This window comes from Panthera pardus, unplaced genomic scaffold, assembly GCF_024362965.1.
Source record: "Panthera pardus isolate Hobbes unplaced genomic scaffold, ASM2436296v1 HiC_scaffold_13, whole genome shotgun sequence".
Classification (NCBI taxonomy): Eukaryota; Metazoa; Chordata; class Mammalia; order Carnivora; family Felidae; genus Panthera; species Panthera pardus.
The window spans coordinates 54319172-54463350 of NW_026526688.1; the positions used below are offsets into that span (position 1 = coordinate 54319172).

The following is a 144179-nucleotide window of genomic DNA, read 5'->3' on the forward strand; positions in this document are numbered from 1 at the left end:
GGTCGTGATCTCAGAGTTCGTGAGTTCAAGCCCCATGTCGGGCTCTGTGCTGACAGCTCAGAGCCTGGAGCCTGTTTCGGATTCTGTGTCTCCCTCTCTCTCTGACCCTCCCCTGCTCATGCTCTGTCTCTCTCTGTCTCAAAAATAAATAACACATTTAAAAAAAAAAAAAGAAGAAGAAGAGAAAGAAAAAGGAACATTGGCAACGTCCAGAAGGTTCAGGAGAGGGGGTGGGGAGGAGTGAAACGGGTGAAGGGGCGTAAAGGTACACTGACAGCGAAGAGCGCTGAGTCATGTAGACAACTGTTGGGTCATTGTCTTGGAGACCTGCAACTATTATAGCACTGTATGTCAATAAAACTGGAATTTTAGAAACTTAATTTACTAATTAAAAAAAGAGAAGGGTCAGAAGAATGTACTACTTAAACTCTGTGTTGAGACATAGGTAGAATTTGGATAGTTAAACTGATAGTAGCAAGCAAGACGTATCATGTGAAGGGAAAGCCTGTCAGGGACACTCTCATTAAACCAGCTTGAAACACGTGGAATGATCATCCCCTTAGGGACAGATAGACATAAAGTTAGCGGGAGGCTAGACCAGCCAGACAGAACCACAGGGTCCTGGACAAAGGTCAGGGGCCTAAAAGTTTATTTATCCTTTTGAAAATGAGAAATCATTGGTGGCTTTTAATAGGAAAATGACAGAATGAAAAGCACTGCTTGGGAAAATCAACCTAATACAGGAATGCAGTCTGCATTAGGGAGAGGCCAAGTGGAGGCCGGAGGAGTAGTTAGGAAGCAGGAGGACCAGTCAGGAGGCTGTAGCAACAAGTCTCCCAGGTAGCAGTCAAGGCCTGACCTTCAGCAGTGGGCGTAGGAAGGCACGATGCTGACCGGGACAACCCTGAGAACTTACTACGTGCCAGCTACTGTCCAGAGTCATTGAATCCCCATAACAGCGCTGTGAGCCGGGCACTAAACAAACGGCCCCAGGTCAATGCACTAAGCATTTGACAGGTATATTACATCGAATACATCCACTGTACAATTACCTCCACAAGGGAAGCTTGGAGAAAGACCAAGGTGGAAAGAAAGAAGTCTTCGTTTACCACCAGGGTATTTCGCATGGCCTTTGAGCGAATTCCAGACAGAGCTCAAAATTCCTGGAAAACTATGCCCACATTCCCTCTGTTGAGGCTGGTCCCTTCTCTGAATTACCCAAAGAAACGCTTCTTAGAAATTAAAAAAAAAAAAAAAAAAAAAAAAAAAAAAAAAATATATATATATATATATATATATATATATATATATATATATTGTAAATGTTTTGTTGTAAATATATTGAAAGAAGAATTCACACTGAAATTTCTAGAGGGCCTCAGTACTCAGACCTTGGCTCTCGTTCTTCATTTTTGATGTACACAGGCCTCTGTCATTTGCCTCTTTTACTAATAAAGAAGTGAAGCCTCAAGAAGGCAAGCAGCTGATCCAAGGTCAGATTGCTATGTTATAGAGATCTGAACAAAATTACTGTCTTGTCAATTAAATCCCCGATTAAACCTAAGAGATACAACACTATCTCATGATATCTAAAGATGCCTTTATTTTTACTTAGTGAAAAATAAGAAAGATTATTGCTGTTAATTATGAACTGTCTCTACTGTTTTATACTTATTCTGCTATAAGTTCTTCTGAATACTAAAATGTCTTCTAAGATTCTATCATCAAACATTTATCTTTATCTGAAAGAATGGCTTTGATCTTCTTTCTCTGTATATCAACAGGATCGTTTTTCTGACTTTCATCATCACAAAGAGGCCTAGGCCTCTTTTAAAATCAATGCTGTCCATTTCATTGTCCATAAAGATGTTGCACCATTCTGGATTCTTCAAGACGTAAGGGGTAGAAACAACATAAGTACATTTCTTTCCCCATTTAAGCTTAAACCACACATCTTATGTATCTCTCTTTAGACAGTTTTTTTTTTTTTTTAAGCTTCTTTATTTTGAGAGAGACAACACAAGTATGGGAGGAGCAGAGATAGAGGAGCAGAGAGAAAATCCCAAGCAGGCTCCATGCTGCCAGCACAGAGCCAGACGTGGGGCTTGAACTCATAAATCTGTGAGATCATGACATGAGCTGAAACCAAGAATCAGATGCTTAACCGCTCAACTGACCGATCCACTCAGGCATCCCTAAACATTCAATTGTGTAGGCAATTTGAGCTCTACTTGTGCTAAAGGACAAAAAGAGTTCAATAGCAATGGATCATTCTTACCATGGTGAGAAGATAGAAAAGAAGTAGAAAAGAGCTAGTAAATTCATGTTATACAACATGAACCATAGAACCACGGTTCACAGAACTGTGAATTTCTAACCGAAGAAAATTAGTGTATTTATCATACAGCAGAAACTGTTACAATTAATAAATGGAATTCATTGAAAAGCTAGGTTAAGTTTACACAAAATTGGAATGAGCCAATAGATTATGGACAAATGTGCCTGTAATAAAAGGAAAGAAAATCTGTCTCCAGTCATCACTTCACATTTGTTTGTGGTTTGTGAGATGCCTAAACCATGAGAGGACACAATCTCCTTAAAGGTTTACTTATGAAATAAATTCTCTGGTCTTAAAAACAAAATGATATTTTAAATAATTCTTTCAGATTTGAAAATGTTAAAGCTCAATCACTATGATTGCTTTGGAATAAAGTCTGCTCTATTTAAGAACACCATTGTAGTGCCTGGTGCATGGAAGGATGCTGAAGTAAACTGCTTTTGTTTTGACGGACGCATTGTAAAGGGACAAATTAATGATATCGAGAAACTCTTGGAGGTTTAGATGATTTGTTTTTAATATCTTGGGAGTTGTGTGTACAATGTAAAGCGGACTTTTTATTTTTAAATAAAGAACAAATATACTCCAAGTAATACTCTTACATCTTATTGAACCTTATTGCCAAGTTGATTGACCGTTTATGTTGGGATACCGTAGAAATTCTTGATGAACATGAGCACAAAACCATTTTCCCCATCTATATCTCTATCTGTGAAACAGTTTCACAGAATGGAAAGACCTGAACTTCTCCTTCATGCCACATCTAAAGTTTTACCGATCTGATACAAGACACAACAATTAACCTAAAACCTCAGACAGAATTGGTGTTGATGAGAAACCTATTGTATAATTGTACTAGCATATAAGGATCCATTGTAGAGCCCGCCATCTTACGGTATTTAACATCAGCCCCTCAAATGCTTTACTCAAATATTTTGCTCTGTAATGACTCCTCCCTGCCCCAAACCCACCTAATATGAACATGAATCAGTCAGGATACGTTGTCTGTCTCCTCTAAAGCATCTTCTGAGTGTGTTATGGAGCCTTCAGATGACACTGAAGCTGTACAACATTTTCCTGCAATGTCATCACATGACCACCCATAGGTAAAGGTTGCTTACGTTAGCAAGGCTTACACTGTTGCAGCTGGCTCGGACTGGATTTGCTCTGAATGTGACCTTCTCCCTCACCTCCAATTTTAGTTACTGACAGTATCGGAGAAGGAATCAGGAACAGGAGCATAATTTCGTTGGAAGATCTCTGAGAAGAAGGGAGGAAGTGGCCAAAATGAAAGACACAATGTCACCGGGTGCAGGAAGAAACTTTTTCTCTGAATAAAATGTTTAGAAATGACACTTGACTTTGTAGTCAAAGTTGCAAAGAACACGACCCTGAAAACTTAAAACTACCTGCATGAGAAGAATGATTCAAAAATAGTTTTATGGGGGGCCTGGGTGGCTCAGTTGGTTAAGTGTCCGACTTTGACTCAGGTCATGATCTCACAGTTCCTGGGTTCAAGCCCTGCGTCGGGCTCTGTGCTGACAGCTCAGAGCCTGGAGCCTGCTTCAGATTCTGTGTCTCCCTCTCTCCCTGCCCCTTGCCCTCTCATGCTTTCTCTCTCTCTCTCTCAAAAGTAAATACATGTTAAAAAATTAAAAATAAATAAAAATAAATAGTTTTATAAAGCACCTCCATTTATTTATTTTTTTTTCAATATATGAAGTTTATTGTCAAATTGGTTTCCATACAACACCCAGTGCTCATCCCAAAAGGTGCCCTCCTCAATACCCATCACCCACCCTCCTCTCCCTCCCACCCCCCATCAACCCTCAGTTTGTTCTCAGTTTTTAAGAGTCTCTTATGCTTTGGCTCTCTCCCACTCTAACCTCTTTTTTTTTTTTTTTTCCTTCCCCTCCCCCATGGGTTTCTGTTAAGTTTCTCAGGATCCACATAAGAGTGAAACCATATGGTATCTGTCTTTCTCCGTATGGCTTATTTCACTTAGCATCACATTCTCCAGTTCCATCCACGTTGCTACAAAGGGCCATATTTCATTCTTTCTCATTGCCACGTAGTATTCCATTGTGTATATAAACCACAATTTCTTTATCCATTCATCAGTTGATGGACATTTAGGCTCTTTCCTAATTTGGCTATTGTTGAGAGTGCTGCTATAAACATTGGGGTACAAGTGCCCCTATGCATCAGTACTCCTGTATCCCTTGGGTAAATTCCTAGCAGTGCTATTGCTGGGTCATAGGGTAGGTCTATTTTTAATTTTCTGAGGAACCTCCACACTGCTTTCCAGAGCGGCTGCACCAATTTGCATTCCCACCAACAGTGCCAGAGGGTTCCCGTTTCTCCACATCCTCTCCAGCATCTATAGTCTCCTGATTTCTTCATTTTGGCCACTCTGACTGGCGTGAGGTGATATCTGAGTGTGGTTTTGATTTGTATTTCCCTGATAAGGAGCGACGTTGAACATCTTTTCATGTGCCTGTTGGCCATCCGGATGTCTTCTTTAGAGAAGTGTCTATTCATGTTTTCTGCCCATTTCTTCACTGGGTTATTTGTTTTTCGGGTGTGGAGTTTGATGAGCTCTTTATAGATTTTGGATACTAGCCCTTTGTCCGATGTGTCATTTGCAAATATCTTTTCCCATTCCGTTGGTTGCCTTTTAGTTTTGTTGGTTGTTTCCTTTGCTGTGCAGAAGCTTTTTATCTTCATAAGGTCCCAGTAATTCACTTTTGCTTTTAATTCCCTTGCCTTTGGGGATGTGCCGAGTAAGAGATTGCTACGGCTGAGGTCAGAGAGGTCTTTTCCTGCTTTCTCCTCTAAGGTTTTGATGGTTTCCTGTCTCACATTCAGGTCCTTTATCCACACATGCTGACGAGGTGCTACCACCTATCAACCTGGATGTGACACAGCTCCATTATTGTGTTCCTCAAAAACTGAACCAAAGCTTTTGTAAGCATACGTGATTTGACGGATGACTGGAGAGGTGGGGGACAAAAACACATCACTTATTATGCTGTCTTGTTCCCCAGGTTCATTGTTAGCCCTTACCACCTTAAGCTTCTCTCCTGGCTCTTTTTCTCTGCTTTTCTGTTTTGCTGAGTTGTCTCTTCTCTCATCCTCACCCCTTTGACTCAGTGCTTCCCCCCACCCCCATCCCCACCTCCCGTCCCTCTCAGTAGCAAAACAACACATTCCTTCCCTTACTCCATGCTTAGCATCTTACTCCTTCTTCTGAAGGGACTAGCTGATAACCCTCTCAGCATTTATGAACATGTTTTCTGAACAGAAAGAGTTTGCAGAGAAGAATTCTGTACCGAACGTTAAGACAATATTCTCTAATTGTATAACATTATGTCTGTGTTTGAATTAGACACTACTTGATGTGATCATGTTGCGAATCACTGGGATGGAACCAATGACTTCTCCACAAGTTTACCTCATTTAATCCTCAGCACGTGCATAGGAGGAAAAACTTTTCCTCTGCCCTCTTAGGCTCAATGACTGGAAACCTGTGTGTTACCCTAACAATGGACAGATTAACAAGAAAAAGAGCATATGATTTGTATTGATGCTAATATTTTTACATGCATGGGGGCTTCACAGAAAAGAAGTGAGAAGCCCAAAGAAGCAGTTCGACTCAGGGACTTATGTATCATATTAACAAAGGCTAATGAACTCTGGAGAAGTGACTAGATAAAGGAAAGAAGGTTTGGGGTTCTAAGGCTGATAAACCGTGTGGAAGTGACTAGAAGATATATGGGGGGAGCTAATGGCACATAAAGGATATTTTAGTAAGGATTAGATGTGTAGTCTGATCTTCCTGCAGTTCTCCATCTCTGGCGATAAGTGTTGCTCTCCTCATCGTGGTACAAAAGAGGGAAAAATTTATGCCCTGATTTTAGGTAGAAAGGGTAGGACAGAGGAAAGGACTCTTCTTACATTCACTGTTTCTCAATTACCTTCCGGTTAAAATAATTATGATAGGAAAAGATAGGATAAAATAGGCAGAGAAGGAAAGTTTAGGACTTGAGGTAGCTGGGTGGGGAAAAACACGGATTTGTAACAATGCTGGGAGTATCTGACAACAGCAACCGCCCCCCCCCCCGCCCCAGGTGCAAGGTTGCTCTTAAGAACATAACAGACACCCCTTACCCCCCTCAGGTTCCTCTAAGGAATTTGACAAAAGACCTGACTAAAAATATGTAGATAAAATGTATGATCCACAAGGAACAGTATGGTCATAGACAACCCCTCAAACAATGGAATTGAGCCAGTCAGGAATGGACAGCCCAGCACCTAGAGTTATCCATCCAATAAGGGTAGAACCTGAGAAGGAACAAGAGGGAAGAGAAGGGAGGGGGGCCACCAAAACAAGGACTCTTGCCTACAGTCTGGTGGGCATTCACTTTCAAATTTCCCCTCTCTGTAAAGAGAGCTTTCCTACTATTCTTACGTTCTAATCTTATACTTTGAATAAACATTTGACTGCTGCTCGTTTTGTGTCCATTGCGTCACTCTTCAAAGTGGAGAGACAAGGAACCCCGGGTACTGAGGTAAAAAACCCTGCAACATAATCACTATGCCAAAGTGGCATATTTTTGGGTAGCACACCCTGATCTCCTTCACAAATAAGTGAGGCATCTTTCTCTCCACTTTACAGATGAGGGCTCTAAGGCAATGTTAGGAAACTTCCTCAACATGACTCTGTAGTAAGGGGGAAGCCTGTAAAAATAATCAGTTCTAGTGGTTCCTACTCACATATCTCACAATACTTTTTTAAAAAATTTTTTAACGTTTATTTATTTTTGAGAGAGAGATAGAGTGCAAATGGAGATCAGGCAGAGAGAGACACACACACAGAATCTGAAGCAGGCTCCAGGTTGTGAGCTGTCAGCACAGAGCCCGACGCGGGGCTCGAACTCACAAGCTGTGAGATCATGACCTGAATGGAAGTCAGAGGTTTAACCAACTGAGCCATGCAGGCACCCCTCATGATCCTTTTTTATATGACAACCAACAGTCACCACAATTCTCTGAACACCTATAATCCACACATTTTTGAGACTTGACTACATACTATTTTGCATTATTTCTTGTGAGCCTTTTCTCCCTGACAAGACAATTAGTTCTTCCAAGACCAGCACTAATTAGTGAACGTCTCCTCTCCTATCTCCAAGGTGAAAAACAATATTTAATAAACACGTTTAAATTTCTTTATGCTGACGTTACACTTCTGTGGATAACAGGATAAAGCCATCTTATACAGATCTTAGAATAAAGGTGGTTTTATTGATATCTTCAAACTACCAGGAACAGGATTAAAACAAGATGAAAAAACATTTGAGCAAATTATTTGGAAGTATCATCACTCAGGATTAACCTTTAGCAAAATGTTATGAAATACAGTTTACGTACATAAGTCAGAAAATCCCATTTTCCTCTTAACTGTTTTTTGGGACATTCTGAGGAGTTCCTTTTTCCAAGGCTATCTTCTCTGATCCTTCTATCTGGAGCCTAGATGGATCTTGTAGCCTCTCACTCCAGCTATCCTTCTAACATGTTAGTCAACTCCAGACATTTCATTGAACAGGATTAGAAAGAAAAAGAAAGAAAGAAAGAAAGAAAGAAAGAAAGAAAGAAAGAAAGAAAGAAAGAAAGAAAGACGGAGGGAGGGAGGGAGGGAGGGAGGGAGGGAGGAAGGAAAGAAGGAAGGAAGGAAATGTATTTAAGATAACAGCTGTAAATCTCTAATCATTCATGGTGGTATCTGATGTTGTTTCTTTTATTTATCTCTCCCTCTTGGGCTTTGAAAAGGAAAAGGAAAAAGAGGGAGTGTTTACTAAGAGAATGTTAGAGCTATTATATCAGTTAACTGAAACATTCTTTGGCTTTTATTATGTCTTTTATGTCCCCTCCCTCCAGTTAGGCTTAAAACCTTCTATTTCAGAATTTATCCTTTTTAGTGCACTTACAGGTTTAGACATCTTTCTCTACTCAGCTGTAATCTTTAGCACAATCGTTTTTTCAAAAAATATCTGTGGAATAACCTCAGCCACAGCAATTTCTTGCTCAACATGTTTCTGAAGTCAAGGGAAATTAAAGCAAAAATGAACTATTGGGACCTCATCAAGATAAAAATCTTCTGCACTGCAAAGGAAACAATCCACATTACTAAAAGGCAACCGATGGAATGGGAGAAAATATTTGCAAATGACATATCGGATAAAGGGCTAGCATCCAAAATCTATAAAGAACTTACCAAACTCAACACCCAAAAAACAAATAATCCAATGAAGAAATGAGCAGAAAACATGAATAGACACTTTTCCAAAGAAGACATCCAGATGGCCAACAGACACATGAAAAGATGCTCAATGTCACTCATTATCAGGGAAATACAAACCAAAACCACATTGAAATACCACCTCACACCAGTCAGAGTGGCTGAAATTAACAACTCAGGAAATAACAGCTGTTGGAGAGGATGTGGAGAAATGGGAACACTCTTGCACTGTTGGGAATACAAACTGGTGCAGCCGCTCTGGAAAACAGTGTGGAGGTTCCTCAAAAAATTAAAAACAGACCTACCTACAACCCAGCAATAGCACTACTAGGAATTTATCCAAAGGATACAGGAGTGCTGATTCATAGGGGCACATATACCCCAATGTTTACAGCGGCACTTTCAACAATGGCCAAAGTATGGAAAGAGGCCAAAAGTCCATCAACTGATGAATGGGCAAAGAAGATGTGGTTTATATATACAACGGAATACTACTTGGCAATGACAAAGAATGAAATCCTGCCATTTGCAACACTATGGATGGAACTGGAAGGTATGATGCTAAGTGAAATAAGCCAGTCAGAGAAAGACAGCTATCTTATGTTTTCACTCATATGTGGAACTTGAGAAACTTAACAGAAGACCATGGGGGAAGGGAAGGGGAAAAAATAGTTTCAGAGAGGGAGGCAAACCATAGAGACTCTTAAATATAGAGAACAAACTGAGGGTTGATGGGGGAGGGGGAGAATGGGTGATGGGCATTGAGGAGGGCACTCGTTGGGATGAGCACCGGGTGTTGTATGTAAGTGATGAATCACGGGAATCTATCCCCAAAAGGAAGAGCACACTGTATACACTGTATGTGAGCCAACTTGACAATAAATTATATTAAAAAAAATATATCCGTGAAATAATGAATAACTATTAGTCCTATATTAATGAAATTATTGAAGGAAGTTCCTCAGTTTCCCTCTATAATTTATCCTGATATTCAGTCAAGGTAGTTGGTCCCATGAGGGAGACCATTATTAAGTTCCTTCAGAGAAGGCAATGTACTTTTTTCATCATTCTACAGGGCACCTGACAATGCCTTGGCCATTCGGATGCTCTGAGACTTTCCCTACAACCAAGATCACAAGCAGCTCTCTTATCCACCTAGTTTTCTGAGCTAAATTGCAAGAGTCGCAGAGAGATGATGAAAACTGAAAGGCTGTTGGTTAGAACATTCACACACAGCTTCTGACAGCTCACGAGGCAGACCACACCCTCCAAACATCACTGCGCTCTCCAGAGGCTCAGCCAGCACTTTCCCCGGGTGTTTAGGGAATCCCCCTGAGAGGACACTTGGGAAGAAACAAATTGGAACAAGATGCTGATGTTGGATTTGTTTATCATTGAGTTTGAGTACCTCTTTCCAATGCTGGAAAAGATAGCACGCTATAAGGCTAAGTACTCCTTCCTAGGACTTCTCTGGTAGATGACAAATTTCTTCCACACAGACAATTTTACAATCAGCCTAATCCTTACTTCTATGTTTTAAAGTACAGAAAGGTGGATTAATCTCCTGCCCTGGGATAATCATAATAGGTACACCAACATAATAGGCGAAATCTGGGACAAGTATTTGGATATGCTCCAAGAGGGCAAATTTATGGTAACTGGTTAACAACTTGTGGCCATTGGGAGAAGCTAAGGAGTTCAAGAAGAGACATATTGTAGGATGGAGTTCTTTCTGCCTTTAACATGGGGAGGAAGAGGATGCTTCAGAGCCTGCAGGAAAAAAAACACATATTATTATATGGCCTCAAGTGCACCATAACAGCAGATGGAGACATATGGGCAGCACATCGGCACCTCCAACAACTGGTCTCCAAATGTATCCTTTTCGTAGACACTGTGGCTCAAAAAGCTTTAGTTTTATGTATTTCTTTAAGAATAGATCCATTGTTATTATCTTGAAATGGAACATCAGAAACACATCAAGTTTATGTCTTTCACTTACCTGGAGTTCAAAGTGTTGTAGCAGCTCTGTTTCTTTTCTGTTAGAAACCGCTCCAGGTTGACCCCGAGTTTTCCGCATATGAAGTAAATTGAACAGTTAGGGGTTTACGAGATTTAGCGCATGAGCTGAATGTCTACATTAAGCACTGTGTCGAGTTGGAATTACTTGCTGTTGGAGAATGAACTGCTATAATAGTTCAGAGCAAACACTGAGTTTTGTCAAAAATCTGTCACTTTCAATGACAATGAAAATCACATTTAAGAAGTCACCCTGCTTCTGGCTTTGCAGATGCGGTTTTCTACGTTTCATATAAAACGAATCTGTAGAAGTAATCAAGGAATATCAAATACCCAGTGATGAAATAAAAAGGTTATTTAAGAGTTATTAGTTGATTTTGTTTTGCTAGATATTAGTCAAAAACTGTTCCAACTTGTTTTATTGGTAATTAAAATACTCTATTGACTTTTTAATTTCACTTCTCTGCAACAAGGCACGTGATTCTTTCTGTGAAAGTACGATTACCAGTTGAAACCGCATTAGGTTTTTAAGCTATTGAATTGAATTTGGTGCTTTGATGCGGTTAATTTACTAAACAGTTTAACGTCAAGCTCAGGGAACGTGAACACATTTGTCCGTAGCAGTAACAGAGCAAATAGCAGCTCCCGTTTTTTTGTGAACTACAATACATTTTCATACCTGGAGTGGCATAGCCTTTAAAAAAAAACACAAATGTTCATCTTCATGAAGTAAATATGGAAAAAGGAGAGAGGGCTATCTTGTAGTGAAAGAGGCCACGAAACTGACTCCAGACCCCGAGGCAGTAGCAAGGAGGTCTCCTTTGCTCAATTCCTTCTCTTCACCCCCACCGTGCTCTTTTATGCGAGAAGGGCAGTCAGATTTTACAAACAAACAGGAGAGCAAATTGCAATCGCAGTACCTAAAGCAATAGGATTTTGGACAGTGGAGAGAAGTCACCTGGGAAATATTATATCCTTGTTGTCAGAATCTTGGGGTCACATAGGAAGTTGTATAAAGAGGCCTACTGGGACACGTGGATAAAGCAGGAATAGAAATAACATACGGTGAGAGCGTGAGAGGAATCAGTCTACCTCGCAAATAATTACTGTCATCTTATGAACGCAGGTGGACAAAAAAAGCAATAGGAAACTGGTTACTCTGATACATGATAAAGACCTTTACACAGTTGCAATAGCTGCCAAGCTTCTCAATTACCGTTCTGGTGCTGAGCACAAATATTCCATTTCAAAAATCTTTTTCCAACTGTCTTAAATCCTCTGTGTAAAGAGGAAGCAAAAAAGAAGAGAAAAACAGAAAACGGCAAGTTAAGCCACTAGGGGTACAAAGAGGAACACAACTTTGTCTGCATGTAGGAAGAATGCAGTCTTTGGAGGAAAATATTCTAGATAGGTAGACAGATGGGTGAATTAAAACGGAACGTGGAAAATACTATTACAGAGATGGGAATAAAATGCTCATGGAGGACGGGGCAGTCCTGTTTTTTGAGGGAAGTCAGGATTCTCACAGTATTTGAGACGGATATTAAAGACATAACAGCAATTTTCCAAGAAAAAAGGAAAAGGGGGCGCCTGACTGGCTCAGTTAAGCGTCAGACTCTTGGTTTCAGCTTGGGCCATGATCTCACAGTTCGTGAGTTCGGGCCCTCATTGGGCTCTGTGCTGGCAGTGCAGAGGCTGCTTGGGATTCTCTCTCTCTCTCTCTCTCTCTCGCTCTCTCTCCCTCTCTCTCCTATATCTCTCAAAATAAATAAACTTTAAAAAAAAAACTATTGAAGAGAAAAGGAAAATGTAAGTTTGGAATTCCGGCACAAAGAAGAGTCCTGAAGTCTGGCATTTGCAGGATGAGAGAGAAGGTCCATGAGAAACGAGCATGAAGTGCGTGAGAGATACAAATTCAGGAGAGACTCAAAGCCTGGTAGCCAGCAGGACAAAAAGGTTCTTCTCCCAGCCAGCGGAGGTAGTGGTTCAGAATCAGAAGTATCTGGAGGCGGGCTTGTCAAATCACAGATCACTGGACTAAAGAGTTTTGCTTTCAGTAGGTCTGGGGTAGGGACCAAGACTTTGTTTTACCAACAAGTTCCCCACGGAGTGTTAATTCTGCTGATCCAGGGACCACCCTTTGAGATATAAGGAGACAAGGTGCTCTGATTTCATCCTGATGGCTATAGAGAGACAGTAAAGAGAGACAATGGAGAACTTTATTGGAAAGACATGGAAATCATTGCATTTGGTTTAAGGTGCAAGCTGTCACTAGGGTGTAGCGGTCTGGTAACAGGAAAATAAACTAAGTACTATTAAGTATTCTAATTGAGAGATAAATGAGAGCTCTCTGGCTGGTAGAAGCTGGAAGGAAGAGGAATGGCTAAGAAATATTTCTTAGGTAGAAGCAACAGGATTTGGCATCTTGGATTTGGGAGTTGAGAAAAAAGGAAATGAGGAATGTCTAAGTCAGTCCCGGATCAGGAGAATAGGGCCATAATAGGGACATCAACTGAAGCATCCAGTGGAAAACCCAGGAGCAGGTCTCAAGGAGGGGCAGTGTGACTTTTATTTCTGGAAATATTGCTTTATACATACTTTTAAAAACATCCCCTTACAGTGCTAGACTAAAACACAAATCCTTTTTAGTGCAGTGAAAACACGATATTATAAAAGATGGTTATATGTCACTTAGTTTTTGTCCAACCCATAGAATGTGCAACATCAAAAGTGAATTCTAAGTGTGCTATTCGAGTGAGTGACGTTGATCATGGGGAAGGCTGTGTATGGGTGGGGGCAGGGTGTGTGTGGGCAAACCCTGTACTTCCCTCTCAGTTTTGTCTTAAACTTAAAACTGCCTTTTAAAAAAATCTTAGATGCACCTGAGTGGCTCAGTCAGTAAGCATCAAACTCTTGATTTTGGCTCAGGTCAAGATCTCACGGTTCATGGGATCGAGCCCCACATCAGGCTCTGCACTGACAGCCTGCTTGAAATTCTCTCTTTCTCCCTGCTCCTCCCCCCACTCTCAACATAAATGTATAAGGATTATTTTTAAGTCTTAAAAAAATCAAAAAGTTTTTACATATGGGAGTGACGTACCGTGACAAATGCTACTCAGAGGTTAAATAGGACACAGAACAAAAAGACTTCGGATTTGGCCTGCCAGAGGCCATTGTCTTCCCATAAAAAGTAGTTTTCCTCAATGAAGAGAAAATAAGCCAACTGTCATCCCTTGGGGAGTGTATAGGAGCGGGCACATCAAGTGTGACTGCACTCCTGCCCTCTTAAGAAATATGACAACAAACAAACGGGAGGATAGAGAAACTTGATGGAATGATCGGATCAGGAGAAATTGTGGGTGGTTGTTTGAGGGTAAGAAAGGGATTTTAGCATATTTGGAGGCAGATGCCAGTGGAAAGAAAAGATCCAAAATTCTTGAAATTAGATATAACTGATCAAGCAAGGCCCCTAAGTAGGCAGGAAGTATTAAGAGATGTCAGCCAAAGAATGTTCTTTTTTCTACTTTCTTCCATATTAGTAACAGCTAAATAATTATCCTTAATGACACATTCTGAGTAAGTGTTGGATGTGAATCTTGGTCTACAAGTTAAGTTGCACCTGATCTCTTCATTGTTTATAAATCAATTTAATTTCAGTTTCCCGGCCCTATTCCATTGGGCTGCTGTGAAACTTAGTCCCTCTGAGAATTTGTCCCTGCCCAACCCAGAGTTATGCTCTGGTTCTGGGGTCACGTGAAATGACATCAGGGCTTCTGGTCATCTGCAACCATCCTTGCTCTTATCAGAGTTATCCCTTGACCTTGGCTGTGTGGCTCCTTCAGCTTTGCTAGATCTTAGCCATTCTTACACCTCCTTAAAAACTTACAGTAAGCCTGCTTCAGCTCCCGCCACGCCCCACCACCTGCCAGAAGGCTCTACAGTGCCCACCCCTTTGGGGAGTCTTGCCAGCTTTCCAGGTGCTGGCACGAGGAAGGCTATAGACCCTTCTGCTCTCAGGACCCACAAACCCCCTCCTATTCTCCCTCAGCTTTGGGGACCCTCTGTGTATTCTGGAGGAACATTCACTCCTGCATATTTTTTCAAGGCACTCTATCTCTGTCTTCAAATGACATCCCACCCTTCTCCTGCAAAACCCAATTCCTCTGAAAGTTTGAGGCTTTGAAGACATAAATGACAGAATGATTTGCAAATCAGTTTTGCTTTCTGTCCTGCCCCTAAACTGCATGAAAGGTTGGGATGAGGGGTGGGAGACAGAAAGAAAGCAGAAAGTATGGAGAGGGGGAATACTCACACACACACACACACACACACACACACACACACACACACATCATGGGCCAACATGTATAACACATTTACATTTATTGGCTCATTTAATCCTTATACAACCACACAAGAAAGACAATATTATCTCCATTTTGGAAGTGAGAAAATTGAGGCTTAGGGAGATTATTTGTCCAGCTTTTAAAAAGTAGTGCATGGTAGAGATAAGAATCCAGCTAAATAAAATGTCATCCCCAGATCCATCCAACGAATCACTCCGCTAAACTTCTGTCTTTATTTTCTAAAGATAAAATAACGTGGACTTTTATACACATCTACTGAAACAGCAAGGGCCTCAGAAAGGTTTGCCTTTTATTTATAGTTATGTAGATTTTAAAGGCATGGATTAATGGGGGCACCCAGGTGGCTCAGTCGGGTTGAGCATCCAGCTTCGGCTCAGGTCATGATCTCATGGTTGGTGAGTTTGAGCCCTGTGTTGGGTTCTGTGTTGACAGCTCAGAGCCTGCAGCCTGCTTTGGATTCTGTGTCTCCCTCTCTCTCTGCCCTTCCCCACTCTCTCTCTGTCTTTCTCTCTCTCTCTCTCTCTCAAAAATAAATAACCATTTAAAAAAATTAAAGGTACGGATTAACTGCATTTCCCAGCGAAATACACAAAAATGAACTTTACCATGAATATAATATCAAGTATTTGTTTGAAATTTATGATTTGGAGGCATCTGGGTGGCTCAGTTGGTTGAGTATGACTTTTAGGCTCAGGTCATGATCTCACGATTTGTGAGTTCGAGCCCCACGTGGGACTCAACTGCTATAAGCGGAAAGCCGGCTTCAGATCCTCTATTCCTCTCTCTCTCTGCCCCTCCCCCAGGTTGCACACTCCCAAGAATTAAAAAAAAAAAAAAAAAAAATTACTGTCATTAGGCTTTTTGAGGATAGGCTTAATACTTATATCTCCCCCCAAATGCCTAACACATTTCCTGCAAAGAGTAAATAATATGTAGTAATTTATATTCCCACCTATAACTGTTTCTTGGCCGTTACTCACTAAGGCTCATACAGAGCTCAGGGAGCTACAGGTTGACATGGAGATGACAGACAAAATGTCCTGGGAAAGCAGCGTTCTTAATTACTTACTGCAAGGAAATGATGTGTTTGTCTTGAGACACTGTACTTTTTTATTTTAGGGGCACTCCCAAGAGTGTTACTGATTCATAGTGTGGTAGGGTAGGCAATCTGGTACCTATCCCCGCAAAAGGCAGGGATAAAGTGGGAAAACAGAAAAATCGTGATGACCCCTTCAAAAAGGAATTTGTATCCCTGTATGTATATATGTATATGTATATGTATATGTATATGTATATGTATATACATATACATATATATTTTTATTTCATACCCTTTTACTCAGTAATTCTACTTTTGAAAATTTAACCCTGATGATCTTTTGATGTATCAGCTTGGCAAAGCTCCAGTTCTCAGTTAGCATCTCTTCTAATCTAGGTGTTGCTGTGAAGGGATTTTTTTTAGATGTGATTATAGTCCCTAATCAATTGAATGTAAGTAAAGAAGATTATCCTAGATAATTTGATTGGGCCTTATTCGGTTAAAAGGTCTGAAAGCAGCTGAGGCTTCCCAGATGAAGAAATTTTGCTTGCGGACTGGCAGTTTCAGTCCATTCCAGAGAGTTCCAGTCTGCCTTTCCTGATAGCCGGCCAGCTACAGATTCCACACTTGCCTGGAGCCTTCCACAATCACGTGAGCCAGTTTCTTACAGAAAGTCTTTTAATGTGATATCTCCTCCTGGTACTGTCTCTCTGGTTGGACCCTGACTGATACTCTAAAAAGAAATAATCTGAAATTTGCAAAAGTTTCATGTAGTAAGATGTTCACTAGGCCATTTTTATAATAGCAAATTTAAATGTGCAATATGATGAGATTATCTACAGTAATTATGGTACAGTCAAATGGATGGGTTTTAAGTTATATACATGAAATTTTGGTAACATTGTGGTAGGGTACCCTCCCTAAGGAGAGAAAAAAAAAAAAAAGAGAGAAAACTTCAAGTACCCAACCTAGTTGACAAGATCCCTCATACCTTGTAAACTGAGACTAAATCAGACTACATGTTTGTGCGTGTTACCATATATGGGAGACAAATACAAAATGTATAAAAAACTATGCCACGTGGCATTCAGTGCCGTTTTTTGGGTACGAACCCAACTGAGCGGTGCCGGCATGAATAAAGTTGTTTCCTGTTTCCTGGAAATTAAAAAGCCTCAGTGTCACGACCCTCTGTGCAAGAATACTGTTACAACATTGTAGGAAAAACATTAAAGTTTGAATGCATGATATAAAGTGAACATAGAGGATGGTCACACTTATCTAAAAATGCATCCAAAAAGAGCCAAATAGAAGGCTTATATTAGAAGTTGTCTCTGGGAGGTGGAATTATTTATTATATTTTAAACTGGAAAGAAAAGTAAATGTTAATTGTTAAAAAAAAAAAAAAAGCTAGCAGTTTGTATTAATGCTGCATCTTCCTTCAGAATTAAGGACATTTCCAAATATTCATAATTTTAAAACTATTGCTTTTAAATTCCTGGTGGTCTTTCTAAGAAATCTTGCGCCTTAATCAATCAATTAAAACAATGAATCAGGCTGTGCATGGCTGGCTCATTCCACGGAGCATGCAACTCCTGATGTTGGGGTTGTGAGTTTGAGCCCTGTGTCAGGTGTGGAGATTATTTAAAAATAAAATCTTTAGGGGCACCTGGGTGGCTCAGCTGGTTGAGCATCTGAGAGCTCAGGTAATGATCCCAGGGTTGTGGGATCAAGCCCTGCATTGGGCTCCATGCTGAGCATGGAGCCCACTTAAGATTCTCTCTCTCCCTCTGCCCCTCTCCCCGACTCGTGCTCTCTAAAAATAAAAATAAAAATAATTAATTTAATTTAAAAATCTTAAAAAAAAAAAGAATAATCAGAAAAGTAAGTACACAAAAAGCACAGGTAAGATAGTTATGATTCTGCTTAGTAAAAAGTTGTCTGGAATTAGATTTTGAGCTGGACATATTTCTATTGAAACGAACCATAATTTTAGCAGTTGTTATAAGGGGCATATGTTTTCACACTCACACTTGTTTCTATTCAGTAATAATATTACTGATGTGTCTCACAACCCCATCTGTGTGTGCTCCAACAGCTCTCTGCATATATATCTGGATCTATCTTCCTCTCTTAAGCCATCTTTGAAAATCAACAGTTTTTGTCAGAAAAGGAGTCAGGAAAAGGGAAAAAGATATAGGTGGGATCAGAGCTATAGACCCATGAGATTATTAAAGTAGTTAAACCCACCTGATATGTGTGTGTAGAACAAGGTATAAAATGAATTTTCTGTGTTCTAGGATTTGTCCAATGAGGATAACAACTCAGTGACATACCTTAGTCCTAGCTGCCACACTTAGTTGTTTACCATCTAACTCATTATCACTTCTTAAACATGTTTCATACATACATTTAAACAGACATTAAATGTAAAGGAGAGACCTATAAAACAAAAACCATTATTTTGTTATTTTATGTGTGTTTCATGTTGTATAAGTACCCATCTTTTCTTATATATCAGAAATACGTTTATTGCAAATATATTTATTTGCAAGTATGTGTTTATAATAAGAAGAATATCTGTATTTCAATAGGTCGAATTTAAATGTAAATTTTTACATTGGGGTGACTTGGTGGCTCAGTCAGTTAAGCAGCTGACGTTGGCTCAGGTCATGATCTCATGAGTTCTCTGGGGTTTGTGAGTTTGAACCTCGGATTAGGCTCTGCACTGACAGTGCGGAGCCTGCTTGGGATTCTCTCTCTTTCTCTCTCCCTCTCTTCCCCAACCCCACTTGTGCTCTCTCTCTCAAAATATATAAACTTTAAGCAGTCAAATACACATATACATTAAAGGCATGAGAATGTGGATTCCAAAAACAGGATCAGGGGTATCTTTTTTGGCTTGCCTGGTGTCTCTAGACCATGGAGTCCCTCCAGATTTCCAGATCTGATGGGAGTCAACCTTTGGAAGCTTCTGAGATCATACGGCAGGGTTTAGGCTAGTGAGGTCCTCAAATGCATCTGCGTGCCTCCCTCCCCCAGCACCGCTGGAGGCACCAGCTCCTTTGAAAAAATATCCTGGGGAGATGTGCTCTTTAGCCAGCAACCCTGAACTCTATGAGATCATAATCATAATTTCATACAGAAATTTTGGAAGAAGTCAATAAACTTTGGCAATGTGCTGTGGGCATATGAGCTTGTTGGAGAAAACATGTAGTGATCGTGAAGAGGTGATGACAATTTGGGGTCCTCTTCTGAGGCATCTGTTTTCATTTATATTCAGTTGTTCATCTGCTAGTCATTCAGGAAGGTTTATTAGTAGCTTAGGCATATTTAAGCAGTTGAGTAGTTGAATCTACATAGAAAACTAATAGTTTTTGGTCAGAGATGATTAAGACAGAATACATTATATATATAATATATATACACACCATATACGTACACACTACAGTAATAGTTCTTTTTTAATTGTAGACTTAGCATTTTGATTTGCACTAGAACACATTATGAATGATGTTGTGGTTCTAAGGCAAGTAGCCATTCAGTTGTTTGATTCACAGCCTAGAGTCCATTTGTTCTAAAGTTGTGTAGTCCTGTGCCACAGAAAAAAAATGTAGGCCTTTATCCTGGAACATCAGGTAAACTCATTCACATGTAAGGCATTCTTTTTATGTTAAGTCCAGTAAGCTTATTTTCTTAAATAGAATTCCAAATTTGTTTGGAAAAAAACACTTGGACTGTGGCACACTATACCTTTCGACCTCTATGACTACACTTTGACTGTTTTAATGGCTTCTCATTCATTCATCCACTCTTTTTTTTTTTTTTTATGTTTTTTACTTTTGAGAGAGACAGACGGAGTGTGAGCAGGGGAGGGGCAGAGAGAGAGGGAGACACAGAATCGAAGTAGGGTCCAGGCTCTGAACTGTCGGCACAGAGCCCGACGCGGGGCTTGAACCCACAGACTGTGAGATCATGACCTGAGCCAAAGTCGGACACTTAACCGACTGAGCCACCCAGACGCCCCTCATTCATCCATTCTTAAGCAGAACCCCAAATGCCCAAGACATAAAAGAAAATCATTGGTAAATTAGACTTCATTAAAATGGAAAACATTTGCTCTTTAAAAAATGCTATTAAGAAAATGGAAAGGCAAGCCAAAAACTTGGAGAAAATATTCACAACACAGATGTCAGATGAAAAACATGTATCTAGAATATATACAGGCAAGTAACTTAAAAAAAAAAAAAATGTCAGACTGTTTGCCAAGGTGGTTATATAACACCTGCCAGCAGTGTATGAGTCTAGTTACTTATTAACTGTGTGATCTTTGGCAAGTAATGACAACTCTGACTCAGAAACAATGGTAGAATACAAAAATAATCACAACGAATCTCTTTCCAAGAAGTTGAGTCAGTCTCCCTTTGAACACTGCCCCCTGCCCACACCGCTACCATATTTGAAACCTGGTAGGACTTGTGCTTGCGTTGACCAACAGAACACACTAGAAATGAGGCTGTGCTAGTTCCAAGCCTGGGCCTCAAGAGATCTTACAGCTTCTGCTCCGGAGCTTTGGGAACCCTGAGACTACCCCATGAACAAGCCCCAGCTTGCAGGCTGGGGAATGAGAAGCACTATAGAGAGGCTCTGTCTGCTGTCTCAGCTAAGGCCCTTATAGACCAGCTCTGACTCACCAATTGATCTCAAGGACCAGCTAGCAAAGCCCCGCCCAAATTGCTATCCACAGAACCAGGAGTTAAACTCTGGACTGTTTTATTTATTTATGTTTTCATTTGCTCATTTTTGAGAGTGAGCCAGACAGAGCGTGAGCGGGGGAGGGGCAGAGAGAGAGGGAGACACAGAACCTGAAGCAGCCTCCATGCTCTGAGCTGACAGCACAGAGCCTGTCACAGGGCTTGAGCTCACCCACTGGGAAATCATGACCTGAGCTGAAATTGGACGATTAACCGACTGAGCCACCCAGGCTCCCCCTGGGTTGATGTTTTAAACCATTAACTTTGGAGGTAGATTCTTAATCACAATGGATAACTGATGCGGACAACACAAATATCTCCCTGTTTGGATTATCGAGATTTAAATGAGATTCAGTCTATCAGAGTAAGTACTGGAGTATGTTAGCAATGATTAGTTTATTGTAATTTTAGATAAAGATGGTTTTGTGGGGAGGAGGCTTTTTCAAAAGGCTGCCACTGCACAGCAGCCTACTGTATTATCTGATAGCCTATAAAAGCTCCCATTTTGAAAAAATACATTATGAGCTAACTGGCTGAGAATGACTCTTCCTGACAAGAAGGGTGGAGATGCTTCTCTTCCAGATTATGGCTCTTACGTGTAAATACATGGTTGGCGCAGAGAGGAAGACACTTTATGGTTCTTCTTCCTACTGACCTACCAGCTCATAATCTTCTATCAAATCAAGCTTTTTGTCTTGTGTGGCATCAAGTTGAATCAAAGAGATGTCAGGGAATGATGTGGGAAAGGACAACTTGGAATTGATATGGTTAAAAGACAAGAGTTTCCAAGAGGAATACACGGAATGAGCTTGAGCAGAATATCTTGATTGTTGTTTCTATGTTAACTGGGACTTTTAGCTGCATTCCATCAAGTTGCTGCAAACAATGATGCTCATCAGAATATAATATTTAGAATTTTATTCCAATGCATCTTTTCATGTCCCCGAGCCCAAAACTATAAAAGATATTTCTTAAATACATATTCTTAAAACTCTAAATGCTGATCAAATGTTTAGTCTTAGCATTTTTAATTTTCCTTTTTTTTTTTTTTGCATAATTTTTAAATTTTTACAAAGTTTTTCTCAGCAGTGAGTGCATTAACTGTTATACTAACAAGTGTTAATGTAGTTCCTGTCTTTTCCCGAAAGGACTATAAAACTGCAAGGCTTTTAGGATTTAAGGCATAGATATAAATATTCAACCCAGGTGTTTTTAAATCACCTTCCACAATCTCAAACGATGCTATACTTGAATAGCTCTGGCAGAATGTCTTAGAGTGTCTTCTGTTTGTATCTAGTTATGTTATATCCAGAAGAAATGCATACAATAAAGCAAAGCCTGCTGACATATTTATTTTTAGGATAGTTCTGTCATATGAACTTTATAAGCATATTTGAAAATCCAGCTGTGGAAAGGTATGCATACTAGATAAATGGCAGTTGGGCGTTTGCCAGACCACAAAGTTAAACTGTACGAAGCAAAGAAAATTCTAAACCAGTGTTAGAGCAATTCATTCTTTTAAGTTAAAATCTTCAATTAACCACCTAATTTCTGTCAATATCAATATAGCAATCTTTTTTATGCCAATTGAAAGTAAGAAAATATATTACAATGTTTTTCTGAAACACTCTTAACAGTGATGTCTTTTTTGGCTTTTAAAAGTCTTGTCTTATCTAAAGTGTTTCTATAAATATAAATGGCTTTTGTGCCCAGTGTAATCAATTTTCCATTTTCAGTAAATTCCAAAGAACTCAACCCTCCACAAGAAGTGTTGGCTCAACATCCTAGTGGATTGTTTCTATTAGCAAATGCATTATTTAGAGAGGAATGTCTCCATGTGTTCTAGACTTCAATTCTGGGAAGGCAAGAGGTTCAATCCTAAGCATTGTTTCCCTCCAATTAGAAAGAAAATTGCATTTATTCCCCCCAAATTAGATTCCTTGAGGCAGAATTTATGGATATGTTTAACTTGAATAACTTTCTCTTTAGAATCAGGCACACTATGATTCTAGTCCTGTGTGTGGAACAAACATCTGAACCCAAACACTAAGTAGTGGTGATCAATGCATACGCTGCCTGGGATCTTTGGTTATTCAAATATGAGGCACATAAAATCTCTGTCACTTTGACACCCAAACCATTTGGGGAGATGTTTTCTGTCTTAAATACGGTCCTAAAATAAAAGCGAATTTTTTTTTGATGGGAATGATGTGGAAAAAAATGTATGTTGGCAATTTGAGGAGTCAATAAATGCAATGAGTGGAGCTAAGGCCTGCAAGATCCGGCCTGTGGAATTGTGTTTGTAAGATGCAGTGATGCAGTTACTGCAGTGAATCGAAAGTGTTGCCCATGTTGCAGGTTCAAAGATTAGCAAATGCCGTCACCATCATTTTCCTTTCTTTCCATTGCCACAGGTTTTCCTGCTCCACTGAAATGAATGGCATGTTTTCGTGTAGAATGTATAATCAACACAAGAGTAGCGATGTGTCCTCGATATGAAGGCCTTATTTTCTCTTTTCCTCCGCTTATGTGGAACATTCTGACCTTAGTGGGGCAACCAAACCTGCGAAGAACTGACTTTCCCTGCCCAGCTCTTTTGTCTGCTGCTTCCATTGCTAAGCTATGTTTTTAATTCCTACCTTGCTTACCCAATATTTTTGCCCCTTTTGCTATTCTGGAGATATAGGTATATATATGAAACACTTATGTGTAGATCTAATAAACAGTTAATAACACAGTGAGAGGAAACTAAGGATGGGTACTTTGGTACTTCTGTAATGTTCGAATTTTTCTCTAGTATCTTGTACTGACTTTGTAGATTTTTTTCCCCTTAACGTTGATACAAATATTGAAGTTAATGAAGCCCGTCTTCCTATTTTAAGAAATGCATTTTTCTAGCCTCCATAGTTCCCATTTACGATGATAATAAAGAAACATTAAAGCTATTGACCCATATTAAGAGAATGGATGAAGGGTTATCAGCAGAGGTTTCAACAAATGGCTGGCAAATGGAAATCAGGTGAGAGTGCTGCCTGGGCAGGAGGAAGGAAAAAGCCCTAGGCTGGGGTGTACCCACTCAGAAAACTGGAGCTGAGAAGGGAGCCAGCTTTTCAGGCATAATTCTGGAGAACCTCTCGACTTAGTAAATGAGCTCCAAAAAACTTCAGAGTATGGCAAGGAAAGAAAGACACGGGATCTGAGAGATAAGGATTAAATGCCGGAGGAAGGCCAAGGAAAACTCTAATGAATGGAATGGAGTAAGTCTAGAGAGCAGCCAGCACAGGTTGGAATGAGAGGGGAGAGTACTCCATGTGGGGAGATTCTAGGAAGAAAATGCAAAATGATACATTAATATAGGATATCAACATATGAGTAGGGTAGGTAGATAGTAATTAGCGTGCTCTTGTCCCTCTTCCATAATAAGTAGGCATAAGATAATGCCTAAAGTAGACCAAACGAACAAAAAACGTAACTATATTTAGAAATACATAGGCACCAGCAGAAATAGTTAAAATGTTCAGAGATTTTTCCTCTGGGAAAAAGGTGAGGAGCCATGGGGATAAGAAACCTCCATAAATTATCTTATTTTAATAAAAGAATTAGTAATAAATGTAATGATAATATGATTTATGTACTAATTAGTAGATTTATAAATGAAAATATTTAATTGTGAGTTTACACTTGAACAAAAATTCCTATAGACAAGTATAACTTGTATAGACATAAAGTTGGAAATAGATACCAACCACCCTAATCACCGTTACCCTCAAAATACTTCCTAAAGAAAGAATAATACATATAATCAAAGATTTCCATGTAGAGGTGTTTATCACGGCATTAATTTTTTTAGGAACTTTATAAATCAGCAAAACACACAATAGAGACAATTATTTAAAGGATTGTGGTGTTGTGCCTGGCATGTTGAAGAAGTTCAAGTGTTTGTTGAACTTTTAAAAGACAGTATTTTGTAGCTATTAAAATCCAGACGGTGCATTTGGAAACATATCCTATGATGTGGGAAAAGCCAGGGAGTTTCATGAAAAAATAAAAATTATGTCTAAATTATATAACATTTTTTAATAACGCATACAATCCACATAAATACACACATAGAAAAAAGTAAAAAGAAAAAGGTACACAAAAACCTTAACAAAGGTTATTTCTTTGTTATGAATTTAGTACAAATTTGCTCTTTGTACTTTTAAAATCTGTCCAAATGAAAATGTTATTTTTAACATCTTGAAAAATGAACATGTGATCCATATTCAGAATAAAAACAAAAGATTGTATATTCTTATATAGTCATTTTATAGGAAGTATGAAAGTTAAGCTATAATAAGTATTATCTAAAAAATTCAAGTTTACATATTCTTTCTGACCTAAGGGTAGAGGAAGTTATTTGTAACTCATCCAAACTCATCTTTAAAAATTTAACAGGATAGCCCAGTAGTCTATTTTTACCATAAATCTATCTTAGGCAAGAATGTTGATAACCTGAAGGTTAACATATATTCATTAGTATTTTTTTACAAAGTCAGAACAACATAATCCAAACAGTCTTATCCTTTTTTCAAACCTAAAAAAAAAAAAGAAAGAAAGAAAAAAAAACACATGAAATACCTTTTGAACTTTTTCCCTTCAGTTTCTCATAGCATAACATTTTTAGTTCTCATGAGTAAAGTACATTCTTTAAGCTATAAAGTGTGAGAAGGTTATCCTGGAAGCAAAATGTTATTGTTAAACCACCGGATATATTTTAGCATTGACCATTTCATAACTTTGAAGATATACCAAAACAATTAAAAAACATGTGTCCTTCAACTTTAGCTTTCACAACTTAAAAATCAACTAAGACTATACTATGAGGCTAAGAACTTCTGAAAATTCTTATGATTTTCTTATGATTCTTATGATTAACTCTTGTAATTTTTGTGTGTTTTAGCAAAGTGCTTTCCTGTGTATGTTCCCATTCATCCTAATTCACCTTCCTAATGAAATGGGAAAGTACATAATTGCCATTACTTTTTACATTCCAATTTTAGATGGTAATGGTTTGTCATAAATTTTTCTATGTGACTTCAGATTTTAAAAAACCACTTTAATTTATATCGTTAAAGGATATTTTGGTCCAGGAAAACCCAGAGCAATTGATACTGTCTATGTAAAATTCAAGTAGCTTGAGTTGTATAATATACAGTATAAAATCTTTTACGTGTGTCAAGTGTTATGGTTAAAAATCATAGTTATTGAATAGTTCTTCTTTGCCATGAGAAAAGAATTAAAGAAATAAGTTTGATTTTTCCTAAAAATTACACACAATTTTCTGGATATAACATTGTACTCACACGCCCTCTAATAATCGCGGCAGTATATTGGTTCACGCAAATTTAAAGTCCACAGATCTGGCTTTCGAAGAAGCTTCCTTCAGCAATTCACATACTGTTTTTAGCATTGTGCCCTTTAAGATACTGTCTTCTTTGGGTTCACATGGCAGCTTATCCTCAGGCGTAAATAAGTATCAGCTCCAGACTCGAATCCTCACACTATGTTGTACAGAGTAAGAGAGAGAGCCTCTGCTGGTAGCTAATATAGAAAATGAAAGGGGCGCCTGGGTGGCTCAGTCGGTGAAGCGGCTGACTTCAGCTCAGGTCATGATCTCACGGTTCGTGGGTTCGAGCCCGGCGTCGGGGCTCTGTGCTGACAGCTCAGAGCCTGGAGGCTGCTTCGATTCTGTGACTCCGCCTCTCTCTGCCCCTCCTCCACTCACACTCTGTCTCTCTCTGTCTCTCAAAAATAAATAATAAAAATGTAAAAAAAAAAAAAAATTAAAAAAAAAAAAAGAAAAAGAAAGAGGTTTCTCTTTCTCAAAAAGAACAAACTCTTTGCCCACAGTTGGGTTACCTGTTCACCTGTCAGTTAGTGTCTGAGAATAAGTAGAATGGGTTAAAATGTTAAGTGGGCCCACACCTGGATTCATGTCACTTAAAATTACATGCCTCAGAAAGGGAAGGCATTGTTGCCCATTAGGAAATTTGGGTGAAGTCTCCAAAGGAAGAGAAGTGTGAGAGTGCACGGCAAGTAAGTGTCTACTCTACCCATCACAACTTTATAGATTATTTTGTATTAATAATTGTTATACTTCCTCACTTTTCAGACAAAACAACCAAAATAAAAACCAATTCTATCGTTCTTAACTCTATGACCAAAGTGAACAATGTAACATGTTTTTGACTTGAAAATAGGTCCTGGATTGACGAATTCACAAAGCCTGCTTTTTCGTATCATTGGAAGAACAGAGAAGACAGGGAGTCCCATGACAGATCAGAAACCGCTTTAGGTAGTACTAAGAAAAAGAATTGTATTTGAGTCCCTTAGGATAACTTTACGAAACTTCTGCCAGAAAATTATGATTTATGCAGAAACTGAATCATTGTTTGCAGTAGACATTGCACTAAATTCATATCAATCGCATATAAACAAGCCCAAACAAATCAACATATGTAATTTTCTAGAATTAGAGGTGGGAGATTATTTATCCTATTGGACCCATTTAAAGACATGGCTCTTCAGTGATTTTTCACAAGAGTACTGTCAACATTCTTTGTCATCCATCTGAGACAGAAACATCGTTTTCCTTATCCAGCCACTCATCAATTCTTTGATTCTATTTCTTCAGTATTTCTCTTTCCCGTCTCCCCTTTGTCTCCAATACTAATTCTTAACCATAAGCCCCTCTCTCTCCTGGACAGTGTGACAGGTCCCTAACAAGTCCTTGTGCTTCTACCTTTGTCATCTTCTAATTCCCTTTCTAAAACTCACTCCCCGCCCCCCACCTTGGGGAATCTTGGTAAAATGAAATTCTAGGCCCCATGACTTGCCATTGTTTCACAAGGTCAAAGCTCCTTAGGATGATACAGTAAATTCTACCTCTCCAGTTTCATTTCTCACTAATGGCTGCTACCATTTTTTTTGACAATTTCATGTAATACTACTATGAATACTATGGATATTCTTATATAGCCTTTAAGTACCTGTGAGAATTTATTTAAGGTGTATGCCACAGTGTGGTATTGCTAATTCTCAAGATAACGCACATCTTTACCTCTATGAAACTTCATCTTTGCTTTATCATCTCACATTTTCATTTGATGGACGAAATATTTTTAAGAGATTCTCGAATTTTTAGTGATGAAATCGCACAGGAATAAATCACACAAAAAATTAAAAATGGAGAATAAAGTATCAGCTGAGATTATGGGGGATAAGTGGTTAGAGGCCCTGGGGTTCCTCTGGGAACTTTCCTGTTTTCTACCAAATCCCTGAAGTAACTTCTGGAATCTCCAAAAAGTACATGGGCCCAGTTTGAGAACGAGGGCCCTGAAGCAAATTTCTCTGTACAGAGAAAAAAACCAAGGCTCAGAGAGCGTGAACTAAGTGCCCCAGGAACCCTAATAGTGGCCTTTCAACCAATGCCATCAGGAAGGAAAAGGTGGGGAAAGGAAGGAAATAGGCTGGAGCGGCAAGGGCATTCAGGTGGTGACCTTGATCTTAGAGGCTTTGCCCTCCACAGGTGTGCAAACTGAGGGCTTCAGGCAGTATTCCCTCATCCCTGACCTTGTACCCTTGGCGTCCGGACTGCCAGCTCACTTCTCAATCTCACTGGCTTCACTGTGGATATAATATCAACGAAGGAATTTGAGCCCTGGAACCATTTTCTAAATGACTCTGTTGGGGAAAACCATGGCTGGCAGAGCAGAAAGGATAGATAAGGACGGTGTAGAAAACATGGGTGTGGAATGATCCAGCCATTCTCCATGACTGGCAGTTTGAAACCTTTTGCCAGGTGAGGCTGAAAGGCTTTCCAGGTTCCATGTGAAAAAGGACACCATTTCCAGTTCATATAAAGCAACTGAACAGCTTTCGGGAGTTGGAGGTCAGGCTTGACAGCACATGCTCCTTGTTGACCGTGTTTTGTCCCTATGAACATCTAAATTACCTGAGAGACACAAGGAGTGTCGGTTTTAGAGCTGTTAAACCTCTGTAACATTGACATTTTCTCAGGTTCAGGGAGTCGTCCCTCAGTCTACGCACCGCGTCTTTGTGGCCAGGTGTCCAGTGGGTTGGCAGGGTGGATTGTCACTGGCAATCCTGCATTGGCAGGGTGGCTCATTGTCATGAGCCACACCATGGGGGCACACAGTGGCCTTCGCACCGGTGCCTGGTTCTCAAGAGCGTTCAGGATTGGAATTCCCACATGGCTACAATTTAGCTGTTTTCCTCTCCTTGGTGAGATTTCTGGGCCTCCGCACATCTAAGGTTTCCTTTACTCATCAAATCAATTACCTTTCATGCTTAAGCCAGTGTATGTCAAACTACCCGTGCAATAGATACGGGATGCTGAAAATAGCTTCAAGTACCTTCCATTCTGACATATTTGCAGGGCTAACTGCCATGTGAGCAACCAATCCTCCAGGAAGACACCGTCTTTCCTAATTCAAGTATTTAGCATTAATGTCAAATTTGTTTTTTGTCTTTTACAGTTTGTGCATTTCTGTTTTAATCACTATTTCCCTACCCCAATGTCATAAAGCTGTTGTATATCGGCGCTTCTCCCTAGGCATATTTTTTTAAATGTAGATTTAGCTCAAAGGTGATGTTGATACTGTTGTTTACAGACCTTTCTCTTCTATTTTCATATTTGTCTTTGATCTACTTGAAGATGTTTGTGAACGGTGTAAAAACAGGCTGTAAATGCATTTTCCCTTATATCGGTAGCCGTGTATCCCTACAACTATTTACTCTATAATCCATCCTTTCCCCACCGATGAGTAACACAATATTCGTCATATATCTTATTCTATATAGACAGTCTGTCTGGGGGCTCTCTGCTCTAATAGCCAACTGCCCTACAATTGTTTAAGAATTCTAATTACTGTTATAATTACTACAGTTTTATAATATTTTCAAATATCTTACAGGATAAATTGATACCCCATTTTTCCTCAAAATTGTCTTAGTTATCTTTGAGGGCTTTTCTGTCTTAATTTTTACGATCTTAAATTCTGGAGGGAAAAACTGAAGGTTTTGGTTGGAATTGTGATGAAATTGTAAACTGGGGGAGAATGGACAATCTTTATGGAATATTCCTAGCATGATGATGGTAGGTCTCTCCATTCATTTAGGTTTTCTTTGTTTTTATTTTACATCAGCTTTGTAATTTTCTACATGAAGTTCATACACATCTTTATTACACTTGTTACTATGTACTATATTATCTACTCCTTTTCTATGTATATGTATATATATGTATGTATCTATATTTAACAAAAATCTCCATGAAAAAAAATAAATAAAAAAGAAAATCTCCATGGCTCTACAGAGATAAAATTAAGTTTTGCATATAGATGTAATACCCCCAATCCACCAAATGCTATTATTTATAAAAATTTGTCTAATTTTGTTTTTTTCTACATAGCCCTTCTCATTGCTGAAAATTAGTGGTAAAGAGAAATCTTAAGTAAAAAGTAGAGTAAAAAGGCAGATTCTGTAAAGAACCAAAGATAAAAATGACAGACTTCTCATCAGAAATAATGCAAACCAAACAGTAGAGAGGCATCTTCAAATTGCTGAAAAAACAAACCTGTTTACCTAAAACTACATACCTGGAAAAAAAACATCTTTTGAAAATGAAAGTGAAAGAAAGTCTTTTTCAGAATCGATCAGTAGCAAACTAGTGAGAAAAGTTAAAGAAACTCCTTCAGACAGAAGGAAAACGATAAGAGGAGAAAATGTGGCTCTACATAAAAAGCAACCAGAAATGGTAAAAATGTGGACATCTATGACTTTTAAAAATTATTTAAACCTCTTTAAAAAAGAAGGAATTGTCAGAGCCTGGGTGGCTCTGTCCCGTTAAGCGTCCGACTTTGGCTCAGGTCATGATCTTACAACTCATGAGTGTGAGCCCCGCATCGGGCTCTGTGCTGACTGCTCAGAGCCTGGAGCCTGCTTCAGATGCTGTGTGTCTCTCTCTCTCTCTCTGCCCCTTCCCCGCTCACGCTCTGTCTCTCTCCTTCAAAAACAAACATTAAAAATAAGTAAATAAAAAAAAAAGGAATGGTCAAAGCAAACTTATTGGCAATGTTTTGTGGAGTTTATGCCACATTTAGAAGTAAAATATAACAAAACCTTGAGAAGGAATGGAAGGATGTTATAATCTTGTTATGACCTACTTGAACTAGAGCATACTTATTAGAAGGTAGCCTGCAACAAGTCAGAGATGTATACTGCAAACCTAAGAGCAACCACACACACACACACACACACACACACACACACAACACACAACACACACACACAAAGTATATTTATAAGCCAATGAAAGAGACAAAATAGAAACATAAAAGATTCAATTAGTGCAAAATAATGCTGGAAAAGAAGCCAGAACAACAAAAAAGGAACTAAGAACAAATGGGAAACAGAAAACAAATAAGAAAGTGGTAGATTTTAAGCCCACCCATATCCATCATCCAATTAAATGTAACTGACCCAAACACTCCAGGGATTTTCAGATTGGACAAAAAAAACGACCAAATTGTATATTACCTTCAGGGAGCCCACTTTAAATACACCCATAGATACACTAAAAGATGGGAAATAATTACTGTACGACACTTTGTAAAAAAAAAAAAGCTGGAGTGGCTATATTAATATCAAAGTAGATTTCAGGAGGATATTCCTAGATAAACAGGGCCAATTTATAATGATAAAGGAGTGAATTTGTCATGAGGAAACAGTCAATGTTTATACATCTAACAACTGACTCCAAATACATGATAGAACTAAAAAAAAATTTTTTTTGTAGCCTCCAACAATTTATAGTTGCAGATCTCAGCCACCCTTCTCTCAATAACTAAAATACATCAATTGGATGTTATTAATGTTCAAAACTTCCGCATTGTGAGGGTAACATCCCTGACGTTATGGGGATGGCCCAACAGATGACCCCTGATACGGGGCAGGTGAGATCAACAGCAGTTTTAAGTTACATGTACTCACAGCCTATGGGAGGGGAACACTGCGTGCCATGCAGGGCCACATGGCAGTAACATTTGGAATCAGTGAACAATTAGGGGCTGTGGGAAGTAAGCTTTGTAGCATTATGAGGGGGGGGTGTGCCTCCCGGTTGCTGCATAAGGATGCGATTAATTCTGTGTCTTCTGTGAATAATTCTGTGTCTGGCACGAAACTGAAACCTGCTGCTCAGGGATAAGCAAGAATTGTGCCTGGTCTCCCGGGGAAGGAGGGCTGTTTGGCTAGGGAACCTATGCGTGGCCGCAGGATGGGTTGGGTGTGGTTAGGCCATGTGAGGCCCTCCCCATTTTGCCAGATGCCACGACAGCACCTACTTTCGGCCTTTCAGCCTTTCATGGCACACACCCACTAAAAGGTTGACGGAACCAAGTGTTGGTGAGGATGCTGAGAAATGGAACTCCTAAATCGCTGGTGCGAAAAGTAGCAGGGTACAGCCGTTTTGGAAAGCAGTGAAGCAGTTGCTCATCAAGTTAAACATAACTTTATCGTGTGACTCAGCTATCGCGCCTAGGTATTTACCCAAGAGAAATGAAAATGTGTCTTCCAGCAAAGACTTGTATTGAAATGTCTCAGCAACTTTGTTCATAATGCCCCCAAACTGGAAATAACCATCAACAGATGACACAATACAGAAATCGTGGTATTTCCACATAATAAAATAATCCACTCAGCAATATGAAGGGAATGGACTACTAATACACACAATATGGATGGATCTCAAAAGCCAAATAGTATAGGATTACATTTACATGAAATTCTAGAAATGGCAGAATTAAAATAACAAAATGCAGATTAGTGGTTGCTAGGGACGAAGGATAGAGGGAGAGGATTAACTAACTACAAAGAGTCATGTTCTGTATCTTGATTAGAGTGATGGCTACAAGAATATATACATTTGTCAAAGCTTAAAATTGGTGAATTTTGTTGTATTTAAATTATTCCATAATAAGACTGATGAAAAAAACATGAGGGAAAAAACCCTCCAGGCCTTAGGTTTCTACTATCAGCAAATTACCTCAGGGCAGCTGCTATTTTTGGCAAGTTCAAGACTACATTTCTGCTTCCTCTTGTCCCACTGGAATTTCTTCTAATTTCTTGTGATATTTCTTGTTATTTTCTGTTGACTCTGATTTATTGATTTTTTTAAATATCTTGTCTGCCATATTGCTACAAGCAGAAATCTCATTTTCTTTCAAAATCCACTGGTTTTTATGAGATCTATGTACTTTTTTTGTGCAAAATTTCCTCACTTTTTTAACAGGAGAAACTCCTATCAAGGCTAAAAAATATCAATGCTTAACGTGGAGAATGATTTTAAAAGTTCGCAGCTTGGAAATTAATGCTACGTGCTATTTCCCACTTTTAAATGCATTATCTATCAGATACAAAAATGTAATATATGTAAATAACGAGCCGATTTAAAATTGAAATGAAGATGTTGAATTGAGCAATCAGTAAAAGTTGACTACAAAATTTGTATTATCACGTAATACGGGGGCTAGGGGAGATCTGTGTGTTGATCTATCAAACCACAAAATAAACTGAGAATGTCCTATGTGCCAGGCATTCAGCTAAGTGTGGGAGGGTACGTCAGTAAACAAGACTCAGGATGTCTTCTCACATGTAGCTTCCGGTATGGCAGGGAGGACAGACTTTATGCAACAACCGTCAACAACGGTTTTTATAATGTACAAGTTGAAATGAAAAAATCCAGGTGCTTTAATATGTAATGGCAAGCCTAAGCTATGTTAGGCAGCAAGGGAAAGTTAACTGGAGGAAGTCAGGTTTGATCTGAAACCATGGGGTAAGTAGAAGTTGGCTAGATGCGGTACGGAGGGTAAGAAACAATGACTGGGGAATAAGCAGCATTTCAGGTGAATGGAACAGTATAAGGTCATCGTAAGTCCAACACGTTCAAAAACTGAAAAAGCAGTTTTTGAAGAGGGAAAATGGAACATAACACAGTAATTCAAAACATGTTGCAGAATTGAGAAAAAGATAAATGGACTACTGCGATGCTTTTATTAAAGTCTTCAACTGTGGCGGGTATTTTAGTTTTCTAGTTTGAATGTCAACAGACTAACCATCAGCACTCGAAAACACAAATCAGATTCTAGACTAGTAAATTCAGGCTTACTGAAATGATGAGGCTGAGGGCGAACATTCCGATTGGGTCAAGTTTATGAATGCCTAATGGTTTCTGCCTTCCTCTCCTTTTGGTCTACTCAGACCTAATCCATCTATTGATACCGTTTCCTAAACATATTTTTTGAAATATAAGATGCATTTTTCCTCCCTCATTTTAAAACTTCTCAAATTGGGTTGTATGTAACAATTTGTTTTTTTAAGTTTGTAAGACCATTTATCCCTGAATTATAATTTAAATGTAAAATATGGATTCCCAAAATCATTTTCCAGGTTTTCCAAAAGGTGACTTTAGGACATAATACTGAAAAGTTAATATGTATGCAGAAGAGGATTGCTTTTTACACTTGGGGCAATATAATTAAGACAAAAAACCGGGAAATTTCTCAGCATACACACAGATATTTCAAGGATAGAAGATATTGTTATGAACTGTGCATGCTTAGTGAAGAATCATTTCTGATGAGACACCAAACATTAATTTGTACAGTTTACACCTAATTTTGGAAAAAGAATGTTTTAACTCCTAGTTATACATAATTTAACTGAATAAAGTAAAAAAAAAAAACTAAATGCATTAAAAACCCTAAACTATCCATTCAAAAGGGAAAAGAGTCCAAGATACTGAACATGGGTTGTAAAAAGTTATATTTAAAGCAATTCAAAAGAATCTGTATTTAAAAGTTTAGACTCAAATGTTTAATAATAAACAATTATTGGAGTCTAAGCTCTAAGCAAGAGGTATGTAAAGGTAAACTAGTGCTTCTCAAATTTAAGGCACCTACAAATTACTTTGGGTTCTTGTGCCATATAAATCTGATTCAGCAGATCAGGTAAGTGGCTTCAGATTTTGTATTTTTAGTAAGATTCCAGTCCAGGACCAGCTAGGTAATGTATCAAACCAAACATTAATGTATTAATGTATCTCCCACCACGCAGATACTAAATTGGAGATTATCTTTAAGTTAAGATCAATTTATTTTTTTTTAATTTTATTTATTTATTTATTTTTAGAGAGAGAGAGAGAGAGAGGAACAGAGGATCCTAAGTGGGCTCTCTGCTGTCAGCACAGAGCCCGACGTGGGGCTCGAACCCACAAACTGCGAGATCATGACCCGAGCCGAAGTCGGACGCTTAACCAAATGAGCGCCCAGGCGCCCCAAGTAAGATCAATTTAAATCAAATTTAAGATTGTCTTAAATTAGAAGAAATACATTTTCTTTCAATCCCATTATTTCCCTCCATCTCCAGTCATCATAAACCGAGTCACCCTTATTATGTCTTTCGTAGATTACTGTCACGGCCTCCTAAATGGTTTCTCTGCCTCTAGCCTTGGCACCTTACTCATTCTCCATAATACAGCACTAAAATGCTCGGAGTCCCATCCGGTTAGATATTCTGCTACTTACCTTTTCACTAAATACAAACTGCCCCTGGGGCCTGTATGAAGAGACCTCTAACCACCATTCCCTCCTCCCACACCTCATGACACACACTCATTAAGCTAGTTTTGGTGAATTTCCTTCAAATGACCTTCCTCTCAAGACCTTTGTTTATGCCAGCCCTTTTGCTTAAATCATCCCTGGCTATCCCTCATTCATCCCTTAGGACTTAGGTCGACAGCATTTTAGAAGCTTTCTCTCCACCCCACATTTGTCAGATGCATCATGCTTCTCTTTAGGTACTTACTCTTAGGTACTTACTAGATACTGTCATTACTTATTTTAACTGTCTTTTCCTGCTCAGGCTTTTAGTGTATTGAGAACAGGAACCATGTTCATCTTGTTCTCTGCTTATGGTCAGCGCCTGGCACACTGACCTACACCCAGTAAACAACTGAATCAGCTTTCATTCTAAATACCTCATTAACATAGAAACAAACTATGATGACCCTTTTCTAGAACACATGCTGATTAGATCCTCCATCAATACGTGTCTTCCACTGTGTGGATATAGCAGGACTGACCAGACTGCAACTTTCAACTTGATAAAATCTTACTTATCTGGAAACCTTGATTATAACTTATAACTTCATTATAATTTGATATCACTCAGCCAACAAATAATTACTACGTACCACTTAGCTCGTAATAAATAAGCAAACAAACGATCAAATGCTAGGTACTAGGGGGAAATAAACATTGGAAGAAAGATGGAAAACCAAAAGACAGAACGGACACTAAAGTCATATAAGCAACTAATAACTACAAAATCGGTGTACAAATCAAAATTATAAACACGGCACTAAAGCAACAAAGAGGAGCATGTGCTTTGGCTTCTGCAGTTGATAAAAGGCTTTTTAAGGAAGGTACAGTGTCTTAGAAGAGAAGCAGAAATTTGCCAAATGGAAGGAAAGCCATTTTCAGCCAAAGAAACTGTTCAAAAGCACGAGTGAAGAGAGTACTGTGTATATAGACTACAGAATTGGAGGAGAGGACTCCGGAAATGTAGATGAGACCTCAAAGAAAAAGATCTTCGCTGTCCAGGGTAAGAAGGGCTTTGCTCAGTAGGAGGAAGAGAAACTTCAGCATAGCATAATCAAAGGAACAATTCAGAAAAGCAGTGTGGCTACACTGAGGGAGGAAGGCTGTAAGCGGGGGGTCCATGAAGAGCGCCAGCACTAACCAGAAGAGGGAATGAAGTGGCAATGGGAAAAGAGGTACAAGGATTAAGAGGATACAGGACTCCGAGTGGGAGGTTAGGAGTAGTAATCTCTGGCTGAGTGAGATTCTGTTTTGTTTCTTGAGAGCAGCTGTCACTAAAACACACCAAAAACAAGCCACCCGTATTAAAATTTAGAGATGGTAATGTGTGTTTCTTCACCAGAGTGGGGGATGAGGAAAATGGAAAGTGAGCCAGTAGTAATGGTCTAAAAAATGATCAAATCCTGGCACCACTCTAATTCAAATGAATTGTTTTCCATTTATAACAATCAGTAACCAGCCCATAGTTGATTTTATCCATTTTTCATAAACATCCTAACAGGCATACATTCTTAGAGAAACTCAGAAGTTTCAGAAAGGCAAAATAGAAAAAGAAGTAGAAATACCATCAAGTAAGGATCCAGAAAGCAAGCACCTCGTTGGGGTAAATTTTACCGATACAGCACGTGAGAAGCTGTACGAGTAGGTGAGGCATGTGCGGTCCAATCCATAGGGACAGTCAAAAGAGGTTTCAAAAAAACAGGTATAAAATAACTCTAGTGCATATGTACAAGTGTCTTTCAGGATTTCAACACCAAAGTAACTGAAGAGCTCAACCCAATTTATACGTTTGGGGATACTTATTAAGTTCTCTGTTCTTAACTTTAAAATGTTGAACACTTTGCATTTAAAATCTTCTTTAAAAACTCAAATTAAACTTTTCTATTAGTGATTTAGGGCTTGAGAGAGAAAAGTAAGACGTGCTATATACATAGTCCCTATTCCTACAAGTATTAGGTATAAATAACAATCATTATCAAACTAACATGAATTGTAGCCACCACCTCCCCAAATAAATTTGTCTCCATGTTGCTCCTGCTGTCAGTTCTGGTTTTCCTGCTTCCTTCACTCGGAACAGTATAAGAAACCTGCCATTTTCACTAGAAACATTAAAAGTCAAGGGACACAACAATTAAACTTTTAATTTTGTAGTTTAACTTTAAAGTTTCACACTACTCCACCTCTTCACCTTCTAAACAACCTGCAGCTGAAAGAAAGGACAGAAGAATCTGGGGACCGTTAAAAAGTAAAAATTAAATCTATCATGTTGTTATTTGAGCTCTGAAAGTGTTGCAGTTTGTAAAATTGACAAGGTTCTTTAATTTTTAATGCTTCCCCAAGTGCCTGTCAATTATATAAAGCCATGAGTACTGAATGGCGTAAAACACAGTTCCAAGTTTTATTTTTTAGTGAATATATTTATTCCATGTTAAAACATCACATTAAAAATGCTACAATAAAACGAACAAAAAATATGGAACTTTTTCCAACTTATTAATCCTTATCTTTGCCTAGGATTTTCACACAGCTGATGTTACTTTTCTTTAATCTATTCTGACTAGTACCTTCCCTCACTCATTCTTTACAGTGTTCCTATATAATCTTCATCCAGACCAGCACAAGCTGCAGATGCCTCTGTTGGTAGTAAAATAAATACTTCTCATCCGGGTTATGGGAGAATTAAGGGGATGGAGTTAGTGAAAATTCCAATTAAGGGTTTAATAACATAGCTCCAAATAATCTCTCCAGGATTCTCCTTTCTCACTTTCTCAAGACCCTCAAATTAATCAAAAGGGGTTTAAGGTTACAAGCTACTAACCAAATTGTTTGAGAGAAAACTGTAATAAGAGTAAAATAACAATTTGGCTATCACTTCAATAACTTCAAAGTCAAATTAGCTTTGTTTTCCACAAAAACTATGTCGTCAGGGTAGTATAAGTGTAAATGTATAGTGTTATTACGAGTTGACTTTTTTAGTTTTTGTTTCACGTTGTTAGACAAAAATATTTTTAAGATTGGATTCCAAATTTCTACTTGATAATATAAAACAACTTTTACTACATTTTCAATAGTTCCTTATACTTATAGTATATTTGCATATACTATATGCAAATTAGGATTAAAGAAGTTTCAAATCATCTAATTGTTATGCACAGTTGACTCTTGAACAACAAGGGTGTTGGGGAAGTCTACCCTCTACGCAATCAAAAATCTGCATATAACTTTGGATTCCTCAAAAACTTATCTACTAATAGCCTGCTGTAGACCAGAATTCTTCCCAATAACTTAATGCTATGCAACACATTTTTTTTTTAGGTTATAGGTATCACACACTGTATTGCAATAAGAAAAGAAAATGTCATTAAGAAAATCATAAGGAAAAGAATATACATTTACAGTACTGTGCTGTAAAAAATCCATGTTAAAATGGATCTGGGCAGTTCCAGGCAGTTCACACCTATGGTGTATAAGGGTCTACTGTATATGTATGCTATATAAAACAAAAGGACAGGGAGGGAAGAAAGAGACAAAGAGAAAAGGGGACATTTTTTTCTTCTGTTTTAAACAAGAAAACTTGAAAAAGGTTTTTTTTTTTTAATTGGAATTGAGTTTCTCAAAAGAGGAAATATAAAGTATGTTTTATGGGAAATCACTTGTTTTAATAAAAGGTAAAATACTGATATATGAACCACAAGGTGGTGCTATAATTCCATGTTGGTACTGATATTTTAGAATATAAAAGCAGTATTTTTTCTTTTATGACTGTAATATCTTGAGTTTTATAAATCTTTTATAATTGAAAAAATATAGCTAATTGGATTCATCAATTCTAGAGATATCTACTTAATGCAATTTTTTAAAGTTGTAGGCTAACTTTAAAAATTCTTAAAGTCTAATAACTATGTACTAGAATACTAAAAATACTGAAAAGTTATTTCCACAGAGAATTTTAACGAAACGTTAATATTTCACGTGACAACTATCGAATTGAACATATAGACTATAAACAGATGAACAAATAAAATCTAATTAGATAATCTAAATAATAATAAAAAAGAAAAAATACTCCTTTTTTCCTTCAAAATAATGTAGTCAATTTTCTTATAGATTACCCAGGGCTATTATTACACTTTCTAATTTATAGAGATAAAAAAAGATAATTTCTCTAGTAATTTCAAGTGAATTTCATTTTTTCTCTTGGTTTAACTTCATCTAAGACCTTTTCTCTCTCTAGAAAAATATATAACTTCCCATCACCTAAAAAACCCAAAAAGACCTTACTGTGTACCTTGTAATACTGGATGGCCACCATCTGTGTCTGCGCTGCTGGTCTTAAAATGTGTTATGGAATAGAGCACTAAAATACTCAACACATTTCTCATGGTGAACTTTCTGACCTATTTCCAAACACGAAAGGAGAATCATACCCTGACTTTCTCAGTGTTAACTGAAAATGTACTGCTGCTTTTTGATTAACATTAAAATTATATTTTTATTTAATTTGCAATGAGCATTTTTGATTTTTCATTACAACATATTAGTCAGTACAGATGGCAAGATGGTATGCACGAGAGCCTCCTGGGTACAATATGCAAGTCCCAGCTGGAGTGTTTCCAACAGGATGTAAACCATGGTCCACAAGCCTCTACTTTAAAAAACATATTACTTAGCACACTGCCAACAAATGTCAACACAAAAATACAGTGCTATAATGACTTCACTCTGTAAAAGACACGTACTGGCACATAAGTTTTCCTTGAAAAAGTAAAATACAGTAAAGCAGTGTAATCGTAGCATAAAAATATTTAAGTATTTACTCAATATCGAAAAAAACTCATATACCAAATGGAATTCAAAAATTCTTCATAAAAATATTGCAGTATGTTAAATTTATAGAAAATCCTTAAAATATACAACATGTACAGTAGCCAAAGTCCTAGAGAAGTTCACGCAGAAAATTCTATAATTAGTGATTTGGACATTTCAGTAACTCTGCAGTTTCTTCAAACCTGAAATATAACAAATAAATAATATGTTAAGTAAAAAAAAAGTCATAATGAGGCACAGGATTTAAGTGGCTGAAAATTATGCTTTTGAGCCCAAAATAAATTTCAGTACTTTTCTTATTTACAGGTATAAAAGATAAATTAAGTATATACCATGGCCAGAGGGGAGAAATACCACTAAAGTCAATTTTGAGTCTTCAATTCTTAGAGCATGAGTTATTTTAGTACTTATGAAATTTCAAAGCAATATAGTCCCCTGAAGTAGGATGCTGCATAATCATCTTACACATCTTACACATCTTACATTTCATATTTCCTTTCAACTGCCTTTACTATTTCATATTCATACAAGACACAAGTATCATTTTTAGTATTATTTTACCAATAACTGAAAGACTAGCAATACTTTAACAATACTTAAAATGTCTCCAAACCATCCACCTACATATATTTAATATTTTGATAAATCAGTTATCAAAGGTAGATAATACTTTTGATTAACTTCAACCAGAAATATCTCTGCACTGTTTAATCCTACAATTAATTCCATTAACAATGTTTTACATCACTTGTTGGAAACCAAAATAGTGACTCATCTCACAAACACATAACTGTAGGGGGATTTATTATCCACTGGAGTCCTGAAGGAAATTCCACACCTGATTGAGAGACCTTTAAGGTTTGAAACACATATGCACTTTCTATATATACTGTAATCCAATACAACTCCCTACAGAGAAATGAATTTCTGTTCCCCCTTTCTGTTACTTACATTTTTTTCATCCTTTCCATTTTCTGGATTGTTGTTTCCTTTAATTTAAAAAGCAACAAATTTAGGCGATTTCTCAAAGTAAACCATCATCAAAGATGGACCGTGAACATATAAAACAGTCTAAAACATTGCATTAAGTACTGTTTACTTATCATAAAGAATTTTTACGAGAGATTAAGATTTACAGTTTCACTATTTTTCTTGCCAATGCATCTACAACCAAATCTAGTGCTTGCTTATTCTCCTGCCCTTAGAAAGGAAATCATCTAAGCAGTTGCCAGTTTTTCTTACCTCTGAATTCTCTTTCAGACCACAGTAACAAACCATTGAGGTTCTGGGAATTGAATCTGATGACACTGTGCTATAACCAGAGGATAGAGGAACACTCGTTTGCCTCTCCTCTTTGCCTTTTCTATCTGTGGAGAAATTAATATTTAGGTTATCTTCACAGTGCAGTCACATCTAAAAATTTTATTTGTAAATGGAAGAAAAACAGACATTTTAATATAAAATGGCTACTGGTATTGACCCAGACAAATTGTTATTATTCTTTTAAGATTATACCTAGAGATCTAGATGTTAAAAACTGGCCAGTAAATATTATAAAAGGTACTACTATCTTTATCCTGATAGTCCTGATAGCAAGTAGGCAAGCTCATAATTTATTTTTAAGTATCAGCTACTGACTCATGAATATTCTTTTCTGAAGATGGTTGCAACTATTACTAATGCTGAGTATACTTTTGAAAAATCAATAAAGATTCCATCCTAAGTTAACCTGTATGGAAAAAACAATGCCTAAAATTCAGGGTTTAAAGATTTTTTTTTTTTTCTAAAGAAGTGAACAACTTTCCACCTCGTACACTGATACCATTCATGCGACAAAATGATGGCAAATCTTTCCTATGACTAAATCAAATATAGAACATCACTTATAAGACATGCTACTATTAAATCAATCCCATTAGCCCTATGTTTTAGTCAAGATACATATGACCGCAAAATCAAGGCCAGAAAAAAAAAAAATAAGCACCCATTTAAACTGGTTTATATGAAGACAGTTTTATTGTAAGCCTACATAGACAACCTCAATTAGGGAAAAGGTATTACCACCTGAAGACTGAAACAACTGGAAAGACTTCTACTTTCATTTCACACAGAGCCAGTCTCTTCTGTCTACTTTTCTTACCTATTTACTCCATACATCTGCTTACTTATCAGCATGAACTTGGAAGAAAAAGGCCAGCCTAGCCCAGGCTCAACATCTTGACTGACTCGGTATCCTAATTCCAAATTCCCAAGGGAGAAAAAATGCTCTGGCTCAACACCTTTTGAATTGGCATTCCCTGGATTAGGTGTTTACTCTTGATTCAGTTGGTCAAGCTCAGGGATCAAGATCACATAGTACAATTTTGAAGATTATCTATACCCAGCTCTTTTAACAGGGGCTTTTGGCAATAGGTAATTTCAAGGAATAACCTGAAACTAGGCAGGAACTATATCTACCATTCCCTAATCTTGTATCATTTTCCATGGATAGAGATGAGTGTCCTTGGAAAGAGCTGAACATTTTTTAAGCTGTTCAAAAATAATGAGGTTTTAAGTCCTAGGACAGGAAATAAGAAGTGGGAAGACAGAATGGAAACTGAATGGAAGGTGAAGGAACAGCTTTCTGCTCTGCTCTCTGGGGCCTAGACTTGGAAGTATCTATCTAGCCTTCAAGGGTATATACCTCACAATGGGAAAAAGCTGGTATTAGGCAGGCTATGGAGGCTATTGGGAAAGCCACATAGGGCATTCCAGAGATTACAGAATGGGACATATACAGAACACAAGCCATATTTTAATAGCCAGATCAATGAAGTGTGTATTACTTTCTGTGATGATTTTTCCTATTGCTTTCCTAAGTCTTTAGTATACAGTCTTCGTTGTTTAAACATAATGGCTTTTAACTGTGCTATGGGAAGTTGAGAAAAGATTTGGCAACTAAGTTCAGGTTGGAAAAGATGGGGTGCCTGGGTGGCTCAGTTGGTTGAGCGTCCAACTTCAGCTCAGGTCATGATCTCACAGTTCGTGAGTTCAAGCCCCATGTTGCGCTCTGTGCAGACAGCTCACAGTGGAGCCTACTTCAGATTCTGTGTCTCCCTCTCTCTCTGCTCCTCCCCCACTTGTGCTCTGTCTCTGTCTCTCTCAAAAATAAATAAACTTAAAAAAAAAATTAAGCTCAGGATGGAAAAGAAAGGGAAGAGTAGTAGTCCGTAGGGCAATTATTGTTTACAATTTCAGAGTCATTGCCAATAGATCTCTATGAAGAAAGGGGATCTGTAAGATCTAGATTTTCTAGCCAACTTCCCATGACCCTTAATCTTTAACTGACAACTTTGGAGAATTACCTTACTGCATTAAGAGAACTAGTTAGGTCCTTTGCCATTTAACTATACAGGTATCTCCCGCTTATCAAAAGTTCACATTATGCCACTTTGCTTTTAAAGAAGACCCACATTAGTGCCTGTTTTTGCCAACCAAAAGAAATCAAGGAGGATTTTCACTTTTTTTGAATAACGGCAAAAAAATGAAAATAGCATTCAGCACTTGTTTCACAGCAAGTTATTTTAGAGGCATCACACACCTGGAGCAGCGAGAGTGGCCCGCAAAGCTCCTTCCCTGGGAGTTACACTCAGCATCTCAGCATCAAGCCGCCATAGCTTTGAACTGTTTCTGTGAGCAACTGCTTTATCGGGACTTATTTTGTGCATCCATTGGCAAGATGTGTCCTAAGGCATCAAAAAAGCCTACAAAAAGTTATTTTTGAGGTGTGGGAATGGTCAAAATATTTTCCCTATAAATTCATGGTACTACTTTGCTTTATGCATTTAGGCTTATGAAAGGTTTCATGTTAATGCTCCTCTTTCCAATAGCAGGGAAAACTAATTTGTAAACCAGTCCTTCCCAATCAAGGGAAAATATGTCCGATTGATTTTTGGATATTTTGTCTTAAGTATCTCATACATAATTTCATATTTTCAAAAGTGAATCCATTTTTCCCCAACTTTCTCCTTAATTCTCTACTAAAGAGTACAGACTATGTACCCAATCACACAAGTCAAATACAAGTGGTCCGTTTTGACTTTTTCTCTCTCTTTCACCACAACTTCTATCAGCAATCAAGAGCTATCAATTCTAACAACTAAGTAATTTTTTTCTTAATCCTTACTATCATAGCCTTAGCAGACACCCTCATTATTCTGAAATAAAGGATCTGAAAGATGCTTCAAATTACCGCCCTTTCCTGTGTTACTTTCCTATAATGAATCACTTTTCTGTTTTAAGATGATTTCTCTGAAATATAAATCTGATTGTATTTACTTTGCTAAAAACCTATGACCCCATATAAACTCCATGATTTTATCTTTCTACTCTTCTGTTTCAACTTCCTTCATATGCCCACATGTACCCTTCCTTCTAGTCATACTGGATCCATACACTTGTGACACTATGACTTTATTAATTTTTTTCTTATGAGGAAAAAGGCACAAAAAAAGCAAAGCAAAAAACAAAGAGCGTTCATGGTCATGGCCTATCCAATAATTAACAACCAGGTCACTGTATCCCCAACTGAACATAATTATTTATGTTCATAGAAAACCATCATATGAGGTCACTTCATTACCTTGATGAAACAAAACAAGACCAACTCTGTCATGTCTGAATACAGACAAGGACACCATGTAAGCAGCAAACACACAAAGGACCAGCTATAGTGCTCTCCCGACTAATATCAAGTACTTCTTTTCCACTGAAAATTTCAGCATTCATTCTTATCATCACTCATCAAAGTGTTCCCACTTCCTAACAGAACACAAACTAGAAGAACGCTCATTTTAAACAGTCTCCAAAATCTCCCAGTGTAAGCGCAATCCTTATAATAAAAGCCTCTCCTCACTGATTTTTTACCAAACACAGAGACGCCTTACAGCCCCCCATGGAAACACTATTTCTAATAAAGGGAAAACAAATCTGAAACTTCTCAAAAACCATTCCCAACTTAACATAATCCTAAAATGAGATTGGTGAGTTATTGCTCTCAACTTCCAAGTGAAATCAAACTCTCTGGTTCCATGTAGCATGCATATTTAAAGGACAAAGTGTAAGAATTTATAAACTTAACTCTTTTAACTGATCACTGTTAGATTACAAACTTCTTGAGACCAGATATTTATCTTGTTCATAATCTACAACCCATTTCAGATGATGGCCTATCTGCCTATCACTCTAAGTCTTAGTACATTGGCTTATGTTTGGTTATGTGTTAACTCAATGGGTTAAAGGTAGGTCTGTAAAAATGTTAATAAAATTATAATTGTGAACATGCAAAACCAAACTTGGAAAAGGCAAGCGTTTGCAAATAGCAGGCATTCAATACTCTTACACTACATACAAAACTGAACTCCATTATATACAGATATTGGAGCTAGAAGTACAGACCTAATTTCTGTCTGCTATGCAGATCATAAGGTAAAGATCCTGACCTCAAAGATCTCAGAGTTGAGCTTTAACATTTGCTGAATAAATGAATGAATGCTAAATTTGAAGAGGAAACATTTACCAAACCTGAAATCTGTAGTCTAATAAATTTATTGCCTGAAATAACACTTCAAATCATTATATAGTAACCTAATCATTGAAACTGTCCTGCCATAAAACTGACATGTATACTAAATATGTAGTAGTTAAGAGAAAACTTCAGAGCCAAGTTCCCCAGATTAAAATATGCTCCATTATTCAATTGCTGTGTGGTCTTTGGCGTATTTATTTAATCTCTCTGTACCTCAGTTTCCTCTTCTGTAAAATATGGATAATTACAGTACTTGAATGTTTGAGAATTAAATTTGTTAATACAGCAGTTAAGGACAGTGTCAGGTACATAGTACTATAATGTTGGTGTTGTTATACACAGTAGCTGAAAGATTTAATGATATTAAGCATCCACAGATTTTAAAATGTTTTTTTGTTATGAATTCTCAGTTGGACAAAATATCTCTTCTGCAAATATGATTTAATTATTAGCATAAGACAAAATCTAGAACTTTGTCTATTCAAAAAGTATAATAAAAAAATAAAAGCTATCACCGAAAAAAAGCCCAGAAATATTAGCTTTGCTGCTCAGTCACAATGAAAATGTCAGTAATCCAGTGGAAGTAAGTGATATGGAGAAGACATTATCATCATTTAACTGATTAAATTCAAGAGGCTTGTAATACATTACAGGTTACTGACAAATGTTTTTTTTACTTATGTTATTTACAGAGGTGGAAGCTATCATAAGTTTAAATTAAAAACTCTGGAGTTCCATGTTTATTCTAGAGCATTTAGCAATTAAAAGAGTAAAATAAAATGCCTCTATAAAAGTTTGCAATTTTGTACACGGGACTTTATTCAACCACTACCTCGCGTAAGATATGTAAACCGGCTTTATTAAGCAATCCTTGGCTTCAGTAGTCCATAATTTCAATACTGTCTTTTTTCCTAGGAAATTTGCAGCTTCTAAAAAATAAGGCTTGGGACTATTAAAATTATCAAATACCTATAAAAATCATCTTCCTGAAAACTCTTTACCTTACCACCAATACCACTGCCATAATATTACAACTTACCAGAATTCAGAATATCCAAGTCATTACTGGATTCATAGTCTTCATTCACTTGACCAAAGTTTATATATTCATCATTCTGGAATAATATAATTTAGTATTTAGAATAAAATGAAAAGTGTTCTCATTTTATATTCTTACTATTCTATACTATATTCTTACTATTACTATTCTTACTATTAAGCATAAAAGATAACAAGATAAATGTTTAAATTTTAATTGTTTGTAAAGCAATACATAAATACCACTATGAATATGAAATAACCTTTCAAATGTGGAAGCAGAGGTAACATTCTTGAATCAACTAACTTTACTGTTAGGAAGGAAAGATAGACTAGAACCAGAAATTGAAATCCTAAGCAAATCAAAACAAATTTCTCAGACTTCATAAGGCAATGGCAAAGTTGGTGACTGTTTCCAGGAAATTTATAACTTGTAAATAAGAAAAGGAAGTCATAATTTTAATTGTTCCTGTTCTGTCCACTTTTTTCTTTTCACTATAAAAATAGGACCTTTGTACAATTAAAGAATATAATTTCAAGCTCTTCATAAAAATCAAACATTATCATACCTTTTTTAAAATGCTTACAGTATCAACAGCTCTAAAAGCTGAACCTACAGAGGCTTGCCAGATTATCTCAGTTGCTAAAGAGAAAAACAATAACCACAATAGCAGCAACAAAATGGGCTACATCTAAATAGGGCCTCATTTCAACTAAACACTTTCCCATTACCTAAATATTCTTTCAGTTTTTCTAAAAGAATACACACTTAACAATGTATCTGAGATATCCCATAAATGTTAAAGATAGGAAATACCTTTTTAGACAAAAGCATTTCTGTTTCAAGAAGAGTGACACGACTTAGAAGATTAGCCCAGGTTTTTTCATTTACCATCACTTTTCCTTTCATTTTTTCTTCCAAAGAGTCTAATCTACTCTCTACCAAAGTCAGTTTCTTAAGTTTTTCTTGGCATTCAGCAAGCATAGTCTGTAGTGCAGTAATCTCATGATTAATTTTAATATCCTAAAATGATTAGAAAGGTTAAAAATTGTATTAGACAGACTGAAATTGTTTTTAAAATCAATGTATTTCCATTTCCACGGCGTTATTTCAATAGTTATAACAGGCATGAGAGTTAAAAGACTATGATCTATACAGGCAGAATGCTCAGACACTGAAACTACCTCTTCTGAGATGTGTGACCTTGGTGTTTCAATTTATATACAAACATGTGTGTGTGTTTGTGTGTGTGTGTGTTTGTATGTGTGTGTATATATACACACATATGTGTATATATACATATATATATCTCCAAGAGTTTGTACTTCATATAGTTCATCTGAAGATTAATTCTGCATGAAGCTATTAGAAAAGCACCTGGTAGTATAATAAAACTACCACTAACTAGCTATTTGTAACAGCACCCAGCACAAAGCTAAGAGGGAATGACCAAAATATGATAGTGCTTTGAAACTGTTCAGTTTGCTATTAACAGGAAATCAGCCTAATGACCATGTGGTAGTTTTTATAAATGCCAATTATAAACTGCGGTGTATAGAAGTTACAAGAAATAAAAGATAGAAAAGGAAGTCAGCAGAGCAGTATAGATAAGACACTATAAGAAGGTCTGTGGCAATAAAGTAATAGAAAAGGTATTCTAAAAGTAAGAGAAGAAGATAGCAAGGTCCCAAAAAAGGAAATAAAATGGCAGAAGGGAGTGTGTACCAGTTTTTTCCATTCTTTAATGAGAGGGATAGATGATACAGAACCTTCACTGTAGAAAGCAGTGTATTTCTGTCTCTAACCAGACTTTAAATTCCTTGAAGCAAAGTACTGTCTCTTATTCATCTTTGCATTACCCATAACACCTGGCCCTGTACCCTAAACATAAGCAGCAAATAGTATCTGTTGAATTATAAACAGTAGACTTACTTATTCTTAAATAAAGTGTTGTGTCATAAGTAATAATGCAAAAAGCTAGAGATATTCCAAAGTTTAGGTGCTGAAGTAATCATGTACATCAAAGTAAGAAATACAGGCATCTGTTAAGGAAGTCCAAAATTCTTACTTGTTGTTCAGACTTGATTTCAGGGAACTTTACTTCAGGAACCTTTATTTCAGTAGTCTTTAAGTCACACACATCAAATGCTCCACTAACATCTGTTACTGTACTTCTCGTATCTTCAGGAATGTCAACACCATCTTCATTATACAGGTGACGGATCACCACAGCTTTTGTCTGCATAGAGAAAAATATGTCAGCGCTGCTTCAATGTTCTCCTCATACAATTATTTTCAACATATACATAATTTTGCAGAAGAAATACCTTATCTTCCGTTTAAAATTTATGAAAGTTTAAATTATAACAGTAAGGTATATATTAAACATTGATTAAACTGTTAATATTACCAATATTTTATGATGATGAAATTGCAGTTATTATTTTTGGAGCATTCTTACATAATAGAAAAATTGAAGTAACTATTTAATAATGTCTGGGATTTGATTCATACTGTTTCAGAATTGGGGGGAAGATGTTGGAAAAGTGGTTATAATAAAGATGAAACAAGACTAACAAGGGGTCGATAATTTGCTGATAGTGGGAAGTGGTACTTTTATAAATGTTTGAAACATTCCATAATAGGTTGCCACATAATTCACATAAATAATCAAGAATTGGCTCCGTGAGTAGGACCCATTACAATTTTTTTCTATTAAACAAACCAGAAAATATCAGCTCTTCAGCTAACAATTCAAAATTAATAATGACAAAAGTCCTGAGAATAAGGCATTAGGTCAAACTATGCATTCAGACAAGACTCTCCTGCCTACTTCCTTTACCTTAGACTGCATATGCACTATAAAAATATATAATGTAACACAGAATTCACAAATCATACTCTACAGAAGGAACTGGGAAAAGAGATAATTTGTTTTAGTACTGACTTAATCTCTAACTGTAAACAAAGGAATGTACTTACTGATTCCAACTTTTAATATTAAAATTTCTGATAAAGATCCGATGCAACTGATTAAAATTTGACTAATAACAAACAATACTTTAAGAAAAACAAGTCTAAAATGCCATGAAATTTTGCACCTTTCCTTGTTAGGACAATATATATTACTACTCAGCCCCAAAACTGAAATAGAAAATTGAAAAATACATTTAGTTATATCAGCTTATATTTAGTAAGTGCTTATAGTGCCTGTACTAAGAACAGGAAGGTTAAAAAAAAAAAAAAAAAAAAAAAAAAAAAAAGCAGCATAGGGACACCAGGGTGGCTCAGTTAAGTGTCCAACTCTTGGTTTCGGCGCAGGTGATGACCCCACAATTAGTGAGACTGAGCACTGGGTCAGGGTTTGTGCTGAACATGGAGCCTGCTTGGGATTCTCTTGGTGCCAGCTTGGGATTCTGCCCTCTCCCTCTGCCCCTCCACCACTTGCATGCACTCTTTCAAAATAAATTAAAAAAACATTTTTAAAAAAGGTGTAAGAAATTTCTTGTTTATATTAATTCTTATATATTAGGGAAAGATACTAGATATAAACCACTTAAAAATTAGAAAATCATATAAAACTAACAAGAGTTAGGTAAAAAAGTTATTGATAGGAGGCGCCTGGGTGTCTCAGTCGGTTAAGCATCCGACTTCAGCTCAGGTCATGATCTCACAGTCCGTGAGTTCAAGCCCCGCGTCGGGCTCTGTGCTGACAGCTCAGAGCCTGGAGCCTGCTTCAGATTCTGTGTCTCCCTCTCTCTCTCTGCCCCTTCCCTGCTCATGCTCTGTCTGTCTCAAAAATAAATAAAAACGTTAAAAAAAAAAGAAAAGTTATTGATATAAGAATGCTTTTCCTACAGTAAAATGTCATTATCTGTTATAGAGGCATAAAAGTAGCTTTTTAATAGATTGTTATAACTCATGTACATTGTACTAGGAAGAAATAATTCTCTGGATTTTACTTCCACCAGAAACTATTCACATCCTTTATCTAATTGCATGTTGATTATTTATCTGATATTCTATGCTTTAATCTCAGAAATGGTTTGCCCCAAAAGGAAGATTGGTAAAAGTATACTGATCATTATAAAGTAATACCTTGAACTCAATTTCTCTTGGAGATAGAAAAGCTATCCCTAAATGCATGGGACTCATTAAGCCACAAATGCTCAGAGGAGACAAGGGTAGGTAAATATTTACTAACAAAGAGAAAATATTAAAAAAAACTTACCCAAAACCAGATTATAGATTTAGAGACTATCAATCACTGGATAATATACACTCATGGTACAGAGATAGGAATTCATGCAAATGAATTATCATAATGTATCACTATAACTAATGGTATGTTCCTCATACATTTCCATGTTTTAGGAAGACTAGATACATAAATAAGAGTACATGTCATGACCACATTATACAACCTTCCCAAATCATCGCTATTCTATCTGGGAAATGAGGCAGATTTAGGAAATAGAAATGTAAAAACAAACCTTGTTCATTTTACATTTCTATTTTATATGAGGACTGTTCTCCAGGTAATATTACAGTATACATTGTCAAAACTCCTTAACCAAATCTGACTAAAAATGTTTTACCAGCTACTAGTCAGAAAAGTGAATCTTGTACATTTGATTAATTAGGTAGATAAATCTTTAACACCTACGTATTTTCTTAGTATCTTCCTACCTTTCCTGAAGTCATAAATCTGCCAGTGATATCAATGCCAACGGATTCTGTAGATGTCTTCTCAGTGCTTGAAGAAGGTTCTGACTTAACAGAACTGATTTTCTTTCTTTGTTGTGATGGAATCTAAAAAAAAAAAAAAAAAGTACTGAGACTAAATGTACGTGAAAGCTGACATTAAAATTATATTATATTTAAATTACATTATTTGAATTTTCATATATGAAATATGACTGCCAAATAATAAATCTAATGAGATATGTCTCCTGAAAACTAAAAAGTAAGGAAAACGCATTATGTTTGAACTGTTACCTTAGCTAGTAGCTCAAAGTCACAAATTTGTAAAAACAAATGACCAGTATTTAATAAACAGGTCCATCTGACTCCAAAGAATGATCTCTTTTTTTTTTTAAATTTAAATTCAAGTTACTTAGCATACAGTGTAGTCTTGGCCTCAGGAGTACAACCCAGTGATTCATCTCTTACATACGTCACCCAGAGCTCATCCCAAAAAGTGCCCTCCTTAATGCCCACCATTCATTTAACTTACTGCCTCACAACGTACCTCCCCTCCAGCAACCCTCAGTTGGAGTCTCTCTTTTTCAAAAAAAAGTTTATTTATTCTGAGAGACAGAAAGAGCGAGTGGGGGAGAGGCAGAGAGAGAGAATTCCATACAGGCTCTACTAGTGCAGAGCCTGACGTGGGGTTTGAACTCATGGAACTGTCAGATCATGACCTGCACCAAAGTTAAATGCTTAACCAACTAAGCCACACAGGTGCCTCGGAAGTGACCCGTATTTAAAGCAAACATCAGGCATAAGGTTGCCTAAATCTGTGAACAATGCAGTAATTGTACTTATGTGTTAGTTGGCTATCTAGAGTACTGAATTTGTCCGCTAAAATACCAGGCAACTTAGAGTAAGTTAAAATCTATTAATAAAATTACCTTCTCAAAACTACTCAATTCCTTGTGCTTTTTCATCACACAATTCAAAATATCACAAACAATTTGGATTTTCCATTCTGCAAACCCACACTGGAGAAACTGCTTTTTTGTCAAAACTGGTTTATAATTAAATTGATCACGAAGAAGCTGTAAAGAGGAAATAGATAAAAATCCAAAATGATAAATGGTCACCTGGTCAGGAATGTAATACCATCTTCAAGAAGGAGGATCAAGGCATTAGATGGAGGTACTAAAGAGATTTGTAGGCATGGTGGTAGTCAGAACCAGGTAGGAGGTATCCAGGTAGAAATGGGCAGCTAGAAAGTAGCAGAGAATAGATGCATGTCCAGGGAGATAACAAAATACAGTCAATGATCAAAAGGTTCAAATATCCTCATAGGTACTAGAAAAACTCCTTAACTTAGTAGAAAATAAAGAATGCCATACCAGATGTTAGAAAACAACAGTTGTTTAGTTGTTATTTGTTTAGTTCTTCCACTATATGATTTCTTAGGTCAGTAGTCCTCTCAGTTCCAATGTTTCATTTGTAAAATGAGAGAAACAGACTAACTAGACCACCAATTTTCAAAGCCTATGCTCTAGAACCCTAGGATTTCTTAGAAGTGCCTCTTAGTCTTTCAAGGAAGCTGCTGGTGTTAGAGGCAAAGACAGGGAAGATTAAACAGAGACTCTACACATAGAAAAGATCCCATGTCATTAAATGTAAACTCTCAAAAAAAACAAAAACAAAAACAAAAACAACTTGATCTGATAAATGGGTTTTATTATTTTAACAACAGTTTGAGATAACCACTGCTTGAGTAAAAATTAGTAATGATCAGAAGGAATTTTTTAATCATGAGATTAAGTTCAGTCCCAATATAGTACAAGTATAGACACTAGAATAGATAGAAGATATGGTCCCAGACGTCAAGGAACATGAAATCTCAAAGCTATAGTTCTTTCTTACTAACAACTAGGTTACTCATAATTCTACAAACCACAAAATTTACTCAACAGTCACATTTCTAACTTATGTCAACATGCCAAATTTTACTAAAATTTGATATAAAAAGAGTAAATGGTAACCACAGGCAAATGTTTACCAACTGCAATTTATTAGATTATAAAACATAAAGGGGACTTAAATTATATTTTGATTATAATAGGAACTGTCTAAATGAGAAATGCATATGAAAATACTGTCAACTGTATGTGCTGTACATATATTTAAGGAGTTATTATAAAACATTAATCTTAAAAAAATCATTATGACTTCTGAAATAATGTTTCATACAATCAAGTACCTTGTAGACAGTATCTATAAAGCGTAAGTCATTCTTCGCTATGAGCTCTATATTGGATTCCATCAGAAGTTCTGCTACATAAGGTGAGTATGAGGTAAGGGAATAGCTGATGATGGGCAAAGATGCAGTTGTATCTCCCTTTACCAAACTATTAGGAAGAAAAAGAAAAAGTTTTAAGGAGCATAATTCCACAAAGTTAGATAGAAAGGGAAATAAGATGCCGATAATTTGTAAGTTAATGTTATAGCCAAACAATTAGGAGATACACAAAAGTCTTTTGATTCCATCTCCTACTCTAAATCAGTATAGCCAGATTGCTATGAAATAATAGCTTATTTAACTTATTAGTTAGCATTTCAGTCATAGTACGGTCTATTCACCACAGTATTTGATGTTCCAAAGCTTAGCCTTATTTGATCAGTCCATTTTCTCTGATTAAACAAATGTACCACCTGATAGTGCTCCAGTACACTTTACAGTTTGGCAAACACTTGTTACATTACCTCATTTGCTCTTTACAATAAACCTGCAAAGGTAAAATATTATGAATTTTAAATTATAGAGAGGAAAATAGGGCTAGAAACTGTAACTGGGCTAATCAGTTTGCATCTTCCATTTATATCAAGCTCATTAGAAATCTGTGCCTTAGATTACATTAATTCTTCCAGTCTAGAAAAGTATCCCATTCTTTTGTACTTGTCTGTTATTCACTATGAATTATTTGTCAAGTTTCAAGCCATCCATAAAGCCATCCTCAACTTTCTGATCCAGACTGATCTCTTCCAGAATGAGTCCCAGGGTATTCAGTGTTTGATGCCTCAGGTTTTGTCTTGTACTGTTTTCTAATTGTCTACACATATGGGCATTATTTTCTCAATGTGAAATACCTTCACTGATTCTGCCACAACAAAGCAAGGAGGTATTTGTTCAATTATCCAGTTACATCTGTTCAACTGAAGTAAAAATGTGCTTACACAAAACTTGTTTTTCCACAAAATTCAAGACATAAAATTCCCCATCATCACCCAATTTTTTTTAAGAAGGCAGAGAACAAGTACATATTAAAATCACATTTTATTTTTCAGTACAAATATAAATCCTCTTTTATATTTACAGGTATAATAATATTTTACCCAATGATAAAACTGCTGGCAATATTGTCTGTTAGTTCAAAACAGGAAATGAGAACAATACTTTTGAACAGCAAAATCTGTCCATTTTGTGCACGTTATGACTAGAAGACAGCCAGGTATACATTTAATACCTCTTGTTTTTTGGTTGTTTTTGAAAGTTCATTTTACTTTGAAAGAGAGAGCAAGGGTGGGGGGGAAGAAGGGGAGAGGGAGAGAGAGAGAGAGAGAGAGAGAGAGAGAGAGAGAGAGAGAATCCCAAGCAGACTCCACACTGTTAGCACAGAGCCTAACATAGTCCTCGATCTCACAAACCATGAGATAATGACCCGAGCTAAGACTAAGCGTCAGACACTTAACTGATTGAGCCACCCAGGTACCCCCAATACCTCTTGTTTTAACTCAAAAATCTTTGTTATCTAGTTTCTGAGAACTTTGATTAGACACTGTGAGAAAACATATTACAAGTTGGCATACTGGCCCCCCCCAAAAAATCAGATGCTGAGAGAAAACATTTTCAAAAAATGGATAAGAAATAGAAAGAATCAAAATATGTGTGGGGGGAGTGTGTATGAGTGTGAGGGGGGCAATCTGAATAAGCAGCAGCAAGCAGTGTTATCAATCTCAATAGACTCTGCAGAGTTACTACGTTGTGAAATAGTCTAAAAGCAATTGTTCTTAATGATACTCCTGAGACAGAAAATCAAATGTTTAAATGCTATACTCAAAAGACAGAAGAATTATCAGTATATTTTAGAAGTATTCCTATCCAAAATGTGTCTTCAAATGATGCTTAAAAGTAGTAGGAAGAAAACTTGGCTACTCAAACTGGTTAAATCCCAGGAAGACTAGATTTCCCTGTTTAAGGAACCAAGACATGATTAGTACATACTATGGGACACCTTCTGTTTCTCACACAGAAGGGCTATAATAGGTCATCAGAACTCAACTTTCTCCCCACTCTCCTCACTATCCTTTCATTTGTAGCCATCTCTTGGAGTTAACTCTCCCCAGTGTCCAACAGAACATTCATTCTTGTATGTAAAGCACATTACTCCAGGATTCTCTTTATTGTTTTAACCAAGTTTCACTCCACTCCTTGAACATATACCTAATCTGGACTTGTCCACTGTCATTGAATAAATGTCTAATTACCTGCTAATATGTACCAGGCACAATTCTAGATATGGGGATACTGCAGCAAACAAAACAAAGTACCGGACTTCAGTTGTATCCTAGTGGGGAATATTTTTTTAATTTTTTTAATGTTTATTTATTTTTGAGAAAGAGAGAGAGCATGGGGGGTGGGGGGTAAAGACAGAGAGGGAGTTACAGAAACCGAGGCAGGCTCCAGGCTCTGAGCTGTCAGCACAGAGCCGGACATGGGGCTCTAACTCACGAATCATGAGATCATGACCAGAGCAGAGGTAGGACACTTAAATGACTGAGCCACCCAGGCACTCCCAGTGGGGAATATTTTTAATCAATAATCCCAGATAAGAAGAAAAAGGAAATATGGGACAGAAGATGACAAGAGTACCATTAGGTTAGCATGAATATAGAAGGAATGCATGTTGCTACATTTACAAAGGAAAGCAGTCATACTGGAAAAGCAGAAACTAAAGCAAAAGTTTCAAAGTGGGGTCTATTAAATGAGTTAGCTTGGTAACAATCTTTGAGCATGGTGTAAGTTCTCATAAGCAATCTATTAACTAAAATCTTCAAAATCAAAAAGAAATATCATCCAACCCAAAATGTGAGAGGATAGAATACTGTATAATTAATGAAATCCATTATATTATTTTTTATGAATTTAAAAGTTCTACAGAAACCATGCCTTATACTGGGGTATATATTGTGGTTCTACTTCTAAGAACATATTTTAAATCTCTTGAGTTAGATACAATTTTTCATTAATTCATACTTAGTGAAAAAAAAACCTCCTGTAGTTACTTGCTGTCTAAAATATTTTAAATATTACAGGGAAAATTTTCAATTGACCCAGATAAAACCTGTCTATTTAAATACCTCCCCAATGTCAAATCTTACCTCAAGTCATTGCCAAAAAGAACACAAATAACTTTGATACATAGCTTACCCTACACAATCCACTTCTTTAGGATAATTTAGCGAGCGAAGCACTTGTTCTAAGTTCCGTAAGCTTCTTTTTAAGTCACCAGTTGCCATTATTTAACATCACATTCAGCTCCAGCTTTTGAAATGATCTGATTTTTCACCTAAAATTAAAAATCCATAAAATGCTGGTTAGGTCTGTCTATTTCTGAATCTTCTATTTTATTTGCATCCCTTATAGGAACTAACCATATTTATCTTAGCTATTTCCCTACTAACTTGACTTCCCTACTGGGCTAGTACTGTCTTCTATTGACAGTATAGTATTCCTGAATCTAAGATATGCTTTTACCCTAAATATTTTTTCCTTACAAAAAATGTTTGCCTTATGTTCATGTTTTTAAAATATGTCCCATGAGGGACACCTGGGGGGCGCAGTTGGTTAAGCGTCCGACTTCGGCTCAGGTCATGATCTCACAGTCCGTGAGTTCAAGCCCCGTGTCAGGCTCTGTGCTGATAGCTCAGAGCCTGGAGCCTGCTTCAGATGCTGTGTCTCCCTCTGTCTCTGCCCCTCCCCTGCTCATGCTCTGTCTCTCTCTGTCTCAAAAATAAATAAAAACATTAAAAAAATAAAATAAAATATGTCCCATGATACTCTACCAAATACTGTATTTTGAACAAAGTGCCATTTGGGAGGAAACATGAACTTGAGATAATCTCCAGAAATGACTATTTTAGATGCTTATAAAGGTTACATTTGAAAAACCCATAAAAAATGGAGACAAGGGAATTTAGCACAGATTTAGTCATTATTCCTAGGGCTTTGACCTCACATAGTCGCCAATAGGATGCTTTGTTTAAAAAATAAAATGACAAGTTAAAAAAGATTCAGGATTCGGCTGGTAAAATATGGCAGATTAAGTGCATGTTATCTTCATTTCTTTTCTTTCAACACTACTAAAATGAAAGTAAATGATTAAAAGCCATGTATACTCACCAGGGCAAAATGAACTAGAGGGGATTCCACATGACAGAAGTACTAACAAAATTTTGAAAGACTGAAAGCAGATGAAGGAGTGATAACCAACCTAGCAGAGCAGAAACAGGCTAATCCTATCTATTTACAAGGAAACCAACAGCAGCAAGATAGTTTTAGAAATAAGGGGCCCTTAAATGCTTAAGAAAGGCTAAGGGATAAGGCCAAGGGGGTTGAAACATGGATGATGATTTGAAAGTCCATGTAAGGAGCTGCTAAAGCTAGAATTTTACTCCCCCTGCCCTCCCATAATTTGTTCAGATGAGCAACTACCTGTTTCCCTGGGTTTAGCAATGACTTAGTATCAGAGCACAATCAATAAAGTTTTAAAAAATGGTAAGTTGTACTTCATTAAAATTTAAAACTTCTGTTCTATAAAAGACATTATTAGCAAATGAAAAGATAGTCCACAGACTAGCAGAGAATATTTACAAAACAAATACTGAATAAAAGAAGTGTTTCCAAAATATACAAAGAACTCTTATAAGAGTAAGAAAACACCCAGTTAAAAAATAGGCCAAATAGCTGAACATACATATCACCAAAGATTATATACAGATGACAATAAGCATGTAAGAAAACACACTCAGTATTACATATCATTAGGTGACTGCACATTAAAAAAAAAAAAAAAAGATACCAATATACACCTATTATAATGGCTATAATCCAAAAAACTGGTGATACCAAATGCTTATGAAGAAACAAAAGAGACTCACTTATTGTTATCATTTAGTCATTTTGGAAGACAGTTCAGCAGATATAAAACTAAATGTAGTCTTACCATACAATCAGCAATCATGTTAACAAAGTTTTCACCAAATAGAATTGAAAACACAGGTACATATAACATCCTGCACCTGAATGTTTATGGCAGCTCTATTCATAATCACCAAAAAATGAAAGCAGCCAAGATGTCCATCAATAAGTGAATGGATGAAAAATGTGGTACATCCATACAATGGGATATTTATTCAGCAATAAAAATAAATGAACCATAAAACCACAAAAAGATATGGATGGACCTTAATGCATCTTTCTAAGTGAAAGAAACCATCTGAAAAAGCTACACACTGTATGAGTTTAATTATATGGCATTCTGGAAAAGACAAAACTATAGTGAAAATAAAGACTATAGAGATCAGTGGTTTCCAAGGATTCAGAAGGAAGAACACAAGTTTGAATAAGTAAATACAGGGGAATTCTTTAGGATAGTGAAACTATTCTGTATTATACTGTAATGGTAGATACATGACATTATGCATTTGTCAAAACCTATAAAACTTTATAGCACAAAGAGAACCCTAATGTATATGACCTTAAAAAAACATGCAAAAGCTATGAAACCCCAGGAAAGGATGCAGACTGTGACGAGAAAATCAAACTATATTACCAATGTGTGAAACCACTTCATAGAAGGCATTGGATGGAAAAGGTGCTAACTTTGGAAATGAGTGGAGCTTGAGAGACTAAAGACAAAATCAACTGCATGTAAACACTCTACTCTAGTTTATAAGATGTTCCCCAAGGACTTATGAGGTAATTCTGATACTTCTATGCATATACACTGGAATTGAAAAATTAAGTAAATAGATGGTAGAATAGGAGTCTGGTTTCTCACTGCTGGAGTGGGAATTTACAGATTAGCAAGGAGAGGAGACTAGAATGAGCCATGCTTACCTAATGGATTAGTTAGAAACATCAGTATGATGAACTCATGCTTGAAACATCAGTACGATGAACTCATGTTTAGCTTTACATAGATACAGATAGTTATATATTGAAGTATTTCAAGACAGCTTAGCATACACATTTCGTTTCTCTGCCAGCGGGAAGTGATTGAAAGCAACAACTCTCCAGCAGTAAAGAGCACACCTAGCATTCAGGTCTTGGTGTGTAACATTGTTCTCCAGTAAAAGGAACCAGGACTCCCTGGAGAAATGGTGAATTCTAAGACTGAGACAGAAAATCTGTAAGATAAGCCTGAAACTTTATGTAGTTCCAGAAAGTAAGAAAGTATACACAAAACAAATCAATCCCAAATTGGTGGGGTATGCCAAAGGGACACAGGAGACAAATGAAACAGTTCCCAGTGGTCAAAGGTGAAACTCTTTGAAAGACAAAAGTAATTTAATAATACTGGATTAAATGCAAAGTATGAGCAACACAAAAATTGAATTACTACACTTCAATGCATCAACAAATAAAGGACAAAAGTGTTATGTAAATACATGCGGAATAGGCATTTCATAAAATTCAACATTCACTAATGATATAATACTTAGGACGTTAAGAATAGAAGAGAACTGCCTGCATTTGATAAAGGGTATCTACAAAAAAAAAAAAATACAAGAAGAAATAAAAGGAATAAAGACTAAAAAGGAAGAAATAAAAATATCACTATTCACAGATGACATAATTGTATATAAAAAAATACAAAAAATAAGTGAATTTAGGATGATTGCTGGGTACAAGGCCAATATATAAAAACCAGTTGTATGTCTCTATATTCCTCAGTTAAAAAATTTATTTTAAAAGTTGTATGTGTAGAAATCAAGTAGCCACAAACATCACAAGCATGTGACTAAGTCTAGAATAGATGTATAAGACCTCAAAACAAAAAAACATAAAACTTTATTCAGATATATTAAAGAGGCCCTAAATAGAAAACTATATACTTGTTTAAGGATTGGAAGACTCAATAAATTGATCCACAGGTTCAATGCATTCTACCACCCCCACCCCCACTGAAAAAAAAATATCTAAAGGATTTTTTGGTAGACACTGATTTGAAAATGTATATAGAAGTGCATAAGGTAAAGGATAACTAACACAATCTTGAAAAAAATCAAAATTGGAGGACTAACCACTGGATAGCAAGACTCATTGTATAACTTAAATTTGAATTCGTGAAAATATGTACAAATAGAACAATGGAATGGAAGACTCCAGAAAAATGACCATGCATTTATTGACACTAGAATTATGACAAAGTTGATTCTTAAGAAGCTATGAAGAAAGGATGGTCCTTTTCCATAAATGGTTCTCTGTCAACTTAATATCCTGATAGAGTAAATAAATCTTGACCTCTTGATGTAAATGGTACTTCACATCTTTTACAAATTAATTCCAGGTTTGTTGAAGATCTAAACATAAAATGTAAGACACCTAGGCTTGCTGGAGATCACAGAGGAGACTATCTTTGATCTTCAGATAGAGAAAGATTTCTTATCTTAATGACTATTAAAATGAACCTCATTAAAATTAGCAACTCTGTTCATCAAAAGACATCCTTGAGCGTGGAAAGACAAACTATTGAGAGAAAGTGATGTTGTGGATAATGTAAAACCAACAAAAAGATGTGTATCTAAAATATGTAAAGAATTCCCTTCAGAGCAATAAGAAAAAGAAAGACAACTCAATAGTAAAAAAGGAAGGAGACCTGAACAGGAACTTTACGAAAGAGTAAATGTGAAAAAAACATTCAGTCACATTTATCATTAGGAAATAACCAAAGGAAGCCCAAAATGTGGAGCTCTAGAACATTTGAAACACAGTGCTGGGAAAGGGTAAATTGGTACCACTACCTAGGAAAACTTAATGGTGATATCTACTAAAGTTGACATATACTGGGACTATGAAATAGGAATAAAACTCCAGAAAATATATGTTACAAACAGTATGTGTGTATATATATATATATGTGTGTGTGTGCACCAACAGACTAAAACAGTATTTGAGATTTTAAATAAAATAGGTCATTTTTGTAAATCTCAAAGAAAATATCACGTAATTATATTTTTAAATGACTCATTGCATACTTGTAGGGCTTTCATTAGATTCTCAAAAAACATTATTCCCAAAAGAGACTCATAAAATAAATAAATGTATGGTAGGTAAATAAATGTTTATGAACCTTTGCTAGAAAGCGCTAAAAGGCTTCTAAACTGTAAGTAGTCAATCAGTAAGGCAAAGGTCAATAAGGCACTTAAAAATATCTATTTGTAACTGACCGTGGTCATTTCATAGAAGGAAAATATATAACAATACCTTGAAAAATGAATCCTCTGGAAATGAAGCTCCTTTAAAATGAAGTCATTACATTAAAAACAAAACAGAACAATTTATAAATCAGGCAGAGATAGTATAATCTTCCCCCTCCCCGCCAGTCAACAGTCCAGCAGTTGCCCAGGATACAAATCATCTCCTTACACACTTTCTCTGTTATCTATGCATAACTATATTTGCAAAATCCTAAATTTAGTAGGTTTTCTATTTTAAGCCCCTAGCCACACAATTCTGTCCCCTTTTCTCCCCTCTTTAGGAACACAGTAACTTCCTGTTGCAAGACTCCTCTCCTTTAGCAACATGGTAAATAAGATGTTTTTGAATACAATTTTATACACTCATACTTGGATTTCAGTTTGTGTTTTCCAGCCAATCAATTACTTCTAAATATTTCAAGTTTTAGGCAGAGGGAATTTCAGGTACCATCAAATGAGAGATAACTAGAAAAAGAGGAAGTGATCCTGAAATCACATTATACAAAATACTGGCCAAGAAAATAAACCTTATTTAACATCTTTTAGGATGACCTGGGGATAAATAGATATAGGGAAGCAGTAAGAGAGATGACTTCCAAAGTCCAGCCTTTACTTTCCTGGGACAGAGGAAGTGGTAACTAATCTGCTTGTAACTGCAAAAAAACAAATAAACAAAAAAACCACATTCTTAGGTACTGTATAGGCCAGAATATTATTGCATTAAGTCCCAGACCCACCTATTTTAATATGATTCTTCTCCTGGTAACTTTTCCTCTAAGACATTCTATAACTTTAATATAAATATATCTCTTTTCAAAAACTTCCTTTAATTCTTCTAGATGTATATTCCATCTTTCTACTACATGCAACTTTGCTTTATTTAACACTTTGTGGTATCTTTCCTTTCTCTGAAGTCCTGGAACATATCAATGTCTCATATTATTTCTACCTCCGATAATGGAATTTCTGACAACAAAGTATGTCCTTGGAACACATCCTCTTCAGTACCAGCAGAATAAATATTTTGAAGAAGAGTAAGATACAAGTACAGGTTGGATCTGTAGGTGAAGGAGATAAGTAATAAAACGGGATAGAAAAAATACAGGGATAAAAAATTGTATTACACACACAAAAAAATCACAGCTACTGCTATACATTGTCATGAAAGACTGCTAAATCTTTCATTTATAAAATTTATAAAATTATAAAATTTTCATTTATAAAAATGAAAAACACTAAAATTAGGGTATTAAAAGAAGCCAATCTACAACTTAATCACAGTTTAGTATAGTACTTTCAGAAATGGAAAATAACTTACTTTTTAAAAAACTGATTAACATTTTAAATTTATAACCCTTAACAAAAGAAATTAACAGAAAGGATCTATTACTCTGCTATTGTAGTATAAATTCAATCATTAAGATGGAATCAATGTTGCTTCCTCCAGAGAGTTTCTCTACAAGTCATATCTGCCCAACAACTACATTTATGGGGGGGAAGGTGATGAAGGCATCGATGGCAGTTTAGGATTTTTAATCTAGTTTACCCGCATTGTTCTCACAGGTGTTAAGTGATGCCTCCCAATGGAATGCCATTGAACTCAGTGATTTTTGTTCAGAATGAACAAGTACACTGACTTTAACGATCATGGTCCATGTCTAAGAGTTTGTGACATAGCTTACAACACTATATAGTATCTAAAACCGTGAATCAAAAATAAAAGGAGGAGTACATGTGAGGAAAAGCTAGGTTTATGAAATTTTAGCAAAAGATATTAAGGGAAACGCTGCTCTACAACAGGGAGAAAGATCTGGAAAAGGGAAAACACTAAGAAAACAGAAAAACAGGCAGTACGGAACAAGAATAGAGCTCTGTAGGACTGCTGTGTTCACAGCTAAAACTGTCAGAACGTTTGTGGGTTATTTTAGCAAAATAGCGTACCCATAATTTCGGAATCAAATGCCAAGACTGATATTTTCACTGAGGGGAAAAAAATCGGAAGTTGCCTAGAAAGATACGGAAACCCAGGGAAATGCGAGCAAAGAAAACTCAACTACAGCTTCACCTCTTTCTTCTAGCCAGCCCTTCGGAGGAGTCGGATCAGAGTTCGGTGGTTCTGAAAGAACGAATCAGTCTGTAACTTCCCAGCCCAGACCCTAAACTGTAACTAAACCTGAGAGAATTAGCTTCCGCGATTCTTCCAACTTCGAGGTTTACCATAAGGGTATGCCAGTTGAGTATATAAGCAAGGGGTCTCCTCCCTCCATTTGATTTAAAAGGATGAAAACGCAGACCTGGTCATTCGCTCCCGCCCGTGGTTTCGGTCAAGGCAGCAGGAGAGAGGCTTCCCCTGCTTAACCTGGGGCGCAGCCTCGCCAGCAGCCGCCAAGCAAACAAGTGGGCCCCGACGGCCTCTGGCCCCGCACAGCAAGGACAGAGGGAGGTAGCATATGCGACCAGAGGTAGCCAGTGGAGCCCAGACTCCAGCAACGCGTCGCTGTGTCCCGACGCCGGCACCGAGGCGCACCCCTCGCGACGACCGTTTGTATTTAAACAGTGGGTCGCGGCGCGCCACGCGCCCGGCCAGCCCTTCAAAGCGGCAGGCTCCTAAGTGCTTCACGATTCCTCGCTGCAGATTCCACACTACTTTTGTCCAGACCCCTGAGGTGACTGACTCTGCAGAGGGGCTTTTCAACGGCCAGTCCGATCCCAAGTTACGGATTAAAAGTTTGTCTAGTGTTCAAGCTCAGAGGGGCTCGGGCTGCTAAGCGAGAAACAGGGAATCTATAGCGAATCATAAACATCGGGGATAAAAATGCTTCTTCTTTAAGGCTCAGAACCCGAACGTCACTTCCGGCAACAATAGGAAACGTCAAAAGTCGGGCAGTCAGCAGCTCTGGCTGCTACAGCTTGAGGCGAGCTGAGTCCAGAGGAATCCTGTGCTGCTTCTGATATCCTCACTGCTGTCACCACTATCGGCGCGAACAAGTGAAGTTTGAACCGGCTTCTCCATGGCCCGGGCACCGGTTCCCGGCTGAGCCATTTTCTTTGTGACTAAAAAAAGCCCCCGCCCAGAGACCGATTCGTCGCGGCGGCGGTGGGGATCGCAGGTCGTTCAGGTACAAGCATCAGCCTAGATATGTCAGAGCTCTTGCCTCTCTTCTTTGCATACCCTTACTTTTCTTCTCGGAAATAGACAACGGGTGCTTGCCAGTTGGCAGAAACTTGCCAACCAGCGAGACTTTGGGACCAATAGCTGTGCAGAGCATTTAGAGTGACAGCTGTGATGGCTTATTAAAATGTGGAATCTGTATCAGGAGGCGGGAGTAGGTGTGTTCCTTGTGTTTCTAGGCCACTGGAGTGTAGGTGAACTTGGGACCCCAGGTGATGACCCGGCCTCATTATGAAATAAAGGCAAGAAATGGCAAGGAATCCTCTTTCTAGCCCAAGTGTTGCTTTTCAAACAGTGGTTTCTTGATGCATAGGTACCATTTTCGGTTCTTTACTTACTTTTCAGTAATAAGAATGCAAACACTTTTTAGTTAAGGTTATGATGGATTTGCCAGTTGCTTCAGCAGTCAAACTTGTATTATAAATCTGGCATATTTTTTAATCTATCTCTTGTTTGTGACTGGGGTCTACTCTCTTACGGTGAGCGTTCCAATGAAATATTGTTAGGTGAAAATACATAAATTAATTCCAATCCTCAATGAAGTTTTTGTTCTTGTTTTTAGGATCTGTATGTATTAGTAATTTAATAACTGAGTCTACTTATTTTTTTAAAATTGAACTTTTATTTTCATGGATCCTAGATGTTTCTCTCCAATACAATATATCATGATCTTTATTACTGCAAAGTGAAGCTAATTTATGTTTTGCATTTGAGCTTTCCTTTTAATATTTGGAGTTTGGCAACCGTATTTATGAGATAGGAGGTTTTTAAACCCCCCAAGAAAATGGTTTACAAAAGTGAGCAGATCTGAGAATGAAGAAAAAAATTTATTCTGTTTTTCAAGTTGAGTAAGAAACTTGCCATTTTTATTCACTTTAACTTGATATTTTGTCTGATGAGATACTGTATTAGTTATCCATTGCTGAGTGACAAATTACTCAAATTCAGCAGCTTAAAACCACAAACATTGATTATCTCACAGTTTTTGTGGGTCAGAAACTTGGTTACAGCTTGGTGGAGAGCCTCTGACTCAAGGTCTTTCATGAGTTTGTAGTCAGGCTATAGGTGGGGACTGGTCTTATCTGAAAGCTTCTCTCAGGGGTAGAAGGATCCTCTTCCACGCTTCCACGTGCACTCACATGGTTGTTTACAGACCTAGGTTCTCCACCACATAGAGAGTACAATAGAGAGTGTTTTGTCAGTAGTCTTTTATAACCTAATCTCTGAAGTGGTATTTCATCACCATTGCCACATTGTAATAGAAGTGACTCAGTAAATCCAACCAAAAGTCAATGTAGAGAGGAATATATGAGGGCACCAGTTCCAGGATGCAAGGGTCTTTGGGGGCTATCCTCAAGACTGCCTAACACAGACAGCTTGGCTGATAACTTTTAAGAGTTAATGGATGGGCGGGGGGCAGGGTGCCTGGGTGGGTCAGTCGGTTAAGCTTCTTCTGACTTTGGCTCAGGTCCTGATCTCGAGGTTTGTGAGTTGGAGCCCCAGGTTAGGCTCCGGGCTGGCTCAGAGCCTGGAGCCTACTTCAGATTCTGTCCCTCACCCTCTCTGCCCCTCTCCTGCTTGTGCTCTGTCTGTCTCTCTCTCAAAAGTAAATAAACATTAAAAATGTAAGCGTTAATAGATGGAAATAACTGAGCAAAAATGCGTCCAAGTGAAATGCAGTCAGAGAAGGAGAGATGTCAACTTGTAAAGAAATAAATTTGGGCAAGCATTACCTCTCTGAAAAAAGTTGGGCTTTTGTTTGTTTTTTGTCTTTTTGTCCTTCTAATTATCTGAAGAGGGGCCTACTATTTTTCTTGGGAAATTCTGCCTGAGGGCCAATGTGTGTGAGAGGAATGTTTGTATTTTTAGGGTCTACATGAGCAGAGCATATCACAGCTGGAGATTGTGTACTCTTTACCCATTACCATCTTATATAGTTGAAACCGTATCAAAATACATGTGAGCAAAGATAGCTCTCAAGGAGGAAAGAAGTTAGGAAAAGCTAGAGGTGTGCTTTTCTGGTATAGAAAGAATGCAAGTCGGTGGCCCTCTTTATGATGGTGGAAGATCAAGTAAGGATGGGAGAGGGGAATCTGAGAATAGAAGTGTACTTTGCAGGTCTGTTTTTCAGCATTATTAGGTGGCAGGTACCTCCTTCTATCAGCATTTCCTGGCTGTGCACCACCAGCACAGATTGTCAATGAATCGCATAAGCTTATTAGGAATGAAAGGTGCAGGCTTTCAGGGTTTGTTGTGACACTCTGTTGGCTGTGATCTGCTGTAAAAGTGCCTGTGCTCCTTCCAGGTTTGAAAGATGTTGTAAATCCTTACCCGCTCGTAAAGTGTAATTCAGGTTTATCTTCTATACCTTAAGTGTTTCACAGTAGCCTAAATGTGTCAATTCTCAAATTACAAGTTTGGCTTTTAAATTGGGATTCTCTGTCAGGCTAGTATTTCATTTATAGTAGGTTACAGCCAGTTAACTAATGTGATGTTGGGCCCTTAGATATATGCAAAATTTTAAACAGACGCTTGAGAAAATAATACAGTTGAAACACTTCCACCCACAAAATACCCTATAGTAATAACTGCTAAATACGCTGAAACAGCCATTATAATTTCTTGTATGTGATCAATTTAATAGGGATTTTTTTATGTGTTTACTGTGCTTTTATATAGGTTAAAAGATAGTCATTTTCCTTATTTCACAGTGTAAAATAAAACCATTGAGTCACCAAGAGATTATCTTCTTTGATCGCAGTGCATTGAAATTACTGAAACATCTGGTTTTATAGTTCAGTACTTAACCAAGTTGTGTACAACTGTCTTTTTTCTGTATTTTGATTCAAATTTGGAAGCTGAGGCTAATCCCTTGGCTGGCCTGTGATAATGCATCAAGATCATTAATACTGAAGTCCGAAATACATCTGACTCATATTGCTTTTTCATTAAATTACTTAATAATTTTAAAACAACTTTAATGAAATATAGCTACTTCTAGAAATTTCTACTCCTTATTTGTTTTTTCCTCATCACTTTGTTTTTCTGACAAATTTATCGACATAGATTCTATAATAAAATTAAAACATCTTGGCTTGAATAATTTACATCGTACTTGTGGCACATACTTTAGTGACAGAGATGAAAAAAGATTTGTGGTTTCAGGTTTAGGCATTAGGGAGTTTAGCTCTGTGTTCATGTGTTTTTCAGGAATAGATTCCATAAGATTTCATAAGCTCTTTGAATGAAGAAACAAGATTTTAGTTAGTGAGCCGTATTAGGAGAATCCCTATCTGCCCATACTGAGTAGTGATTTGTAGAAGTCATGAACACAGGGGAAAAGAATGGAAAGAACAGATGCTTAGACACACACACTCTATCACCTCTTCATTTTATTTTATTTTTTAGGATTTTTTTCTCATTGTCAGAGAAAAAAAATTTTTTCTCATCTCTATGTCTCAGAATCATAGAATTTTATAGCTAAAAGAGACCTTAGGGATCGATCATCAGGTTCAAAACTCTTGTTTTACAGGTGAGGAAACTGAGACCTCGAATTTAAGTGACTTTCCCAATAGAACTAATAAAGAGAAGGAGCCCAAATAAATCTATATTTTCTGTCTGTCTCTTTTCATTACTGGATATTTTCTCACCTCATTTCTGTCTTTCCTTGTATTCTGGCTGCCCTCAATATTTTAATTTCTTGTTTTATTTGTCTACGCAATTCAGTGAGAATTAGTTTTTGTTTTGTTATTTTAATTCCTCAACTGTCATAGCAATGGACATTTTGGTCCGTGGGCACAGAGCATGGTGTGCCCTAGGAGGTGGGTTGAGATATGCTGCTATGGCAGTTGCTGATTTTCAGTGGGCTTGAGTAAATAGTGCGGTTACGTCAGAACCAGCGTAATTAACAACAATGCTGATGAGGAGTGTAATAATTCTTTTTGTTTAAAAGTTAAAACAGGTGAGGTATGATAAATGTATTTTATTTAAAGGTTAAAATAAAACAGTGGAACATTTCTTACAAAACAAGCCAAAGAAATTAAATAAAGCTAAAATTCTCAGCTTTTTTTGGTCACATTTAAATGACACATTTTAATTTTTAGATTTGTTTAGATGCCGTTTGGTGGCCCTTATTATAGAATCAAATTAAAGAACTAGAAAAAAGCTTCAGAAACCAAAGTGATATTGTAAATCTTTTTGAATTAAAAAAAAAACAACTACAAATGGTATGCCTTTTAGTAACAAAAACTGCTCTTGCAGACCAGATCTTTAAATTTAATGAGTGTGGGTTGTTTTTTTTTTTTTTTTTTTTTTTAATGTGTTTAACGTACCTTGTGACCTCTTAATACTTAGCTATTTCCCTTTTCTTAGAAAGACCTCCTTGTGGACCTACCCTTCTTTCCCTCAATCGTTGCCATTCAGTTTTAGGGATGTGATTTTGGTTATCACATTTTTTTTTCTTCTCTTTTTTTTCTTTTCTTTTTTTTAAATTTCTCCACCCAGTGTGTTCTGAACTACTTTGGTGGTCCATTCTTTTGGAAGTGGAGAAATAAATGCTGGGCTGCCACTTGATTCTAAATGTCTTAGAGAAAATATTTTCTCACAGAATTTCTGATGTTCTTATGCCATTGAGTAGTATCACATGATATCATTGAAGGATAAATGATAACATAATCAGAAAACCTAAAATAATCAAATTCTAGTTGTTACTATCTAATTGAAGAATACCGAAAATTTCTAAGAAGATAAAAGTGAATTTCCTCATCTTTAAGTCATAATAAGATTAACATTTTCGGACTAACTTTTCTGGTATAACATTTTAAATCTTTATCTGAGATAGGAAATCTCTCATTTCTGAATTCCACTATTCAGATGTTTAGGAATTATTGAAGAAAACTAACTTCCTATGGTGAGTTATTTGAATGAGATTATTTATATGTCAATCATCACAAACCAGTGATTCACAGTGTTTTCTCAGGAAGAAATTTATGGAATTGGTTTGCTTCAAACCAAAGTATTTAAAGAAGTAGGCGTTTTTGGGGCGCCTGGGTGGCGCAGTCGGTTAAGCGTCCGACTTCAGCCAGGTCACGATCTCGCGGTCCGTGAGTTCGAGCCCCGCGTCAGGCTCTGGGCTGGTGGCTCGGAGCCTGGAGCCTGTTTACGATTCTGTGTCTCCCTCTCTCTCTGCCCCTCCCCCGTTCATGCTCTGTCTCTCTCTGTCTGTCCCAAAAATAAATAAAAAAACGTTGAAAAAAAAAAAATTTAAAAAAAAAAAAGAAGTAGGCGTTTTTGATGCCTCCAGACTCATTTCTGTTTTTCCCATCTCCCACCGTGTATTTTCTACCTAAATGGTATGTAAGCCATTCTTTATTACGTGGAGTTATCTCCACAGCATGTGGAATGTTTACTGCCATGGAATTATTAAACGTACTAATTCATTTACCTTTTTCTTATAGAATAGTATTTCATTTGATGTTTGTTACATAGGGATGTTTTGATTAAAGCTGCTTAACATTTTACAGATAAGCTGTATATTAGATATAGCAACAGCTATTACTAAAATAAATTACTCTTACTTTTTGTGGAAATACTCTTTTGAAAAGAGAACAAGACATTACAAATACAGTCATTCAAGAATACTATCTGTTTTAGAAATGTAGCCATCTACTAGACTAGAAAAGTATTACGGTTCTCATACCCTGTACTAAGTTGGTGACTAATATAGTTGATGATTAATTTATTCTGGCTTCTTGGTGGAAGTGCCATTGTGCTCTGTTTTGACTGAAACTGTATTTCATTTGGTAAAAATGAGAAAATTACATCTAAAATCATGTCAGAAAAGTATTGCTATTTCTGCAATCTTTGCGTTAGAAAAAGGTCAGGATCTACATACTGCTTTACCAATTAAAAGATGCTTTTATGCCATATATATATATATATATATATATATATGTATATATATATATCTGTCTCATCAATTAAGACTTAAAGCAATCCTGTAAAATAGACAGGAGTGATTTCCCGTATTTTATAGGAAACAGAAGCTCACAAACCTTGTTTGAAATATCTAAGGTCATACGACATATGGCATAATTGGAGCTGTAACTTTAAATTCACTTTCCATTGTAACAGTGTCAAGAAAACTTACACATTTCTCTCAGGCAGACATCATATAGCCTACATTCTCCAATCTCAGCATAATAAAACCCAAAGTTTAAAACCCAAAGAGGCCTAAATACTTATTTTTTTAAATAAGCTTTTCCAAATAACCCATCAATACATAATAAAAGTATGTATTATTATTAATGTCACCATTATTATTTTAATAGAAACAAGGATTTTTAAGAATATAAGAGATGTAGGGGCACCTGGGTGGCTCAGTCGGTTGAGCGTCCAACTTCTGCTCAGGTCATGATCTCATGGCTCATGAGTTAGAGCCCCAATGTCAGGCTCTGTACCGACAACTCGGAGCCTGGAGCCTGCTTCAGATTCTGTGTCTCCCTCTCTCTCTCTCTGCCCCCTTCCACTCACTCTGTCTCTCAAAAATAAATAAAAATATTTAAAATTTTTTTTAAATATTAAAAAAAGAATATAAGAGGTTTAAACAAAACTTACTCTGATTTTTAAAATCATAGTATTTAATACTTATTATTAAAATCTTCTTAGTAAATTATCAGTATTTCTATATATTAGAAATAAGCTTATTTGAAGCAATCCGAATTAAGTTTATGTACTTTGATTTTTAATAAGTAATTATACCAGTTTTCTCTTTAATGTATTTTGCATTTCCATATTTATTAGATCAAAGAGGAGACACACAAATACCAGTTCTTTAGCATTTATACCTTTGCCCAATTATTTTTTTTTTATTTTTTTTAATGTTTATTTACTTTTGAGAGAGACAGAGCATGAGCAGGGGGAGAGGCAGAGAGACAGGGAGATATAGAATCCAAAGCAGGCTCCAGGCACCAAGCTCTCAGAAGCAGAGAGAGCAACATGGGGATCGAACCCACAAACTGCAATATCATGACCTGAGCTGAAGCAGGACGCTTAACTGACTGGGCCACCCAGGTTCCACTTCCCAATTATGTTCCATCCAATTATTGATGCATCCTATGTAAATAGTCAGAACATAGGATTTATATCTTTCAGGATTTGTATTCCTTGATCATGTCTTCTTTTGACCCATATAGGAAGTTCCATGAAGTCAGAGATGATTCATAGGTTATAGATTTTTAATGATTAGTTGAATTTCCCGAAATTTAACATAGTTACTATTTGTCAAATGACGCTAGACTTGCTGCGTCCTCTGTCATTCTCTTTAGAGCAGGCATTAGAGTTTCTCTCTGATTCTTTTTTTAAACCAGTTTACTGCTTTATCATTCACATATCAAAATTCACCCATTGTAAGTGTACAATTTTACCCTCCCCCTTTTTTGAGGTGATTGTGGATGCACGTGCAGTTGCAGGAAGTATACAGAGAGATCTTTTGTACACCTTAGCAGGTTTCCATGGATGGGGACATTTTGCAAAACTGTAATCTACTATCACAACCCAGACATTGATATGAATACAGTCTGTCAATCTTATTCATATAACCCCAGTTTTATTTTCACTCCCATGTGTAAATAGGTATATGAAATTATTCACAGGTTCGACTATCCAGCACCACAGCCAAGATACTGAACAGTTCAAGCACCACAGGGATTCCTCATGCTGCCCTTTTATGGTTAGACCCACTCCCTCCTGGGTAATGATATAGTGAATGTGTCACCATCTGCTTATGTGCCATTTGTTATATCCTCTTTGGCAAAATATCTGTTGCTTCTTTTTAAATTGAATTTTTTTTTATTGTTTTGAGAGTTGTTTATGTATTCTAGATAGTGGTCCTTTGTCAGAATGTAGTTTTCAAATATTTTCTCTCAGTCTCTACACAGCTTGTGTTTTCATCTTCTTTACATAGGGCTTCAAAGAGCAAGAGTTCTTGATTATAGAGATATATTTTATCAGTTTTTACTCTTACGGAGTTTTACTCTTATGGATCATCCTTTTGATGTCAAGTATGAGAACTCTGCCTAATCCTAGATCCTTAAGATTTCCTTCTATGAATTTTTCTAAAAGTTTTACAATTGTACACTTTACATTTAAGTCTGTGATCCAATTTGAGTTAATTTTTAAAAGATACGTGAAGTTTAAGTCAAGGTTCATCTAATTCAGTTTTTTATCATTGCATGCCACTCATCCATTTGTTCACTCAAAATATTTACTGAGCACTTTATAGGGATAAGGCACTGTATTTGGTACTGGATTTATACATGTAGCCTATTGATTGCAATCAATTCCTCGTCTTAGTACTTAAACTCAGTTCCTACTTTGCATGGTACCGTTGTAACTGAAATGTGCATATTAGAGCTTTTCACAGTCCCATGGTCATTGTTAATAGTTAGCACAATGTTGTACAAAGCAAGGACTGCCTATATACAGGCCTACCTCGGAGATATTGAGGGTTTGACTCTGGACCACAATAAACTGAATACCACAATAAAGCAAATCAAAGGAATTTTTTTTGTTTCTCAATGCATATAAAAGTTATGTTTATACTCTACTGTAGTCTATTACAGTGTGCAATAGTATTATGTCTAAAAAATGTGCACACCTTAGCTACAAGATATTTTATTGCTAAAAGATGCTAACCATCACGTGAGCTTTCAGTGACTCATATTCACTGATCACAGATGATAATGAAAAAGTTTGAAGTGTTGCAAGAATTGCTAAAATGTGACACAAAGTGCACAAATGCTGTCGGGGGAAAATGGCATTGATGCACTTGCTTGATGCAGGTTTGCATCAGTCCTTCAATCTGTAGAAAACTAAGTATCTGCCAAGTGCAGTGAAACAGAGCATGATAAAACAAGGTATGTATACATTTTTAAATATTTATTTCTTTTACTATATATAATATGATAAATGTGAAAAATAGCACAGTGTAATAGGTTGTTCCAAAGGTATTGTCTTAACGAACATGTTTGAATAAATATTAGTATTCCGTAATTAAGAAATACGCTTAAAAATATGAATCTCAACAATTGTAACATTAACTTTAAAGATCTAATGAATTACCATGCTATTCACAAAGTACTTTAAAATTTAAATTACTGGTGATTGCTGATGTTCTAGAGATCTATAGTAGAAATTTCCTCTTATTAATTGACAGATTTATTTTGTCATGCTACCAGAAGTGACTTTGACATGTTGAATCTTCCTATGGAGTCTTAAAGTTTTCATTTCTAGAAACATTGATGATGATTAAAGATGATGGTAGTGCTTAACTGCCAAAAACGTATCTCTGTTATCACTGACTGATGACTAAGTACTTGGCCTTAATTGTCAAACTTTGTTTTTATATATAGTGTTTCAATCTAAGCAAAGTTAGAATCTTTTTCTTACTTTATATATTCACCTAGCAAAGGTAAATGGCATCTCTCCCAATTTCTCAGATCCTAAATTAATGAAATTCAGGAGCAGGACTATAACTACTCACTAATTAAATCCAAAATAATCAGGTTAATTTGAAATGGAAAAAGCAACGTATGATTATCATTTAAAGAAGTTTGAAAGATGGCCACGAAACTACCTGTTACTCTGAATTAGGTTCTTTAAATGTTATCCCCTGTAAGTCCCATGGGATAAGAATTCTCCATTATCTTACTGATGAGGAAAATGAGGACCGCAGTCTATAGGTGAATCAGATTCTGTGTTGGAGTTTTAACCAGATCTGTTTTCTCATCAAAGCCTATGAGAAAAACCGCAGCCGGAAACAACAATGGAGGTAATAAGCAGTAACAGGAAAAAGGGATGAGAGCCAGCGCCGAAGAAACAGATGGGAGATTGCCTTTGCCATCTGTGGGCTCTAACGGTTCTGGGCATAAGGTTTGGTGGTTGAGAATAAAAGCTTTGGACTCACATAGACCTAAGCTTGAATCCTAAATTTTACATTCGCCAGCTATGAGATCTTGGGCAAAGATGTTTAACCTCTCTGGGTCATAGTTCCTCAGCTACAAAATTAGAATAATAATCTCTACCTGTTGTGGTTGTTGTGAAGATTAAAATGAGGTAACATAGAAAAGCTTTAACAGAGTATTTAGCATAGAGAAAGTACTAAATAAATGTTTCATGGTATAAAAACAATATTATGTTTAATATTTATATTATTGAATATTATCCACATAATGTTATGTACAGAAGGAGAGAACACAGCCATGAATGCCAAGTCTTAAAGATGAACACAAAAAGAGTTAAAAGGGGCGTTTCTTTCTACTTTCTTTCAAACATTTTCTCCATCCTTTAAAATAAAACTTTTTGTCAAAAATGGCACATCCGTTTTGATGTTTTCCTTGACAGGAGTCTCCTACTACTGTTAATCCATAATGCTGGGCATTTATCTCCTGATTAGTGGTTTTCAGTCTGTATTACAGTAAATTCCAGAGCAGTAATTTTAAACCGAGTGCATATCAAACCAAGAGTTTTTTTCAAATTCACATGCCTGGATTCCACACCAAATTTCTGTTTACGGAGATAGACGTTACTATTTTTCTGAACCATCTGAGACTAAGTTACGTATGGGATGCCTGAAGTGTGTTTCCAAAGAACAATAATATACTGTGACAGAGCCACTGCACAGTTATCAAATTCAGGAACTTTAACAGTGATATGATATTTGATCCAATCTTTAGTCCATGTGTTTAGTCTTTCGGTTATCCGAATAATGTTCCTGAACTGTTCCTCAGCCTTTCTTTGACTTCATAGCATTTGTGAAGGGAAAAGTCCTATCATTTTAGAGACTCCATTTGGTTTCCTCTGATAGTCCTCATGGTTAGCTGCAGTTTATACATACATTTTTGTCAGGAATACTGCACAATTGATTCTGTGTCCTTCTCAGAGTATTGGGGCCAGAGGCACATGATATAATTTGTCTCCTGTTGATAAATGTTAATTTTGGTCATTTGGTTATATACTGTCTTCATAATTTTTTTTGTAATTTAGGAGTCATATGTGAGGAATCTTGGGAAACACTATAAATATTCCATTCTTTTTCAAATTCCAGATACAGCATCCACTCATAATCTTTGCCAGAATTATTTTTCCTATGATGCTTGTGAGATGATTCTTCTAATACCCCTGTATTCCTTTTATCTGTATAACATTTTTCTGTAAAGAAGAGCTTTTTATCTCCTTTATTTATATGTTTATTTATTATCAATGTAAACACATGGATTCTTTTTGTTATGTGATGGATTATAATCCATTAGTGTGCTTATTATTTGGATGCTCAAATTTTCATATGGGTTGGCCAATAGGAGCTTTTTCACATCCACTCCTAATATTTCTTTTGATATTATTCCATTGCATTTGTTTTGTGTTGATTATCTTCTAGCTCACTGGACATTCATAATCTGTATTTAAGAAACACTGCTTTAGGATTTTCTGGGTAGCTCTTGAGGATGTCCCAAGTGGACTGGAAAGGTTAAAGTTGGGAGAAAGATGTACCCTTCTGCCATATTTATACAATGCAGAACTTCAGTGGGTTCCTTCTGTAAGCCAACTCTCAAATATGTAATATGTAGAGTTTATGATTTTATTTATTAGATCAAGATTAAAATTAACTTTTAACTCTTGTTGAAGAGTCACTGGGTAAAATAAGGAAAATAAGCCAAGTGATCATTGTGCAAATGCTTCAGCATTTGAATATGATTCAATGATTAATGATTGAATGTTAGATCTTTGAGACAATAAAAAGTTGATTTGTAGATGTATGCACCTATATAAAGTTGGTGGCCCTTGCTTTGGGATGATTGGTTTGATAGCCATTATGTTGGGCTGCTTCTAAATGTTACAAGGGGAATCTTTTCTCTAGGGTTCAGTTTCTTTAGAAGAAACACTTCTTCATTTAACCCAGATAAGGGAAAGGGGTTGGAGTAGATGCCTAATCATTCAAGACACTTGTTGCATGTGTGTTGAAGGATAGCTTCTGTTGTCTGTTGTTCCATTTTACTTCTTAATAAGATTGTAAAGGGGCTAATTTTTGTCAATATTGTGGAAGGAAGGAAACAGTGACCCAGTGATCCCTTGATTTTTGTTCCTCATTTTACTCTGAATTAATTCCTTACTTATGCTGTGCTTTGGACCCTCAAAAGACTTTTGAAGATTCTGCAGGATAGATAAGCTTCTGTTTAACCCCATGCACTATTCCATACTATCTTTCTCCTTCCTCTTCATGGCTTCACTAGTAACCACTACTCCTTCCAATGTCATGTTACAGAAATCTGTTCAAATGTTTTGTTCACTCAACAGCCTGTTTTCCTTCTCTTTCAGGTTTTTAAATTTCTCTTTTTTATTTCCTCTCATTTTAATAGGAAGGAAAAGTGATAAATATACGTATTCATGCTTAAACTTTTAACAAGATGCTAGGAATTGACCATAAAAGATTTTTCCAAAAATGAGTTAGAACATTCTTTCTTTTATCTACTATCCAATTGATATCTCACAAACCATGTTAATGAGATGACACCCTACCATATATATTTATCCTGCTGCTGGCTTAAAACCTGTTTCTGAAACCATATTAGCATGCATCAAAATAGTGTTAGAGTTGAGAATACTAACATCAAGCAATGTAATACCAAAAAAGCTGCTTTTTGGAAGGAAAAGCAACATATATATATAATAACCGTGGATGTAACATGCCTAAAATGTTGTCAGGTAGAGGTGCAACAGATGATTTAGAGGTGATAGTGGCTATTTTCTCTATAAATGGACCTTTGGCTAAGCAAGAAGTCTTATTCATGCTTATTGCTCAATATTTATCAAAGACTATTTTTGAAAAATGCCAGAATCTTCCTAAAGTAATGTTAATTTCCATTTATTTTATTCCAACTACTGTGCCACGGTAGCATAGGACTTTAGGAACACAAAGTTAAATTTGAAGTGTAAGATAATAAACAAAAATAGGAAATTCTTATGCATGCAATTAAATTAATAAAATGGTTGACTCTTTCAGCTAATGTGACATATTTATCTACAGTACCACTGAGTGTTCAAAGCGGCTCAGGTTGGTTACCCATCCCATAACCAGTAGTGCCAGGCTTCTGAGTTTTCTGTCCACCTGAGACATTTGCATGTATGTGAACTCATGTACATGAGTACATCTGCAAATAGTGGAGAATTGAACATAAATCTTTGGCCCTTACATGAAAACTGTATGTAATAGCTCTGAGATGTAAGGAGCATTACTTGACCACTGTATTAAAATAATGAAAATTAATTAAATTGAGAGCGATGTTTGCATAATTTCAGGAAAAATGAGATTCTTGAATAATATCCATTTGCATGTTTGGCCATTGCTTCATTTGAGAGTCTTCATCCAATTTAAAAAGGAGTTCTGGGATTTATTTTATTTTCCCTTGACCATTTTCTGTAAAATGTAAATTCACACTTACTAAATAGTATCTAAATCTCTGCTTTTAAGTGTCAATTTTATTATCATTCTGAAAAATAAGACACTATAGCATCCGATTTACCTTGATTTTTTTTCCTATAATTTTTTCTCTTTTCTAAAAGGAAGAACTTCAATTTTGAAATCTTGTATGGAATTTTTATCAGTATAATTTCTCCTGTAACCTATATAATTATGGCATTTTTATTTCCATCAGATGGTAAATAATGAAGCACTGTTTCTACCTTTGGAGACCAAGAGAAAATATCTTTGGTTTCATTTTGAAGGCCCTTAGAAAAAATCTTCTAAGTCTCCTGAACATGATAAACTTTAAAGAAAATAAATTCAAATCTGGAGGAAAAGGCATGGGACCTCTTCAACAGTATTACAGTCAATTTCCTAACTTGCAGATTTTGTATTTGTGATTTCTCCTACTCGCTAAAATTTATTTTTTGATCCCCCAAATCAGGACTCCTGGCACTGTCACAGTCATTCTCAGACAGGTACAGACCTGTAGAAAATTTGCATCTGTGAGGTGCTGTTCCCAGCTAAGGTTAAATTAAGGCAATGCTCTGCTTTCTTGTCGTAGCTCTGATATTATAAACAAGTGTCCTTTTTGTGATCTGTATAGTGCCACATTTGTACATTTTTGTCCTTTTGTGTTGATGATTTCACTGTTGAAAATGCCCCCCATAATTGCTACTCACGTGCTGGGTAGTGTTCCTAACTGTAAAAAGGCTGTGATGGTGCTTTATAGAGAAAATGCCTGTGTTAGATGAGCTCTGATCAGGTTTGGTGAGTTCAATCTTAGTGAATCAACAATGTATATTAAACAAGATGTCTTTAAACAGAAACATGCATAAAGCAAGATTATGTATTCATCAGTTGGCAAAAATGCAGCCAGAGGCTGTAGTAACCTAACGGCATATATCTGCTAGGAACAATGGTTTAGTATTTGCTAATTCACTGTATGCAGTGACTTTATCCCACCAAACTACCACAAATTACAAGAATTGACCATATTTCTTTTATTTGTACAGAATAGACTAATTATGCTCTTAAGAGTACTGTTTCCTAGGAGTAAGTATCTATATTTCTCAACCTGTTTTGAGAGAATAAAATTATCAGCAGTGATTTCATCACAAAATCTATATTTATACCCAAACTATTTATTTCAAATACACAGACTTCTTTGGTGGTTATTTTTTTTCAATTTTAAACTCTTTGTATATTCAGTGATTCCACTGTGCAGCTTGATATTTTTTAGACTGAATTGGCACAAATGACAGAGTATTGTATCTTTTATGATGCTGTTTTTAAATTGTGAAAATCTTTATACTAACATTTATTAAAACTTTAAGACAAATCTGAATATTTTGTACTTTGAAGTCAGTCCAGATAACTATTTTCAGGAATTTAACATCATGTAAGACCCCAGCGTGAAGCTATCATATTTTATATCTCTTTTAGCACCAAATGTTGACAGATTACTAATAATAACACAAGGACCTGTTTCAGGCCTTGTTAGTGGCACTATCATAAGGCATGCCGAGGTTTGAAATTGTTTAGTGGACACAACACAGTCTTCTTTGTTTTTCAGGTTTGGGTTTACTTGGTTGGTTGGTTGGTTGGTTGGTTTGGTCATCAATATAAACAACTGCATTTATGAGGGAAAGAATAACCATGGCCGAAATATGAAGTAACTAAAAGAGATGAAGAATAGTGTGCATCAGCATGAACAAATGAGTTTATTAAGCAGGCATAACATCTGGACAACTGAAGTGCCATTAAATAAGTTTTGCCAAAGTGCTCATCAATTTCACTTTATGAAAATCTTTTCACAACAAACTGATAGCTGATATTTTCTTGATTTTAGCTGTGGAATGAACTTTATAAGCATTATCTCATTCAATACAATGATCTTTTGAACTATAGATATTACTATTATGTAATATGCAAATGATCACATACATATAAAGAAGCTAAAGCTTAGAAGAGTCAAGTATATTCCCCCAAGGTCCTCTGTAAGTAATAACTAGTGGAGTCCAGATTTTAAACTCAGGTCTGTTCAGTTTCAGAGTCCACAACATTGTGTTCCCTCCATGACTCAGTTCACAGCTTCTGCAATGGATATCGTGTTGTTTTGAGAGTTTTAGCACTTTTCTGACAGTCCACCCACATTCCACATCTCTGTTATCCTAAGGAAGATGGGGAGTGGGGATGGAACTCTATAAACACCCTTTCCTTTCTCCAAAGCATAAATTTATGATATGAATCTTCCCCAAGTGGTTTATCGTTTTATGTTCTTTCCCAGTATCAAGAACTGCCCCTAAAAGAAAGGGACATTCCAAGAGGGCAATTTGTGGCATTATTCAGTAGGAGAATAGAAAATGCAGTTTCCTTTGTCTGAATTATGGTTATATGAGCCTCAAATTTCCACCCCCAACCCAAGAGCCAGCTGCTAGCTTTACCTCTTTCTACCTGCCGGATGCTTTCTGAATCACATTATCCAGTGCTCAATTTAAGCGATCCCCATTAAAGTCCAGAGCCTAGGGAAATCACCCTGATTCTGTGTTCCCTAGCAACATCCCTGAGACTAACAACAGCTGCTTAACAGCTGCTTAACCAGAAAGATGCTGTAGGGAAAATACACAGAAATTGGTATTAAATGCCTTAAATCTTGAGATTTCAAACATTGTAGTTACCATGTTGTATTATTTATGTTTAGTGGTACAAAAGCAAAAGAGAAAAATAAATGTAAGTAATCATCAAAAAGGATAAGATATGCTACATGACCTTGGCAGGCAACATGATTTTAGATATTTTCTTGCTCAGATAAACAGAAATAGCCATGATGGAAATAAAATACCTTTCTTTATGATTTTGAATCATTTTGAAACATTTGAACATTTTGAAATGTTATGGTTGTCAAAATTAAGTTATGCTTACGTTGTTGTATGGCATGGCGTACTTAAACATTAACCAAGATTAAAATTCCGTACAAATTTTGTTGATATTCTTTATTTTTCTGTGTTAATCATATTTATTCTCTGTAGTTTGCCTTTTCCAGAATGTCAAATTATTGGAATCGTACATTATGTAGCCTTTTCAGATCATTTTCTTCCACTTAGTGATATGCATTTAAGTTTCCTCCCTGTCTTTTTATGGCTTCGTAGTTCATTTCTTTTAGTCCTAAACATTTCAGTGTATGGATGTACCACAGTTTATGCACTCACCTTGGTTGCTTACAAGTTTTGATAATTGTGAGTACAGATGTTATAGACATTTGTGTGAAGGTTTTTATGTGTACATAAATTTTCAACATATTTGGGTGAATACCAAGGATCACAAATGCTGGGTCATATGGTAAAAGCATGTTTTGTAAGAAACTGCCAAAGTGACTGTCCGATTTTGCATTCCCACATCTTTGCCTGCATTTGGTGTTGTCAGTGTTTTGGATTTCAAGTATTCTAATATGTATGGTATTTACTATCTCATTGTTTTGATTTGAGATTGTAGAATAACACGTGGAGTGTCTTTTTATATGCTTATTTGCTATCTATATGTCTTTTTTTTTGGTGAGGTATCTGTTGAGATTTTTTGCAAATTTTTGCATGGGCTGTTTTCTTATTGTTGACTTTAAAGTTCTTTGTATACCAGCACTTTGTTAGATAACTGTTTTGTAAATATTTTCTGCAGCTCTGGAGCTTGTCTGTTCAATCTCTTAAGAGCCTATATAAAAAATACAAATTTGGGGTGCGTGGGTGACTCGGTTGCGTGTCCGACTTCAGCTCAGGTCATGGTCTTGCGGTTTGTGGGTTCAAGCCCTGCATCGGGCTCTGTGCTGACGGCGGAGCCTGGAGCCTGCTTTGGACTCTGTGTCTCTTTCTCTCTCTGCCCCTCCCCAACCTGTGCTCTGTCTCTCTATGTCTCTCAAAAAATAAGTAAATGTAAAAAAAAAAAAAAAAAAAAAAAAAAAAAAAAAAAAAAAATTAAAAAAAATACAAATTTAATTATTATATTCTAATCACCAATTTAAGCACTACCATTATTGTCGTATGTGTTATGGGGATAAAAGATTATTTTTTGTGGTTTCTTTGTAAATAAATCTCCCCACGTTTGAAAATTATTAATATGTTCCTTCTCTTTGTACCCCTCATTCCTTTATACCTTAAGCTGTTGGGGTTGCAAGCAGTCAACTGTAAGGAGGAAGAGTGAAAAATTATCCTGGACTATTTTTCTGTTTTGATCAATGAGTAACCTATTACAGTGTCCATTATCTAAATAATAGCCAATAACTCAGTAAACATAAATGTGGATCATGCCTCTTTAAATCCTGAAAAAATATCTTTGACATTCTTTGAAATTCTATTCAATTTTCAAATTCCTAAGAATTTTCAAAATTTCTATTCACCCATGGTGTTTTTCTTTCTTTCTTTTTCTGTTAATTCTCATTGTAAACAGCTCATTAAAACTGTTTTAAGGTTACATGATGCTATGAAAGTTACTTTAATGACTATATGAAAAATAGTTTTTTCTCCCAATTTTTAAATTGCATGCACATACATATATATTAGCAGTCAACTTGGGTTTGTAAAACAAGAATATTTTGGAAAAGAGATCATGGAATATCTGTGTTAGTTAAAAGCTCTTCCTGATTTCATTTTTCTCAATAAATTTATTAGCCTGGGAGAAGTTACTTATTTTAAAGCCAAGATCAAATAGGAAGCCTAGGCCAGTAGTTTCCTAATATTTGTATAGCGGCAGTCCAATATTTCTAACAGATAAATGTAGAGCCGCTCTGGTTTGGAGGTCAAGTGAAGGTAGAGGAGGCCCGGGGCACATCTTCTTCTTCTCCTAGCTTTTTCCAGGTGCCTCTGAGGAATCCATGGGTCTGTCTGGAGAAGAACTGGAAAATCAGTTTAAATTCTGATTTTTATTTAAAGAAACAACAAAACCAAATAGTCATTACTAAGCTATTTATCACGGAGTTCTAGGTGTCTAATTTATAAGGTTTCTGAATTAGACTTCAGGGCCTATGTTACATTTTATTACAGTCTACAACTTAAGTGTAGACTGGCAAGAATTAAAGGAAAAGCCTGTTTCACAGCTGTTATGCATCTGGGAGTTTGGTTAAAAGGGGCTAGCTTAGCTTAGCCCGAGTTGTGATAAAAAGCAGGGTCTAGAGGCCTTTTAACTAAAGTCCTGTGCTCTGATCAGAGCTGCATTTAATACTGGCCCATAAGTCCACATAATTATAATTTGTAAGAGTCTTTAGGACATCAGTAACTTTTAAATCTCACCATGTGAAAAATGATTATGTCACCTGTGGACTTTAAAAGCAGCTAGCAAACTGGGATAAAGGTGATTTGATATCAAATCAAATATTTCTGCAACTTTCTCTGTCGAAGTTTTGTACTTAGGAGGTTCCAGCTCTTCTTTGTAATCTACTACTCCTTTTAACATGCTTTAATGAGGAAGGCTAATTCTGGTAAATTAGTGCTTCGGGTCAGAGTTAACCTTCTTAATACATTCTGGCTTTCTCCCAGGCTTGCAGATGGGTCAGGGGCTGTGGAGAGTGGCCAGAAACCAGCAGCTACAGCACGAAGGTTACAGTGAGCAAGGCTACCTCAGCAGAGAGCAGAGCAGGAGGATGGCTGCCAGCAGCATTTCTAACACCAGTCATCGGAAACAGGTCCAAGGAGGCATCGATATATATCACCTCTTGAAGGCACGGAAATCTAAAGAACAGGAAGGATTCATTAATTTGGAAATGTTGCCCCCCGAGCTAAGCTTTACCATCTTGTCCTACCTGAATGCGACTGACCTCTGCTTAGCTTCATGTGTTTGGCAGGACCTTGCAAATGATGAACTTCTCTGGCAAGGGTGAGTTCAACCTAACACATTTGATTCAGGCATCTCTAAACACAACCGTGCTTGCATGTTCTCTTTGTAATGGATGTATATGTATTATGAAGTATTTCTTTTAAACCTGGTTTGTAGTTTGGCCCTTTATTAAAATCTGGAAAGACAATGGAGTTATCATCACAGTCAGGTTTGGTAGTGGGAAAAGGACAGTTTAAAAGAAAATTTTACAGTTAGAAGTAACCAGTCAGGAGGTGGCAGTTATTGTAAATCAGAAATGACCAGTTTAATCTAAAAATACAAGCTGTTGGGGTGCCTGACTGGCTCAGTCAGTAGCGCATGCCCCGAGTCGGGCTCTGTGCTGACAGCTCGGAGCCTGGAGCCTGCTTCAGAATCTGTGTCTCCCTCTCTCTGCCCCTCCCCTGCTCATGCTGTGTCTCTCTCACTCTCAAAAAGAAACACAAAAAAATTTCTTTTAAAGAAAAAAACCCCATGGGTAAATAGAAATTTTGAAAATCTCGGGGTTGTAAGTGGATGTAGAGATTACCTTAAAAATTAAAAAATCTAAAACTTACAAATTAAGTGAGAATTTATAATCCAAAATTTAGAGTGTTTACGTCCCTGGTATAGTTTGTGCTTCCTGTATGAAGATTGTGTGTTTACTTATTTACGTATTTCCTCTATCATAGGTGCTCGCTAACATGAACTTTAAATGTTTCATCTACTTTTTATTTTTTCTAACCAATATTTCATCAATGAAGTAGTCAGATAGTAGAAGGCAAGGAGATAATCTCCTTGCTGAAGTGAGGGTAGATGATAGAAATTATAGCAGTGATTATATCAGTTTAAATTTAACCTATAAATTTAAGAATGTTTGGAGTAGAATCTGTTTTATGGAACTGACATTACTCCTTACATAGCATCATATACTTGGGTGTGAAAATGTTACCAAACCTAAAAGAATCATTGGCTATTGAGCTTTCTAGCATTTTTTACTAAGGTTCATTTAAGTCTCATTCTTTTCTTTTTTTCTTTCTTTAAGTCTCATTTTTTAATGGGACTTTAATTATGTAAAACATATCTGAAAACAAAGGTCTTTTTGTGACTATAAAAAATTTCTAAATGAAAACGAAAATCTAATGAGAGAATTAATAAATTATCCAAATAGTCAAGCTTTAATAAAAAGGCATTACCAACAATGGCATTTCTAATAGAGGCTTTCTCATGCTACAAAATTACAGTATTATATAATTTCTCAGCCTCTACATAGATAAAAATCATCAGCATCATCTTATTCTCTCATCGTCGTGTTATAGTTTAGGTACTGTGGACATAAGAGGAAATTCTATTAATTCGTGGTGTTTAAATTATAGTTATTAATTCCCTAACTGGCAAAAAAACAAATAAAAATACTTTAAAACTGGCTCATTATTTATTTAAAATTTCTTTTCTGCATTTTAGTATTCCTAGCAATCTTAATGTGTAATTCTGGATATGAACTTTGAAAAAAAAAAAAAAGTTTATTTCTAAGCTTATCTGAATTCAATCAGAATGTATTCTTCATCTGGGATTTAAATCTGGTGTTCTTTTCTGGAAGAAGTGCTTCCTTTATTCTTACCACATTGTTATGCCTGTTTTTATGACCCTTGGATTTTTGTTTCCTAGTGATAAATTGCTTCAATTTTAAATTAAAGGCTACCTTAATTTTATTTTAACTTTGGATGTGTGGAATACTTAATATTGAAAGGTTCTGTTACATAGCTCAGTAATAAAGGTCAAAGCTAGAGGATTAAAGAAGCTGCTAAAATATTGATAATCTTCTGAAGTTCCTAAATTCACTATTTTAGAATCAGTGACTACGTTTGGTTGCTAAAAATAATGCAAGGATATAAATGACCTATTAAGAAGTTACTGTCATATTAAATTGCATATTTTACCCACTATCCTCACAATTTTGATGTTACAGGTTGAAACAGTAACTTTTTCTTTTTAACTTGTACATTATATGTGTGTGACAAGAAGTTTGAGCCAAAAATCAATTGAATGTCAGAAAATGAAAGTATTTTAATGTCTGTTACTAAAAGTAGGTGTTTTTGAGCACACAAAATCCGATAATTTTGAGATAGTCATTAAAAGTGCACTAAAATAGAATTTCAGTATTCTGTGTGTCTCTAGAGTAATGCACTTAGATTTCATGATCTATGGCATATATCCAGAATGTCTGGGCATTGTAATTATATAAAACTTTAGCTTTAAAATAACCAGTAGCTAATCTTTGCACAGAGTTGGATACAACTATCCCAGTCCTCAAAAATAGTGTGTTTTGATATGAACTATTTGCATTTTAGGTTTCATAGAATTTTTAAATAATCGTGTTATTGTGATAGTAAAGAAATAGTATTTTGAAGCGGGATCTTAAGCAGCTAAGCTTAATGACGCACACAACTATGTCTGTTCTGAAGCTATAGCATTATAATTTCTATGTTTAGTTTGCCTGCTATCACTATATGTATTAAAAAAAAAAAAAAAAAAAGGTTCTCTCCCTACCTAGCAATCTTTACCCCCACACAATTTTACTTTGTAACGGAGACATAGCAACTTAATCCTGTTTAGTTGTTTTGATTAAGATTGCTAACTCTGGAGTAAAACTCCTTGGATTCAAATCAACTTTTTAATCTCTTACTGTGTCTGTGTTTCTTTACCTTTAAAACTAACATCATAGCATTGTGTGAAGATTAAGCAAGTTAATACTATTTCAATGTTTTAAATAGTGCCTGGCATCTACTAAGCACTCTGTAAATGTTATAAATAAATATCTGTCATTGCTATTATTAGCAATAGGTTATATTTAACTTCAGATAAAACTCATGAATATTAATCTTTATAACTCAGAATCTTTATCAGAATCGCCACATTGAAGGCATTTGTCAATCATACTCTATAGGCAAACAAACAAGTACAGAAGTTAACATTTTCAACATTAGAGCTATAAATTACAATTTTATTGTATGTTACTTTTATAGCGTGTATATACATATTTAACTTGCATAGTAATGTTTTCTCATCTGATTTCATCTTATAGGTTGTGTAAATCCACATGGGGTCACTGTTCCATATATAATAAGAACCCACCTCTAGGATTTTCTTTCAGAAAATTGTATATGCAGTTGGATGAAGGCAGCCTCACCTTTAATGCCAACCCAGAGGAGGTAAGTGGAGAACTTGAATATTTATAATAGTTGAACTTGATTACCACCTTGTCTCAGCTTTGCTGCAATATAATATAATAAACTTGCAAGTAAAGTAACAGGTCGTTGAATGTTTGAAACTATTTAATTACCTCTTATTGTAATATATTAGAATGATCAAAATGTGAAAACAGTGCTTTCACTGATTTTTTCCCCTACTTTCATTTTGCTATCATTCTAGAAAATTTCAAATTCTCGGAAATTTTTTTTTTCTCAGAAATGTTTAAATGTCTATTAGACTTATTCTTAGAAATATAATGGAGGGGCTCCTCGGCCGCTCAGTTGGTTAAGCATCCGACTCTTGATTTCGGCTCAGGTCATCATCTCAACAGTTGTGAGATCGAGCCCCGCGTTGGGCTCTGTACTGACAGTGCAAAGCCTGCTTGGGGTTCTCTCTCTCTCCATCTCTCTATGCCTCTCCCCATGTTGGCACTCTCCCTCTTTCTCTCAAAATAAATAAACATTAAAAAAAAAAAAAAGAAATATAGTGGAAATTACACAGCACTCAGAACTACTGCTTCTAGGTGACTTATTTTCTGTGGAATAAAATAACTGGCAGTGATATTAATTTAAATTTTCAAAAACCAACTTTTTTTCATCTCTTGTAGGGGTATTAAGAACTATTTAAATCATGTAGCCAAATACTTTTTATACACTTTAAAAAAATTTTTTTTTAAGTTTATTTATTTTGAGAGAAGCAGAGACAGCACAAGTGGAGGAGGGCGAGAGAGAGAGGAAATGAGAGAGAATCCCAAGCAGGTGTCATGCTGCCAGTGCAGAGCCTGACACAGGACTCGAACCCATGACACCATGATAACATGACCTGACCTGAATCCGAGTCAGACGCTTAACCAACTGAGCTGCCCAGGTGCCCCGCAGCAAAATATTTTTAAAAATATCTTAACTTTTGCTATGTTAGAATTAGAAAAATGTTTCTCCCCCATGCACAATATTTTAATATTGGACAAAAATACTGATTTTATAAATGTGCTTATCATAATACAAATGACATGTTTTTAAAGTTTATTTTGAGAGAGAGAAAGAGAGCAGGGGAGGGGCTGAGAGAGGAGGGGATAGAGAATACCAAGCAGGCTCCGCGCTGTAAGTGCAGAGCCCGACATAGAACTCAATCTCATGAACCAAACCGTGAGATCATGACCTGAGTCAAAATCAAGAATGGGATGCTCAACCGACCAAGCCACCCAGGTGCCCCAATGCAAATGACATTTTTTTTTTTTTTAATTTTTTTTTTTTTTTAACGTTTATTTACTTTTGAGACAGAGAGAGACAGAGCATGAACAGGGGAGGGGCAGAGAGAGAGGGAGACACAGAATCCGAAACAGGCTCCAGGCTCTGAGCTGTCAGCACAGAGCCCGACATGGGGCTTGAACCCACGGACTGTGAGATCATGACCTGAGCCGAAGTCGGACGCTTAACTGACCAAGCCACCCAGGCGCCCCAACATTTTTAATATTAAATTGATTTTCACTTATTACAAGCGATTTCTTAAATTTTTCTTGTACACAAGTAAAAAATATAACACCATGCATACATTATCAGTTATGTCTTAGCACTACAAATATAACAAAACATATGTATTATAAAGCCTGATATAAATATTTAAATTAAGAAATTTGTTCTCACTACTGTTTGTTTCGACTTTTCAGTGAATAGAGGACTCTTAATTTAGAAGGCAAATGAATGGATAAACTAAACTATCATAAATTTAGGTTTTGTAACTTGGCCCTTAATTGCAATTTTGTTCTGATGCATTTTATCATAAAATACATGTTTTTACTTTATTTTTGGTCAAATCCAAGTTCTCTTCCATCTAAATGTGTAGAAATAGTGAGCCTGTCACTTTTTGATTGTGCTCTATGGCATAGCTACTGTGTACGAGAGATTCTTCTATACTGACATGTTTGAAGAATGTCATAGTTTCAGAGACTTCATTATTCCTGTTTGTTCAAATTAGACATTACTTGTAGCTAACTAAAATAGTTCTTATGACGAACTTTATAATAAGATACACATTTTGCATTAATCTCTTAAGTTTAATCGAATGATGATTGCTGGAGAACTGAGGCAGAATAGTACATAAGGATGACGAAAGGCAGCTAACACCAGCGCCAACCCTTTATGTCCAATTTATCAAGGCATTCTGGTTCCTGTCATGAATTATGCTGATAATGAGTAAAACTGTCATCTCCAATTCATATCACTTGCAAATGTTACATTCTAAGGGAAATATAACTTGGTAAGTACTGAGTTTTAGATTTACAAAGTCAGAAAAGTTGGATGTAACTGCTGATGTTGATTATGGTAAGTAGTCATGCCTTGCTAAAGGAGTATCAATTTTTAAAACAAATTATAAACCATCATTTTTATGCAAAGATTAAACCATAGATAGGCCCTCATATAGTAGACTATGATATCGATAGTTTTAAATATCTAAATTGGAAAAGCTAGATGTCAAAATATGTTTCCATCTTTGCAGCTACATATATCAGACTACAGAGTTCTTGTTACACCTCCTCTACTGTGTTTGGAGGGGTGGGCAGAGAAAATAGGGTAAAATTAAAAGACCTCTTTTTATCTCACAAAACTTAAAAAAAAAATTTTTAAGTCGAATGTTTACTAAGAGAGGGGATTGAAGTTATTAGGTAAAATAAGATTTTAGATCTTCAGATTTTACTTATCCATCCTACCTTCCATTATTATTGAGAGTTGGCTGTATTTTCTTTTTCTTCATTCCCTTGCCTGATATCCTGGAGCATTCCAGAAGTATTGAATTCACTATTCTGAAAGGGGCACATAGTGCCAGGAGGCATAGAGCTGAACCTTTCAGAGTGACTCATGGTTCCAGAATTCTGATTCTATGCTTTTATGAACATCAGTAACTTAGCATGTGTTGCCTGATAGCAAAATAGAATCCCATCTTTATCAGAATGCACCCAGGTTGTAAATAGACAAAGAAGGACGTTGAAATATACTTGTAGATACAGAGAAATGAGGGAAAGTATTTTAATGACTATAATCTTTATTTCATTGACTAATATACACAATATCAACTTGGTTGTTTATCTGAGTCAAGCCTTCAGAATTGGAATCATGTAATTCAAAGAGTTATCCTAATAGATATTTTTATATAGAATTATCTGTATGAGTCATACTTTTAGCCAGGTCTTAGTATGACTCTTGCCAAGTTTTTTGAGTGCTAGAAATCAGAAAGTACTTTCTGGATGTTTTTTTCTGCCCTCATTGGAGCACTGTCATGAAATGTGTTATTTTGGGTTCATTTAAGCCTGAGAAGTAAATTAGTTTTGATGATATGTTTAAGTATGTGTTGTTTATTGTTAGTACCTGAGATATGATGTGTGTAATTATTCAGTGTTATAAAAACTCTACTTTTCCATAATTTCTAGTTCTGTACTTATCATTTTGATAGCAAGCATCATTAAAATATTATAAAAATAAGAATACTTACAGCCACAGGGAACAAGATTCTCCAAAGGACATCGTTCATGTCACGGATATGGGTAACCAAACTCCACAGCAACTGCTGGCAGTGGCTCATGGGGTGGGGGAGAACATCTGCACAGTTTGTGGTACGATTATCTAGCACGCTGCTGTTATCTGCATGACATTGTGATCTCAGCTGTATGTAAAGTCTTGATCTTGTGCATGAGCTTGTGTACTTTGTGGCAGGTGACCACATTCTAGTAAAGGAATGTGCTGAAAACCATCCATTATGTTAGGCTGTTTTCCCCCTGCATGTACAAGTTACGTGTGTTGATTTTATTCTGCTAGCAGTATTATAATAAAGTAATTTTTTCTTATCCACCAATTAGCTATATTCCTTGAGCTCCATTTAGTATGAAACATTTTCTTGACTTAGCAAACATGATTTAATTTCAAGATATTATAGGTTTTATTTTTGCTTGTGTAAGCATGTTTTTAAAAAGTCTTTTATATTCTCATTGGGGTCAGGGAAAAGTAGTCTTTTTTGTAACTATACAAGCACATTTTCTTTGTGTTCATAAAGGATGGCCCACAAGCATACAATTTTATGCATAGCTATTCGTGATGTGGGGTAGATAGAGTCTATTATGAGAAGAAATATTTTAAATTTGACCTGTGTACACATTTTAGAGGGAAATGCATAAGCAGTTTATTTTAAAGATAATGATTCTTTTTGTTGTTTGTCCAGCTAAAATATAAACAGGAAATTGTAGTTCTCCATTATATAAAGGAACTCAGAAGTTTGTACTCAGATATTAAATCTTAGTTTTTGCTCTAATATACAGCAACAAAATGCTCATTACCATTACTTCATAGCATAGCAACAATGATGAAAATTATTTTTATTCCTAAGGATAGAAAACCCTATCAGAAATTGGTGTCATCAGAATGTACAGATAAGCATTTCCCAAATGTATTCTTTGGAATAATTGTTCCACAGGATAATAGATAATCAAAAGAGTTCCCCAATCTAATAAATGACATGTTATGACTAGCTGGCTTATTTAAAGAATAACTTTTCAGAGCCTTTATTATATTTATATACAGTTTGAATATGAAAGAGGAAGTTATTGTATACAGTATTATTCAAATTTATCTGAAATAGTGGCTTTTGGAGTTTTTTGTTGTTTGGTTTTTTGATAAAATAACATTTGAGGGGACTCGTTCTGTACATGCTAGTATAGATTATCGGTAATCTTACTATGTGTAAATAAATATGTGTTTCTAACTTGATAGACACCTAGCTTGAATAATTGAAGTGCCCTCTTGTTCACTGACAGTTAATCTGATACCTATTTTACTTGTAATCCTCTCTCTTTTTGAAAGTCTATGAATCTATATCTGTTCTCTTTTGTATGATAGTATTATAAAAAAAAAAAACCTTAAAACTGAGAGTTGTGTCTTGAAAGATTGAGAGATTTATCTATGTTCTGGATTTTGGTTGTCATCTAATATGTTAAAGAAAATGTTACTTTGGAAAATAAGGGCAGGACAACAAACCTGATAGGCATATTGAATTCAAATATTCATATATGATATGAGCAGTTATCCCACAGTTATTTCCATGATACACTGACCATATCATGGACTCTCAAGGTGTGTTTACTTTTGCCTTCTTTTGATAAAAAGTTGTCCACCACCACTCAAAACATTACATGCTCATATGAAAGTATCCTCACCACAAAGAGCACAAAGAAATTCTCTTCAAATTCCTTACGCTTATTAGGAAGAAAACTATCCTTTCAGGTGCCTTCAGTGTACTTCTGTTGATTCCTAATGGACATACTGAATCACGGGAACATTCCTAGACCAGTTAGGAACAGAATAGAAGGGATTGCATGATTGGCTTAGAGTTAATCATGACTGAGCAACCGTGGCTAAAATTCTAAAGACAAGGAAAAGACTGAGATTGCTTTGGGCTAGGTCTCCAAGCACCCGCAACATTAGTTTTACTAGTGAGCCACTTGTAAAATTTGTTATTCTGCCTCTATTATTTCTGGGCTCTACTGGTTTAGAAGTCTTACCCAAAGGAAGAGTATTGATAAAAGGCACAACAATTCAAATCGGTTGCTGAGACGACCTTCTTGCCACTTTAGGTCCTCCTACCACTGAGCAAAGAAGATACCCTTCCCCCCAAAAAATGAGGATCAGTAATTATTCTGTGGTTGAAGTAATTAAGCCTAATTATCAGTGGGAAATAGTTTCCCCCACAAAGTGGGGAAAACAGAAGGATATAAGTGGAACTCAGGAGATGTCTTCAAATTCCTTTTACTACTGCTATATCCTATTGTAAAAGTAATTTTTAAAAAAATCACACTAACCCTATATGGGGAAGGTTGAAATCACATCACTTAGACTACTCGCTAGGTAAAGAATTTGAGCCAGCTGAAAGGATTGATCCATTTTCAGCCTCAGAAGTTGAATACAGATGATTCCAAAACCATCATGTTAATTTTATTTCCCTTGGCTCTCATGGCATCCATGCAATTCAGTTCTGGCCTGTAAATTGGAGGAAATATGTGCAGAGAAAATTTTAAGTTTCAAAAAGAGACAAAAAAAAAAAAAGTAGTACTGTGGAGTATCTATGTGTATGTGTACATACCTGTCCGTGTGTATACTTCTGGCACTAATATATGAGCATATAATGACGGGAACGGAAGCAGCCATCTTGCAGCCATGAGGGCTATTAATAACAGTGCTAGTAGCACATTAGGAAGAAAGAATTGGGTCCATGAGGCTAACAACTGTGGAGCCAAAATACTTTACAATTTGTTTGTTACACAAGGCAACAAATCCTTTACGGTTTTGAATTGGGACTCCTGTTGCTTGCAGTCCAAAGGATTCCACTGCATCGTCATCACCGCCATCATCGTCCAGACCCATTAAGAGTTTTATATGTAATCCTGAACAAATTATTTTTATAAAAATAAACAATACTAATTTTCATTAGCAAATTAATTTTATCCCCGTTTTGCTGATGAGAATTTAGTCAGAGCAAAGGAGCTAGTTGACACTGAGAGGCATCCCTCACTGAATATAGCTTAGAAAGCTTTCTCCTCTATTGGAATGATTTACCCAAAACAGCTAAAATATTCATGCTGATTGGCAAAACCCCTTCCCCTTGATTAGCATTAGAGTCAAAGTGAAAAACTATGCCTCACAGACACTAAATATTATCCTCTGGCTAGATAATTATGACTAGTCAGGTTGTACTGAACTGGAAGCCATTTACTTTTTTGCGGGCAACGTGGCATGTGTATAGGTACGTATCAATATATCTGTTTTTAATCTGATCAATCATGTGTTATATTTAAGAAGGTAACGTTATCCTATGTCATTCAGGTCAATACCCTGCCCTGACCATAACATATCTTGGCTACCCTCCCATTCCTTTGTCTTCAGGAGTCCTTGGAGTACCTGCTATAGAATCACTCCATAGAATTACATGGACTCAGGGTAAACCTTTTAGAAGCTTCATAGGGAAATAAATTTCCCAGCCCCTTTTGTCTTAATGTAATTGAAAGAGAGATTCAGACCTAGAGTATCCTATAGTTTATTCATCAGGCAAACCACCTGATGCATTTTGCTTTTGTTTTCTATAGTTACCACAGGGGATATTGTTATCTCATTTAGTGTGAATTATCTAAGAGAAAGTAAACAAAAATTAGTGGAAAATGTATTGATCTAGGACCTTTAAATCAGAAGAAAGAATAAAGTTAGAATATTTTAGTACCACAGCACCCATACTACAAACTCTTAAATTTTAAAATGTGCAAAGCTAAAATGAGCAAAAATTTTTCTTTGTTTGAATTTTACTTTTGTTGCCAATTTAGATAAATATACCTGGAAAGTTTACAATATTGTGTTAATATTTTAAGAACATTTCAAAGATAAATCTGTTTACCTCTTACTTCCTTACCATGTCCTGACAACCTCAATAACCTCCATGTTCTTTGTTATTTGATGTGTCCACAGTTGCAGTGAAATTTGACAATACTTTCTAGATCTAAGTTCTCAATCTTAATGTCCAAAGTAGTTGTCTCTCCTACACGTCTTATCTGAATTTAGCAATTGCTAACACCAATGTCACTCTACAGTATGAATTCTTTATCTGAAACCTAAAAAACAATATATCCTCAGTTCTTGGATGTCTTCAGTTGTAGAGCATCCTTTGAAATATTGGAGTATAAAAGAAACACTACATTAAATGCAAAAGTTTGAACCAAAACTATAGTATACATTTATTCCTAATGTTATATAATATTTTCATGTCATAAAATTTTTGAAGATGCTTTTATTATAAAAGTGATAAGATCATTGTAACCACTTGTGGCCATTTGTTAGCAGGTAAATATAGAATCATAGTGACTGTTGCTTTTTATTATTTGTACTGGTGACTCTGACTTTTGAGAGTTTACAATGTGAGGCATTTCAAAGTATACTGGAGTTTTGATCCAACTCAGGTTTTTGTGGTGGTTATCTTCTTTTCTTTTTTAACTTCAGTTTAATTATGTAATCCTTAAAAGTTTATAGCTTCTCTTGAAAGCCAGCTAGAGGCCTTGTACAGATTCATTCATTTTAAAAATATTTATTAAGTATCTCTCCAGTTACTAATTATATGACTTTGACCTTGGCAAATTATTTAATGTCTGCACTCCAGTTTCCCCGTACGTAAAATGGGGACAATAATATTACATATGTCATGGTGTTACTGTGAATATTAAATGAAATAATAAATGTTAAATACTGCCTCTAAGTGCTTCCCAAAATGTAGGTTTCATTTATACTAGAGGTACAACCATAACAACTTACACTGTCAGGAGCCAAATACTGCTGTAAACTGTGAGGTTCTTCCTCTCTTGGAACTTTTGGATTCTAGTAGATAGATATTTGACACCTGAGTAATGGCCCTTCATAATGTATGTATTGGTCACACCAACATCTCCTAGCTTTAAATGGTAATACCATTTGCCTTTAATATCATTTCCTAGTATGGGATGAACAATCTTTTGCATGTACAGTAACCTTTGTGCCAGTGGTGATACTTAGTGTAATGGTTTTTTTAGGACATTTTAAACAATAATTAGGTGTCCAAAATTATGTTTAAATTAAAACATGTGTCGTGGCTGAATATCGTGATGAATAGATACTTTACTTACATGAGTAAGTACACACATGTGCTGGCAATAAAAGTACCATTTAAATTCCAGCTTGCTTCTCTGCTTGTCTACTCTTAAGATACGAGGTTTTTCTTAATGTGTATTTCAAAATTGTTTCAGAGCCGTCAAAATATATTTATAAATGTACATGTGAGAATCTAGGTAATATGAGAAAAGTGCTTCTTATTTACCAAAGTGGAGTTTGTCATTTAAATATATACATATACACACATATATTACTGCGAATGCAATATTTACATGTAATTTTTATAAAGTGGGGATTTAAATTAGCCAACGTTAGTATTCAAATGGATCACTTTCTCATTAGTTTGAGTTGTTATTGATTGTACCTTAATCTAATAGAGTTTTATTTCCAGATTTTGATTAGAATGCTTTCTTTTTCTGATTTACAAACAGTTTCGTGAAAGAAGGGGCTTTTCCCAAAAGCTGAAGCTTACGTCAGCTACCAGCAACTTGTCAATAATATTAGCTATTAGTACTTATTTATCATTTAAGAATTACCTTCATGTTCTTCACCTTATTTACTTATCCCTGTCATGAGAGTGATACTTTTGGAGACTACTAGAACTCAGTGTGATTCTTTTTCTGTTTGAGTGTATTAGAATTAATTAATAGGAACTTTTAATTGTTATTTAAAACCTAGATAATGACATTTATGTTATTTTGTCTGATGTCATTGCTTTCTCTCCTATGAAAAAGAAGCGCAACGATCTGTCTTACATTTCTCCTCCATTTTCCCTGGACTCCATTAGAAGTATTTTCCGTTTTTGTTTTGATTTTCTTTGAACTGCCCCTCCTTTATGTAAGATTTCCTTTTGACATCTTTTGGCTGCAAATAATTTAGGGTATATATATATGACTATTCTTAGCAGTTCATCAACATTGTGCACTTCGATGTATGGAAAAGTCCTCCATAAATTTGTTCCAGGAAGCTGAAATCCAATCCAATTTCATTCCATATTCCATACTTAAAAAAATGAATAGTATGATTCTTCACTATTCTCTAGAATCTTTTATTCTGAGCAATTTCAGTAAGGAATTGGCTGCAATATATCAGCATTTTCTCTTCACGCCTATCACTTCCTCCACATAAGCATGGACAATGTGTGCTCTGTTTTTCCTAGGGAAGAGATAAGACAAATCTGCAGTTCAGATTTCAAACTGACATCAAAATTATCTTCACATTTCTTTCCCAGTTGTCATTACCTCCTTTCCTCTTATTTATAGCTAAGTCACACAGAGGCTTTCTGTGAATAGCCTACTTACAGGCACCTCAGTAAGAGGTAAACTTCATTTACTACTCTTATAATCTTTTCATATAGGACAACTTTAACAACTTGAGCCTAGTTTTTACTTTAGTCTTTGAATCTAGTAACTAGATTAGGAATAATGATTATAATATGTATAAATAGACTAAATTTTAATGAATAAATGAAATAACATTACATTTCTAAAGTACATGTGGTAAGTCAGTGTTACAACAGAGGAGAGTGGTGTGGATACTTCCAGAAGAAAACACTGCAAAAGTTAGTGGGTAAAATGAAGCGAAATGACACAATAAAAACATTGATACCTAGTCTTAAAATGTGCTCATTAGGTAATCTTCTGCATTTATTTTGCTGCAGCTAAAAAGCACCGTGTTGATTTATTACTTGAACAGTATATATGCCCAAATGAATCTCACCTGTTCAAGTTCTATGTGGGTTTTTTACCCCTTAATTATAAAGTGAATACATATTCTCTGATTAAATATGGAGAGTGAGAACTGCTGATTGAACAAAAATTAGTAGGTTTTATATTTTGCTTCAGTGATCCTGAAAGTACTGTAAAAAAAGAAGAAATAATATCAGAGCAGTCGTCTGAACCATTGTTGCTGTTTTCTAGCAAGACAGTGGGGTACTCCATGTGACCTATGGAGGGCTGCCCCTCTGAACTAATTATTTTTACTATCCAGAAAATAACCATCCATAATAGTTTTTGTATCTCAATTTTTACATTACTTTTAATGCAAAACGATGACATTTCAATTGCTCGTTTCACTGAGGTTAAAATGCATATATGAATATTATTATGTCAATTCTTACTGAAAGAAAAAGTAGAAATCTAGATTGAACTCTTCTGTCTTATAAAAATTTATTGTTAAAATTTAAGGATCAGTATTTTAAAAGTCCTCTAATAAAGTCCTCTAAAAAAATTAAATGCAGTGTCCGTTTTGCTTTCCATTATATAATTATATTAGCATTATATTATGCTGTAAGGGCAGATTTATTGCCTGAAAAGTAGTAGCCATGGCAAATTTGAGCAAAGGCAAATTTGAGCAAAATTAGCTAGAACCCATCTTTTTTCTAAATTTCTTTATTAGGCTGTTCTGAAGGATACAAGGGTACCCCTTACTTTGTCACAATTTTGCTATATACACGATTGGTTTTTTTTTTTTAATTTTTTTTTTAACGTTTATTTATTTTTGAGACAGAGAGAGACAGAGCATGAATGGGGGAGGGTCAGAGAGAGGGAGACACAGAATCTGAAACAGGCTCCAGGCTCTGAGCTGTAGCACAGGGGCATGATGCGGGGCTCGAACTCACGGACCGCGAGATCGTGACCTGAGCCGAAGTCGGCGCTCAACCGACTGAGCCACCCAGGCTCCCCAACACGATTGTTTTTATTGATACAGGCTGCTACACGATGTTTCTGCCAAGCGTCTATGCAAATAGCCAGTACTGTCGGTACCAGTAGTCAGTGTTTGGTTTTTTGAATTAAGACTTTATAATTTTTTTAAGTCAGTTTTAGGTGTGTAACAAGAGTTGATTCTTTTGCATTTGGCTTTGCATACCTAGTGTTTTAGAATTCACTCTGTTCCTAAATGTATGATTTCTGACCCTGAACATAAGTATGGTAGATTTGGCTTTTGAAGTACACCATGGATAATGACTTTAATCGATAAGTAAGGCTTTATTAAAAGGGGAGAGAAAACGTGGGTATCGATGTAATAGAAGAAATGAAACAAAGTAAAGGTATCTTAAAATGAATTCTGTGAAAAGAGCCATTCTTACAGTCATAACATAGATAAATTACATAGGTGACTAAGCCCCAACACATCGTTTTCCTCATTTTGAATTCCTTCTTAATATTGGCATAAGCTGTCTATTCATGATTTCTTGAATTGTTTGTTTGCCTCCTAAACAAATTACATCAAAACAGCTCACTACTCTAATTTGACCGTGTAAATCTTGGGGCTGTCATTTGTATAACCATTTTTAGTGACATACTCTGTGCTGTCTACAAAATTTCTTAATTGTTCTCTCTTGGATTGCTGTAAACATGCGTTCTATTAAAGAAAACGTAACATGAATTGACATTCATGTCACCTGGGTTCTCGCTGCCGCCTGGTGCTCCTTTTGTTTATTCCCTGTTGTGCCTGAACCGTTGTAGATAGACATCTTCAGCACTTCACTGGGAGATCCAATTCAGCTCTCTTTTCCAACTCTTTCTAGATGGTTCGTCCATCCGAAGAAGAAAACCAATATGCACTCTGCTTTTTGCCTTTATCACTTTCTTAACGTAACCTGTCTCCTAGCCATTACTACTGCCCTGTCCTCCAGGCTCAGAAATCATTATCAACTCCCTGTGTCTGCTTTTGGTCCAAGATTTTTCTTTCCTTCTTCTGATCAGCTTCGTTATTTCCCATTATTCTATCTTCTGTCTCACTTTTTTGTTCCTTTGCTTTTTCCATCTTTATGGTCTTTGCCTCCCGTTGGTTTCGAATTTCGGTTACCGTATTTTTTACTTCGGCCTGGTTTTAAGCTCTTTTATCACTGTGGTAAGGGACTCCCTGATGTCTTCTGTGCTTTTCTCAAGGCCAGCTAGCAATCTTATGACTGTTACTTTAAATCCTGGATGAGGCATGTTACTTGGATCTGTTTCAATTAGATCCCTGGCTGTGACCATTTCTTGTTCTTTCTTTTGGGATAAATTCCTCCATCTTGGCATTTTGTCTAGGTCTCTTCTTCTGCATGTTAGGAAAGCTGTTATGTTTCCTGCTGCTGAGAGTAATGGTTTTATGAAGAAGACACCGTACGATGTCCAGGGCCTGGCGCTTCAGGAAGTGTCTCCGGAGCATGTTGTGTGTACTCCGCAGCTGTGTTATGTCCGCTCTATCCCTCAGGCCGGTCCTCCTCTGCAGGGATTCTTGTTTCCTCCAGTGGGGAGTGTTTAGACCTCGGCCAGCATGGCGAGTTGTAACTTTTTTCAGTCCTTTCCCCTGCTCCCCTTTTCTCTACCTTGCTACTCCCATTATCTCCTCCTGCTCCTTACGTCAATCTTTTACTCACTCTGCTGGTTCTCTTTCTTTCTTTCTTCTTCGACGTGCATGGGTCAAGATTTTCTTGAAAAACCGTGTCTCCCTTATTGACCTTTAATGTTGCCGTTTATTTTTCCCATCTTTATACTAATACATTTATCAGGTGAGTGGGCTATCGGTTTCTTTACCTTGAGCTCATTCCTTAGCTTTCTTCTTAGACTTGAGTCCCCATTACTCTGAGGAAAGAGACTTTGAAAGGTACTACTTTCTCTTTCTTTTCTCCCTGTCACAAAATCCATTACCCTCTTTCCACGTGTTCATCTCTTTGAGCTCCCTAAAAGAAAAAGGAAACCAGCCTTGTTTTATGCCAGACACTTTCAAATCTTCACAATAGCCACTTAAATAAGATTTTTACTGATTAGGAAACCGAGGTTCCAAAAGTTTGCGTAAATTATGTTCACAAGATCATGAAATGGCAGGGCGATGATTTGGTCTCTCTTGGAACAACTAGGCTCTTTCTCTTTCTGTACTTTGGAATTGCACTGTATACCCCTTTCTTTACATTTCAAAGACTTTTACCCCCGGGACATTATTGTATCCCTGCGTTATTCATTACCTACTCCTTTACCGATTCTTCTTATTCAGGATCCTTAATCTGTACCTTCAACCCTCACTCACTTTTTTCATTATCTTATTACATTGCCAACTGCTTCCTCTGCCTTTCTAGTTGTACCTATCATCACCTGAAATTCAACATTTCAAAGTCCACACTCATTACTCTTTCCTTTAATTCAGCACCGTCTATAAACTGTGGAGTTTTTTGCTTTGTTTTTTTACCCCTGTCAGGCATTTCCCTTTTCATCTCAGCCAGAAACATCAGTTACCTTTATCTTTCACTTTTCATTATTCATTGGCGCATGGTTCCATGTGCTCTCACTTCTCATTTTTATATATATAGCACATGGATTTTGTATATATGTGTGTATATATATGCATATATGTGTGTGTATATATATACACACATATATATGTGTGTATATATGTGTATATATATATATGTATATATATACATATGATTTTAGAATAGAATATTTCCTTTGCATTTCTGTTGCTTTTTCCACATGTTTAAGCCTGGACAATTGTAGTAGCCTACTGTCTAATTTCCATTTTATTACTTATTTATATTACTGTCAAATTTATATTGCAGGCCATTGCTTCATAATGTTAAAGTCTTCAGAGGCTTCCAGTTACATATAGGGTAGAAAATACACTTTATACCCTAAAACTCAGCCCCATTTCTCCTATAGTCTGATTCCAGACTTGCTCTGAAGTCCAAGATAGTTCGCCTGTTTTTTTGAAAATAGTCTGATTTTGGGGCGCCTGGATGGCTCAGTTGGTTAAGCAGCCGACTTCGGCTCAGGTCATGATCTTGCGGTCCGTGAGTTCAAGCCCCGCGTCAGGCTCTGTGCTGACAGCTCAGAGCCTGGAGCCTGTTTCAGATTCTGTGTCTCCCTCTCGCTGACCCTCCCCTGTTCATGCTCTGTCTCTCTCTGTCTCAAAAATAAATAAAAATGTTAAAAAAAAATTGAAAATAGTCTGATTTTTTTTTTTAATCTTCTAATGCTTTGGCTCATATGATAGAATATCGACTAAAATATTCCTCTCCTGTGTTCTTCTCATTCTGGGCTATGTAAACCCCTACCATTCCTTCAGAGTAGATATTCCAGGAAACATGATTCAAATACCCTTTCCTACAGTGATTTTTTGTTTAATTGAACTACTGAAATGCTTATTTTTCATACCAGTTCATTTAGGCCTTAGTTGACTGTCTTGTGTCATTGATTTGTCACACATGCCTAGTGTGGTTATTTGTGTACCTGTCTCATCTCCCCAGATAAATTTTAAATTTGCTTAATGCAAAACTTTCATACTTTTCAGTGTCTGTCACTGAATACCTTGCATATTTACCATTTGCTTAATACATTGTAAATGAAGATGTAGATGTAAATGAAGATGTAATTTTAATAGGTTTGTTTTGATTCAGTGTTTCAGAAATGCTTTTAAAGAAGATGCATAGCTATCTATATGAATATATACACATACACACAGACATACATATGTCAGTTTTACAAACTAGTCTCTGGGTATTCATCTTTATATTTAAATTTAAAGTTAAATGGATACTTTAAAAGAAATCACATTACGAAGGAATTTAGGATTTGTAATATGAATATTATTTATGTTTATGATTTTCTGGAGAAATATGAATCCTAATGTCTATATGCAATCTATCTTCATAATAAGAATTTTATTTATCCCCCTGTAACTTTCCTTTAAAAAATTTTTTTAACGTTTATTTATTATTGAGAGACAGACAGAGACAGAGCATGATCATGGGAGGGGCAGAGAGAAGGGGAGACACAGAATCTGAAGCAGGCTCCAGGCTCTGAGCTGTTAGCACAGAACCTGACGCAGGGCTTGAACCCACAAACTACGAGATCATGATCTGAGCTGAAGTCAGAGGCTTAACCGACTGAGCCATCCAGGCATCCCACTGTAACTTTCCTTTAATACCATTCATTAAATAAAATCCATTTTGGTCAATAGTTTTCTTCCAGATGACAGAAACTTCCCTTTATGCTATGGAGCCAATTCATGAAAGGACTGACTCCGTCATGATTTATCTTTGAGTTATACAGCAACAAAAATTAAATTAACCAAATGACAAACTATTAGCCTTGAACAGCTATAGCTCAGAAGCACGATCTTCCTTACATGGCACAAGCCTGCCTCCTTATTACTGACATTTAGTAACCATACTCCTACATCATCTAAAATAGGATTTCTAACCTGAAGTTCTTAGATGGGCTTCAGGCATAAATACATATATATATGTATGTATGTACATATATATGTATATATATATATATATATATACGTACATACATACATATATGGGCTTCTGAGTGGCTCAGTGGGTTACGCATTTGACTTTGGCTCAGGTCATGATCTCACAGTTTGTGAGTTCAAGCCCCACATAGGGCTCTGTGCTGACAGCTCAGAAACTGCTTCTGATCCTCTGTCTTCCTCTCTCTCTGTCCCTGTCCCTTTTTCTCTTTCACGCAAACACACTTTCTCTCTTTTAAAACAAAATGTTTTAAAATGTGTGTGTGCATTATTCTGGGAAGACGTTCTATAACTTTCATCAGCTTAAGATCTTCACTGAAATTACAGGGTCTATCTTTTTTCCTTATGATAAAGCCTTTCAGGTGTCTTAATCTTAAACTTCTTTCCTAAGTATCTTTTTTAGGCCTAATATCCCTAGATGCCTCAACTCTTCATTATCTAACAGGACTTCTAGACCCTTCAACAATCTTATCAGGTCTTGATTTCCTTTATCCAGATAAGTTCTAGTTTATCAATATGGCCCATAAAATGTGACATCCAGAATCAGACACTTTTATAGTGAATTATGTAGACAGTAGTGAGCTACAGACTTCTTTTTTTTTCTGGAAACTATGTTAATATAAACTAACATTAATGTTCATGATTTGCTTTGTGAGACACCACATACATAGCTCACCCTGCTGAGAGCTCTAGTCCTGAAAAGTAACTAACATGCTATGTGGTCTGAAGGGAACTCTCTGTACCATTCTTCTAAAACTATATTGAAAATAAAAAAAAAAATAGTTATACCACTTATTAAACAAATGTACAGTTATTCAACAGGTCTCATACTATGTTTTCTTTTGTGGTTCCATGCTTACATAATAAGATAGGAATTCGAATGATTGCTAGCTTGCTTATTGAAGAAAATTATAATCTGTCTCATGCCTTTTCCCATTTCACATCCCTTGACCCTTCAGTCTGATAGCCCTTCTAAAGTAATCTTCCTTTCCAGAGGAATCCCAGGCTTGAAAACTGATGCCTCCTCTCCTCATAAAACCAACAGAGTTGGCTTATTTCAGGTTGTGTCCCTAGTTTTCAGGCTTCGGTTTAAAACTGACTGAGTTCATGCCTACTCCTCTGTATCTGGTTGATTTTGGAGACTTCAACATTCTTAAAACATGTGTTCCTTAAAAAAGGAAATTGTCAACAGCATATTTTTAGGATCTCACATGAGGTAAATACCAATGTTCATTTATAACTAAGAAGCATTAACTGATGTTAAAATGCACATATCATATAATTAGAGAATTATGTACTATTTAATGGATCATGCAGTGTTTTTTAATATTTTATATCATTTTAAAAAGAACTAGTTTTACATGTCCTAAATATTGGCTTACAAGTAGGTATAAATAAAGAACCTATTACATAATATTTAGTTGGCATTCCTCTTTGAATCACTTAGATTAAAATTAAGCACTGGTAATACTTCTGAAAAATTGCTATTCTTTTAAGTGGAGGAATTTTGGAAAGAAATCAAACCTGGAAACTTTTGCTAAATAGATCATTTAAAACATACAGTCAACTCTCGATTATTCAAACTAATGGAGGAAAGGATGGAACAAGCATTAATATTTCTTTAGTTCCTGCCCCTCAGATAACTGCCGAGAGCTTCATTCCAAATTCTTGGGCTTTCCATCTTGACCATGTTACATTTCCTAGCCGTGTATCTACGATGCAGTCTGAAATGTGGCTTACAATTGAGTTGACACGAACATCTCATGTTAGATTCTGCTTTTATATACATTTCTTTAAATCGGTGCTTTAGCACTGCCTTTTACTATTAAAATTCACATGAGAAACTGATAACATTGCCATTAGGATATTATCCTGATGGCTCATAAACTTAGTTTTATATTAAAAAATCTTTTGTTTGAATTACAACTTACAGATAATTATAACCTTTCAAAAGCATTACCTCATGGTATCAAATTGCTTTTTAATTTTTTTAATATAAAAATTTTATGAGACTTTTTATTTTGAAGAGTCTTTTATAAAAATTCCTTCAACTTTTTGAATTCTTAATGGGTGCAATATTTCTGAGTACTATATGTAAGTGTTTGTAAAAGGGAAGAAATGCTGAAGGAATTTATGTGTGAAAACAGTATGTTGTGTGTATATAATACATCATTTTCTCTACTAATTAACTGCACACAGTGTGCTATTATCCAGACATAAGTATTCATGGGAACGCATGTATCTGGATAACTACGAGTTGAAATAAACACACCTGCCTTTTATTTCAATAACTGCACATTCAAATCCACATAAGGTATTTATTTGAATGTGACCTCCACATACATGAGAGAACATTGGCTTCAGTGTTCTATTTTTTTGTTGATGTTTTGTTGTTGTTGATTTAAATCTAAAGTAGGTACAGACTGTGGATAATGCTTCTCTGGAAAACTTTGCATGCAGGGAAAAGGAAATTCAAAGATAAATCCTATGAAAAACCATTGAAACTGTTTTGTTTTATTGTATTTTGCCTCACTATGTATTGAAGCTAAATTCTTGTAGAATGTAGCAGTGCTTAAAGCCAAAGTATGTGTACAGACCCTAAACCCACCTGGAATTGTGCCTACTTTAAGTTGAATAATGTATTTTTTTTTTAATTTTTGGTTTTCGGTTTGTAGAATCTTATCTCAAGTTATTCCCTTGAATAGTGTATTAGAGCATGTCTTTAAGAAATCATGTTTTCTGTTAGGCAGTGGAAGTGTTTGTTAAAAGGCTTAAAGTCTATAGCGTAGTTTCCCCTTGCCCCCACCATTTATGCCATATTTCCGTAAAGTTAGTTTTAACTGACATGAGCCAGAAAATTGAATTAGGATTTCTTTGGGAGTCTTAACTTTGAATTTCCTACTTTTCATTGCATGTAAACTATCAACCACAAGTAATAGTTTTTCAGTTCAAGTTCTAGCTTGTATTTTGCATGTTAAAGCTATAAAAAGTCTATTAATGCTGGAAAGAATTTATGGCTATTGTTCTGCTATCGCCTGATTGTTAAAATTTATAAATAAAGACCGACTTTATTTATGTAAACTTGTCTTTCTGCCATAGGGAGTGAACTACTTTATGTCCAAGGGTATCCTAGATGATTCACCAAAGGAAATAGCAAAGTTTATCTTCTGTACAAGAACACTAAATTGGAAAAAACTGAGAATCTATCTTGATGAAAGGTAAAAAAAAAAAAAAAAAATTAAGTCTTCTTTAGAATTAGCTAAGTAACGTTTTTGATGAGTTAAGCTTTTCTTTAAAAACTATACCGCATGGCAGTCATCTAGTTGAGAAATTTCTCTCGCAGCTATTTATAACTACCATTGCAGCCTAAAAGCAGACAAACAGTATGTGAACCGATGGCTTTTTTTTTTAATGTTTTTTTATTTATTTTTGAGAGAGAGAGAGCGAGCGAGCGAGCACGAGCGGGAAAGGGGCAGAGAGAGAGGGAGACACAGAATCCAAAGCAGGTTCCAGGCTCTGAGCTGTCAGCACGGAGCCTGACGAACATGGCTTTGTTCTAATAAAATTTTGTTTACAAAACAGGTAGTGGGCCCTATTTGGACCACTAGCTATAATTTGCTTACCCCTACCATAAACAATTGATATAAATTAAAGATGATGATCATACAATCATGATTGAGTTCAACAAGAGTTGAAGCATATTATACCGAAGTGTGACGATTAGAATGCCATTGATAAAAAATACTTATAATTATATATGTACACACATACTCTTACACAAGTATTTATATAGTTGTAAATAATCTAAATGTTCATAAGTAGAAAGAAGGGTACTGTGGAGCCATTAAAAAAGAATGCTTTAGATCTGTGTGTAAAGATATAGAAAGATATAGAAAGCTGTTCACAATATACCATATGAACTAGGAAAAGCAAATACTAGAAAAATATATAGTACATGTTGACATTTTTAAGTCCACATAAATAGTTGTCACCTCTGGTGGTGTGGACTGGTATGGAAAGTGAAAACTCTTAATCATTTTCATAGTTAAAAGCATAAAGAATTTTGTTCTTATTTGGATTTAGTCAAGAAGATGCTTGAAAAGAAGCTGTCCCTTCTAATGTTGCTAAATTTATTTTTTCTTCATTGTATAATTAGAATTGCTAGTTTCAGTTGCTTTATAATAACCCATTCACAAAAGATTTTAAAATTAGTGTCTTAAATAATCATAATCGGATTTTTTAATTTTAAGGATTATGTATTACTTTGTAGGATTCGCTGATCTCATAATCAGTAACAAAGTATTGTCATCCAAACAGATGATGATTTATGAGTGCTTATCATTTTCTTAGTAGAGAGATGATAATTAAAGCTGTATCTTTTTCTTTTTCCACTAGGAGAGATGTCTTGGATGACCTTGTAACATTGCATAATTTTAGAAATCAATTCTTGCCCAATGCACTGAGAGAATTTTTTCGTCATATCCATGCCCCCGAAGAGCGTGGGGAGTATCTTGAAACTCTCATAACAAAGTTCTCACATAGATTCTGTGCTTGCAACCCCGATTTAATGCGAGAACTTGGCCTTAGTCCTGGTAAGAATAAATATAGTGAATTCCTTCCATCTCCCTTCCTGCCTCCAGGTAAAAATAGTAGTATATGAGACATTTTTTCTCACCGTGGGGAAAGATAGTTTGAGTAATTATAAATAACTTCTCTTAGTACTTGTAGCAATCACTAAATATACAGAACACTACATTTATGTGAGCTTAGAGGAATAGTTTGTTATAACTGTCCTTCATATGTAGTAAACATATCATTTTATTTTTTTAAGTTTATTTATTTTGAGAGAGAGAGAGCAAGCAAGCAGGGGAGAGGCAGAGAGAGAGGGAGAGAGAGAGAATCTCATGCAGACTCCTCATTGTCAACGCGGAGCCCGAAGCAGGCTTGAACTCACGAACTATGAGATCGTGACCTGAGCCGAGACCAAGAGTCGGATGCTTACCTGACTGAGCCACCCAGGCGCCCCTAAACATACAGTTTTAGAAAGAAAATGAGACTTAGATATAAATTCTTTAAAATGATTCTGGCCTGAGCGTTGCATATTATTATTAATTTAACTAAAAACTTGAGAAATCATTTTTAAAGCTTTTCATAGTTCACATGTTACATAGGTAACACCTAGAACTTTTCTACTAAAATTTAATTTTAATATAACGAATCTTTATCATCTGTGTCTGAGTATATGTCTGTGTGTGTGTGCAGTATAGGCCAAGTATCCTGCATATTTTTTCATTTGACTGAGCTTTACTTATCTCTTCATATCAACAACTTTATCATGCTTATCTTATTAAGTGGCAATTACAAAACATTTGCCCATCATGAAATTTGATGAAAATGCTTTTACAAGGCGTACTATTTAACTTAGCTTTCTTAAGATTGCAGGATTCTGTAATAAAAACACTATAGTAGTAGCAAGTACTTGTAGCAAATAATACTAGCAAGTATCTTGAGGCTTGTTACTTTTTTGATAGGAAGCATCAAATACTGCCTTGGGCATATAAAGTCATTTTGTTATTGTCTCCTGCTGCTCAGGTTTAGCAATCTTTTTCCCTAGAAATTTACATTCTAATCTTGATTTCTTTAAATGGTGACAAGTTTTGCATTATAGGGTGCCTTGGGGACCACATTTTCCAAAGCAGCTAATAATTTGAGGTGTTTCTTTTTAATTCCAGATGCTGTCTATGTACTGTGCTACTCTTTGATTCTACTTTCCATTGACCTCACTAGCCCTCACGTGAAGAATAAGATGTCAAAAAGAGAATTTATTCGAAATACCCGTCGTGCTGCTCAAAACATTAGTGAAGATTTTGTAGGGCATCTTTATGACAACATCTACCTTATTGGCCACGTGGCTGCGTAAAAGCACAATGGCTAGGACTTCCACTATTAACTTCAAACTAAAGTTACCCAAGGACTTATTTAGCAGTTATGGGGGTTACATTAGTGCTGGTCATCCTGGCCTCTGTATACAATCAAGCTTGAGTGTATACCTTTTTTTTTCCTTTTACTCTTTTCTTTTTTAGTAATTTCCTTGGGGAGCTAAAGGATTTTGCAGAATTTTTCTTAATTTTGCTTATCATGTTTTGCACAAAGCAGAGCCATTGTCTGACACAGCTGTTTAAGAATGTTAAACTGACATTATACTCCAAGGGATGGTATATTTGTGCATTAGATTTGCTTGAAAAACTATTCGTTTTCATTCTTTTTAAAAATACCATGTAATGTGTACATATTTAATGAAAGAGATTTATAATCATAATTATTTTATTGTAAAGATTTTAACTAAAGCCTTTCCTTTTCTCTCAAACTGAGTTCTGAAATTTATTTGATTCTGATCTGAGCTTTTTACTGTCTTCATAAAAGTTGGATCTGACTTGGATGAAAACCAATACCAGTTTGTCTTTCCTTTGAACTTTGAAAAGAGTATTTATTGTTTTGTTGCTAGTAACAAGCAAAACAGGCACTTATTTTTATAATATAAATTCATCACTTGACTTTCCATTTTTAAAAGTTTCCTCATTTGTCATGTTTTAGTCTTGTCTCAATAAGTCCTTTAAGCCATTTGAGATAGCAAAATGTATTAAATCTAAGATTTACATACATAGGAACAGAATGTTATTAGAACTTATATCTGATGTCATTTGTCAAATTTTACCGTTCTCTTAACTTGATGATTTGTGTTTAGAACCAGTTGAGTAAGGGATGTTGTGAATGAATAAAGGTTCTTTATTCATTCATTCATTCATTCAATAAATATTTACCAAGGGCCTTCTGTGTATTAAACACTGTGCTAGGTAGTAGTGATACCTAGACATGGACCCTGCCTTCATAGATGTTACATGACTAGTAACAAAAGGAAAAATACAGCTTCGTGGAGAGCAAATGTATGAAGAATAGCTTAACTAATAATCATTTAATTATGACCCACTTGGTATTGAAATGGTAAAGACTAGTATATTTATATGGTAAGTCAGAAGTTTCCTGGAAATACTAAGTGCTAAGTGAAAAGCATCAGCTTTGAAATGAGACATTATGTGATGGGTCGAACTCTAGTCTGTGGGGGGAGCTTGGAGGGGCAGAAACTTGGGCTGGAGGTGTACAATCCTGGCTTCTTTAGAGATCTGATCCTAAGTAAATAGCGGTCTGGTAACATCTCAACTACAGTGATGTCCTACAGAATTTTCAGCGACACGACATAAGGTGATCAAACAATGTCAGAAGTCAAAGGGACTTTTAGACTGGGAGTAAACAAGTTCTCAGATCTTGAGGCAAGTATCTACATTTTCACATGTGCATAATTTCAAACTCCATGACAATCCTTTCTAATTTTAACTTCAAAACTAATGTATGGAAAAGTTTCTAAAGACACTAATGATAACATTATTGTTTCTATTTTCCAGTGAATGGCAGGCATCTTGCCCTCTCTAGCTCCCCCTATCTTGTCTTTTTTTTTTTTTTCTATCCCCAACTCTCCCTTACCATTAGGTCCTTTCTACATCTCTGTTTTAGCTTTACTCTCTCTTTTCTTTCCTTCTATTTCTTCTTCTTCTTTTTTGTATCTTCCATTTCCCAACTTTTTCCCTTTTCCTGGTTTATTTTCTCCACCCTGACCTGATTACCTGATTATAAATGTGGGCTGGCAATATTCTTTTTTTTTTTTTTTAGCATTTTCTTTGAAATTTTTCGAACGTATAAAAAAGATGCATAAAATGCCTGTATAACCACTGTGTAGATTCTACAAGTACATTGTAATTGTACTCACTTCACCACACATTTGTACATCCCCCTGTCCATCAATCAACCCATCTTATTGTTTTGATACAGGTAATCCCAAGTTTCAGACATCAGTACACTTCATTCCTAAAGCCTTCAACTTGTATATTGTTAGCTAGAGAGCTACCTTGTTTAAAGTTTTTTCTTTATAGGTAAAATTTACATTCAATGAAATGCATAAATCTTAGGGACACGAATCCATGAATCTTCATAAATGCATATACGTCAGTAAACCAAGCATGTATCAAGATAAGCAACTTTATGCAACCTGTTTATAGGTAATATTTGCACCCTTCACATAAAGTATAAAAACCTTGTAACCACATACAGTGTTTGCCCCATTCTTCCATTTGTTGTCTTACAGTTGTCATATGTGTTACATAGAGTGTATGTTATAAACTCCACAATATGATAGTTTGCTTTGAGTAGTCGTATGCATTTTAAACAAAAAAAAAAACCCTCCTTCATATTTACACACATTGTCATTTCGAATGCTTTTATTCCATCCCGAAAATCTAAGTTCCCTTGTAGTATCATTTATGTCAGCCTGAAAAATTTTAACATCTATTACAGTTCAGATCTCCTGCCAATTTATCATAGTTTTCTTTTACATGAAAATGCCTTTATTTTGTTTTTCTTTTTGAAGAACGCTTTTGCTGAATATATAATTCTGTGTTGACAGTTTCTTCCCCTGCCCCCTTTGATACTTTAAAGCTACTCCTCTACTGTCTTCTGGTCTCCTCTGTTTCCATTAAGAAGTCAGTGTAGGGGCACCTGGGTGGCTCAGTTGGTTAAGTGACTGACTTGGGCTCAGGACATGATCTCGCAGTTTGTGGGTCCGAGACCTGCGCCAGGCTCTGTGCTGACAGCTTATACAGAGCCTGGACCCTGCTTCTGATTCTGTGTCTCCCCCTCTCTCTGCCCCTCCAGTGCTCGTGATCTGTCTCTCTCTGTCTCTCAATAATAAGTAAACATTAAAAAAAAAAAAGTCGAATGTATTCAACGTGTTTTCTCCCTGTGTGTATAATAATGCCATTTTCCTGTCACGGTTTTATTTTGTCACATATTTTTCTGCCTCATTTTCTCTTTCCTCTCCTTTACACATGTGCTAGAACTTTTGATATCATCTCACAGATTTTTTATCTTTTTTTTCCTCTCCAACTGGATTATTTCTCTTGATCTATATTCTAGGTCACTGACTCTTCTGTAATCGTCCTTCTTTGAAGCCCATTCAATCAACTTTTTTTCTCTTAATCATGATGTTTCTTGGTTCTAGAAATTCCTTCTGGTTTTTTATAATTTACATTTCTGTACCGAGATTTCCTGTCTTCGTTTACTACAAGCACATCTTCCCTTACAACCTTGAACATAGTTAAATAGCAGCTTTAAATCTTTATCTGCTCATTTCATCCTTTTGACTGTCTCTTCTTTTGAGAATAGATTGTATTTTCCTGTTTGTTCAATATGTTAGTAATTTAGTTTTTGTCCTGGACACGGTGAATAAAATATGGTGAAACCCTGGATTATGATATATTTCTCCAAATAACTTTTTTTTTTTTTTTTTTTTTTTTTTTTAAGCTGGGAGTTAACTGGCAGAGCTCAGTTGCAAGCTCTCATTCCCCTGAAGTTGGTGGTAGCTCGGATATCAGTTTATTTCTTTAACGTGGCATCTTTTTTTGTCTGTACAGACTTCAGAGAGAAGCCAGAGTTTGGGGCACAGTTCCTACACAGAATTTAGGGCCCTCTCTGGTTCTTTTCTTGCCATTATTTCTTTCGTAATTTTCTAGCAACTGCTGTTGCCCCAAACTCTGTCCCCTGGTTCTTCAAGTCAGTGAAACCATAGGCTATTGGGCAGACTGGGGACTCACCCTCATGCAGAAAGTATAAAAATGGGAAAACTCATCCAATGCCGCCATCTTCCAAGCATTCTCTGCTCTGTAGGATCAGCCTGTATTGGATTGCTTTCCATAACTTTCAGGTAGTGGATTTCCATATTTTGTCCAGAGTTTGTGGTTTTATCTGTTCAAGGAAGAGCTATTTGGCCATCATTTGAAGTAGAACCCTCTTTGATTGGGCAGTATTCTTTTCAATACTTTTTAATCCTTTTAAAAATGATGTTATTATTGATGGAGAACACAAGCAGGGAAGGGGCAGAGGGAGAGGGAGAATCTTAAACAGGCTCCAGGCCCAGCACGAACCATGAGATCATGACCTGAGCCAAAATCAAAAGTTGGACGCTTAACCAACTGAGCCACCTTGGTGCCTTTTTTCTTCTATACTTACTGAATAAGGATTTATCCCTGGCATTTTAAAACATAAGTATGTTTAAATGCTCTAGTAAAGAAAAACTATCATAAGAAATGTTTACTGAATGCTTAACTCAATTAGAAATTCAGTGTTTTCCAGGGGAAGTCCCACTGGCTTTTGGGGAAGGATATTCATTATGGGAGACTGTTCCCTATAGCATAGGAAAGACATCAACATTCCTGGATTTTGCCTGCTAGATGCCAGTTCCATCCCTCAGTAATTGTGACGTACAAATAATGTTCCCCACGTATTTCCAAGTGCGTGAAGTTGGGAACTGGTGGACCTTCTTTCTGATAAAACAAGTTTACCTTTGTAAAACACAAACTCCTTATGGTACATCTGTTTAAAGTCTTTGAGTGTCTCCGTTTCTACAAAACTTCTGTACAACCTGGCCTCAGCTTATCTTTTTTTAAAGCCTCATCTCCAACATTCCTCAAATGGGGTCTGGTCTGTCTTTGCCTTTTACAAGCTGTTCTTTCTGAGATATCCTTCTCTCCCCTCTATATCTAAAGTTCCCCTACTCATCATCTAAGATCCACCTCAAATAGAAGTTATTCATCAAAGCTCTCAAATACTACCTTTCTATTATAAGGCCTGAACTAGGTAAGTGGCAGAGGATTTAGAAAGGATGAAGAAATAAATTTTTAAAATACTGAAAATTGACAGGATTTAGTGATTTTGGAGGAAGATTTTTGATTTAAGGGTCTGGCTGTCTGCTATCAAAGGTGTAGCTGCTAAGAGAAGCAACCAGTGGAATGAAATGGAACAGATGAGGATCCCAACTTTTGGATATTTTGTATTTGAAAGCATCAATAGAATGTTGATCGCAGCTGGAGAATAAGACTAGAGTTTCAAAAACTCAGGGCTGGATATGTAAGTTTGGGGGTCATATTAGCATGTAAAATGTGTTCGAAGTGAAGTATTGGAGAAAACTCTAAGAAGTTTGAGTAGAGAGAAGCATTTGGAAAAATGGCATTATAGGTTTTGGTAGAGGAAAAGAGGGTTTGTGAAGACGATAGAAGGACCAGAGAAGAATGGTATCCCAAGAGCTAGGGCAGTGGAGTTTCAAGAAGGTTGTTGAGCTTGCGTTTGGTGCAGCCCAACCAAGTAGTTTTTTTTTTTTCCCATCTACACTCAAGCCTCTTTGAGTCCACCTTTTCCACTTGAGGCTGAGCTCTTTAGTTAGTAGCAGTGCTAATGGCTTTTATATGGTCTCTGACCAAATATCCTCTTGCCTGGTGTGTAATCTGAGCTCTTCTGAAACCCACAAGAGTACATATGGTCCACTGCAACTCAGGCCTGTCTACACCTTCCATCCCCACTAAGGGCTGTGCTGTTTCAAGCCCGGAACACACCATATCAACGGGGTACTGCTAGTGCATTTTTCCTACACACAATCACCAGTTATGTTTTCTAATATACAGATTTTTTTTTTTTTAAGAAAGGAAGGCAAGGAAAAAATGCTTAAAACCTTTGAGTCCTCCAAATTTATCATCAACAGGATTTTTCGTAAGTACATTTTAACACTCTCTAATCTCGATGAACCCTGTATTTTCACCTTTTCATTAATTTTGCTCTGTTTTCTTCTGGAAAGCGTGTAACCTCTCCCTCACATTTACCTGTTGAAATGTTATTTGTCCCTCAAAGTCCTCTTAGACTCTTTCCCCTCCAGAGACAATTCTTGCAAGTGGAAATTTGATTCTTATATCTCCCTCAGTACCTAACACAGACCTTGGCCCAGAACAGTTCCTCAATAAATCCAACTGAATTATCTTAGATCTGGTTTAGTTTCTACATAAGCACATAAAAAGATGGCTTTGCTATGCCCGTTTAACAAATAGATATTTGGAGCTTTCAGTTGTATGCAATTTATAAATTGGAATATATTAGAGCTCTTCAAAGTATTTAAAACCACAAATTCAACTATGTATTCTAGATATATATTCATTTCTAGAGGGCTTCTAATTTTAAATATTTCAATGAATTGCAATAAGATTGTCTTTTTTTTTTCAACTTCAAGAGTTTAAGTCATTGAACTTGCCTACACGGAGCTTTGACATTTTTTACAATAGTATAAATATGGTGCTCCATGAGAGTAAGCTTATTCAAAAGTCAACATTTAAAATAATAACTTGTTTATTGTAATTGGAGTCTGTTTTCCTGTGTTTAAAGTGAACTTCTTAAATAACGCTGTTCACTGCCTACTTTCTTTGGAAGCATTCATAATTGAATACGTCCACTGTGGGAAGCCATCCTAAGGAAATAATCCAAAATAGGGAAAGGGCAGTACTTACACCATTAGTTCTGTCATTGTTTTTAATTTAAGAAAAAAAAAAAAAAAAAGGAGCTAACTGTGGAATGCCCAAAACTTGGGGCTGTTAAAACAAATAACTAGAAGATATTTGAGTGCACAGCATATCTCAGAACCTATGCTAGCCACTGGTCAAGTAGACCAAAATACATCCTTACCGTGTATTACTGTGCAGCTATGATGTTTATGAATAATATGTGAAAGCATTATAAATAATGATGAATACCAAAAGGATATGAAATTATATGTATATGTGTTCATATATATGTGCGCGCACACACACATTAACTTACGGTGTAAAACACTGAAAAAATCTATGAATGGAAAAAGACTGGAATAAAATATATCAAAATATGGATAATGCTTTTTTTTTCTTATTTCCTCTTTCAAATAGTATTAAGGATCATATATTTTAGATAGAACTAAAGAAATTCATTGAACTGTCCAGAAGATAAAGATAAATGGTGTCCCTAAGTCAACTAGTATAGTTTCCCCTCAAAATGTTTCCATGTATTTTTACTCAAAATTTGTTTTATTTTTAAAAGACACTTGGTTGATCTGTTAAATCATTTCTGGACAAATGTTTTGTTTTCAAGCTTAGAAAAGTGGATTGTTTTATATTATTTTTGTCTCATCGAATTAAAGACCAACAAGAGAAAGATCCCAAATCTTTACCGGGAAAATTTTCATTTGCTTAAAAAAAAGAAAAGAAAAGAAAAGAAAAGAAAAGAAAAGAAAAGAAAAGAAAAAGGCTTTCTTCTCAGCATGGTCGGACAGGAAGGTTGGATTTAATTTAAAATGATTAATGAGATTTTGTCAGGCTCCTTGACTTTACCACCGCTGCAGTTTGTCAGTGCAACAACCTGGGAAGCCGGGACGCCACTCTGTCGCCCAAAACCACTCTCCCGGGAAGAAATTAACTGGCGAACCTAGTGTCAGGTACACGTCAGTGGCGTTGTCTTTTGGGTATTGACAGTTTAAAAGTCTGAATCAGAAATATGTAAGTTCTGGGGACGCACGTCCCTGAGATACGGTTTTCACTCTCTTTGCAAGTGGCTACTCACTTTTTCAATATGTGAGCTGTTGATGCTTTCCAAAGGGAACCTTTTTTTTTTTTAATGTTTCTTTTTTTTTCTTTTTTTTCAATACATGAAATTTATTGTCAAATTGGTTTCCATACAACACCCAGTGCTCATCCCAAATGGTGCTCTCCTCAATACCCATCAGCCACCCTCCCCTCCCTCCCACCCCCCATCAACCCAAAGGGAACCTTTTTAAGCCAACCTCTTTACTAATGTCTCTCCTCCCGGATTTGTTTTAAAAATGAAGATAAACAAGAATTGTAGGATCTCAGGTTACGTGCTGTTTTCTTCGTTGGTTGGTTGGTTTTTAAGAATTAAGGTGAAGTGTTTTTTGAAAAATGAAATAATTTTTCACTTTTGGAAAATACTTCTTAGCCATCGGCTTGACCCAATTTTATAATCAAGTTTTTAAATTAAGTTGAAAGGTTGTGATCTGACTTAACCCACCCTTTTATACTTACTTATGTGCTTATGTTTAAAAATACAATGATCAGCTAAAACCAAGCCACTGAACATGGTTAGTTATTTGATGGTAAATGCAATGTGTAGTTTTGCTTTGGTGTTTAACTGCAAAAGAAAGCAATGCCAGACTTTACTGTCTTATGTAAAAGCCTGTCTGAAAGAGTTCAGGCAAAAGGAATTTCTTCCAACGAAAGCATAGTGAAGGTTTGAGGGTATGAGAGACACCTGAAGACTACCTTTGTAATAATTTAATATAATGCATATTTGCCAATTTTTATCGAAGCAAAACATGAACAAAGAATGCTTTCACGTTAAATGATTTCAGAGGAGTCATCTCTTCTGAGCTGTGAATTAGGCAACCTGAGGAGAGAGACACTCTGACCAGCACCAGATTTGCAATGAATCGGCTTGTGCTTCTGTTGGGGGCAGCCGGAGAAAAAGCACAGAAGAGTGGACACATCTAGAAAAGTTTATCAAGGCCGCTGCTCTTACTAAGAGGATAATAAAAAGGGCAAAACAGAGTAGCTGTGTGTATATACCTGCACACTCTCATATCACATCGCTCTGCAGTGAGTATCTTCCAAAGCGAATGTCATTTTCAGTCCTGAGGCCATGAGATCATTTATTGCATCTCTAAAATTCTCAAAAATTATATACGCCATTTTTAATATGTGTCCATTTTTGTGTTATTGAAATTTAGCAGCTTCATTACGGGTTTCCTCTAAAAATGGACTGCAGTATCCAATGTAGGTAATCATATTTATGAAGGAATTCAGTTATTCATTTCATTTCACTTTGGAGAGATTTGTTTTTACTACATACCTCAAAATATATATACATATTTTCTCCTTCCCTTAATCTTCAACAAAGAAAATAATACACAGTATTTTCCAAATGCCATTCAAAAAAGATTATGGCCCTTGTCAATAATAAGCCAGAAAAATGAAAAACTCTTGAGTGAGGTCAAGCTCAGATTAGATTAGTTGAAATCCAATGCCTTTGGAACAGTGTTCCCAGGGTAGCATTTATTACCATGATGAATTTGTTGGTTCTGGGTCTGGTTCTCAGCCTCAGAAATGTGGTTTTATCAACAGACCTCAAGCAAATGCATTCTCCATGGCATTGATTTTTCAATCTAGAACTGAAGGAAATGCTGCAATGATAACTTACTGAATGTGAGTTCTCTTTACTAGCCTACAGAAAGTTGATTGATGATCATGGACTCAGAGCGACAGAAGTTACCGGAATCAAACACTTTATGTATCATATCAAACAGCATAGCCAAATGCATCACTCTCTCGATAGAGATAATTGTCGCACATTTAAAATTTGATAGCTTAAGTCACTTTGCACTACGTACGGCCGACAGTTGGTTCCATTTTCCTTTTTATTTTATACTGTTCAGGGGAGCGATGTTTTGCCCTAGCCTTCCTCACCAGTTTCCCTTTTCATTGACTCAAAATGTTTCTCATACTTTTTCTTTTTTTCAAGCTTTTATTTAAATTCCAGTTAGTTAAGATACAGTGTAGTATTAGTTTCAGATGTACAATTTACTTTCTAATACTTTCAATGACTATTACATCAACTTATTTAAAACTTTCATATAGCTGATCATGTTACAGGAATGGCCTAAAGTCATTCTGAAGCATTTTGCGCTTTTCTCACCATTTAAGGGAAATCTCATTTCTCACATATTCAAGTTCACTGTACCTTCCTTCCCCCTCCTCTCCTCCCCAGTACCTAATTTGGGGCATTATATTACATTACAGTGAAGTTTTAATTTAAATATTCAAGTAAGCCTTTAAAGACAGCTCATTTTGTGCAAGGAAGGAATTAACTAGGTGCTAGGAAGGAGAGAAAAATGAAGAAAACTGTCCCTTATGATCAAAGTCTTCAGTGGAGGAAGGCAATGATAATCCATACAGTTCTGTAATACTTCATATATAACACCACAGTTTGGCAGAGGTCTGCAGAAGTTATGAGACTTTTGGAGGTTCGCGGGAACATTTACAGGGATCAAGAGAGGCTGACCTCCAAGTACATCTTGTATATTATTAACTTTAATGAACAGAAGAAAATGTGTTAAAAGATCTTTAAAAAAAAAAAAGTAGCAGTCTAGAAAGAGTGAACAATTAACACTCACTGGCTGAGTGTGAAGGATGAATATTACTTCAGTAAGTATCATGCTGGGTGGGGGAGGGGGACAGCATGATCAAAGGCATGGAAACATAAACGTGTAGGAGGGACACAGAATGGCCACTAATCTGCTGGAACTGGATGGCAGGGTGCGAGCAGTGAGTTAGCAGCAAAGAGGACCGGAAAATACAGATTGGAGAAAGTAAGCTAAAATAGAGAGTCGGCACTTTATTTCTGTAGGCAATTGGAAAGTCTCGTGAAGAACGGTATCATTTCTGATCCCTAATTCAGGAAGATCTTTCGAAAGCCAGTCTAAACTATGAAGTCGAAATGCAACAGAACGCGGTACATTCCAGGCAATCAGTGACGAGGCCACTGTAACCGTGCAAGTGAAATATGGTGGACGGCTGACCTTCAGCGTCGTGGGGCTGGAGAGGGAGGAAAGATTTGGGAGACATTTTGAAAGCAAACCACCTTGGGGAGCTACCAGCTGTTGGATGTAAGAGGAAAGAGGTAAAAATTACTCCAAATAGTCTGAAGAAAGTATTGCTGTTACAGATAGATGGACACAAACCAAGGACACGTTTGCTTGGGCTGGGGGTAAAGTGGTGATTAGAGGAAGAGAATGAATTCCCTTTTGCTCGGATTTAAAGTACATAGAGGACAGTTATGTGAATTATTATTCAGCAGTTAGTTTGGAAATGCAATATAATGCAGAGCTCAGAGATAAAAGCTGAGCTAATATTTTGGGAGAGTCCTCAACATAAAAAATGTAGAAGAGGGGCGCTTGGGTGGCTCAGTCGGTTGAGCATCCGACTTCGGCTCAGGTCACCATCTCAGTGTTTGGTGAATTCAAGCCCCACGTCTGGCTCTGTGCTGGGCTCTGTGCTGGTAGCTCAGAGCCTGGAGCCTGTTTCAGATTCTGTGTCTCCCTCTCTCTGCCCCTCCCCCACTCATGCTCTGTCTGTCTGTCAAAAATAAATAAACATTAAAAAAATTGTTTGATGTAGAAGAAATAGCAGCATAAATACACATATTGTCATGATCACTTACACAGTGCATGAAAAATTGTAGGATCTAAATAAATAGTTGTCGAAGGAACACGGAGATTGATAAGTATTCTCAAACCACATATCCAAAAACCTCTTAGTACTTTAATAAAATGCCTTGGATATAAAAAAAAAAATTCATCCTGTTTCAATTTTAAAAATCTTTCACAGTACAATTTTAGAATTAAATAACTGCCTGTTCTGAAAATCTTCCTCTTACCTGTCCATGTCCTTGCTAGGACATGAGGTGTCCTATTTATCAACTATTCTTTGTAAATTGATAGACTGTAATTGGTCCTATAATTGGAATTATCAAAACTAAATTATCAAAACTAAAATTATCCTATACCAAATTAAATCTTGTACTGCTGATTAAGACCCATACAAATCCTCCCCTAGCCCCCACCTGAATATTTCTCAGAATCCCTAGAAACTCTGGTTCATTGTTTTCACACCTCACTGAGGTTAAGGGCTCCAAGGCATCTTCTAGGTTATGCCTTCTTGCCCTCATTTCTTCACCAGGATGCAGGTCGCTAATACACTTCTGTCGTCAGCAGTTCTCACAGTCTCGGAATAGGTGTCTTTGTAACAGACATGGGGGGAGGAATCCTCTCCCCAAAGTGCTTAGCCACAGTCTTTGAGGCCCTTCTTACTCCTCCACTGATTCTGCCTTTCGCCATCCGTGCCTTAGTTTCCCTCCAAGGCCTTCTCTGTGTGTGACTCGGCCAGACGTCTTAGTGCCACCGGCCTCACCAATTTCCCAAGCAGACCCACACTGGCCTCAGGACCACCCCAGTTCTCCTCAGCCTCTCCAGCCAGGCACCTGCCTCATAACTTGGGGGACTACAGAGTTTATTGTCTACACCAGGACACTTTGGAGAGTGCTAAAATGCTAAACCAGATGGTACTTCAAGACAACAGGCATAAACTAGGAAGTATGGTCACCCTACCCGTGACTATAATACAATGTGATAAATGCAATAATAAAAGTTTAAACACTTTTCAGTGGAAACACTGTGAATGTAATGCACCGAAGGGTCAAAATTTGTTTCCAATAAAGAACATCTCTAAATTATTTTCCACTTGGTATTCATGATAAAAACCACACCATGAAGCTGGGGCTATTTGTGCTATGCTGCACTGCAGAGCACTGGCTCTAGAAGGAAGTAATCTTGCAACCTCTTGGAAATGTATTTTGTGACTTAGGATTCTTGCAGAGAAGCTCATTTTGTAGTTTGGTCACACCACAGGCAGCTGAGCCTCAGAAATCTCTGAGATTTCTGAGAAATCTCTGAGAAATCTCTGGGAAGATTGTGAAAATATTTAATTGACAAGAATGATAATAAAATCAAAATGATGGTTAACATTTGTTTTATGGCTCTATCACAATTAGAGGTAAGGGCTTTGTATTCTTTAACTCATTCAGCGTTAACTCATTTTTTTTTAATGTTTATTTATTTTATTTTGAGAGGGAGGAGGGGGGCAGAGAGAGAGGGAAAGGAAGAATCCTAAGCAGGCTCCATCCTCAGCAAGGAGCCTGAGGCCAGACTCCATCTCACAACTGTTGAGATCATAACCTGAGTCTAAATCGAGAGTCAGACGCTCAACCAACTGAGCCACGCAAGGCTCCCTGAACTCATTTCGCCTTTACAAGTACACTCCAAGAAGATCAACATGGTTTTAGAAAACACAGGCTGGGGAGTCCTAGGTACACTGGCTATAGTGATAGATATGTACATGCATATCTGTATCTATCTAAATATAACTGTCACCGATAAAGAATATCCCAAAAGCAAAGGGAGAAACAAATGCAAAGACTGTGAGGCGAAAACATTCGTGGACAATCAAATTAAGTTTCAGAAAACAAGGTACTGTTGTATTCACTTCTCTGTCTTAAGCACCTTAAAAAGTTACTGAAACTGGGTAGCTCAGTTGGTCAAGGGTTCAACTCTTGATTTTGGCTCAGGTCATGATCTCACAGTTCGTGAGTTTGAGCCCCGCGTGGGGCTCTGTGCTGATGATGCAGAGACTGCTTGGGATTCTCTCTCTTCTCTGCTCTTCCCCTGCTCATGCTCTCTGTCTCAAAATACATAAGTAAAGTTAATTTTTAAAAGTCATGGAAACATAAGAAAACATCAATAACTATTTTGCATGAATGGATGAATGAATGAATGAACAAATTCATAGAGGAAGATGGGTTTTGAGAAGAAGGCAGAGCTCATATCTTACATGGCCTGGTAAGTGTTGGTAAGGAATTTGGATCTTATTCAAGTGCCACGGACAGTTACAGAAGACTTAAAAAGAAGAGTGATGTGCGATTTATGTTTTTGAAACAATATTTTGATGGCTGTGTGAAAAACGGGTAACTAACTGGCTGGAGCAAGAATGAAGGAGGGAGGCTGGTTTTATCTGGCTTCTGAGGTTGTACAGATAAAAGCCAGGGAGGCTCAGAAAGGACAGTGGCAGGCGGGATATTAAGAACTGGGTGCTTCTAGGTTTTTGGCTTTCAAAACTGGGTAGATTGTGGTGCCATTTGACTGAGATGAGGAAAATTGGGAAGGAGTATGGTTAGAGAAGAAATCCAAAGGAGTTTATCCATTAAAAGAATACAAAAACCAGTTAAGAATCGGGGAACTGTTTATGATAAAATGTTAAGTAAAAAAACCAAATCACTATTCGTTATGTATACAGTAATTATGGCTCTGAAAACAATATGTTTGTGTATTGAAATAAATGAATAGAAATTATGGTTGAATAAAAACTTGGATTTATTGAGAATTTGGGTTTTTTTTTAATTTTTTAATTTAAAATTTTACTCTGCTTGTTGTAATATTATAAAATACAAATACAATTCTGTAAAACAAAACAAAACAAAAAAACAAAACAGTAAGTCCATGAGAAAAGCTTAAAATGATTGCCATCCAGAACACAAATTCATTATAATAAATTCATTAAAGCATTTTGTAATGGAATTATTTTATTTTATTTTATTTTATTTTATTTTATTTTATTTTATTTATTTTATTTTTGAGAGAGAGAGGGTGCAAATGAGTGAGGGGCAGAGAGACAGGGAGAGAGAAGTGGGGCTCGCTACGGGCTCATGTTTTATTTATTTATTTATTTATTTTATTTTATTTTGTGGGGGAGAGTGCAAGTGGGGGAGGGGCAGAGAGAGGGCTACAGAGGATCCCAAGCAGGCTTCTCACTGACAAGCTGACAGCACCAAGCCGGATGTGGGGCTCAAACTCAGGAACCAGAAGATCATGACCTGAGCTGAGACACCCAGGTGCCCCACCGGGCTCATGTTTTACCCAAAGTGGGGCTCATGCTCACCCAAAATGGGACTGGAGCTCATGAACTGTGAAATCATGACCTGAGCCGAAGTCAAATGCTTAAGGACTAAGTCACGCATGCTCCCCTGTAGAATTATTTTAAAACCACTAGAAGCTCTATTCTCAGGTCTTAAGATCCAAAGCAGTAATAATGAGGGTTTGAGGGAGAAGAGAGGTAGAGAATAAAAAATAAATAAAATAAAATAAAATAAAATAAAATAAAATAAAATAAAAAAATAAAACTCAGGTTATTGATATAACATTCTACTGGTAAAGACCTCAAGAAAAGGAAATTCCATGAACTCCCATGGCAATCCATTCCATTACTTATAACTTTAATTTTCTTAAAATTCTTCCACCTTCTTGTAACATAAGGTCTCCAAATCTCCCTATGCTGAACTGTGAGTTAAGCTGTCAGTATGGATAACAGCCAGCTGTCATCTTCAGTTTAGAAGCACTTTATATACACAAACCCTTTTCAATTGTTCCTTCTTTTGTTCATACAATCTTTTTACAATGAAAATTACATTAGGAATAGATTTTTCACTAGTAATCCCATACTATACCTTGTTATGACTACATTTTTTTAAATGTTTATTTATTTTTGAGAAAGAGAGAGACAGCGCATGAGTGGGGGAGGGGCAGAGAGAGAGGGAGACAGAATCCGAAGCAGGCTCCAGGCTCTGAGCTGTCAGCACAGAGCCGGACGCGGGGCTCGAACTCGCGGACCATGAGATCATGACCTGAGCCCAAGTCATTTAACCGACTTAGCCACCCAGGCACTGCCCCCCTTGTCTTAACTACATTAAGCGCTACAAATAAACTTTATCCAAATGATTTCTGCATGAAATAATCATTGTTTTCAATCAATAAAGTTATTACAATTCAACTATATCATAGAGCCCCCATGTCAAGCTAGCAGATACAAATTGATGCCAGTTGTGTATTGAAAACGCTAAGCTTCACATAAATGTTTTCACTTTGCATCACACCATAGTTACCCTAGAATTCAGATTACTCTAAAACAATCACACCTACCAGAAAACTCATTCATATTTCCAATTTCTGTATAAAATACATATTTTTTTGCTTATTTACAACTGTTATCAAACCTCCTGGGTATGATTCATGCATTTCAAATGTAATGAACATTACCATGGCCAAAGGGAAAATGTAAGGAGAAAACTTTTAGTTGTGCATATTAACATGTTAATGTTCTACTAATTATATCCTTAGGAAAAGAACACACAGACTTGTGTGTTGGAGAGAACATCTTCACATAACGAAATACTTATCTTTAACATCTCACTTTCATATTTAAAGAATACTCAGCTGGAAACAAAGATCCTGACTTATTATATAGTAGATAAGCACAAGAAAGTCTTCAACTCTATTTTCAAACAAGTCTACAAGTATTGCTACATGTTATATAAACCATTTTTCTAATAAGAAAATTATTTTTATCTCTTTAGGAGATCTAAAGCTGACAAAGATCTAATTTCATTTGGGAATAATGTCTTAATTCTATCCCAAAGAAGAGATCTGATTAAATGAAATAATTTTAAATCTTCACTATTAAGTGTGAGGTCTCATTTAAGGGGTCTCTGAAAACAAAATAAATGCATGATTGCATGTATGTACATATTAGCATATATGTTTGATTACTCATCAACATGGATGTTATTCCAATATGTTAATGTTTTGGACAATAACTCCCCAAATTTGCAATCATAGTATGATACCTAAGTTTACCTATGTAAATTTGAAAAAACCGACCCAAGGCTTTGTGGGACCCTATGCAAAACCAGATGTTCAGATCCTTAGGCAGATTTCTATAAACCACAAACCTAGGAGTACAGAGAAATATGGGAAGGGAAATAGCAAAATTTCTTTAGATAAGCTAGGGGATCTTGTAGACAGACTTCTATGGAATGCAGCTGGCTGTATTCTTTCCTTGAAATGATGAGCCCCTAGTAAGGAATGCTTTGTAAACTGAACACACAATGTTTTTTGACAATTAGCTACTATTTGTAATGCTGAAAAAGAGACGTTTCAAGCAAAATATGGTGGAAATTTTCATAGAAATACTCTATCCTTTGCACCAAAGTTTGCTCCTCCTTGTGGTCAGTTTTGCACATTTTGCCACCTAGTGGACAACGTGAAAACTACAGGATTCCTCCCCACTCCCACCTTCCTCCAGCCCCCCCCCCCCCCCCGCCCCCCGCTCCCGCCCCCACCCCCAGCTATCGATTTCCATACTCACCAGAAAGAACTGCCCAACTACCTAGGGCAATGATTTTGTTTGTTTTGTTCATTGGTGCTCCTAGAACAGTGCCTGGTACTCAGTAGATGATCAAAAAATAATCGGAGGTAACTCCATTTAAAGACTATTCTTACGGAGAATGTAATTTAAAATATAGTTACAGTATGATATTGGCGACATGAGTTTCCTAACTAAATTGGAAGTTCCAAACTATTTCAAAAGTAAATGGTGGCTTCTATATTGTCAGGTTAGAGATGTATCTACTCTTCCACCCCAACTGCTCCAAATAAAACTAAATCTACCCTGGAAAATGCCCTTTTGTCTTTGTCTTAAAACCACGACTGGTTTTCTTCTTGCTTTGGGCTGTGATACTCACTATTCCCTTTTTCTGTTGCCCCAAATTATGAAGCCCTTTCAGCTCTCTTTTTAAAAAAAGTATATATGCATATATATGAATATGTATATGTATATATATATATATATATGTATATATATATGTATGTGTGTATATGCTTTTTTTTTTCAGAATAGCATTCCATGTTTCTACTCCACTGGGTCTAAGTGTTAGTGATTCTTAAACATATTTCTCCTGGTGTAAAGATTGGTGCTTTTAAAAAATACAGTAATGATCATAATTTTTAAATAGAATATTCCTCTAATGTCTTTTTGATTTTGAGACTTTTTTTTGGAGATGTTTTAAAAAGCAAAGCATATGCCTATGTTTCAGCATCTTAAAATTTGAGCCAGAAAAAAATCATTAGGTAATCTACCTCAAATTTCTTTCTCCAGAGGATTATATTCCATTCTAAAATCAGCAAAATATATATACATATAACATATAGCAGTATGCTAGTAGTTCATTAAAAGAACTTAATCATTTTGTTTTCAAATCAAGCTGATCTTTGACAATAGTCTAACACAATAATGTATTGTTGAGATACAAATCATTTTTTAGCTGAAATTCTATATTCCTTACATAAAATTCATTTATGTTGCATAGAATTGAAACTCTCTCCAGGGTTCATAGTTTTAAACAACATGCACACAAATCCAAATAAATATTAAGTCCAAAGCAATGACTTCATTTTGACCCAGTCAATAGGAAATACAACCTTACGTATATAACTTGCCAATACATTTAGAATGACATCTTTGAAGAAGCCTACTTTTTTTTTTTTAGAATGCTGAAGCTATGTTATGAATTAAAATATGCAAGATTCAAAGACTTTGAAAATGGAAGTTGTAATCAATTGCTTTCTAAGGTATTTTTGCCCTTCTAGGGGGACAAAAGGGGGTTTAAGTAACATTTTATATGGACAATTATTTCTTACCTCTCTGTGTAACTGAGTGTAACTAACATTCACATGCACATGTAAAATAACATACACAAGAAAAACAAGTTTAGAATACCATTTTAATTATTTTTTAGTGTATGTGGAATTACTTGCCTTTCTCAGCTATATCCCCAGGTCAAGGTCTATAGCATTTATTTGAACCAGCAATCTATCTTTTATTTTCATACAGGTCCCAGGAGGCAATAGTCATACATTGTTACTCCAGCCTTCACAAAGGCAAAACAGTACAGAGCCCTGTCCTGTAATAGACAACATGGGACACACACACAATTTCAGTTCCTGTTACGTTGACAAGACTCCTTCAGGTAAAAAATGAAAACATTCTTTTATCATTATAAGGTTAGTGACCATTTTAATAGAATAAAAGGATTATTTCTGCTACATTGAGGATAGAAAGTTTAGGGTGTGAATATGTAGTAAAGATGTCTTTTCCTTTTATGCTTGTGCTCATAAGCTCTCTTAGAGCTTATTTAGTTGAAATAAAGCTATCTCCATAATTTCGATGTTTATGAATAAAGCTAATGAGGACACAGATCATATAGAGAGCCTGTCCAAATAATTCAATGTACATTTTTTGAAACATCGAAAGGAGGTAGGTAGGTGATTTTCACAGGCCGAGAGGTTTTACCTTTGAACATCAACAATATAGCATCACTTATATTTGCTTTACCATGGTGACGAAAGAGAAATTCTACATTTAGTTTACTCACCTTGCAGTAATGATATGTAACATTTTTTAAATAAATAAGAGTTTCAAAATTAATTTTCATGCCTAATATGCACAGTTTATGTGGGGAAAGACCATGAAGGTCACCCAAATATTCACACTTGTAAATTATGGAAGAGAGACAGAAGAGAAAGTCCAAGAAATATAATCTCTAAAGTTTTCAAAGTGCTTTCAAATAATTAATTACTTTAGATTTTATATTTTGATAACATTTTCTGCTTAAACAAACCATCCCTCTTTTGAGAGGGAGCCTTTTAAAAGATAAAAATAAATCAACATAGGTGATTACAATATTTGTTTAACTAAACAACAATGCTTCCATTCTGCTACAAAATAAATACAGCACAAGTAAACTGTATTTCATAAAAGTGTAAAATGTATAAGTGGGTGTTTCATATGGTCAGATATAAAATTTATTTAAGTTATGTTTTACAAAGAAGATTATACAGCATTTTCATATTGATTTTTAATGATTTCTTGCAAATATTCATGTATTGCTTGCCAACCCATGTCTAGGAATTAAGAAGAAAAGATTATTTAACCCAAAGAGTTAGTTGTTCTTTCTTGGCTTAAATGGGATAAATTCTGATTTCATCGAGGGGAATGTATTATGATAATTTCTAAAATATAACCTGTTTTATGTATGTGCCAGCAGTTAAAACATTTCATTTTAAAATAACTGTGTATGCACTTCACACACTGTACCTTAGCCAATTTGACAAGAAGTGATATTAAAAAATAAATAAATAAATGAAATAACTGTGTATTTTTAAAAGTCAAATATACTATCTGCTGCCATAGTGTTATAATTTGATAGGGAAGCAATACTTTTTTCTGCAAAGTTTTACAACAAAACGTCATCAATGTAGGAAATCTGTGCAAAAGACTAAAATACATTTTATTAAATTGGAAATGTAATTTTTTCATTATAGCTATGCATATAACTCATAAAAATTAGGTGGACAATTTCTATATGGTTATCTTAAATGTTACGTGTGTCTTTCTAAAAACTTTTAGTTCCTTCTTCTTTTCGCTTTAAGGGTGCTCTGGCATGTGTCTAGCACAAAGCATCCCCGACCTTTTTCTGAATCTCAAGTGTACCACGGGAGATTCCAAACGGAATTAAAAGATCACTCAAAGTCTTTGACACAATTGGAGTAATATTTATGAATAGGAGAGGGTTGTCTCCTTTCAGGCTTTGTTGAGCAGAACCACTGATAGATTTTAGCATCTTAACAGACTGCCACCAGAACTAGGCATGTCGCGTGGCCTTAGGAGATTCTGAGTGTGTTGCGAGGGGAGGGCGAGGGGATTCGTAGTCTTGGGCAACTACCTCCCCGGGCCACTGGCTACATGTACAGGTGTGTGTGGGGGGGTGGGGGGGCAAGGAGGGAGGGGGAATGGGCAGGAACGGTGTGATAAAAACAAGAGGCAAGTAGAGAACAAGGCTAAATGCCTCCAAGATTCCGGGATTTTACCAACAAGGAACACTTAAGGCATCCTTTATATAAGGTCTTCCTACTGCAGGGCCTGATGCCCAGACACAGGCCGCTTTTCAACGGGGCGGGGGGGGGGGGGGGGGGTCGAGATGGTGTTCCGGGCCCTAACAATAAAAGGAACGCGAGACACATGTTGCGTCCCATGCCGTTTCAAGACCATGTCCGCGTAGCTTTCTGGCACCAAGTAGATCACAAAGTGGGAAGAAATAGAAACTGCAAAGGGGGTGGTACCCTCCCCCCAACTCTGCCTCAAGGGAAAATCCAAAACACTGGTGCCCGACTTCAGTTTAATTCTTTGCAATCTTTCTAAGTTTTGTGTTTTGTTTGGAGACAGTTTAAAAATAAATGTTTGAACTGCTGGTCTAGGAAACAAACGGGAACGAACCTGAAAAGGTCAAGTCAGGTTTCACGGTCCTGGTCAGTTTTCTCCCTGGCCTGTTACCCGAGGACTGCCTGGAGGAGGCGTTTATTCGGACGCCGCCTGCTCGGGTGAGGTACCCTGCTGAGAACCGTGAAAGACGAGAGAGGCGCTCTGGGATCTGATTGCTTAAAAAAAAAAAAAAAAAAAAAAAAAAAAAAAAGTGTATTTGTAACCGGATGGAACCAGTCTCGCTCCTTCGTGGAGAGCGCAGTTTGGCCGCTTGCCTGGCGCTGGGGCTACGGCAGCAGTCGCTGGTGGGTTGTGGAGAAGTTCACGTCTTAAAATAAATGATCAGGGATAATTCTTTCCCAAGGCAGAAGGCCCGTCCCCCACCCCCGCTAGCAAGGCGATTCACATTGAACTCTAGGGCGCTTTGTTCCCACCGACCGGGTGCGGGTCTCGGATTTGCACGCGCCCTGGCTTCTCCACCGCAGCCCCCCGACCCCCACCCGGGCTCTGCTGGCGCGCGGCCCCCAGGACCCCCGCCAGCCTCAGCTTAGAGTTCCCGGAGGCCCGCGGGCCAGACAGGTCAAAGAACGCATATACTTTTCAATTAACCGAGGGGTTTGAAATTGAATCCAAGCTAGCAGGAAAAGCTGCCGTCTCGCTGTGGAGCTGCAGAGCGTCGGGTGCGGAGGTTGCGGCAAGGTGTGCAGGTATCCGTCCCCTGGGCTGAGCAGTCCTGCGTTAACTCTGCCGCAGCTCCCAAACACAGCCTAACCGTCCAGGTTTACGGCCGACTTGTGTCACCAGCGCATAAATTACTGTCAGCCCGGACGGAGGGTGCAGAGCGATCCCGCACGCCCTGGACACGCCGGCCGGAGGCAGGTTAACTGCCGGGGGGCTCCGCGCGAAATTTCCGGACCCGGAGTATTTGCCCCAAAGAAATCTTTTCAGCCGTGTCACCTTGACCCCAAATACGTGCTTTGTACAGACACGCAAAAGGCGCCGGGGCTTCGAGAAGGCTCTAGCAACAGATCGCGTCTGCTCCAGACGGCCTGATTATCGTCCAAAAATCAGAGAATGCAAGAGCACATCACCAGATCTCATTCTGTGCATGGGAAACCCTGAGCCCATCAACATTAAAGTGACATTCTCAAGGTCACATCAGGCAGTGGTAACACTGCTGCCTGATTTCTTGATTCCCCCTTTCCCCGCCTGACCCCCTCCACCCTCCTGCCTCTCAAATTTATTCCTTTAGAGATGACAGGATCTAAGGCTGCCTGTAAAGAACGAGTCACCATTTGCTGTCATTGCAAATTATCAGGATAATTTTCAGTGTGATATCTCCACTTATCCTCCCAGGAATGAACTTCAGATCTTTTTTCGTGCTACCTCACAATTCAGACAAGAGGAATCTCAGGCAATCTCAGATAAGCGGGGTGCTAGACACCCAGTTCGCCTCCTGGCCTCTTGGGCCTCTGGGCGAGGGATTACCAGCACCCATCTTTGTGAGGGAAAGCCTTCCTGCAAAGCGGGAGGACTAGGAGAGATGAGGGTCAAAGAGGGTGGGCGCGGGCTTGGAGAAATGCTGTAGTGAGCAAGTGGGCAGGCAATCAACTTTCACCTTCTTGTAGCTATTAGAAAAGGGACTGGTTTTCGTCCAGCAAACTGTACCCTCAGGCGTTCAGGGCTTGACGTTATCGTGATTATTGCTCACTATTCACATTAATTATTTTAGGAAAATACACACACACACACACACACACACACCCTCCACGCTTTGACTAAAGGGGAACACGAGCCATTTCAGATTCTTTGTCCAGTTTCCTTTTTGTTGTTGTTTATTTTTTAAAAATCTGGGTTAGATTGTTGGTAGCCCCCAAAGCATTGATTTCTTACGAGGCCACAAGGTAGTGGTCTCTCCCTTGTTCTCATTCAAATTCTCTTTCTCTGTCTCTGTCTCTGTCTCTCTCCCAGTCCAAGTAGAAAAGTAGAAAAGAGAGAAACCTCAGCCTTCAACTGTCAACTGTTTTCCAAACACCAGATTAATGTTCCCCAGGACTCGGTAGTAACGTGACCTTTCTGTTTTCAGATGTGTTTTTCAACATGTAATCGTTTGTTTGTTATGTCTCTCAGCATGGAATAAGAAAAGCTGGGGGAAGGGGTGCCTGTTGCCAGAGGGGGGAAAAATGGATTTGGAGCCTGTTTTTGTTCTCTGCTCAACACAGGAAAGCTCCAAGGGTTTTTATTTTTATTTTCCAGAAGATAATCCCCAGGAAAAAAAAAATCCACAATACTGAAACTGAAAAGAAATCTGAGCATTTGATGAGCAACAATTTAAAAGCAACATATTCCCAAATAAAAAATCTAATAAATGGCCTTTTTTTAATGAGGGGGGACTTCTGAGATGTGGGTTAACACACCCCCACCCATTTTTTTTTATTTAGATAGTTACATAAGAAGTATTTTTAAAAATTATTTCAAGCTTTTTGCTTATGATTTATGTCCCTTTTTGGATTGCTATAGTTCAATAATTTTTTTTAATCTGAGAAATAGGAAATCTTTGAGATGTGTGTCTATATGTCACTATCTTCTAAAACTTACTCCTAAAGTTTTCAAAGCAATATGTTTACCAACAACTTGATTTCGAAGCCATAGGTTCTGAATGAAATTGACAACAACATACTTGAATTCGTTATTTGGCAGCCAGTGTAACGATTGGATCACCGGTTCCTAACATATTAAAATATTAAGCAATGAGAGTTTAAGGCTTGTTATAAGATGTACCTGAAGAAAGTTAACAACGACAACAACCAGACTTCACATTTTAAAACAGTATTTAATCGAGACGGACTCCTATTAGAAAAGGTTTTATCCCAAATGAGAATTTAAAAAGCATATCACCCATCCTCAAAAGTGAATTCCTGCTAGAGAGCGGCCAGTTTTAAGCTTGTTTTCCCTCCATAAAAGATTATTAGGCTGCTTTCATGGTTGGTGATTAAGCATTTCACCAAGAACCTAAGACTAAATGGCTGTCCCCACTTAATCAATAGCTTTTATTGCTGGCATCAACTTCACTAACGACCCACTGTTGTTCCCCTACTCCTTATTTCTTCCTGCCTCTCACCACCCGCTGCCAACGCACCCCAAGTTCCCCCTCCACGCCCTTAAACTTGGAGAACTCGCGGTTCCCAGTCTAGGAAAGTATTTCCCGACAAATGGCTTTATTGCTGACTTTCACCCTCTTCCTTCTCTCTCCTTCCCTAACGGATGCTCTATCACCGGGCACCACTGCTGAACCCTCACTGCCCACACGGAGGCTTCGCCGCCGCACGACTTTATAGGCCCTTCCGCGGTTTTATGATTGGTTGCTGCGGTTGGAATGTTTATAGATAATAAACAACTAATCCATTTCTGGCCTAATGAATTGCCCCACCCGCGTATCACTTTAACACCCGTAACTAGCTCCAGGATCGATCCGAGCAAATGAGTTGCGGGACCGAAACCACCCGACCTCTCTGGCGATCAGCATCCAAGCGGAATAACCCAAGGTCAGCAGACGCGTTCACCCATTTTCCAATTCCTCTCCCTCGAAAACCCCCCCATCAACTCGGGCCCTGCTTCGCCCGCTCCTCTCCCCACAGGTGCCAGGGACGGACCCCAATGAGGGGATGCTTCTGTGGGCTCTTAAAAAAAAAAAAAAAAAAAAGCGACCCCGCAGTCGGGGAGCCTGGGACGCGCTGCGACCTCAGCGCACCCGCAAGGACCCGGCGTCCGTCCTGGGGACGCACCAAAGCTGGCGTCCGCAGCAGCTCAGTGTGGCCAGATCAGCCGCTCCGGTGTCAGGCAGCACACAACCTAGGGACGGTGTGAACCGTGCTCGTCCCGAAAGCGGTTCGCCCGCGCGCGGGGAGGAAGGCGCGCGTTTGCAAGAGCGCTCACCCCTGCTCCCCGACGGCTGAAAGGGGAGGCGGACAGGTAGTGTGGGAAGTTCCCAATCCAGTTAACACTTTGGAATCTAGTCCGAAATAAAGAAAATGTACGTTCAGACTCCCCAGAGACCTGGAAAACGTGGAGGATCTGCCAAAAAGCATTCCAAGAGCAGAGGAAACCAACGTCTGGCTGAGATTCTTTTATACACATTATGGCAGCTGCGCATGGCCCCCGTCAGTAGCCAGGGCAGGGGGTGTGATGACTGTGACGGGGGCCGTGCAGGGGGCCGCCGGCACCAATCGCCGGCATCTCCTACGGTGTTGCGGTGGGAGAGGCAGCTGTCTGGTCTGGTCTGGTCTGGTCTGTGAGCGACCCAGACAACGGGGACGTTCGCCACGGGCCATTCCCTTTCCTTTCCGTAAGCACCCACCGGAGGGGAGCCGGGTGAGAGTCTCCAGAGGAAGGGCCAAGAGCAACAATCCTCTCGCGAGAGCCCTTTCCAAAGCCCATGCGTCAGCTGCATTTTGAATGAATAGATTTCTTTTAGATAGACGGCAGTTTGAAAGCTCTGCAGCGTGGCGTTTATGAACTTAAATTTCACAAAGCGAATGTTTACGGCGCCTTCCCTCGGCGCCCCCAGTTCGCAGGATCTCTTCTAAGAACCCAAGGAAGGATCCTTAGAAGCGCTCCCTGCCCTGCGCACCCCAGGTGTGACTTCGCTCCTCTTTATGAATAAAAGAGTAGGTGAAGGTGTTGTCGAGGCCGAATTTATTTTCCTGGGCGGCCTGGTCTTCTTGCTTTCACTGGTCATGATTTGCAAATCCGTCTGTTCCTTGGGGGGGGGGGGGGGGGGGGGGGGCGGTGGCTGCCGCGTGCGTGTGTGTTTGTAGGCGGGGAGGACTTCCATTGTTCTATCATTCAGTCGACAACTAGCTCCTGAATGCCCACGGGTCCGGGCATTGGGGACGCAGCAGTTCACAAAGAACAAAAACCTTTCCTGGAGCTTTCACTCTAGCAGGGAGGGTTAGGTGTGCGTTAGAACTCACTTTGGGCTGTACACTGAGAGAATGTGCTTTTAAATAAAAGCATAGGGCACAGTCCCGGCCACCTGGTTGGAACCTCTCTTGTTGTCACCTAAGAGGTTTCTTGATTACGTGTAGTTTAAATCACACTGCCTCCCTTTCCCCAGTCCTTCTACAATGCGCCGGAGGCACTAAATAGCAGACAGGACCCTCCATTTCTTTCCCCTCACAGGGCCCATTTCCACATGTGTGGTATTGGGGAGAAGGGCACTCTGTCCACTGTAGACTAACGTTGGTCATTATTCAAGCCATGAGGTCAACAATTCAATATTTTCAGTGTCCCCGAAGGAATCTTGGCCCCGTGAATCTTCAGTGACATGAGGCCAGCTTCAAAACAAAAAGCAGGCCATGTTCCCTGGTGACAGAGGGGATTTTCTGTTTTCATCAGCATCCCTGTTTGGACCGTCCATCTACCTGGGATCTCACTCTCCTCCACCCCTCAGGGGACATAAGTGTTGCCTAGGGAAGAATTAGCAGCTTCTCACGGTCAGCCAGAGCTGGCCAGGTTTCTGCAGACAGTGGCTGATTCTGCTGGAAGGTCTTTCAGTCCCTCTCTCTTTCTCAGCTGCAAGCCTCCCCTTCCGTGGGAAGGAACGTTGCCCTTTTAACACCAGGACAAGGAAGGTTTCAGGATCCAGGGGTTTGGCCGGGCCTCCTTGCCAGTTTGTACTCTGGCTTGCATGCAAGGATACTCATTTAATTGCCCCTGATGCAAAGAGGATTTAAAAAGATCTGCAAAGAGAAACTCGAATAATAATAATAATAATAATAATAATAATTTTTTTTTAAAAAGGCAAAAAGTGCACCGCGACCTGTTTGATTATTTTCTCTGACATTGTTGTTTGATTTGAACCCGCCTCATCAGGAATAAAAATAAATAAGAACACAAAACGTTGACTGGTTCTCCAGCACTGAACCACTGCGTGGTTGTTATAGAGAAAAGAAAATAAAGCCCGGTTAGTTAATGAAAGGAAGAAGTAATTTGCTTAAATAGATCTTGAGAACAAGAAACAGAACGCGCAGAAAAAGCCTGCCGCCACCGGCAACCACTGAACCACCGTACCTTCGCAGACTCGCGGGGACTGGGAAGCGGGGAGTGGGTGAGTCATCGAGGATTCCCCCGGGTTCGCACAGCCTTAAAAGCCTGGATGGAGGCGCATATCAAACAGCGGGGAGCTGGGCTTCACTTTATTTGATCATCAAAGGAATGGATAAATCAGCAAGGCGTTGATGTCTGCATTCCAGGTAGCTGAGACCTTTGGAAAGGTGTTTGCACTTCGCTGTGGCTTTTTCTGAAAGTGACCGACAGCAGCCTGCAAAAGAAAGGCTCTTACCTGCTGGCAGGCACAGCTGTTGCTTGTGCCTGGACCGGTAGAAATGGTGGGAGCGCGAACACTCGCACGGGCTTGGCACCGCCAGCCCAGGGGGCGCGCCGGCGGTGTCCTTTCCCACAGAGGTGGTGGCTGAAGACTGCTGGGGTCAGCAGGGCTATTCCTTCTTCAGCCTCAGAGAGCATCCCGGGTGACTCTCCGATGGGTCCGCGAGAGTGTTCAGGCGTCACAGCCTGCAGAAAAGGGAAATGCCCCCTGAAAGTACCTTTTCAGCTGCCAAGGGATTAGGTTGCAATATTGCTGTGTGCATCTACAAATTTCATACACAAATGGGGGGACAACTGGTAAGAAAATCTTCTGTAGAGCTCTTATTTCATTTCATTAATATTCTCTGCCACCTCCCCGTTAGCTCCCACGCTCACCTGAAGTTGACATTTACTGAAACTTTACACAGTCTTTATAGTATCCAGTCTTGTTGTCTTCTTCCTTCCTAAAGTTAGGCTGCCTGCAAACTTGGCTTTGGAGTTAGCCAAGGATCACTGTCAATGCCAAAGCACAAAATTACTGTGTGTACAGAGGTATGCTTTAAGGGAATCTTCTGCTAGGGCAGGCCTGGAGATGTGGGATACTAATTTGCACATAGTGAGTCATAGATATAGCTCAAGTTTACTTATCACTTGAATGTAATGTAAAAACTAGACCTAGCAGGCTTTTTTCTTCTCCCTTCATGTTACAAGTTGTGGAAATTAAGTAAATATTCTGCCTCTACCTTGCTGCAGGGAGAATATCATTAGAGAATTTATGGCATCACATTTTACCTTTGTACCCTAGAAGAGCCTTTAGCAACATCTTTCGGTACAAAAATAGGGGCATAAAATGTCAGTGTGTATTTAAAAAAAAATGGTGCATAGATTTAAGAACTTCCTTACCTGAATTTGGGGAAGAATGGATGTGTTTTATGAAAGAAACAGAACTCAGGGTGAATATATGTTAGGCATTATTTTTGGTATTGGTGACAACAGAAGGCTTTTTGAGTAAAATTCAGTTAAAACAAAAATATTTATCATTGACATGATCAGAAGAATACAGTATTCATATCAGAAAAGAAAATTTCTGGTGATCTGGAGGTAGGAGCTCTGCTGACCCAGGGGAGGTTCAGATGAGGGCTGTCCCCCACTCTTCACTAGACATCAGCGCCCCCCCCCCCTTGACTCACAAATCTCAACTTTTCAGAGCCTGGGTTTCCTATCTCTGTCCTGTTACTCAGGATCCCATTCCTTCTCTTGTTATCCTCTCCACTTGCCAGCCACCGGGTAACTTACAGTTCCCTGAAGGGGTAACTTAGGAAACATTTCTCTATCCCCCTCCCCCACCAAAACTTATCAGGTTTTCTCCAGGCATCATTAGGTCCCAAGGGTTGATAGACAAACTTATTCATACGAAGTGCTAATGGATGGCTTAATGTGTTCTCCTGTCCAATCTATTATAGTTCCTCTAAAGCTGATGTTTCCAATGCCTTCGAAAAAGGGGGAACCAGAAGTGGAAATTCTAGATGGCTTTGTCACAAGGAGAGATATTTTGGGGGAGGTTGCTAATAAAGGGCCTTTCAACTACAATAATGTCTTATCTGTCTATTGGTTCCACTGGCCAGGAGCCACGTTTAGTAGTGAGCGAGTTGTTGTCCTCCATATGAACAAGTGAAACCCCTTCTCCAAAAGGACTTTTACTTGGACGTCTAATATGTGAAATAAATTTAAAAAGAAATGCCTTGGGCGATAGGATGGTGGTGGACTTATTACCTGAAAATGAAGCTAGTAGCAGCCCAGCATCCTTGTCTCTTTCACTTCTTGGGAGTACAGCTTGAAAATCATTATTTTGCATGAGGCCAATATGGTCGACGTCAGAAACAACCAGTTGGAGGTAGGGAGAAATTGTGTAAGAAGCATTATCAGTGGCCATGAATGAAAATAATCCCATGTATGTACACAATATGTATAGAATTAATAGGTCCCGCATTCATACATAGATTCATAACTATGTTCATCAACAATGATTGCTGGAAAAGGGTTCACTTTTACGTCTTCCTCGAACCAAGGGTCTGGTAATGTCACCATCTGTGTTGAGGAATGTACACTAGAAAATCAAGGTCTGGGAAGAGAGCCACGGGAATGAAATTCTGTGAGAGTCGTGGAGATATTTTTCTCTGTTATCCCCATTCGCAACAGGTCAGACCGTACTGATAACAGCTGCAGAAACAATTGGGGACCTTATTCATAAAATCAAAGGCACAATGCCAGATGGCGACCAACCAAAGGAATTGGGGATGGAGAGGATTACAAAATGCTGGTGAAACAGGGAACAAGTCCTCTGGGGAATAAACATCCCTGTGTTTTTGCTACAACATAGAAATCAAATATTTTTGCGTGGAAAAGTGCAACCCATACAGTATAAATTGAAAACAACAAGTGTTTGTTAATTAGAAAGTTTATTCATGGAGAAAAACAATTTTCTTAGTGGAGAGTTTGACGGGCTGTTCAGGCTGCTCTGTCATTTTTCTTGTCTCTCTTCATAATCTCTATGTAATCCAGAAACAGCCAGTAAAAAAAGAGAATCTCTGCTTCTTTAATTACTTCCTGTAAATTTGACAAGTACCACCTCAGTCTCATTGGCTAATCTACGTAGAAATAGACCACTCTTTCAAAGACAACATAATTATTTGGGTACACCTACTTCCCCAGCTATATATCATGCCTATCAAAGCTAAGTGCTTCCAACCTGCCTTAACAGTATCTTAACATCTCACTTGAGCAGTAGCCTTACCCATTAAATTTTACTTAATTCCTTAGCTGGTAAATGTTCAAGCCACTGATGATAATATAGACCCGCGGTCGGAAATAAAACCCAAAACGAAATCTATCAAAATAGAGGATAAAAAATAAAATCGGTCTTTGTGATGAATCAGAATTATTGAATCCTACTTAATCCCACTCAGTCTTGAATATTTTGTAACTTACTACGTTATACTTTATACTTTACAGCTTTATACTTATGAGACTCTTCTTGGTGAAAGGCCCATAGGAATAAAAGTAAGCTTATAACAATTTTATATGTGTGTGTTTAGTTGGGAAGGAAATATACCATTAAGAAAAATAACCAAAACCAGAAGTATATTACAATTCTGGTGATTTAATGAGTTACTAAAGTTCTTAATCCTGAAATACTAGTATTTTCCATAGAGTTCTGAGAAGAAAAAAATCAAATATTTTAAAGTGTTAGTGCTGATAGAGAAAATAATTTAGATTAACTCTTTAAAACTAGAGTTTTACTTGTTATAAAGTTTATTTATTTATTTTGAGACACAGAGAGTATGAGCAGGGGAGGGGCAGAGAGAGAGGGCGAGAGAGAGACAATCCCAAGCAGGCTCCCTGCAGTTGACATGGGGCTTGAACCCACCAACCAGGAGATTATGACCTGAGCCGAATCAAGAGTCGGACGCTTAACCGACTGAGCCACCCAGGAGTGGCTAGAATTTTAGTTATTGGTTCAAGATCCTATTTCCTAAGAAAAATTAGACCTTTATAATTAATATTGAAACTGTGAGCATTATTTTCAATGCAAGGCTAGTTAGAAATATCCCAACTGAAGGGATATGTGTGCCATGTACATTAAAGTTCTGTTTTGTATACTGTGAACTCAGGGAAATAGCTGGCACCTATGACACCAGTTTGATCCACCCAATGTGATAGTTAAGACTCTTTACTGGATTTTGAAGGATTCTAGCTTATCTCCTTTGGCTCTCTATTGACCCTGTAAAGCCTTTGATGACAAACATGTACTTGATTATGTACTGCGTTTAGGTTAGTATTGCGAGGCATAGTGCTGGGTTATGGATTCCAGCGCTTGACCCCTGAGTATTACTTTATAGCTTTATGTAAAAAAATATTTGGGTTTTTTTTTTGTTTCACAGTTTGGTATATACATTGAAAATAATAAGAAGAAGCTGGGGGGTATCAGGAAGCAATAACAAGGTGGGTGGGCTCTCATGTCATGTCTAATATGTGCTACGTGAAGTGGAGACGAACACAGTTACGAAACGAAAGTTTCACAAACATGCCTTCAGTGAATTTGGAATGCTGCAGAAATGGGAGATTTCTAAAAGGAAACAGAATCGTCCATTACAAATCCGTGATTCTGTTAATCTTTGTATCAGCAGATGTATCAGAACCAAAGGAAATATGGTAATATGTGCTCGTATCTGGAACACATTAAACTATTGCAGTAAAACAATGCACATCTGCATATGTGATTAGTCATGCTTTAATTTTCCTTTAGTGGCTGTGGATGGGGAGGAAGTGTTTGAAAAAAACCTACCGCTTACTTTTTTATCCTTCTTAATTGAGGAGGAAGGTGGTGGAGAGTCAGTCTTACCATTGAATAGTCTGTCCCAAACTTGAAAGAAAGAATGGCACAATCAATCAAGGAATATTTGTGTGACAGATATTTCTATAAGGAAGCGAAGGCACACTTCGCTCCATAAGTGGGAAGATAATATGTAAGTACTCAAAATGTTAAATAACTATAAAGGAGATAAATAGATACATATTTGCTTGGTACAAAATGCTGAACATATCAAAAGTCAGTAAATTTTGGGGCTCCTGGGTGGCGCAGTCGGTTAAGCGTCCGACTTCAGCCGGGTCACGATCTCGCGGTCTGTGAGTTCGAGCCCCGCGTCGGGCTCTGGGCTGATGGCTCGGAGCCTGGAGCCTGTTTCAGATTCTGTGTCTCCCTCTCTCTCTGCCCCTCCCCCGTTCATGCTCTGTCTCTCTCTGTCCCAAAAATAAATAAAAAACGTTGAAAAAAAAAAAGTCAGTAAATTTTATTTGCTTCTAATAAAATATCTCTAGAAGGATACACAAGAAGCTGATAATGTTGGTTGCTTCCAAGAGGAACTTAACTGGCTGAAGGATGGGGTTGGAAGAGAGACACTTCTCTTTATATACACTTTTGCACCCCTTGCATTTTGAATACCAAGAATGTATTACGAAACTGTATCAAAACTAACCAAATAAAATAAATACGTTCTGAAATAATGTTCAGATGGACACCATATACTTGGAATTCTTTGTTGGGTCTTAATGAAGCAATAGCATTCGGACTTAATATTAAAAGATAGATATTTGAATGGGCTGAAATGAGGGGGTAGCATTCCAGGAAGGGCAATTATGCAAAGGTCCTAGGAAGGTAAATATAAGACCCTTGTGGTCTCAGTAAGTAGATCAGGCAGACTATAAATAATTTGGGAGGTATGGCAAGAGATTAAGGTGCAGATTATGAAGGGCTTTGAATGCCAGGATAAGGCATTAATAATACAAACAGCAAGAAGCTTTTTTAGTGTGAATTGAGATGGGAAATATTGGAGCCAATGTAACATTCCAGGCAAGGAAGTTGGGGTGTAGGTGTTGGGGTCAGTCTGTAAAGCTCAGAGCAAAGAGATGGAGACAAAGTCACGGCGACTGGAGCCTGAGGAGAGGGGGAGGCTGAATGCTGGAGGCTCCCCAGAGGAAGTGTCCTCATCAGTATCTGATTCTTAAGGATCAAAAAAAAAAAAAAAAATGAGAGTTGAGAAAATGTTATTGTATTTATTGATTTGTAAGTAGTTATTGAGAAAGTATAGACCGTGTATTTTTTGAGTGTACATTTTCATGAGAATGGAGGGGTGGGAGTAGTGGTAAAAGTGGTAAGAAAACAAAGGAAGCACTCATTAAAATGAAATAATCCAATACAAGCAGTATTTTTTGAATGTTTACTATGTGCCAGAAAATGTATTAGGCATTGAAGGCACAGCCTGAAACAAGATGACCTACTTTATGGAGTTTAGGGATCTCTCGTGAATATGGACATGAAACAGGTAATTAAGGTGAGTGGCTTATGTGTCACAGAAGGAGAAGACTGGGTGTTCGGGAAGTTTACAGCAATGAAAAGAAGGATAGAAACAGACAAAATAGCTGGAAGAAGGTGGCAGGGATATATGAAGTGTTGTTTTTTTTTTTTCTCGCAACTGGATCCATCTGTCTTTGAAGGTATATTGGAAAGGGTCTGCGGCAGAGGCAAGAGCAGACCATTGATGATGCAAAGTCCTTGGGAGATGGGATTAAGCGCAGGTAGAGAAGAGGTAGAGAAGTTTATCTGTGGAAAATAAGGACTTTCCCCCCCCCCCCCCCCCAGTAGGAAGGAAGAAAAGAAAACTACAGTGTAGACATAATGCTGCTTAGAGGTTGGGAGAAAGAAAACCAGCAGTCTTCAATTCTGGGTACTTCACCCTTCAAGTATAGTTGGGGCCTCAGGAAAATGACGAACTGGTTTCCAAGGTTGTAGACTGCACTGTTAACCCCACGTCAACTCGAGGCAGTGGTATGGCGAATGGGTGACGTGCTCCCATGGAGCCTGGGGTGGTGAAACGGTTTGATATACCTCAAGACAAATCTCTTACCACTAACTGAAAATCCTCACAAAATATGCTCTAAATGGAAGCTTTGGAAAGCAGTAGGATTGTATAAAAGGCATTTTATTTCTTTTTCATATTATGTGAAAATAAGTTATATAATTTACTCATGTAGGTAAACCTCTCACACGGTAAGCAGTCCTGGTATAGTAAAACAGAATACTTTTTATTTTCTTACTTTTTTAAAAAACAATTCTTTTTTTAAATTTTTATTTATTTTTGAGACAGAGAGAGACAGAGCATGAACGGGGGAGGGGCAGAGAGAGAGGGAGACACAGAATCTGAAACAGGCTCCAGGCTCTGAGTTGTCAGCACAGAACCCCGCAGGGGGCTCGAACTCACGGACCGTGAGATCATGACCTGAGCCGAAGTAGGACGCTTAACCGACTGAGCCACCGAGGAGCCCCAAAAGAATAAATTTTAAAAAGTGTGGGTTGACCTGAGGCATCTGGGTGGCTCAGTCCATCCAGCCTCTGACTTCAGCTCAGGTCATGATCTCGAGGTTGGTGAGTTCGAGCCGCACATCCGGCCTCCTCTTGTCAGCCTGTCAGTGCAGAGCCCCTTTGGATCCTCTGTCCCCCTCTCTCTACCCCTCCCTACTTGCATTCTCCCAAAAATAAACAAATATTTTCTTAAAATTTTAAAAAAAGGATGGACTGAGTCAATACAGAGATGTTCAGCTAGCTTGGGAATCTCCCTAAACGTGTGTTATCAGAGTACGGGGGCAACGGACCTC

At 37.1% G+C, this 144179-nt stretch overlaps 2 protein-coding genes across 11 annotated transcripts; one reads left to right on the plus strand and one right to left on the minus strand.

Annotated features, from left to right (window-relative positions):
* Positions 1 to 36987: 36987 nt before the first annotated feature.
* Positions 36988 to 65042, minus strand: CEP44 (centrosomal protein 44). 10 transcript variants are annotated; one of them, XM_019440970.2, is made up of 13 exons: positions 64484 to 65042; positions 63139 to 63247; positions 62197 to 62228; positions 57136 to 57274; positions 53908 to 54055; positions 52601 to 52747; positions 51657 to 51779; positions 49036 to 49206; positions 47784 to 47990; positions 46968 to 47043; positions 41605 to 41729; positions 41314 to 41351; positions 36988 to 40544 (listed from the first exon to the last, which is right to left on the minus strand). In XM_019440970.2, exons 4-13 carry the CDS (start codon positions 57222 to 57224, stop codon positions 40502 to 40504), a joined length of 1167 nt encoding a protein of 388 aa, XP_019296515.2. In that variant the 5' UTR covers positions 57225 to 57274; positions 62197 to 62228; positions 63139 to 63247; positions 64484 to 65042; the 3' UTR covers positions 36988 to 40501. The 10 variants fall into 10 exon arrangements, 8 of the variants coding, with proteins under 8 accessions (XP_019296515.2, XP_019296512.2, XP_019296518.2 ...); XM_019440967.2 differs by having other exon boundaries at positions 62927 to 63247; XM_019440973.2 differs by lacking the exon at positions 63139 to 63247.
* A 15-nt stretch (positions 65043 to 65057) lies between these two features.
* FBXO8 (F-box protein 8) lies at positions 65058 to 110242 on the plus strand. Its single transcript, XM_019440978.2, has 6 exons — positions 65058 to 65308; positions 84403 to 84739; positions 87801 to 87927; positions 106975 to 107093; positions 108271 to 108467; positions 109608 to 110242. Exons 2-6 carry the CDS (start codon positions 84411 to 84413, stop codon positions 109793 to 109795), a joined length of 960 nt encoding a protein of 319 aa, XP_019296523.1. The 5' UTR covers positions 65058 to 65308; positions 84403 to 84410; the 3' UTR covers positions 109796 to 110242.
* The last annotated feature ends 33937 nt before the right edge of the window (positions 110243 to 144179 follow it).

Bases quoted from the DNA above. Each gene is read 5' to 3' on its own strand.
- CEP44 (XM_019440968.2), bottom strand. From the start codon at position 57,224: ATGGCAACTGGTGACTTAAAAAGAAGCTTACGGAACTTAGAACAAGTG. The intron at 47,044-47,783 runs GTATTTCCTATC...ATATTATTCCAG, and splicing joins AAATGCTTTTGTCTAAAAAG to AATGATGAATATATAAACTT. The intron at 41,352-41,604 runs GTAAGAAAAACT...TTTAAATTAAAG, and splicing joins GTCTGAAAGAGAATTCAGAG to GAAACAACAATCCAGAAAAT.
- FBXO8 (XM_019440978.2), top strand. From the start codon at position 84,411: ATGGGTCAGGGGCTGTGGAGAGTGGCCAGAAACCAGCAGCTACAGCAC. The intron at 84,740-87,800 runs GTGAGTTCAACC...TTCATCTTATAG, and splicing joins GATGAACTTCTCTGGCAAGG to GTTGTGTAAATCCACATGGG. The intron at 107,094-108,270 runs GTAAAAAAAAAA...TTTTTCCACTAG, and splicing joins AGAATCTATCTTGATGAAAG to GAGAGATGTCTTGGATGACC.